The following is a 144,179-nucleotide window of genomic DNA, read 5'->3' on the forward strand; positions in this document are numbered from 1 at the left end:
GTTTTGTTGCTCAAAGAATCCACTTATAAATAGGATACTATTTTTAACCGACTTCAAAAAAGGAGGAGGTTCTCAATTCGTCGGTATTTTTTTTTATGTTTGTTACCTCAAAACTTTCGATTGGGTGAACCGAATTTGATATTTATTTTTTATTTGAAAGCTGGTGTTTCCCGTGCGGTCCCATTGTAATTTGGTCAAGATCTGACATTGGCATCCATGAGAAAACCATAAAAGTCTAAAATTTGCTACACGTACGTATAGCAAAGTGGATGATAAATTTATGACCGATTTCGATGATTCTTTTTTATTGGAAAGGGTATACCTCAAAGATAGTTTGGTGAGAATTTGGTTAGGTTCTGATTACGGAAACCATGACAAAGTAACGGAATTCTTCAATTCTCAGCCGAATCTTTTTTATGCTATCCGGATATTTAAGTCATCTACCATAAGATAGTTATGGTCAAGTAATTGTCGTAGTCGAATATGATGATAAATGGGACTCCTTAACGACTTACAGTAAGGGTGCGATCTGTGGCAGAATTTCTAACTGTCTGTAATCAATTTGTAAAGCACTTACGTTGATTGCTGCATTGAAAGATTTAGTATATCTACACATATTTAGACAAATTGTTAGTTAGTGTACTTCAAATTCACTAAAAATCATAAAATATTTTTTTTTAACAAACAAACAACCGACTTCAAAAACACTATTCCAAAACAATAGATATAATGTGCACTATAAAAATAATTGCGTATTTTTATACAATCTAATTAATTAATCTAATTCTAGTTACGATTATTGTAACTTTTGGAGTCGGTGTCATCCCGGATAGGTTTGTACTACATACATAGTTATAGGTGAGATGTGCTTGAGTCGTGAGGAGGCGAGAGGCGAGAGCGGGTCGCGGCTGAAGGACACCGATTCCAAAAATAACAATAATCGTAACTAGAATTAGATTAATTAATTATATTGTATAAAAACACGCAATTATTTTTATACTATTTAGTGCACATTATATCTATTGTTTTGGAATAATGTTTTTGAAGTCGGTTGTTTTTTTTTGTTAATTTTTTTTGTATACGCTCAGGGTGACCGTTTGCAAAAGTATTTGTTTAATTTGCTGTGAATACTTATTTGTATTGATTTATTTCCGAGACCCGGATGTTTTGTCTACATGTTAACATTTTTGAGAAAATGTGTTAGTTTTTAGTTATTTTTTGTTGATCGATTTAGCCATTAGTATGTCCAGCTAGCTAAGTATAGTCTCGGGAAGAAGCCATCTTTTTCTTCTTGCACCTCTCCACTACTGGAGGTTGGCCGTCAGCTCAGCGATTTATTCGCGGTCTTGCGCTAAGAGAAGTAATATTTCTACGCTCGCGATCTTCGTCCATTCCCGGATGTTACGCAACCGGGATTTTTTTCTTCTCCCAGTGCGTCGTTTGCCCTCTTATTTGGCCCATCAATATAAGTTATAATATAAGAAGCAATATATTATTGAAAACAAAATTTATGTAAATATAATGCGTGCTTGTGCACTTATTAGCAACAGAAGTACTAAATGTTTACTTCAAATTATCTTACAATAAGCTTTTATGCAAACTTGGCCACTTCAAATATTGCTCATCATCACGAACTCTGAATATGTTTATCCAAGTTCATACAAAATATGCTTTCTTAATTATTATTATATTAATGAATATCGATTTATTTCTTCCTTATAGAACCGGATTGTTTATATTTAATTATTGCTAAGCAGCCTTCTTTCAGATAGGGATAATCTAGTTATCTGCGATGTCAGATTTAAAAGGCTTTCTAAAGTGGATAAGGAAACCACTTCTCGTTATTTTTTCTAAAGACTCCTTCACAAATAGGTCACGTTAAGGACACTTTTGCACCGGATTATGAACTTTATTTTTAATTACCTCATAATTTTTTTTTAGGACAAATGACCTTAAGGAATGAATGAATGATTCTGTTTATGAACGTTATCAAGATATGACAAGAACGTCATGTTTTATATATATAAGAGGGAGCAAACGGGCTCATGTGATGAGAAGTGGTAATGCAACTGCCCATGGACAACTCGGGAAATCGTCGACCAGATCCGGGGGAAAATTGTGTCTTCTATCGAGTCCTCTCTTAAGAAGGTCACGGAATGCAGTAAATTGAACCTTGTCCAATGTAAACCCCAGAAGACTCAAGTTTGCGCGTTTACCACAAAAAAACCATTTGCCGTATCACCGCTCTGCCAGCCTCGCTTTGATCGGAATACTGGGTCTCGAAATCTCGAGCAATTGCCAATTCCGCAGTCATCTGGAAGGCAAAGCCAAATTGGCTTCAAAGAAACTTGGCGTCATAAATAGAGCACGGCAATAGTTCAAGCCGGCCCACATTCTAGCGCTCTACAAGGCGCAGGTCCAGCCACAAATGGAGCATTGCTGTCATCTCTGCTCTGGCGCACCCTAGTATCAGCTCGATCCATTTGACCGCGTGCAACGCAGAGTAGCTCAAATTGCCGGGGAACTAGCGCTCTGTGAATGGCTGGATCACTTGGCGTTGCGTAGAGACGTCGCTTTGTGTGTCTTCTATCGCATTTCTCACGAGGAGTGTTTCGAGGAGCTGTTTCACCTAATTCCTGCCGCTGCCGCTAATTCCAACTTCGCAAGACACGCCACAAATTAAGATATTCTCTCCAATTTCGGAGCTTTCTCCACGTGCTACAAAGCTGTGGAATGAGATTCCATGTGTTTCCGGGACGATACGACGTGGGTAACTTCAAAAAAAGCGCGAACACATTCCTTAAAGGCCGGCAACGCTCCAGTGGTTCCTCTGTTGTTGCAATAGAATGTCTGAGGCGGTGAACACTTAACACCAAGTGACACGTACACTCGTTTCTTCTCCTTTTCCATAAAAAAAACTGGCCAAGAGATGCGTTTTGTTAACGGTACCAAGATATTCCTAGATGCACGTTATTGAAAAGAAACCCTTAAAATAAAACTTCATGCTTTGCAAATCAAAATTATATTTCAATTTACTATCACTTTATCTTAAACTTACTTGTCGTAATAAGCTACATTAGTATTTACACTTTATTATCACATAAAATATCTGTAAACTCTACGATATTACTATTCGGAAATACATACAGTTCACTAACTCTCTCATCTCCTACTGGTTCGTCATCTGGTATCATTTTCGTTGTTCTGTGATTTGGAAACCTATTATTTTTATACGTTTCAATATTAATATTTGCTCTCAAACGATAATGACTTTCTGTATTTGTTTCCTTATTTCTTGAACACTGACAGGAATTTCGTGTGATCTTCATTGAATCCGCTGATTTGACGTTTACATTAATTGACTTTCTCATAGAGATGTTTTTATCGTTTGTGGAACGAATCGATAATACTCTTGTTCTGTAGGACTGACCATCCTGAAAACGAAATTTGTTATGATTGTTGTTGATTTACTGAATGAATAAAATAATGAAAGAGTAACCTATTCATGTTTCTTTGAAAAGAAAATGCATAATATTACAGAGTGATATTATTGAACATTCCTAGATCAAAGTGGAAATTGTAGTAATGATGCCTTAGATAAAACAGCGATATATTTATGATCACCCAGACATTTAAATAGATTTGAGTCAAAATTGTTCGTTTTTTACTCCAGCTACCATAAACCTATTATCACTTTTAGAGATTGGAGATGATGATGCTGGTAATGAAAATGTTGAAAGAGTCGTTGAAATTATGGATGAAAGTTCATATTTCTAAGGGATAAACTTTTTAATGAAAAAAAATTGTAATAGTTTTAAGTCTAAAATTTTTTAAGTAATATAAATTGTCAATTTTGTGTACGATAGCGCAATAAATGAAGATTGTATTTAAGCACATAAATGCTAGTACTTTATACTGATAAATAAAGAACTTCGTGCGAAATTATTCCCTAACCATTCTAAGACCGTGGAAGACCACCCGACACAGGTAACAATGAAGTGAAAGAGATAGTGGTAGCCGATCCGACCCAACTACCCAGGTATTAGGGGCATGGTTTAACGTTAACTTACCAACAATATTGACTATTCGCGTCAAATAAAATAAAATAAAGAAATATTAAAAATGAGTGCCTCATGATTTGACTGATTTGCAGAAAGAAACGCGTGTTAATACTTTTGTGTTACATAAAGAAGTTTCCTTCTCTAATATATGCTAATTATTTTGAATAAATAAATATGATATATAAAAAAAAAAACAAATTTCAATTTTACAGTACAAATCGGCAAATTCATACATTAACCAATAATATAATTAAATATTATAGGGTTTATTGTACATTTAAATTAAATTAGGCCACATGTCACTCGTTTATAAAATACACCTTCCACTTTACACTAGTGAGAGTATTTTAGAATTCAGTCAAGTAGTATATTTCTTTACTTAAAACAACTAAAAATTATTTAGTTAAAATTTTCAGTTCAATATATATTTTATCTTTAAAATATTAGTATAGAAAAAGTTTGATTTTGTTCGTACAGTTGCAAGTAAAAACCTCATTTTAAGCACATGATATCTATCTTTAAAATCTCTGCTTTTCTTTTAACTTATTTGAATGACAACGCAATGAGCTACAAATGCAATAATAATCATCAGATTTAATATCACTTCATCTACCGAAAATATGAAAAAAGGAAATACAGAATTAACTTTTGATTTATTCACAAGCATAAAATTTGAGCGTTATACAACTATCACAGAAATAATATCACATTATGGAGTACTAAGATGTTCCAATCTCCCTGAAACACTCACTAAAATATGACGTAGGCCGACCTTTTAAGATCACAGATTACACAAATGTGGGACAGTAGGGATTACCTTAAACGTATTTCACTAACCTCGTAGCTGTCATTGCTAAGTCTGTTCCTTTTTTGACCAAACGTAAAACGCTGTTTAAATTCCTTTTTAAATTTTTCCTGAAACAATAATATTATTCGTAATTAAATTAATACATGACTTAGTTTTACCTAAAACCATTAAGTTAATTATTTTACACACACTACATTAATATACATGAAGAAGACAAATAATGTACGCAATATCAGATGACAAAAGATGCGTTCCCTTGGATATACTAGTCTTTAACATTAATATTATAACATCATCTAACTCGTATTGGTTCAGGATTACGGCAGGAGAGTCTTTACTTATTATCTTATCTACCTAGTCTTGCCTTAAATATTGAAACAAAGATAAAATAATTTTCTACTGCAAATAACATTAATTATTTTTACAGTGTGATAGTTTAATACATAAATATAAAACAATTTAAAATATAAAAGGCTTATTCGAAGTGGTCTCCATTGGCTGCAATATAGTCCTTTAAAATTTGAGGCCTGTTATCGATATAAGCACGCACTCTTTCCATGGGAAAATTCTTCACTGCCAATCGTACGTTTTGTTTGGGGACTCCAAACAATCATGGCGTAAACGCTCTAAAGAGCAAGTCGTACTCTCAAAAAATGACCATAAATCATAATCCAGCGGATAAAGATCGGGACTAGACGACGACCAGTCTTCAGCTCTGATGAAGACCGAAACGTTCATTTCCAACCAAGTCTGAGTAGACCGACCTTTATGACACGGCGCCGATTTTTGCTGGAAGGCTCATGGTTATTGAACATGGTATTGTTAGTGAACTTCACTACCTTCTCAAGAATTGTATCTTGATACACTTGTGCCGATGTTTAGCCTTATTCACAAAAGTACGGCTCAGTCGCTCCTTCATAGCTAATACAATACCCCACTAAACCATCACTGAGTCGGATAGTGCCCACATTGCACTCTCTCGACTAATTGGGAAGCTACCTTAGAGCTATGAGCATAAATACGGTGATTTTTTTGTTAAAATGTTGCTAATTGTAAAAAAAATCTCATCCGTAAACAAAAATTTACTGTGACCTCTCTTTGCGTACCGCTTCAGTAGTTGTTTTGATTTTACCACCCTATTCTTTTTTAAATTATCAGTTAAGAAATAACCAGTACGTCTCTTATGGGCTCCAAGTACTAAGTCATCTTTTAAAATACGCGATATGGTTCTATCTTCATCTCCCGAGATAAAATCTTTTCTTTCGGACAGGATTTTTCGAACCAGTAAGGGATACTGCTTTGACCACCTTTTTTGTACGAACACTACGTGAACGGCCAGATCTTTTCTGTCACAAATAGAGGAGGTCTCATTGTACCTATTAATAGCCCGGTACATAAACATCTTACTAATACCAAGTGTATGGAGAGTTTTAAAAATTGCATTTGGCTCCATACCTACTTTGTGTAATCCAATCAAAGTGATTTGGTTCTCTTTATCACCCCACTCCATTTTAATATCGCAAAATATTTTACAATGTATGGTATTGTACAAATATAATATTTTGTTTATTTTTAATTGTAACAGTATTTATGGCCCGACTAAGTATATTATACGGAGAGAACTTTTTTCAGGTTAGGCTTCAAATACTCTTATTTCTCTCAACAAGAATTACAAATTCACTTACTGAGATAACTGTTTCTAATTCTATTCTAGTAACAGAAAAATAATCATATTAGGATATATCTATTTTTTTTTATATATTTTATTAAATTGAAGTGAAAACTTTTTTGATATTTTCATTTTAGTCACGTCACAAAATTTTATTATATATTCTTAATTTTTTCTTTCTCAATACACAGAAAGCATTTTACGTCCTAAGATATACCGGTAAAATATATGATCAACCTATATACGGCCTTTAACAATTCAATTTATTTGACACAATACACAATAAAAAAGAAAAATTAAAGCTAATAGTTTCATGTCATTGTGAGTTTTGGAACGTTTTCCGATTTGGCAGCAATTGAAAACTCGGGTAGCATGTGGCGGATGCCAATTTTGCCCAACAATAGACCAGTCATAAAACAATTAATTGAGGCCAGGCCATAATCGAAGTTGTATTTATGATCAAAGAAAAATATAACATTCTTACGTTGTAAATGGCGTAGATGAAAGGATTGTAACAAGAGTTGCTCATTGCCAGCCAGTCGAAGCAGAAGAAAATAACATTTATGTACTTGTACCTGAAAGTATTAAATTGCGTTAGTGGATTTATTTATAACTAACGGCTGCGAGAGTTCGTCCGCGACGATTTCATTAACATGACATTCATTCTGTTCTTGATTACTGTTTAGCACAATTTTTAGAAAGGTAAAACCAGCTATTTTCGTTTTTTACTCCAGACTTTGTGACAATTTAATGAGAAAGCGGCAGACGAAACGATCATTCAAAAGCTTGATATTTTTGTGAAATGGGTTGTTCTAAAAAGAAAATTAATAAATAAATTTTTATGACACTTTCGGGAACTAATTAACAACCTAACAAACAACTTTGCGAAAGAATAAATAAATGTTGTTTTTAAATAATTTGTTTTAACTAAGTAAATTATACAAAGTATGTTCTTACAAAGACATTGTCCAAACCATAGATGCCATAAACCATAAATACAACAAAAAAGAATGAAATGAAAATAATTTATAATTATAAAGCAGGCAATTTTCCCTGTGTTTCCCCGGGGCATAAAAAGAATAGGGAGTCTCAAGCCCAAGGTATTGTAAGAGGCGCCTAAGGGCATTTACTAGTGGGAGGCTCCTTTGCAGAGCATGCCGGATAGATTATGGTACACAACCGTGAAATTTCTGGGCAAATGGGAATTAACATCTTATGTGTTATGGTGAAGAGCGCAATTGAAATGCTGCTCAGAAGTTTTTCAGTTTTTCAAGAATCCTGAACAGCACTGCATAGTAATGGGCAGGGCGTATCAATAGCCATCATCTGAACGTCCTACCCGTCTCATTTAAAAAAGTAGACTTACAATAAAGTGCGTTTTGACAATCAAAGTATTAGCCACAGACAAGATTATATTCTCTAAGTAAGATACAGCATGTTAAAACTGGAAGTAAATTTGTTGTCATTGTAACTGATTTTGATTGACAAGTGTCCTTTGTATTGTAAGTTTTTAAAATTCATATTGATCAGTAGTCCCGTGATTCCAGACACATGCAGACGCCTTTAAGGATTACTTAATGCTAATCGCAGTGCTTCTAGCTTTGAACAAAAGACGGTAAATGAAATAATTAGGTATGTGTATGTGTTAAAAGTATGTGGGTGCCGCTCTATTTAAATGTATGGAATACGCGCGTTATGTAAACATTATCATAAGTATTCCGATCCGGAATTCAGAACGTTTGAACTCTTCAGTATCATTCTTACAGATCAATCACAGAAATTATCAAAATGTGTGTGGAGAATTAATGATATGAATTGTACTATATGAATTGTAAAATTGTAATGAATTGTAATTGTAATTGTATAATGTAAATGAAAAACTGTATGAATTGTAATTGATAAGAATCCAGAGAGCCCAATAATTAGTATTAAACATTGAAAATAGAATTCCTAAACAATATCTTACGTCGTGTAAATCTTTTAATATGTTACATATTTAAATCTAATCTAATAGGTATCTATTATAATATTCTAATCTTTCAATGTGCCGTCACGGACCACGGTGTGACACGGACGCTCGCTCATGTCGTCACTCTACCGGGGTGATCTATGGATACACTTCTTTTATTTTAGAAATGAAAGTTTTGTATGTATACAGTATTACATATATGAAACTGTAACTAGTAATTTAACAAATCGTTTACAAAAATAACACTATGGATGGTCAATACTTTTTTTTTGCCAAATTTTTTTTTAATACTCACTCATTGATAGAAGGGAAGAATGACTGCAGCAGCAGATAGCTCTGAAGAGGAAGCCAACAGAGCGCAAATAACACAACCACCAGGACCAGCATCTTGATCACCTAGACACAGAAAGACGTGGGTTTAACAACCGCTCTAAATAATATCCCAATATCAACAACAATTCCCGAAACATATAAAAACGGAATCACAATTCAGTTTGTTTATTTAAATCCAGCTTTATAGCGTCGGTGTGTTGGTGAATGTTTCTATATACGGATTTGCAAGTCACCATCATAAAATCATGTTTTATTGATTTTAAAATATTTGTACAACTATGTTTTGAAATTAGTTAAGAATGTAAACATCCTATTTAAAGATACTCTAATGTATCATATATGCAAGTATTAAAACATATAGATATATTTATCTATTGGAATGATAGGTGAAAAATATTTAAGTAGTATTTAAGGTGATTAGTATCTAATAGCATCGGAGGTCGACGTTATTATATAACGTATTAAATATTTTTTAGGGAACAATATTATCTTAATATAGATATTACAGCAAGACAAACAAAACCTCTCAGAGTTATGTGCGAGCAGAAAAGTCAAAGTCAAATAAACTAAGAGCTTTTGAATCGTCACTACAAATATTTCTTTTAAATTACTGAATCTACTATTTGTTCGGAAAGAGTAGAGATCGTCAGACAAGAAACTCAACGGCCAATCTTTTCAATAAAATAGAGTATTTTACAATAGCTGTAATATATAATATAACAAATAAGTTTGAAAAGTGCTGCATCAATATAATATAAATTGTGATTAAATAGTACCAAATATTTCATAAAAAGTAATAAAGAATAAACTGTATAAATATACGATATCGTATATTGGATGTATCAACCTTTAGAGTATGAATTCATTGTTTGTGTAAGGATGCTTCGTGAACATGATGGTCATGATTACTGTCACAATTACTAATTGTATCCAACAAATATACTGACAATTAATTATGACAGGTCGACCTGGCATCACAAGCAGCATGATATACCATGATAGCTACAAAATTAACGCTCACAAAGCAAGCCCACAAATGATTCTATATAATGTAATTGCAGTGTATTATATATAAACCAAAACAATATATTATATTCATATTACATTCATACGATTATCCAATCTTAATATTGACACGGGAGTGGGTCAGGGATTGGAAATAATACTCCACTTATAGGAACGAGTCTTTATTTGCGTTTCTTTTTTCTGAACTTGCACTTGGCCGGTCTGCCGCTGTTCCTCTTGTGGGCGGCGGTACCTTCAACGCGTCACACCGCACTGAATAGCCTCTTCTATCTTCTTCTTGGAACACTTCCACTTTTCACTACTTCTTCATCTTTACACTTTCGAGTCAGAACTAGAACCGCCGTAGGCCACGCTTAGTACGGCTTATATACCCGCGGATCTGTTCCATTTTTAAAATGATTCTCCCATTCCATCTTTCAATTTAAATTGTACTAGAAAATTCTTTTAACTATTTTTATCCCGCTTACACATTTTCCAACCCTTTTTTCTGTTCGATTTGATCCTGAACTTACTAGAAATTTACATTAACTTAACAAAACCCAAAAATTCCATACATTGGTGGTAGGTGTATCGAACCCGGGTCTACAGCGTCTAAAGTAAACACTTTTACGCCAAAGCTACGAGTTTTGCTGACGGAGCTGTTGAAATTATCAATGTGTTGAATTTTGACAACTCTCGTCATGAACGTTGCTGCACGATATGACGTTTGACAACTCTCGTCATATACGTCGAAGCGTTGCTACGCGACAATATGAAGAACTATAATTAGGTGGACCAAGATCATATATTTTCAATACTTATTGATCCTCTATATATTCTTTAATCGCATAGTAGGGCTTTTTGAATAAGGTGATTCTTTGTAAGTTTTTTGAATTTAGAAGGTGTTAGACGTAGTAATATAATTCGGAATTTTATTAAAGAACTGCACACTGAGACAAACAAACGAATTTTGTATTTTACTGAGTCTCGTTTTTGGAATAGCGATTTTATTTTTATTTCTTGTATTGATATACATAATATCTTTATTTTATAAACTATACATATTATATTATTATGAATGAATTGGGATGCTATTGTAAGAATACATATGTGTTTATAGTGATTTGTAAGGGATTCTTAAAATTCAGATGACCCAAAATGCCATTTTTTGGAAAATAATCAATATTGTTTCTTTTTGCTTTCCCCCATAGCAAAATTCCATATGACATAATGTTATGGAAATAACTTAAATAAATAAATCTCGTTGTGTTAGATAATATGATTTCCCAGAACAGGATTATGCTATCTAAATTCTGTGACTGTCTGTCAATATTATAAACTAATCAAGTGTCGTCTGAGAAAAGAACAATCTCACATTCCTTCGAGGCTACAAGGGAAATAATGTAGACGAGGAAAAAGAAAGGTCCTAGGATTAAGCCCTGAGGCACGCCGATCTGCATTACAGCTCCTGATGAGTAAGTTCGCATAAGATGAATTAGTTACATTAGATTATTCTAAAAAGTGCGTATATGATCTCAAAAGTGAGACAGTTCATTAATTTTTATGGTATAAGGGTCTCGTACATAACATATTGCGTATCTTGTACCTAAAATATTGCGTATTGCGTACATAAAATATTGCATATCGCGTACATAAAATATATCCGCCACCCAGGTTACGTTGGTCGTCAAGCCGTATTGTCTTCACGACATCTGGCTGTATGATTTTGCTCCCAAAGATAAAGTGAATTTGGCTCCAAATCGTTTATTCTTTTCATACCCAAATATTTAATAGAAATCCTTGCTACAAACATAATTGAAACTTTTTTTATGCATTTTCTGCCTAGAAATTTGTCATATTTTTTTCCTTTTGTAAGTTCGTTATATTCGCTATATTTAACCAATCAAGTTTTTTTTAATTACTTCACAACATCATCAAATTACAAGTAAATACTATTCGGAAATCCGATGCTTTTCATCGACATTGTAAGTCTTATAACAAGACATTTATATCACAATATCACATATGATCGAAGTATAATACGAAATTCCGGGCAAATAATGTAGGTCCACTCCACTCGTCGCGCCCCCTGAGGATTGTTCGGTTCAAAAATCCATTATTAATTTTTTTTAATGAGGTTATGAGGTAATAAACAAAAACATACAAACAGGTTGATAATATACTTTTTTGAAGGCGGTATAACCAGTACGTCACGGAGACGATGTCGTGAACAGTAGTCTTCATGCTTTATGTACAATATAGGTTCATAAAATTTCATTAGCGTCCGCACCTCTACCACGATTTATTGTCTACTTCTACAAGGCTGGGCTTTCATAAAACTTAGCCCTGAATGCTATCGTGAACACATTAATCATAATTCTTCATTTCTGATATAAAAATTGATTCCATATAGCACGAAGGAGCGTTTTTAATAAGTACCTAACTTTCAAATGATTAGAAAAAAATGTGTTATATTTCTATAGTATTTTGTGTTAGATTCATAATATAGAAAATTATATACGAACAATGACGTTCTATATATTCATATGGATATATCATATGCAGTCTGAAGTGGAACGGCAAAACTTTGCTTAAAGACAATGTAAGCACACTTTTCTCCTTACTCGTATGTCAACTGCGTGTCAATCACCAAGCCTGTGTGTGCTCTAGCAAAGTGCTCAAATAATACGTTAACGACGCAACAATAGATGAGACTTTTCTCCAGTAAATTTATTTTATTTATGTAAGATTGGTTTGCAAAAAGCGTAAATAATTTATAATAAAGCTATATATACTTATATATAAAACGAATATTTTTTCATTAAGTATGGTACAATTATTGACAACTATTCACATCTGCTTGTCAGAAAGAGACAGATAGAAGGAAGCGAACAGCACACAGGCAGAAATTAAGACTATAGAGTCGCACTATTATATTTTATGTAAATTGTTGTTGCATGATGTAAACGTGATGAATGTAAACGGTTTACAAGAACGTGAACAATTAAAATATAGTGCAATTTACAGGGACGTATCGTTTTATACTTGTTTTACACCGCAAATCTCTAAGAGCTAATCTTTTTCAGCTTTCCCGTACACGAGATAATGAAAGAGAAATGGCGCCAGTTCGTAACAAAAGAGAGATGTGGAGAATTTTACAAACCAAATAAGTTGAGTGTCATTTGCTCGAATCATTTTCTCGAGGCCGATTTATATTTCACTACTAATGGATTTAAGCGTTTAAAAATTCATGCTCTAAAAGTATGATAACACTTTGTTTAGCGCATTGAAAAGTATTGAAATATCTTTCTAACATTAAGTCAAATTGACGCACACAGAAAAGTATAATTTAGGCACAATATTAATAATTAATATTATGATGTCCGCTTCTTCACTACATATGCCAAAAATATACCCTGGAAAAGAAGTCTAGGTCTTAAAGACAAGTTTTTAATAAATTAAATTTATTTCAGGGAGCTTAACATTTAGTATATACAAGTTTCCCGAATTATTGTAAATAAAAATGTTATATTTCAGTGTTTATTATTATTATTATTATTTCGATCAACTCGCGTTGCGTTGAAACGTATATTCATTGTTTCAAGACAGCTCGGATGATTTGTAGATAAATCTCCATCCAAGAAATCGGTGTTAAGTGGCAACTATGTTGTTGCGTTTCGATTGGTCAGTGAGAGTCCCGGAGGTACATTCCTTTTAGATCCACCACAGTCCCGTAGGTCTACCCCCTTTTTCTCCCCCAGAGCCACTCTGCTTCCCTTTCCTGAAAAGCCAGTAACGCATCTGCAAGCCCTCCGGTGGTGCATGTTTTCCATTGGCGGCAGTGATCACTTTCCATCAGGTAAAACTCATACCCGTTTGTCCTCTTTTTCCACAAAAACAATCATTATTTCTATTCAAATAGTACGTATTCTTTAAAATAGACTTCTGTTTTAAGAAATAATTAATTCAATTCCCGACCAAAGGCCCAATAGCAAGAATTCATTAACTTTACATTTTAATTTTTTTTTTAATTATTACTCGTTAATATTTAAAAACTTGCTTGATTTTAATAATAAATATATTCAGCAATATTACAATATTTTACTTTTCTTTAACGTAATAATATTTAAGATGATATAGGGAAAACAATATTACTAAAACTAAAAGTGGTTTAATTCATAATTCTGTTTTTGTCAGTTAATGAGTTCTTGCAGTAAACCGCGACCTTTAATATAATGTGAGAGAAACAAACACTGAAATATAACATTTTTATTTACAATAATTCGGGAAACTTGTATATACTAAATGTTAAGCTCCCTGAAATAAATTTCGATCTTATAACATAACTGGGGGCGGCTGAAATATTTTAAACCTAAGGTATTAAGAATGGTGTTAAAATATATAAAAAATATTTTTCTATGAAGGTCTCCTCTCCTTTTTTACATTTCACACATTTCCATAAAGTGCTTTTATCCCAGTAAAAAAAATATTCACCGTCTTTGCCTGGAAAATGCTCGTCAGCTGCCGTCTTCATCTCTTCTTCACTCGAAAATCATCACCTTCAAAAACTCCTGCGAAGTTGTGCTCGACGCTACTTATCCAGTGGCGTTAGCATTTTCGGCATCTAGTGCGCGCATCTGCATGTGCAAATGAATATACGTAATTCTGCCGATGCGTTCCATATAGCTTCAGCTTTCTTGCACAATTTAGTTGAGTGAATAATTGAGTTATTTATTAATATAGTTTAGTTTAATTAAGTGACCAACTACCAAGCGAATCGGCCGGTCGAAGCAGCCCACCCCGCACATTATCTTCTGGAGGCGCCCAGTGCCCTGGTCTTGAATGATAAGGAGATCTTAGCGTCCAATTAAAGAGTAGACTGTAATTAATATATTTAATTCATGAAGTTAAATTTACAAAGGTAATATTACGTTAACACGACAGTCCGTTCGTATCAAAAGTGACGGCTCTTTGCTACGCGACCGTATCGTATCCAAAACCGGTCTGTCCGCGCGACCGTCTTAATTCGGCCGCTTAACACAGCGACTGTATCGCTAACATCCTCCGTTGCATTTATCCCACCCCGCGCGTTATCCTCCGTTACACTTATCCCACCCCGCGCGTTATCCTCCGTTACACTTATCCCACCCCGCGCGTTAACCACCGTTGCACTTATCCTACCATGCGTTTCATTTGAGCTATAACACCAATATTTTTCTATTTGTATTAAGATAACAAAATTCACTAAATAATAATAGAGGGATAATGAATTCCATCATAAGGTACTAACTGATTTAATCGATAGGAAAATGAATTTACAACTTCATTATAAGGGCAATGATAAATTATAAAAAACAATAATTATTTTTTGATAAACAAAGTTTAATATGATTGTCATCACTTGATTTGATAGAATAAATTAAAGTTGCTTAGTATGTATTATAACATTATTATATTATATGACTTTTAACCAAGTTTCGTTCTAAAGTTATTTTAGTATATCATATTAAAAAAAGTCACTAAATAACATAAATGAGTTTTGAAATAAAGTAATTGTTCATTATTTCACTACTTTGATTTTTTTTTAAATTTACAAAGTGATTTAATTATTTTAATAGAACCTAAAAATTGTAATAATCAACTTTATGCATACGTAATTTTCTGTTTCATCTATTACTCAAAAACATATAATTATACTAGTGGACTCTACAGTCGTTGTCAATAAAAACTTTCACTTTTTGTATTACACTGGAGAATATACGATACTCCTCTTGGTGTACAATCTGTAATAATATTTGAATTTGTCAAAATATTCAATTCACTTTCTTTTTTGACACGTATTATGAAGGTGATTCTAAGCATAATTTCCTCGTTTTTAGATTTTTGACAGTCGATCGCTCGAATACAATGAGCAGCGGTAGAGATTTACTTACCCTTTTCTTGTTCCTCATGTGATTAGCGTCTCTTGTCTCCTGAGCATTGCCAGGAGCTCGAGCACCCCACAGCTTCATTGCCATGTGAGCATAAGCAAACGTGATCACACAAAGTGGTATCACATACTGAAACAAATATAAATTAATTATAAAGTCCGCGCGATAAGGTGGTAACAACACGACATCTAAGTGACTTCAGATCCAGACATACATTTTAAGATTCAACAATCCTATAATACCGTTAGACGAAAAACGTTTAAAAAATATTTTGACGAAAGCCTCCTCGTCATGCACAAGTTATTATATTAAGGTTCCATACTAGTTTGGACACTTGTTATAGCACAAGTTCCAACTACAGCGCTTCGAGTTTAACTCAGGCGCTTCAATGGGTCCTGTAGTCCTATCATATTTCCTCATAATATCTTATTATGTTAAAACTACAAGGGTGAAATATCTTTAAGGAATAACGCATCTTATTAAATATATAAATTAATATTATAATACTACTAATTACTTTAAAAAATCATTGGTTCGTTTGTTCACCACGCACCAAACCAAAATGGTAGGCGTAGTTTATACAGCGATCTTATAAACAATATACACGATCGAGTGCAACTCTCACTTGCACATTAAGGATTCCGAAAAATATTATAAGATGACACACAATGTACTTTTGAAATACTTTTGTAAAAGAAACAATGTTTTTTTTGAAGTTATACTTCTTTAGGCGCGTTATGAAAAAAATATGAGAGTGAAATAAAAAGATGCGCGCGCATCACTGTAACAAAAATGTAACAGGGTGAAGTTGGCTCCATAAATATTCTGACGTTTGCGTCATTTTTTCGGTTTCTTCGTCGATTATTAGGACAGGCAAAGGTTTCAAGCCCACAGCCGTATTCATTATTTAATAATTAATTGTCAAAGCCATCTTTACAAGATTTTTACGTAATTGTTCTTTCTAAAAACGTAGTATAGCACGAGGAATATATCATTTTAATGATTTTTGCTTCCTTAGGCCAATGAACTACACACATACTTTTTTTATTTGCATAGTGGCCTTTTGGAAATTTTTATCTATGTTTTATAGTATCTAACTATCTATCTATCAGATAACAATCTGATCTTTTAGCGGCAATACATACACACAGACAAAATCTCAGCTGCTACATGTTGCTGAAAGATGGACGAACGTACAGCAGTCTTAAAAATAGGGTTCACTTTTTTATTATGAAATTTATGAAAATAGTAGAAGTTTAACTATTGTGACATACCTACTTACAAAATATTTTGTTGAAATATTGCAGCCAATTAAAGAGAAATTTGAACTAAATTTTTAGTTTCTTAGAAATTTATACCAAATTGCAACTATTATGTCAAAATTATATTGAAAAGAATAAACGAAATTGCATTGAAACAAAATTAATTAAAAAATATTAAAAACAGACTGACGTAGAAATCGCGTAGGCTATATACCTAGTTTGTTAATTTTTTTTATATATTAAGAAATCTATTAATGTTAATTGTTTCTATTACATAACCCTCTTATCTAAATAACTAGGAAATATTTTTTTTAACACTTTTACTTGTACAAAATACTTAGGACAGGTGGAAGACTGACTGCAATGCAAAACAACATTAAAATGTTTCTTAAATCATTAGGTAACATAATAACGACAATGCTCATTAGAACAAGTAAGTCACTAGGTCAGGGATATTAAAATATAAATAATTAAGTTATTATTTGTTTGCTGTTTGCTTGCAATATTGACATTGGTCTTCCACTCAGGGGTCAGCATTCTGTACTTAACTTTAAGCTACTATATTTAATTAACTTTAATTCACTTGAGATATTTCCTTCTCTTTGTATAGTACTCGAGATTAACCAGGAATTGAGAGCTTCATAAATAAGTATATTTAATATTAATTATATCTTAACCTTAATTTAAAATTTCAACTAATTGTGCAGTAAACATTAGTTAATCCAGCTAAAAGTTAAATAATATCTTATATTATTATATTTACCTGGAAGATGTACAGTAGAAGTCGATAAATTGCTAGTGAATTTGAACCAAACTCGCTTGGTGCACAGAAAGGTTTCTCGTAAAACAGCCGAGTAACTGAAATATTAACACGTTGTGCATAATATATGAAGGTTTTTATGAAACGAGGAGAGTACGGGTAATCTGATGTTAATGCTACACGAAAATAATCTTAAGAGCGTTGCACGCGCCTTTTTTTGAAGTTACCCATATTGTATGGTCCTCGAAATACCTCATAAGGAAGTACAGTCCATATTTTGATTGTATATGACAGGAAGTTCCTTGACAACCGCACTATTGAGAAAGCGACACACCCAGGTTGTGGGGATGAGGGGTGACGTTCGTGCGAAGGTGGGATTCGGCGGTAGGAACCAAAACACACAGTTGTTCGGAAGGCTCCCTGTGGTAAGTGTGGTAAAAGACACACACAGAAACTAAGCCTACATAACATATTTTTTTATTTGTGGCCATCTGTGACGCCTATGTATTTTCTTCATAATTTCAGGTTTAATTCTTCTTGCGGAATTCTACTTCTCTTTCTAAAATAGAAATCTCATTTATTCATTATTACATGTGCATCTGCCAGTGAATATCTTTTAAAATTCAGTGCACTAGTTTCAGAGAGTAAGACAGACTGCTAGAAAATAAAATAAAAATAAAAGAATACTTGATTTTCTATTACAAAAACTCATCTTTGATGCTGCAAACAGCTCCACCTCTTTATTCCTTTATTAAATTTCTATTGATACATCCTTCTTTAGCAATATCTGGAAGGATTACAGGAAAGCTGTTATGTAAGTTACAAACCTGGATCCTGTTCTTCCACCATGATAATCTCCCATGACATAGCCATCGGTGCAGCCAGTGACAATGCTAACATCCAAATGAATACTATTATGACCTTTGCGATGCGTTTCGATGTATGGGCGCTACAACAAACAGTTTATTATATATATAACAGGAGATCACGAGTAAGGTATTTAAAATCGTTTAAATCATCATAACAATACTTCAACCAAATTCCAAAGATAATAATCAAATCGTTTATATTCATAACGTTGTATATATTTTGTTGTGTGATTAAGGGGCTGTTTCACAAAGTCCAAGTAAACTTGCAGATTGTCATAGGCTAGATAAATTAATACCCACATAAAAGTTTCAGATACAACAGATTGCGCTTCACAATCACTATATTTAATTTCTAGATGAATTATCTGGCAGATCGGTCTGGCGAACTCGCACTCAATAATTCCGTTTGACGAATTGAAAAAATAAAAACTGTTTCTTATACGAAATAACGTAACACAAGCTTAATGGTATTTAATGAAACTTTTATTCCATATTTTACAGTTTTCTATTTGTATATATTTTTAAATAGCGCTTCTACTACTACTTTCACAATAAAATGAATCATCACATACTTGTATTTCGTTTCCGTGTAACGAAATTTGAGAATGTCAATTACTAATCAATTTCCATTAACCTTCCATAATTGTCAATAAGTCATAACATTAGCAAACCATGTGCCAAACATAGTAGAGGAGCCCAAGCGGGGATTTTGGAAAACATTCGAGTGCGTTAGACTAACATAATAGAACACTTAGACCTTGTGATAACTCGTAACATAGCTGAGCCTTGTATATAGGGTCGAACGTCTAGAGCAGCCGATCAGAATACTAAAGGGTTAACACGATCCTTAGAACAAATCGCATGAGTCAGATTGCGGTAAGGTAAGTTAATTATAAAATATGCAGTGCATTTCAATAATCTAACAATTTGAGCGTTACATTACAAAATCGGAAAGGCGCAAAGTTCCAAACCAAATTTTTTTAACCGTCAGGTGAAGGGAGTTCCTTCACACAATTGTCATATTATGAGTCAAGACGATAAGGACATTAAGATGAACCGTCTATACAATAATCAGACGCACTTGGGTATTTCACGGTCACGATTTTTTTGTATATTCAAAATCGGTCATAATTTTTGGTCACGTTTAAATCGTCAGTCTTTTGACCAGGAGCTATAATAGGGTTCACTTAACATTTCCTGTCAATGAAGCGGTGTAAAAGATTTTTTTTTATATTTTCTACCGCTTTGTTTTGTTTGGCCACCCCCAACATGCAAACCAGCAGATTCATTTAATTATTTTTTCTGTTATCAGTAACACGTGGGGCGCATACATTACCACCAGTAACAGGTAACACATCATATAAACTTTTTTTCTTTTTAGCATCTAACCTACACAATAATAATAAATAAAGTAATTCCCTATTTAATCTCTTGAGCTCCCCTACCTTTATATAAATCGACATAATTTTGTCAAATGGTTCTCAATCTGTCAGGCGATCCATCAGATAACTATGATATCTGCTACTACTTCCATCCTATATTTTAAATGGTCCTTACCTGCTAGATAACATATTTATACATTGTGAAACGCACCTGATGTCTGTATCCGATAGGTAAGTAAGGAGTAGCATATCAGGAACTTATTTGGACATTGTGAAACAGCGCCTTAGTCAAAATATTTATCAATAATTTTGATAATGCACGTTGAAGCTTCAATCGATTGCGATTTTTATTCATCCACAAAGCAACCTACTGTAGTGATTCCCTTTGTAAAACCTATTTGTGTGCGAGTATTTAATCTTACTAAGTTGTCATAACTGGACCGAGATATTCTGAAACCTGTCCCCTGAGAGAAATGATAATTTTTTTCTAAAAACCAATCCAATCTACGCGTGAGAATAGTATGCAGTATTTTGTAGATACAAGATAACAGTGCAATAGGTCTAAAACTAGCTGCTGAACTATTATCTCGACCAGGTTCCGGCACAGGAACAATTTTAACTTTTCTCCATTGTTTTGGTATAAAACTTTGAGTATCGAAATATTGTAAAGAATAACAAGTATCTTTTTCCCTGTATCTGGTAAATTGAAGATCATAGAGTATGAGATTAAATCTACTCCCATCGCTGTCTCTGAGCGTCTTAAACTGTTATTTAATTCATGTGCCGAAATTGGAGATATTAATTTATGGTTTTTAGATTTAAATATTGGCATGTCTGTAAATTATAAAGTCTGGAGCCAAGGAACATAATAAATTATTTGACGTTTCACTGTCTATGGTAGGCGTCATTGTTTTATACCCTTTAAACCACTTCATGCGCACCCAGATTTCGTTGGTGGTAGCCACTTCGTCAATACTATCGCAAAACCGTTGCCATGACTTAAATCAACCATTTCTGATTGCTCGTTGACAAGACCTGATGTTTTCTTGTAAATCACGTAAATTTTCTGGCGTTGGATTTCTTCTAAACTTTGCTAAGGCCGAGTTTATAATGTTTATAAAATCATCTTAAGCATTTTGAGTATCTAATGGAAGATGAAAATCAGCAAGTTTTTGTTCTATGATATATGTATAGGTTGTTCATTTGGGTTTTTTAAAATTTCTGTGTTTTTTGACGTGAGATGAATTTATCATTATATCTAATTTCATTTCCTCAATTAAATGGTCACTTCCAAGATTTTCGTTAAGTACCTTCTAGTTTAATTGCAACATCCTCAGATACTAATGATATATCAGGGGGTGTTCTTTGGATTGACCCGTTCACAAGTTATGTTCTAATGTCGAATCAAATATGATTACCACTATTATCTGTTTTACTGGACCAGTTACTATGATGCCCATTAAAATCTCCTGCAATTATTGTTTTGTGTGTAAATTTTGAAAAAAATTCATCCGAATCTTGAAGAGAGGTGTTGACCGACGGTGGGCAATATATGGATCTCTTGCCTTCAGTATTTCTAATCTTGATGCACTTTGCCTGAAAGTCTTCACAATTCTTTCACAAAAAGGAACATTTGTAACTCCTTGACTCCCACCAAAGCTTGCCTGACGCAGGATGATGTTGACCTTGACCTATTTCGGCCACTTGTGAAGCATCTTTGGAGTTACGAGCTCACACATCGATTTACTATTTGTAGTATTCTTCAATTGTTATTTTTTTCCATTTATCTCGTATCGGGGCAAGACATTATATTCGTTTTCGGACTAGAAAGTGAAAAGAAATCTAAAACTTCCTTGTGCGGTGTTTCCATGACGATACGATATGGACACCTTCAAAAAAAGCGCGTACACCTTCCTTAAAGTTTTTACACATTGTACATTGCACAAGCGATATTCAGCCAGGTGTCATGTTGTTTCGTACGAGTTGAACATATATTACATAACTGCGTACGTTTGCGACGGCGCTGATATTGAGGGCAACTGTTTCGTAAATATATTTTATTTCTTATTTTTGTATAATATATACTCTAAATTGAAATATATAATATTTGCAGATATTTGAAATATTATATTTTATATTCTTGCAACGATAATATTGTAGACAAAAACAAGTTATTATAATAAAATAAAGCCTACACATAGCCTAGCTGAAGTTTTTAATTTCTTATTTTGATTAGAAAAGTTAGGTTTTTGAAATTGCGCAACAGAAATGAATGAACGTAGTGATAGTAATTAAAACGTTATTGTATTGTAGTTTTTTCCGTTGAGTCCAATGAACATTTTTCCGTTGCATTGTAAAACATTGAAACTTTTTTACAATAATCAAACCAGCAGCATAATATAATTTTATTTATACAGTGAATTACAAAACATGCAACTACGCAACAAAAGAACATATACAACAGATGTGCTAAATAAATTGAAAAAAGAAAACTGTTTATTAAATTATATATTGAATTGTTGAATAAATATATGTCAGTTTTTGTGACTCAAAATTCTACGAAACGCAAGACCATAATATGAGGTGACAACTGATTGTTGTAATTGGATACATTTATAGGCTTCGGGCATTTTATTATAACTTTATATGTGCTGTGAAACAATTTCATTACGACAGCAGGGTGCATATTTTACGAAGTAATTTTTGATGTTATGATATATTATTGACAATTCATATAAAAACATTATTTAATTTAGTACTAGTTGACCCGACAGACGTTGTTTTGTATATTATAAATAAAATAATGTTTTTTATTAATTTGTCAATAATATATACACACCGGCACAATTAGCGGAACACAAAAAAAGCAGGACTTATGGTGGCGGCTCGATTATGGTTTGGGGAGGGATATGTTTGGGAGCTCGCACGGAGTTAGTGATAGTCACAGGAGGGACCATGACAGCAGATCGATACATCAGAGACATTTTAGAAGAACATGTTGTACCATTTGCCCCATTTATTGGTGACGACTTTATTCTAATGGAAGATAATGCTCGTGCTCATAGTGCACAATCGGTACAGGCATATCTGAGCCACGTAGGTATACCGGTGATGCAGTGGCCAGCAAATTCCTCCGATATGAATCCGATAGAGCATGTCTGGGACTTGCTAAAAAGAAGGGTTAAATCCAGAATGCCACCCCCCAACAATCTGAATGAACTTGGAAACTCATTACTTGAGGAGTGGGAGCCTCAAGAAATCATCGATAACATAATTTGTAGCATGCCCAGACGAATGGAAACCGTAATCAGAGCAAGAGGGGGAAACACTCGTTATTAATTTTGCTTTAATTTTATTGTTAAATCATTTAATGCTTACTTTTTTTATTTTTTGTGATGTTTCATAATCATCTAATAATTTCACTTATTTCAAATTTCTTTATTTTTCAATAAAAAATAACGAAGACTTTTCAAAGTCGTTGTTAAAAGATGTTAATCAATTTGCTATTTTGTGTCTAATTACATTTTCGTCAAATATATGCGTTATTATATCATAGTCTCACTTTTTTTTCTGTTCCGCTAATTGTGCCTGTGTGTATATCATAACATCAAGAATTATTTCGTAAAATATGCTCTCTGTTGTTGTAATGAAATTGTTTCACAGAAGAACTGTCAAACCGTGCGTCAATAAATTCTCTCATAGAAAATATGTCCATACAAAACAAATATCAGACGACGGGGGACACATCAAAGGAAAAACAAAATTGTTGTTTCTATTTAATTCCGAACACTTTCATATTTATTCACCTTTAAAACTTTCCCTGGACTTCCACAAATAATTCAAGACCCAAATAGCCAAATCGGTCCAGCCGTTCTCGAGTTTTAGCGAGACTGACGAACAGCAATTCATTTTTATATATTTAGATATACAGAACAACGTCTATCAGGTCAGCTAGTACTATATAATATTGAACTATATTTAATTCTCGTCCATTGGTTGTGATTCAGTAGACATAATTTGAGTTACAAGAACCTAGAAGAAGTATGATACAAATGGTCAAATCTAGTTGATCAAGTAACGTTAATGTGTCCATGGGTGTTAGTTTGTGCGCGCATCGTAATAATTCACTCGGATTATTGTTATCTAACGTCCCAAAAGAAGTATAAGAGCTTTTTCGCACTACGTCCGATCCAAATCCGATACGTACCCGTGAAAATAAGGTCCGATGTAGTCGTAGCACTATTTCTATGGTAGTTTACGCTAGTGCGTAAATTCGGCTTCCGTCATACGGATCGGATTCGGATCGGACGTAGTGCGAAAGCGCTCTAACTTCGAAAAGAAGTTGAATTTCTTTCTTCTAACAACAACAACAAGCATCGAATTCTTAATCTCTGATTCTCATCATAAGAACATCAATATATTTTTAAAAAACCAATTGACTCAGAGACCTAAACGAAAATACTGGTTGAACATAATATACTATCAAATCAAAATCAGTTTATTCACGTAGGTCACGGAAATGACACTTATGAATGTCAAAAAAAAATATTTTTTCTTATTGAATCTAGCGCTACTTCGTAAAGGGTTGAGATAATGAGAAGAAGCAGCAAGAAACTCATTGGCACTCTTTTATATCGAGATTTACATTTAAGTACATCGATTTACAAATCATTTCAAATTACAATATAAAATGTAAAATGTAAAATGATGCAACAGACACACTCAAACGTCAAATAGTCAATGTCTTACACGAGTAAGTCAAAAAAGTAAATGTAAATGTTATTGAGTACAGTAGCTGCATCATCCACATACACCATAAATAAATAAAGGTATTCTGTGACCATTTTATAAGCGATTATAAATAAATAAATATGTATATTTTCATACATATATATACACACAATAACTTTTAAGAATCGGAAACCGAGTCTCCGGCAACAGGATCATCCTGCAACCACAAGCAGCACCCGTTCACGAGCAAAACTCTGTCCTTCAATTCAAAAAATAAGTAACATCATTTCGAAGTGGGTCGGATTTAATTTAATTTATTACGTGAGCTGTTTGGGCTTGGAACACATTTTAGAAAGTAACTTACTCTTTTATTCTTCATTTTAATGGCGGCTTTTTATCTCAGAGTTGTTTGGCCGTGGTTTTGGTTAACCGTAAATCAACGGGAGCTTTGATCGTTCTTTTTACGAGTGGCTTAAACAATTCTACCTGTGTAATATTTGTTACGATTTTGCGTAACGATTTGCATAGATCACAATAAAGTCTTTACACATTTTTATATATTCTTTAATTTAATTTTTGATTACCCTCTGACGGTCGGCGCTGACGTCGGTCGAGCGTAGCTATAACTATGAAAACATATGAACGCGTTCAGTCCAACGCTGATGGATTGCTACGCGCGTAGAGCTACGTTACGCTGACGAGAACCATCGGTCAAGCTCGTCGGTCCATCGTACGTCGGTCAGCTGAAGCGCTATGACGATTGATTAGTGCGTTCAGTGCCACGCTAACCGAGCGACCGCCGTGATCGTTAGCAAAATTCGTGTTCTGGCGATTGGGTAGACATGATATCTTCTCCGTCATTTAATGCGTAATCGTTTGTGTAAATAGTACGCGCATATTATAAAGGTTAATTATGAATTCATTTTCTTCGCAATTGTACACGCCCAATTCAGTTTGCTGTCAGCTGAACACTAAATTCAGCGTGATCATATTTTAATCATGATATTTTTTATTTTAATTTAATCACAGATATAAACAGCAATCAGCGGGCTCAACTTCTTAATTTTTTTATATAAAACATATTATGATGGTTGTCATCAATAATATACGAATAAATATTGTGTAGCGATTTCGAAGAATGTAAAGCCAAAACAAAGTAAAACACATCCTCTTCAAGTCTGTTAAAGCATGAAAAGTCACGAACACAATACTGCATCACTTCTGAGTATATTGAAGTAGCTACAATATGTTTAAAATCATAGTGCCTCTTGGAATATTGAATAATAACTGATTTTAACAGAAAAATAATAAGAAATAAATAAATATATCACCAGAGGAATAGCAGGAGCGTTGCCGATCTCTTAGGAAGGTGTACTCACTTTTTTTAAGATACCGTATCGTCCTTTAGTGTAAAAACCATGCAAGTACGCTGTTATTTGTGTGATGAAAATATAAATTATAGTATAATTTTCAATGTATTGTTTAAAATTGCTGCATGTTAACCACATAGCTACAGTGCAGAATTGACCTTATTAGTCAATTCTTAAAGTGTTGGCTACAAGGTATATATTTATGATGATGTTCCTAATCTTATGGAAAAAAAAACATAAGGAAGTTTTTTTTTTTATGGAATAAGAGGACAAACGAGCGTACGGATCACCTGTTGTTAAGTGATCACCGCCGCCCACAACCTCTTGCAACACCAGAGGAATCACAGGAGCGTTGCCGGCCTTTAAGGAGAGTGTACGCGCTTTTTTTGAAGGTACCCATGTCGTATAGTCCCGGAAACACCGCACAAGGAAGTTTTACCACAGCCTTGTAGTACGTGGAAGAAAGCTTCTTGAAAACCGCACTGTGGAAGACCGCCACACATCCAGATGATGGGGATGATATCCTAACATATGGCGTGTCGTGCGAATGTGGAATTCGGCGGCAGGGATCAGGTTAAACAGCTCTTCCGAACTCTCCCCGTGATAAATGCGGTAGAATACACACAATGAAGTGATCCAGCCGTTCACAGAGCACTGGGTCCCCGACAATTCGAGCTGCTCTACGTTGCACGCGGTCAGATGGATTTAGCTGATACTGGGGTGTGCCAGACCAGAGATGACAGCAATACTCCATTTGTGGCCGGACCTGCGCTTTGTAGAGCGCTAGAATGTGGGCCGGCTTGAAGTATTACCGTGCTCTATTAATGACGCCCAGTTTCTTCGAAGCGAATTTGGCTTTGCCCTCCAGGTGGCCACAAATTTGGCAATCGCTCAAGATTTCGAGACCCAGTATTCCGATACTTGGCGAGGCTTTAAGGAAAGTACTGTCGAAGAGCAGTGATACGATAAATGGGGTTTTTTTAGTGGCGCAAACTTGAGTCTTCTGGGGGTAAAATTGGATAGGTTTCAATTTACCCCATTCCGCGACCTTGTCAAGAGAGGTCTCGATAGAATATATATAGTATATATTCAAAGTGAAAAGAAATCAAGTTATGTATAACGAAGTAAGCGATATTCTATCTGATATCATGTACTGATTTAGCGCCAATAACTTATTATTAAATAGAGAACTTATTATTAATAAATAAACGAAATATATAAAATTTGCCGTACCATACGATGCAAGTGTTTTGTTAAACGGAGAGGTGATAGAACCGGTGGAATCTGCTATATTTCTTGGCATTATTCTGGTTTCTTAATTACAATGGGGCACCCATATTGAAGGATTGGCGAACATACTTAGTTGTGCAGCATACGTGGTTACAAAGATTAGACAATTAACTGACATAGATACGGCGTGACTAGTTTGCTTAAGTTATTTCTATAGTATTATGTCCTATGGTATATTGCTATGGGGTAGCGCTGCCGATGTTAATACAATATTTGTGCTGCAGAAGAGGGCTATTCGCGCTATTTATAACCTAGCTGCTAAAGAAGCAAAGTTAAAAATAACATATTTTGATTAATAAATGAAAAGAATTATAATTTGAAGACAGGAATGTAAATGAAACAATAGAAAGCTGACTAAAACAAACTAAGGCGTTTCTATTTACCCCACTGCAAATAGTGATTTTAATGAATGGATAAAAAGTAAGTAGAGTATTGATAACTTTACCCGTATATTGTGTAACAGACCCTAATTGATCAAAGTCAACTTATATTTATTTTGCTTGATAAATTATCAAGTAGAAGCTTTGAGAGGTGGTAGTTATTATTTTACTTATTGTTTCTAATTAAAAAGTATTAACAGTTATAACACAAATTATCAAGTAACTCACAAGAAACCGTATAAGGTTTACCCGTGGGGACGTGATGGCTCTTAATGACTTACATATTATATTAATTCCTTACACTAATTATATTAAAATGCGTTATAATAATAATACACATTATGACATAAAAAATTTTTTTTCTTAATATTATATTCTTTGCCGTTTTTGGATTTTTCTCAGTACTTCCTTAAACATTTGCAGGCAAAATATTTAATGTGTCTGGCAATACATACTCCTATTTCCGCATACTATCTGCATTGTCACATTTCAAAGTTAAATTCAATAAAACTCTATTCAATAAAGGTTAAACTAAGCGCCTTTGAATCTTGTCAATGAAAACAGTTACTGTATCAATAGATTCGCTTAGGTACCTTTTCTATGTATCCATAATTTTTATCGATAAATTTACTTATTATATATTTGTGTCCCAGAAAGAATGGATAATCCTAGACCCCCGCACGGGATAGCTCTCCAGCACTCAGAAAAAAATATCTAAAAAAAATAATTCCAATTGATACCCAAAATATGATTTTTTTAAGAAAAACATACGTTTTTTTACTTTACTTTACATTCATGTGCACAACGCCCACAAAGTAATGAAATTTGTGGCGTTTTTGGTGTCATCTTATTCCTGATAGACTATACTACTAGAAATACATTAAATAATATAATAGTATCTATGATACTTTTTTCAATAACAAAATAAGAACTAGAGTTTTTGATATGAAATTTGATACCAAAATAATTTTGGTTTGAGAGTGTTTCATGTAAAAAAAAGTATGAAAACTTAAGTGGCCAGCTATTATTTTTTTTGATACATTGAACATTTTCATGAATTTAGCTGGAGCAGCTATGTATCTCCGTTAGAGATGATATTACTCGCACGTTTCGTTTGTCAATACGCTAGTATGTGGTAAGTGTATGAGTAGGCCAATATGTGTTACCCGGCTACTTGATCTTTGGACCTGAAGTCCATGACTACACATCCTCGTCGTCTCTTATTACGGTGTGTAAAACAAGGATCACTAGGAGTATTACAGAGGATTATGTATATTAATTAAAGATGTTGTGATGTGATACTGATCTTTATTATTATAATGATAAAAAATCAATGAAGAAATCTGGATTAAGTGAAAAAGATTTTATTTTTCTGGCAGTACTATTGTAGCGACGCAGAACAAAAGATATTACAGAACTATTCACAACAAAAGTCCAAACAGTGATAGCACATAAATATCACGACATTTACCTAATGGTAAGAACACGACGAGCGCGAGGGGGAACTGGAGGGGACTTCACATACCAGCGAGGTCCAGAGCCGAGTGTCCAAACCTGCCCGTGTAGTAGAGTCACAGTTGAATCAACCTCTCATTAAATATATCATCAGTACTTACCTCAGCGGTGTGATAATGGCTCGGTGCCGGTCGACAGCGATCGCCGTCAATGTAAACACGCTTACATTAACACTTAACGCTTGTACGAACGGACAGAACGCACACATGAAGTGGGGCAACAACCATCTTTGAAGTAACGCTGCTTGGAACTGCGAGCACAAACAATACATTGAGATTACTACACAGTTAAAGTAAAAGTTATACCTTGAGCAAATAACAAATGATAAAATACTAGAAATTATAATACAATACAGTTTTCAGTTTTCATTTACGTGGAATTATATTATTGCAATTTTCATAGGGATTTGTATATCTGCGTTATAAAAAAGTTTATTGATGCCCTGAGCACTTTATTTTGTGGGTACTAAATGAGAATAAGCCGTCACTCTCGGCATATAACGATTTATAATAACGATCGCTTTTGTAGCTTCGTTTCGAGTCTATTATTAGGTGTTAAAGTGTAATATTGCCGATTTATACTGAAAACTTATTTTTTTTATTTAATTTATTTATATAATCAAAATAATTAACATTTAACATTATTATCTATACGTTGCTGCCATCTAATCGGAAGGTCATTTATATCTTTGTGATGAAACTGTGGCTAGATTCAACAAACTGTGTGAAAACATTTTGTACTGCTTTCTGAGAAGAAAACTTTTTATCACGTAAAAAATTGTCCAAATCACGAAAATAATGGTAGTCCGTTGGAGCAAGGAGAATACGGAGGGTGACTAATGGTTTATAAGTGCTGTATGAGGTCTCGCGTTATCAGGGAGCAAAACTTGTGAAGATTGATTCATGAGTCGGGGCTGTTTCACTGCTAGCTGATTTTTTTTATTGTTCAGAGTTTGGCACAGTAGACATCTGCCATCTTGACCAGATCAGAGAAAGCTATAGTGAACACCATGCTTAGACCACCAAATAGTTACCTTTTTATTGGTAAGCTTATAGCAAAGCTGTCACTGTTGCGGCGTTTTTGCCAGGGTCAGCCTTTGTGCATTTTTTGCTTACGGTTATCGTAAAGTACTTTTCATCGCATGTCACAATTCGATCGATTACTCATTTAATTCTCAATCGATTCAACAAGGCAACACAAGTTTCAACACGCGTTTCATTTGTAGATCAGGCAAATCATGACATCCGTTTTTCATATATTATGATGAATAGAAATGTTTGTTTCTGAGTCTGGATGTTTATTTGTCTTTATCTATGCTTAAGTGAGTTATATCGTATTAAATGTTATATCGTTTTCTTGCAGCACAGCTGATGCCTAATTTGGGGCAAGATAATTTGTGTAAAAGTGTGTCAATATTATTACTATTATACACTTTAAGACAACTGAATCTTATTTTTTTATGGAAAAGTAGGATAGCACGGGTTATCTGGTGTTAAATGGTTACCACCGCCCACATTCTATTGCGCATGTGTACGCGCTATTTTTGAAGATTCCATGTATGTATGTATCGTATTGGAAACACCGCACAAAGAAGCTCATTCCACAGCTTTGTAGAACGTGGAAGAAAGCTCCTTCAAACTGCACTGTGGAGGACTGCCACACATCCAGATGCAGGGGATGATATCCTAACTTGTGGCGTGGCATGCGAAGGTGGAATTCAGCGGCAGGAATCAGGTGAAACAGCTCTTCGGAACACTCCCCGTGATAAATGCGGTAGAAGACACACAATGCAGCGATGTCTCTACGCAACGCCAAGTTATGCTCCGCGTTTGCACGCGGTCAATTAGATATGATGCTGGGGTGCGCCAGACCAGAGATGACAGCAATACTCCATGTATTGGACCTGACCTGTGTAGAGCGCTAGAATGTGGGCTGGTTTGAAGTATATCCGTGCTCTATGTATGACGCCCAGTTTCTTCGAAGCCAATTTTGCCTGTTTTTTTGCACTCAGATGCTGCTTTAACTGACGCATCGAACCAAGGCTGCGATCTGCCACCGTTAGCTACTACAAAGTTTGGTATAAAAAATTCCATGCCCTGTATTATCACATCGGCTACTGCAACGGCGCAGGCACTGGAATCCTCCGAAGGGAAACAAACCTTGCCCCAAGGATAGGATACAAAAAAGGAATGCATCCTATCCCAATCTGCTGACTTGTAGTGCCAAATGCGGCGGGTCGCTGGTCGTCTGTGACGTGGGCATCAGATAAGCACTACACTCCTGATCAGGCAATGGATGGACGTCCTGAGCGGGGCATCGACAGACACCTGGGAACTATCGGGATATGTAGGCAGCAGAAGATCTAAATGACGGCACGTGGCTATCCATTTTCGGGAGCCGCGTTAGGGACTCAACCAATTGGGACATACCATACGCCAATGCAAAATTATGCACAGATTCTACGTAGTCAGTGGTACATGACCCAAGCGATTCGGCATTGTAGCCATTGAAATCCCCCAAGACATTTCAGTGGAGGGGATCTGTGCAAGCTCGTCGTCAATTGCCACTTGAACGCAGCCCATGATATGTTCTGTTTCTACGTTACCACTATGGGAGACACACGCAATAGATGTGGACGCCGTCCTCAAAATCTACACGGAGCCAGAGAGTAGACAGGTCACTCAAAATTGCCGAGATGGCGTCATCAGATATTCTCCCTATCGTACACACATACCCCGGTATAAAGCAAAACATTATGTTCAATTTTATGCCCGAGGTTATACATTAAATATGTATAGCAAGGTCGGGATATCTGCGCCTCCGTAAGGAAACACAAGGCCGGCTGCGCTTTCTCAAGGTGGTGGTGGACGGCGGTTTAGTTGGAGTGGATTCTACTAATGTTGCAAAAGTCTACATTAAGAGTGGAACGGGGTGCCGTGGTGTTAACTACCTCGTTTGTCCTCGGACATGTGCGGTTCTGTGCCATCCCCAGAATACGACATGCAACCCGAGCGAGAATGCTCGGAGAGGGATTCTCCAACTCTAATAGAGCCGATACCGGCCTGGGGTAAAATCTCTTTAAAGACCGCTGTTAAACTTTGGTGGAGGGGGGAGATAGACCGGAGTCCTCAACACTATTCTATGCGAAACAAAGCAGCACTAGGCTACTTTAAGGCAATATTCTGTGCGAGTGTGGTAAACAACCCGGACGAGTCTAGCCCGATCGTGCTGACTTCATAAGACGGTAGCATGCCCCCTCCCACATCTAAAACGCCCTTAGGCGCCTCTTACGACACCCTTGGGCCTGGGACTCCCCTATTCTTTTTACGCCCCGGGGAAGCACAGGGTAAATATTTATATTTATATAAATATTAATCAAATTATATTTATATAAATATTAACCAAATTATATTTATATAAATATTTATAAGATATTTCCTATATTTATAAAAATAACATATTTAGGAAGTCATCTTATTCGAAGACAAAGCAATGTACTAATCACACGCCTGTCTTATTTTGAAAACGGCATTAATTAGTATATACCTTCGTCTCGACTGATCCTATTCTGTTGGGGATTTACAATCTCTTTTGTCTTTGTTCATCCAATTAGCTTCTATCGCTATAATAAGTAGAATTGAGAGAAGCTTAGATGGTGCCACTAACAGATAATATAATATTCAACTCAATCCAATTAAATCAAAATCACTTTTTTCACATAGTTCACGGAAATGACACTTTGACTTTCAAAAATAAAATATTTTTTTTTATTGAATCTACTGCTAATTCGTAAAGGGTTGAGCTAATGAGAAGAAGTAGCAATAAACTCATTGCCACTCTTTCAAATCAATATTTACATTTCCGTCGTTTTACAAATAATTTCAATTACAATATAATATGTAAAGTGAAACCACAAACATACTCAAACGTCATATAGTTAATGCCTTACACGAGAAAGTCAAAATATAAATGTGTTTAAATAAATAAATGTTTCGAAGCAACAGTTAAGTTTATTAGCCAGAGGTTTTCCCCAGTTTTCTTGGACTCTTCCCCCTAAGATTAAAATTTTGTATTAGTTTAAAAGCTTAATAAAGTTTTATCCCCAACTCGTAGTTATAGAAATAAGTTTTCTGATACCTACATATAAGGCTTAATGATTGCTTCTTTAATTAGAAGGTAAGCTCTTATGTAAATATTGAATAGTACATAAATACATTTTTTAACTTTTTTTTCGTGGCCACTTGTTTTAATGCCTGGCTTTTTCTCGACGAGTTACTCACGCCTTGCAATATGTTACCTACGCAATACACTTACATACGCATAATACCCAAACTACAGGCACACATACAAACATACATACACAGACAGTTGACAGACCGACGCACAGGTGGACACTCTTGTTCACGTATGTGGGAGTGTGTGTCGGTCTAGCCGCGGATTGGCGGCTGACGCTGTCACTGTTCAAAAATAAACAGTTTCACACTAACATACATACACACGTAAGTGTACAGATATCCCATTAGTTTTTCACTAAACTATTTCCTCTTCTGTCCAGTACACAGCCGGTCAGCCGTATATATTATATACCTTATATAAATATATATACCTCTTCACGAAAAAGGGCGGGAGGGTCAACTACTAGTGTATAATACGTCTGTTAATACATTTGTTTTATTATTTAAGGACTACATCAGTCAAAACACATTATGATTGTGATAACCTGTTATTTTAAAAATATACTCAGGATCACTGCCACACTCTCACACCAACGCATATTTAAACACACAACTAAATATAATACGCGTACTTTTTTCTCTCTTTGCTATATCAGTTATTATATTAAATCGCCGATTTCTGTTATGATTCTTTTCTTTAGTTACTTTCCTTCATTTATTATACCTTTTTTTTCAGTTTACAGACAACAATACAATTAATATATATGATGATTTCACATACCGGGACTCAAAGTGTCAGAGACTAACCAGTGAGTTATACACGTCGTCAAGGAATTACGGATTCTATTTGATAATTGCTTAAGACTAAAAAGGGTTCTGTTCACCTTTTGAGGGCAGAAAACTTAAATACGCATTCATAAATTCAAAATTCATTCTATGTTACACGCGAACAATATTAGCATTGCAAATTTTAATAGAGTTTAAACTTACTTGGAATGGCACGGCAAATAGCCCTATAACTATGTCCGCTAGCGCCAAATTAGCGATGTAACAATTAGTGACGCTCTGCATTCGTCGAGAAGTTGCCACAACCCACATCACTAAGAAGTTGCCGACTACAGCCAACACTGATATTGATCCGTATAGAAACGACAGCAACACGATCATACCCGTCGGGACGTCGTACAAGCTATCTGGAAATTATTTCATGATTAAAACAAAACAGAACCACACATTTTATTAATAGGGAGGATGATTTGAGACTAGCGCAAGCATGAAATTCCGTAGTCTCCCTGTGCAGTACAAATGCAACAAAAAGACCTAAAATTATGGTCGTTTTTAGTAGTGTGTGACGTGAATTAGGGAATCAAACACTGAAACGAATGAGACGCTACGTGGACACATTAATGTACTATTAGTGGCAATGTGTTGTATTTTTTAATTTTATTCATTATAACAGGAAAACTTATAGCTTATAAAGAGTACTCAGACATAATATAAATTAAAAGGTATAGAACCATCATCGTATGTGCAGCCATTTCAAAAGATGGACATACTTTATAAAAGGATGGTAATATGTAAAGGCAACACTTCTTTTAAAAAAATATCAAATACGTATATAACTGATATTTACTTGAAACTATCCGATAGAATGAGCAGGTATCGCGATTGCGAGGTGTGTTAAAAGCACTTATAAAGATGATTTATTAGCACCGAAATTTGAGAACTCTTGAGAAAACTTTTTTAAGAATTCAAACAAAAAATCGTAAGTACTAAGTTAACATGCTTACATTGCGTATGTAATACTGATATATTAAGTTGTCATTACCATCGTTGGCATGAAATAGAACTCTTTAAATTAGTCGGATAAAAATAATATTCATTTCATTCGTTCACCATTCGTTCACTAATATTTTCTATGGTGCCGAACTTCTTCGATGAGTCCAAAAACAAAATAGATTGAACCTTCATTACCGAAACTTCATTTGAATTTCATTCGTTTACGAATTTTCGTTTCGGAGAAAGAGAGTAGACCCAAGAGAAATTTATAAAAAGGACAGGGCTATTTATGTTATAATTATGAATAAAGCAACCTTTATAGGTTCAGATAGAATATAATATAATATACGAATTAATAATGATTTACTTTATTTTATTAGACTTGTTGTTTATTCTTGGCATTCTTATGAAAAAATACAAAGTCTTTGCTTCGCATATAAATATTTTATTATTCTCTCATTCGTTTTAAATTCTCAAACCCCAGTGCGGCGAAGTCGTAAAAATCTAAAGAAAACACAAAAAATCGGAACATACGAGCAATATATTGGCAAATGATGCGATACAAGGCCGGACAATCTTAGAGTTTACGAAAAAACAGTACAAATTATTATTATTATTATTATAACAGTACGTTATTTTCTCACCGAATGTGTCGTTGCTAGAATTTCTTCTCAAATATTTGTCTATTGTCATATTCCTTGACCAGTCCGATTCGTCATCTTGTGTTGAACCCGTTGTACTAAAACATAGAATAGAAATCATATTGGACCTTTATTAAATAATGCAAATGCAAAGAATTGTTAGTTGATAAATATATGTAAACCCAATATAACTTTCAATAACCTCATAAATTCCATACCAAAAATAAATCTAAAAGAAAAAACGATCATAGGTATGTTTGGTAATAACTCTCATAATATTTGAAATAAGGACCTAATTAAAAATATAGAAAAATTAATTAATATTTCCAATAACACAAAATCTAAAGTGTTGAAGTGTACATTTCCATACTCCTCGGATTTGACACAGGAGCAAAATAGAAAAATATTTAAATTAAATACAACTTTGTATAATGCGACATTCCACAACAATGAAAATTTAATTTTATTTGACACAAATAAATTCATTAATTATAAACTGAAAATAACCAATGGTAACCTATACCTACCATTTAGAGTTAAGCAACAGCTGGCTACTTTAGTAGCTTATAGTCTTAGTCAACAAACTACTTCCTCTGTAGTATTATTTAATAAACATGCCTCTATTGGGCAAAATTGTAAAATAATCGACATACAAGCCTCTATTGGGGAATGTATTAGTACCTACTAATGTACAAAAATATAACAATGAAGATTTTTCTTCAATTAATTTAAATTAAGTTATTTGACAAGGGAGGACAACTCTTGCAATATCATACAAAATAGGTAACATTCACCAAATATAAATGTTACTGCTATAGATAATCATAATATAAAGCTCATAAATATTGTTCACCAGAATAAACAAGGTATCTCAAGTAAGGAATTAGAAATTGAACTGTTTTTGAGCTGCTGTAATATAGATATATTGTGTATTACAGAACATTGGCGTAAGAGTCATCAGCTCCAGTTTAGTTTTAGAGAACATAAAGTAGTCGGATCGTTTTGTAGAAGTAGGGCAATACATGGAGGTACAACAACTAATTGAGATAGCTTGTATAGAACTAGAGCAATTTATTATTGTAAGTGTATACCGCCCCCTACTGCATCATATGAACAATTCCAACATAGAGTGGAGGAGGTACTATCAAAACTAAGCAAAACTAGCAAGTCAATTATAGTGTGTGGAGATTTTAATATAAACTTGCTTGAACCTTCGGCCAATTGTACTAGCCTTAAAAATTTATTTCAAAGTTTTAATTTGTTCAATGTATTTTGGGAACCTACTAGAATCACTTCTACAACAGCAACCTGTTTAGATAATATTTTTACAGATGTTACTATTACTAGTAAACTCATAATTAATAATCTTCAGTCCGACCATAGCGGGCAACTTATAAAAGTAAATACAAGATTGGACAATGTCAGACCAAAAAAGGTGACGATTAAACCAGTTACGGGTAGCCGTCTTGAGAGGTTTAGAAATAATTTGGTACGATACCATTTTTACACTGTGGTGAAACTGCTTATTTTCACTATAACTTAGTCTTCAATTCCTTCTGTGAGGAATTTGACAGGATTTTTACTCCAATAACGGTGACAGCAAACAACAAACATAGTTGTAATGATTGAAGAATTTAAAATATATGCAAAAAAAATACTCCAAGCTCTTTAAAGTAGTTTGTCATGAAGCGAAAACACGTTTCATTGCAGATAAAATTAAAAACAGTAATAATAAAGTAAAATCGACTTGGAGTGTAATTAACAATGAATCTGGTAGATCGAATTTCCGTAACACCTCTGTCTGTTTAAATATTAATAATCGCGTTATAAATTCGGAAATAGAAATTGCAAATGAATTTGATAAATACTTCTCCGAAATCCCGATCGTCACGACCAAAGACCTTAACTCTTCGCCAAAAGCAGCATATGATATGCTTAAATTACACGTACCAGTATCTTCCACTGATTTGAAATTTAAGTATGTTACAGGTAGCGATATAATAAAAATCTTCAAATTAATTAACCTAAAAAATACAAAAGACCTATGGGGCCATTCGAATAATATTGTAAAATACATACTAGACATTATAGCACCTGAATTAGCAATAATATTTAATGAATGCATAGATGAGGGTGTGTTCCCTGACCTCATGAAATACAGTGAAGTTATACCTTTGTTTAAATCGGGCAGTTCTTTTGACCCTGCTAATTTCAGACCTATTTCAGTGCTGCCTGTTTTTAGTAAAATTTTTGAAAAACTTTTGCTTCAACAGCTACAAATGAATTTTTGTAAATTAATGAACAAAAATCAGTTTGGTTTCACTAGGGGCTTATCAACAATTAATGCGGGTACTAGACTCATTGAGCACATCTTTGACGCCTGTGAAGAGTCACAGGATGCATTGGGCATTTTTTGTGATTTGTCAAATGCATTTGACTGCGTCCACCATGAAACTTTACTCCTAAAACTACAGCATTATGGAGTGAAAATAGAGCCCTAAATCTGTTAAAATAATATTTAAGCGAAAGAGTTCAGATAGTCGATGTAAATGGCAAACGGTCTTTGGGTAAACCTGTGGGAATAGGTGTTCCACAGGGTTCTATTCTCGGTCCTTTCTTGTTTCTTATGTATATTAACGATCTACCGTCTGTGGTAGATGATAGCCATGAGATTGTATTGTTTGCTGATGATACTTCACTTATTTTTAAAGTGAAGCGACGTACGGATATTGATAACGAGGTAAGCAATGCACTCTCAAAGATAGTGCGTGGGTTTGAGACGAATAATCTGCACTTAAACAGTAAAAAAACAAAGTGTTTACGGTTCATTACACCAAACACAGCGGAGGTACAAACCAACGTACTTATAAATGACCAGGGATTGGAACTTGTGGGCACAACGGTCTTCTTGGGTATCACGTTAGATAAAAAGCTTCAGTGGGGTCCACATATTACCCATCTAGCAGATAGACTCAGCTCTGCGGCATATGCAGTTAGAAAGATTAGAGAGTATACGAACGTTGCGACCGCTAGATTAGTGTACTTTAGTAATTTTCACAGCATCATGACGTACGGTATATTACTGTGGGGTCATGCTGCTGACATTGATATAGTGTTTGTACTGCAAAAGAGAGCTGTTCGTGCTATATATCAGCTTGGTTATAGACAGTCTCTCAAAAGAAATTTAAAGAAATAAATATTATGACTGTTCATTGTCCGTACATTTATGAAAATTTAATATATGTTCGCAAAAATCGTCACCTTTTTGCTCTTAATAGTGATTTTCATTATTATAACACTAGAAATAAGGGATTGCTTGTAACTAATTCTAGTAGGCTTCATAAGATACATAATAGCTTTAAGGGTAAATGTATACATTTCTACAATAAAGTCCCAGCCACTGTTCAGGCATTATCTATAAATAAATTTAAATGTTTTATAAAAAAATGGCCCTGTCGTAAATCCTATTACTCCACTGCTGAATATCTAAATGATCGGACAGCCTGGGACTAGATTGTGATTATTTTATAGCGACTGTACAATATTGTATATTTTTATTGAAAAGAGCACAAAAAAAAGAATGCTGGGAGAGTTTCTTGCGCCGCTTCTTCTCTCTCAGAGCGCCATTTGTTTCCGAAGCGGTAGTAGTATCTAGTAGTATAAGAAATGACATCAAAAAGAATTCTAAAGGAATCAATTTTGAGAAAATAAATGCCTTTTATTATTAAATAAGAGAAAAATGGCTTAATCTAAATTATAAAATTATAATAAAGTATAAATTTGATAATAAAAAATATATTATGCCCTTCGGAAATTCACTTCAATTTTGTTGTAGGATAATATTGATAGATACGACTACTTAAAACTGTAACTAAATTAATAAAAAAAGCCTGATGAGTCTCTTGCGCCCGTTCTTCTCAGGCCTGAGGCATACTATTTCGAATGGGTTGTAGTTTTGACGTTCAATAAGTGATTTTAATTTTAATATAAAAATCATAGTAAAAAAGAATTATCTGAATGCGAAGAAGTTAAAATCCATTTAAACATAAAACAAGCCAAAAATCAAAAACCAAAAAATAAATCAGTAGATTTATAATATTAATTTTAAAGTGTAGATTACTTCGGGTATATATTTAGGCTCATTCAAAATAATGGACGCACTCCACTGCGCACTTTGGTGATGCGATAAGCAGCTAATAGATTTGTCGAATAAATGGAACTACACAAGGTTTTCAGATATATATTAATATGTTCACTTGATTGGATGGTCTCTATAAGTTTTATGGCTGTGAACTGTATGTAACCGTTTTAATATCAGCTTGTTAAGGTTTCCAGTATTTAAATAAATTCATTTAGTGAGACTTTTGCAATAGAGATATAGCAAATACACTGGCCTTCAAAAGTAAGTATCACACTTTTAAAATTGGGATAACGTCTTAAGTTCACAAGATATACTTTCGAAATAAAAAGGACTCCAAAGAGAATTTAATTTTGTACATAAAAACTTTATAGTCGGCAACCTTCTTTTAAGAATTGGCTAAAAACTTCAAAAACAAAACCATTCCTTTTCAAAGTGGACGTTTCCGAATTACAATTTTACCATTGACATTTTTCTTTCTGTATTAAATTTTTTTCAAGATCGATGGGTCTTGTTTTAAAAATTTATGCTAAAAAGCACATATCATTTATTTATCATGCCTCTTTCAGTTGAAGAATGTGCTAGGATTATGGCTTTTCTGGAACAAGGCATCAGTATAATAAGAATGGTGGGTGTGACGGTACGAACCGTCCAGAAGGTAAAGCGAAGTTACAAAGAGACTGGACATCATCTGAGGAGACCTTGTAATGGCAGACCCAGGTGTACCAGTGCCCGAGAAGATATATTATTTCCACTGTGTTAAGAAATCGCCACCAAAATGCAGTTGAAGTCCAGCAACAGCTACTTCAGACCCGGAGGGACTACATTATGGGCAGTACAGTGAGAAGAAGACTTGCTGAAGCAAATTTGAAACCCCGAAGACCAGCGAGTGGCCCAAAACTCGAGAGACAGCATCGAGTAGCGAGACTGCGATACGCCCGTGAACACATGCAGTGGGATGAAGAAGAATGGTCAAGAAATTTGTTTGCAGATGAGTCTCGATTCTCCTTTTACACTTCTGATGGAAGGCGAAGTGTTTACAGGCGACCTGGTGAGCGATACCTTCAAGCCTGCATCTCAGAAAGAGTCCAATACGGTTGAGGCAGTGTACATGTATGGGCTGGCATATCTTCAGAAGGTCGCACAGAGCTAGTAGCCATAGAAAATGGCACCCTCACTGGGCAAAGATATTGACACGGGAGTGGGTCAGGCATTGGAAATAATACTCCGCTTATAGGAATAAGTCTTTATTTGCGTTTACTTTATCTGAACTTGCACTTCGCCGGTCTGCCGCTGTTCCTCTTGTGGGCGGCGGTACCTTCAACGCGTCACACCGCACCGAACACTAAGTCTCTTCTATCTTCTTCTTCTTGGAACACTTCCACTTTTCACTACTTCTTCTTTTCTTCTTCTTCTTCTTTACACTTTCGAGTCAGAACTAGAATTGCCGTAGGCCACGCTTAATACGGCTTATATACCCCCGGATCCGTTCTATTTTCAAAATAATTCTCCCATTCCATCTTTAAATTTAAATTGTACTAGAAAATTCTTTTACCTATTCTTATCCTGCTTACACATTTACCATCCCTTTCTGTTCGATTTGATCCTAAACTTACTAGAAATTTCCTTTAACTTTACAAAACCCAAAAAAATCCATACACTGGTAGGTGTATCGAACCCGGTTCAACTTTTCCGATTAGCTACGAGTATTGCTGACGGAGCTGTTGAAATTAACTATGTCTTGAAGTTTGACAACTCTCGTCATATACTTCGAAGGGTTGCTACGCAACAATATGCTCAAGAGATTCTCAATGAGTATGCAGGGCCGTATTTAGAAAATATGGGTGATGGATCGATGCTGATGCATGATAATGCCCAGCCACACACGGCTCATATCGTACAAGAGTATATTCAGGAGGTCGGTATCAGCGTGATGGCTTGGCCATCAAGAAGTCCTGATCTCAACCCGATTGAACACGCCTGGGATGAGCTTGGGAGGCTAGTCAGAAATCGCAGACCACCACCTACTACCCTCAGGGCACTAAAGCAGGCCCTGGTAGAAGAATGGGAGAATATTCCCGAACATCGGCTCCGAAATCTAGTGTTCAACCTATGCCAAACCGGCTCGAAGCTGTAATCAGAGCTCGAGGAGGCAATACCAGTTATTAAAAATAAAATAACATCTAATACATTTTAGTTAAATTTTTTTACACTAAACTAAAAATGTCTATTTTCATTGTTTTATCTTTTTTAAGTTAAAAATGTTACTAATGTATAATTTTAGTCTCTAAGAACTAAAGCCTATAAAATTTGCAACAAAACGTTTTTAATCTTAAATCGTTACCTTCTATAGTTAAGAAAAAAAATTAATTTGAAAAGTGTGATGCTTACTTTTGCAGGCCAGTGTATAATCAAAATTTATTTGTGGTTCTGCGTGGACTTGTGAGATCATAAGAATGTGGTATTCATTGTTTCAGGTTATAAACTAATCGTATTATTATCATCTCATCCATCCTCTAACATTTCTCCGTAATCACTATCACTATCTATCCACTACTGCCACTAAATCTATATCAATATACTACTGAATCCAATGTCGCTTCTCTTAAAACTTCCATCATTTGGATTTCCCGAGAGGTTTTTCAAATGGAACTCCAGCTTTCTCACAACATACAGGTGTGTGTGTACGTTCAACAAAAGCGCAAACACCTTCCTTAAAGGCCGAAAACACTCCTGTGATTCTTCTGGTGTTGCAAGAGAATGTGGGTGGTGCTGATCACTTAACACCAGGTGACCTGTACGATCGTTTGTCATTCTTTTTCATAAAAAAAGAACCACGAATAACAACAACGAGTCAGCACTTGTATAATAATTTTAAAATGAGTATTTTGCATGAAGCTCTAAACTGCATAATATGAAGTCCTGTTTGAAACCGCTATGAAAGACTTTACAATCACCGCTACCATATTTATGTTTTTCTGGTGTCTATGTAGTAATATGTCGTGAGCATGACATCAGAATATATTAAGGTATACTCTCGTCATACTTAAGACTATCTTTTCTTTAACTATGATCGCCTGGTCCTAAAACACTGTAAAAATTAATTTCAACGACTGTCTAACGAGTTTTCGATCAGGTCACGTGTCCTGACCATCCTGACGTGAGCTTAACATTTCATACCCAATCTAAGAAAAGTGTTCAACGCCGCTAAGGAAGTTTTCACTTCAATTACATGAATACATTTCCTAGAAGTTGTATATTGAAAGACTATATTTTATTAGTAATTGGTTCACTTAACCAACAAAAAGTTAAAATGTTAACAACCTAGAGTTCGTGAAATAGATTACACTTATACATTTTCAGTATTAGTATCAATTAAAAATGTAAAATTTTGAAACACATTTACGAGAGCCCTAGCGATCTAACGTTAACGAATATCTGCGAGTAAAAAAATATAAGCACATATCTCAACCCGACGAATGTCAAGTATCGGTCCAATTTATAACATACATAACTATTTTTAAATATATTGAATTTAATTAAAACTGAAATTGATAAACTTCTTTAGCGGCGTTGAGCGCTCTTTCGCGTTTTCTTGGGATGGATATAAAATGTGAAACTTGCGTCAGGACACGCTGCCTGATCGAAAATTAGTAAGTCGTTGGAATTATACATAAAAGTTGATTTTTTTGAGAGATAAACTTTTTAATGTTCAAATAATAGTTGTAATAGTTCTGAAGTATTAAACTTTAAATTGTCATTTTTGTATACGACAGCGGAATTAGTGAATATTTAACCACATAAATGCTAGTAATATTTTACTGATAAATAAAGCAATTCGTGCGAAATTATTCCTTAACCATTCTAAAATATTCAATAATGCACAAATTTAATGTTCAAGTTTTCACTTCTGCCGGCACTCCCGGAGTGTAACCCGTTACATTTTTTTAGATCATTGATGTTTTGAGTCGGAACGTCAATAATCATGAGATTATTTTTCATATTAGTTAATTGAAATTCAAATTTAATTGTTTAACTTTATATGGAGAAAGAAATTATTTATAATTTTTTCAAATACTTAATTGATACTATATGGGGCAGATTTCTCTTCTCAGCGTTTTACAAGCCAGGGGACCTAGCTGTTCAATATGCTAGGTGCAGCTGTTTACTGGCTCATTTATCTGAATCGAAGCAGGATAGCTAGGCAATGTCGTCCGCATGAAAAGTGAAACTCACATTATCTGTATATTATATGGTAAGGTCGTTAGTAAATATGACATAGAGAATAGGGTCAACCATTAAAACCTGCAGTACTCCAGCTTCAAAGTTGAAAGCTTCGTGTCTTTCGGCTAGGTAAAGGCTTAGGATATCGAAAGACTGGGGTGATATTTGTATAGCTTGTAACTGTAGTAACTATTAATGTGTATTAAGTAGGCCCTCGTGCCAGATTCAGGTCGATAGCTTAATATACTTCCAAGGAGGCTGTTAATAGTATTAAGTTCAAAGCATTAACGTATTAGTTCGTGGACTGGATTTAGTTATGCAATCATGTATCGAATGTAGCATAAAAATATGTTAACGTTTTATAAGTATGATCCCTCTGGCGTTACAAGATCAGTGATCACCTATTAATACATTTGTCTCCCTACTCTATAAAAAAGAATGTGATTTTAACAGATTTATTATATTTTATAATTATTGTTTGTTAAATCTATGCGAGAGAATTTCGCTCTTACACGTCAAGCTGATAGATAGCTAGGTGGTAAATCATTTCCGTCGAAAATATTAACTGGCCGATTTAAGGACGCTTTTCAAAAGTCGGTTAACTACGGTCAAAAGCTGAGATTAGTAATAAAGTTCGTTGATAGCTAAAGTTATTATTGAGGTGGCGAGGGACAAGCCGCACTTGGAACGAAGATTTTATAACATACAGAACAATTTTTAAATATATCGAATTTAATTCAAACTGAAATTGATAAACTTCTTTAGCGGCGTTGAGCGCTTTTTCGCGTTTTCTTGGGATGGATATAAAATGTGAAACTCGCGTCTGATCAAAAATTAGTAAGTCGTTGGAATTATAGATAAAAGTTGATTTTTTTGAGAGATAAGCTTTTTAATGTAAAATAATTGTAATAGTTCTGAAGTACTAAACTTTTAATTTTTGTGTACGACAGCGCAATTAGTGAATATTCAACCACATAAATGCTAGTAATTTTTTACTTATAAATAAAGCAATTCGTGCGTAATTATTCCTTAACCATTCCAAATATTCAAAATGCACAAAGCGCACTTGGAACGAAGATTTGGTAAATTTATGATAACAGGTGTATTATGGCATCATTACTTAATAATATGTCTTCAGACTGTTTATTATGGCACTCAAGGTACCAGCAAAATGAAAAGATTTTTTAAAAAGCTTTCTCATTGCTAATGGATTTCTAATTGCTAATTTACCGTTTTAGTGCGAGTCTTTTGAAGCTTTTGAAAATTATAGACAAATTGATATATTTTGATGTTTATTTATGTTTACTTATTTTATCATTATAATACGATATTGAATACATAACAGTACAGCTTCCATTTGAAAAAACATAAATATCAATTTGAATGTTTGTAAAATGGTCAAACTAAGATACGTGTATGTTTATGAATTGTGTAACTGTATACGTGTATTTTTGTCAAGTTAAATATTTTATTATTTGTCATGTAAAAAAACTGACGTGGAGTAATTTCCTAAAAAGAGGTATGTATTTGTTCTATAACATACTATGCGACTAATGATTAAATATGAAAGATGATTTGTTGTTTTTTTTTTATGGAATAGGAGGACAAACGAGCGTACGGGTCACCAGGTGTTAAGTGATCACCGCCGTCCACATTCTCTTGCAACACCAGAGGAATCACAAGAGCGTTGCCGGCCTTTAAGGAAGGTGTACGCGCTTTTTTTGATGGTACCCATGTCGTATCGTCCCGGAAACACCGCACAAGGTAGCTCATTCCACAGCTTTGTAGTGCGAGGGAGAAAGCTCCTTGAAAACCGCACTGTGGAGGACCGCCACACATCCAGATGGTGGGGATATTATCCTAACTTGTGGCGTGCCGTGCGAAGGTGGAATTAGGCGGCAAGAATCAGGTTAAACAGCTCTTTGGAACACTCCCCGTGATAAATGCGGTAGAAGACACACAATGAAGCGACGTCTCTACGCAACGCCAAGTGATCCAGCCGTTCACAGAGTACTGGGTCCCCGACAATTCGAGCTGCTCTGCGTTGCACGCGGTCAAATGGATCGAGCTGATACTGGGTTGCGCCAGACCAGAGATGACAGCAATACTCCATGTGATGTGGCTGGACCTGCGCTTTGTAGAGCGCTAGAATGTGGGCCGGCTTGAAGTATTGCCGTGCTCTATTGATGACGCCCAGCTTCTTCGAAGCCAATTCGGATTTGCCCTCCAGATGGCCACGGAATTGGCAATCGCTCAAGATTTCGAGAACCAGTATTCCGATACTAGGCGCGGCTTTAAGAGAAGTATTCTCGAAGAGCGGTGATACGACAAATGGGGTTTTTTTAGTGGTAAACGCGCAAACTTGAGTCTTCTGGGCGTTAAATTGGACAAGGTTCAATTTACCCCATTGCGCGACCTTCTCGAGAGAGGATTCGATAGAAGACACAAGTTTCTCTCGGCACTGGTCGACGATTTCCCGAGAGAGACCTGCATGGCCCGTGTATACGGCATCACCAGTGCTGTCATCTGCATAGCAATGTATGTTGGAGGTGTCCAACATCTGTAGTTTGCTGGATCCAAACTGTCTCCTTTTTTTGGATCGGATGGACAAGGGCTGACTTCCATGAGTCAGGGACTACGCCTTTTGAATAAGAGTGCCGGAATAAACGCGTAAGCACCGGCGTCAACTCAGGGGCACACGTTCTAAGCACGATTGGAGAAATGCCTGAAATGGAGAAATTATTTGTTCCGTTGTTGCTATTTTGATATATAAAACCTTTCATTAGGTAGGTATACATTACTAATCAGTTACTGTTTATTGTTAAGCTAGTTATTTGTAGTTTTTTTAGCATCATGGCATCTTCGAATAGTGCAATACGTAGGTTATACTAAATGTTTTGCGTAACTTAAAAAACAGCATTTTATAACCAAAATATGATGTTTAATGCTTTTCAAAATACTCTCCTTTACATTTTAAACATTTTTTCATGCGATCGAACCACTTTTTAAAACAGGACGACCACAGATCTGCAGGTATATTTTTACGTGCTGATTGAACGCTATCACTGCCTTTTCGGAATTGGTAAAAGTGAAACCTGTCATCAAACAGCATTAGAATGTCCGTGATCGTACTTCACTAGCATCTGTAAGCACCGTTCCACGCGAGCCCGCTTTTACTCCGCTGTCAGTTCATGAGGGATCCAACGACAACAAAGTTTCCGCACTTTTAATCCTTCTTGTCAAATTTTCTGAATTCGGCTCATACAAATCCACACTAGTCTTCGAGTTTTCTCATAGGTAAACCGCGGGTTTTCTTCAATTAGCCTCTTAACAGTAGCCATATTATTTTCGTTGACGGCAGTTGAAATTCAGCCCTTCACGAAATTCGCCATGTAAAGAAACCTGACCTCTCCCAAATTCGCTATCTAACTATCGCCTCACGGTGCTAAAGCTCGGTGCTTCTCTCCCAAAAGTACTTTAAAGACAAACGCCACAGTCTTGCGAAGAGAGATAACTTTTAAAATCAAAAAAATCATCGCTCGAAAATATTTTCGATTTAATTCCATTTTCGTTGCGTACGTAGAACTTTGATGTGTGATAAAAAATAATTGACAAATGATTTCTCGCCATTGTTTTTTATTACTAAGAAGTTTGCAACGTTTAGAAAAATATAACATTTGAAATTCAAATAGTTTCGATTAGCTAGAAGTGCAAAACTTTTAGTGTGCCCCATGTATTATCCTATCCAGAGTGGTAGACGAGGAAGATAAGGACCCGAAATGTGATTTGGAGAGTGAAGTCGAGGACATTGTAGAGGCTGATAGTTATAACAGGCAATCTACCTTGGTTTCGTTCAAACCAAAAAATAAAAAAATGATATTCTTCTTTATCCATGTCTCATAGATCTGGCACTTTAGCATCATCCAGTTAGCCAGATATTATAGAGTTTATTAACTCAACCAAAGGCACTATGGACACGTTTGAACAAATGTGCTATAATATGTCATGCAATAGATAAACCCAAAGATGGCAACTATGCTACTTATATGGTATGTTAAATATGTCCATAGACAATTCTTCAGTCATCCACGTTCACATTAATATTCGTAATCAAAATAAACTACTGACAAGACGAGATTTTGTCAAAGATGTGTTGGGTTGAGAGTTTACCAAGGCTCTATGAGTTGATAGAGCCTTGTTAACGGTTTCTAAAGTAGAACATCGATGCAATTTTAGGTAATACTTTGTCTGATTTATCAGCCACCCCTAAAAATCAAACCAGAAAGTTATGCCATTTCTGTTGTTATTAAAAAAAACGTGTGACCAAATGTATCTACACCCCTTGCAAACGTTATATGAGCATGGATCATCGCAGAAGTTTGTGTTTATCCCTCGTAGTTACTGAACTAGATGCACTTAGATATAAGGTATATGACAGACATAATATGCTTGTGAACACCGGAACGTTAAATGTAGTTTATGAATCTAGGGCTAAGCATCAGCGCTTTTTAGGTAGGTGTAAGCTTTTCTTAAAGTTCCATGTCGTATCGTTATAGAAACAAGGAAGCTTGCTTCATAGTTTAGATGTACCCGGATGTACAATAAACAACCAAACTCACAATCATGCTCAAGAATTGTTTAAAGTGAAACTCTGCCTACGTGTCTATTAGGCAGGGCAGAGTTTTTGACTTTGAACATTACTGTCACGAAATAAGGTGTTAATTTGAACGAATGTTATCTGTATAAGTGAATGTGTTAATTTATACGTAATATATACCACTCGGACATTTTTGACGACTTTTAATAGGCTATTGGGAGTCTAGTTGTATATAGTTAGTTAGTTAGTTAGTAGTCAATGTGTTACTGTCCTGTTAGAGGAACGTGATTGCGAGGACGATATTTAAAGCTGTGACCGTATTGGTTTCGGCAGAAGGGATCAGGTTTTAATGAATTACAATAGAAATAAGTAAAATTATATGCGTCATCAAAATATAAGCGTCACCTCTGAATCAACATGCATTGATCGCGGGCTTTATGTCCACATAATATCGGCGACCGTATTTATAAGCTGGGTTATAATTTTTAATGAAGTACCACGAGGATGAATTATTACTTATACTATTACGATATACTTTAATCTCTAAAACATCAGAACTACTTAGTAAACGTAAAAAATAATGGCTATTTATGCCGCAGAAAACATATATGGCCGCTATCAAGGGATTCTTAATTCATATTTTTGGTTAGGTCAACAGAACTATGAAATTTGGTGAATTGCGTCTACAAGTATAGAGTAAAATCTGAAAATCTTTAATAACATCATCATCATCTTTAATAATATCTTAAAAAATTGTAGGGAACCCGCGGTGTGTGAGTCCTACTCACACACCGCGGAGCGATATTTATACATTTGTAAGAACAGTTGAGAGTTAAATAAAAAGTAGAGGGAATTTGATATATTACTGACATATAATGGTATCATTTGAGTTAGACCTCTAGTAATCCATTGGTGATAGCAGCGTTAAATTTATTTATAATATCTTGGTTTACACAAATGAGAGTAGATTAAGCAATCATTTACCGCATCAATATATTATAATATACTAGCTGCCCCGACAGACGTTGTTCTGTAGATAATAAAAAAAATACTGTTTTATAGGAATTTGCTCATAATATTTCAAAACAACAAGAATTATTTCGTAAAAATGCTCCCTGTTGTTATAATGAAATTGTTTCACAGCGGAACTGTCAAACCGTGCGTCACTAAATTCTCTCATAGAAAATGTGTCTGTACAAAACAAATATTGAAAATAAAAATAATTATGGGTCCCAAATCGAAATAAAAACTATCCTATCTCTCAAGTTGGACCAAACTGCACTCGATTTGATCCTGAACTTACTAGAAATTTCCATTAACTTAACAAAACCCAAAAAATTCCATACACTGGTAGGTGTATCGAACCCGGGTCTACAGCGTCTAAAGTAAACACTTTTCCGCTGAGCTACGAGTATTGCTGACGGCCCTGTTGAAATTAACAATGTCTTGCAGTTTGACATTCTCGTCAGTTATGTTGCAGCGTTGCTACGCAACAGTATTTAATGTGAAGTATTCAAGATAGCATATTACGAACTTGTACGATTACGAATAAGTAGCAATGATCAAATACTCATGTACATTACAAATCAAATACGGTTTCATTACTGATTGACTGGACGTGATTTACAGTTATGCGGCCTTACAATTTTTTTTTATTAATTTATTAATTAATTTATTTATTAGTAATCAACAGCGTTACAGTAATTATGTAATCAATAAAAAAAACATAATTCATAAGGCCATTATATGTTACTCATGTTGTTTTACAACAACTATTCGGTTCTGAGCGACAATGCATTGTAATGGGTAAGGCGTTTCAATTACCATCAACTGAACGTCCTGCTTATCTCGCCTCTCATTTTCATAAAAATAATAATAATCGAGTTTTTACTATAGTTTTTATTAGCACGTGGTGCAAGTAGGCGTTTCGTATGCTATATTGTATAAATATACATTTTCCTTAGGATTGGTTTATTCTGACGTATAACATTTCCCGCATTTATTTGCAAGACTGCTTGACATTAGGAAAACTTCATAATTATCATAGTATTTACAGTGTTGTCAGCGATTTTGTCGAATTTTGTTTAATCTTGGTTTATAAACCGTTTTTAATATCGTCGGTATAACTTTATTTTTAGAAATTTTTTGACCAAAGTCAACCGGTGTCTCCTTCAGTTTGTACCACCCATTTCTCCAAGTATATCTTCCTATAAATTTACGCTTAGCTCTACCCTTCTGTATTAGTGTTTATTTCCTACTTCATCTCACATCTCCATGAATTGACTTACTTTTTCTTGCTCAAGAAATGTCCCTCTACGTATTTATTTATTTTTATATTGGTATATTCAATATTTAGTTTTGATATCTTATATTTTACAGACATCAGATATTGATTGCATTGATACAAATAGATATTAAGTGGGAGGCTCCTTTGCACAGGAAGCCGGCTAGACTATGGGTACCACAACGGCGCCTATTTCTGCAGTGAAAAAAGACGACTGAAGGTCAATGCATTGTAATGGGTAGGGCGTATCAATTAACATCAGCTGAACGTCCTGCTCGTCTCGTCCCTTATTTTCATTAAAAAAAAGTCTTTGATTGTCTCCACCAGTTACTGCACTTTTTTTAATTGATATTAGTTTTCGTACTTTACAAAAACGAATCACTTTATAATACTTCATAATATTATTCTGTCATTATTGTACTTTAAACCATTAATAACAAATTTAACACTCGGAAACTCTACCCAGAGCTAAAATAGTTACAAACTCGATTGAATTATGTATATTATGTATCGGGACTCGTTGTCGACGTCGTCGTCATTTATTTGTTATAATTTCATTGAAGTGTTGTAGGTATTGAACGTAACGATCATTGGAACTAAAATTAAAAATGCTTATATTATTACTATTTTAAGTATGTAGTACCTAAATGTATTGTGGGACACTGGACATTATAACGTTTGGCTTAGAGTTTTAAAAGGCACAGTGATGATGAATGATTATGAAAAACTCTTTACATTAAAAACACAGTTACGAGCATACAAATGATATGGTACGGGCGGGGCTTAATATTTTTTATTAATATTTGTGATAACAAAATCCTTTAAATAAATATTTTTTTACGATACAAGGCCCTCAATCGCAATTCTATTCAAATATTATAATTTTAAATTTGGTTTGTTTTTGTTTTTGTACAGCGAATACTTAACAATTATTATCAAATAATTGTAACAGAGTTTGAAAAACAAGTTTGTATTCCAGTATTATAAGTTTGGATACCTTATAATATGTTAGGACAATAGAACCGATTATTACCTTATCTTGCAATTAAATATGATTTGATTTGATTATTTTTGCTCGTTATTGAGTTACTGCCTCTGTTACAATATTTCATAACCAGAGTGCGTCTCATTAAAATTTATAAGCGCGAAGAACCAAAATGATTGAGAAACTGAAGTGGCAGTGCTCAACGAACAGATAGCCGTTGGGGCAGAGTCCTCGAATGGTGACCACGTTCCAGAAGATGCAGTGTTGGTTGGCCACACACAAGATATACTAATTGCGGTTGATGGAGGTTGGATGGGGGCAACGTAGGACCGTCGTGGAGACCTTTTGGGGAAGCGTTTGTCCAGCAGTGGACGTCTTCAGGCTGAATAAATAAATATATGATGATGATGATGAAGCACTAAGCTGAAATATTATTTGAATAATAAAGGATTTATATATCTAAATCTTATAATAATAGACAGGCTTCTAAAGTTATAAAACATAAAAAGATATCGACGCATTGAACTTCGTATTTGTGAACTATGTTGAAAGACATTATTGAGGTACTAAATAAAATATATATAACAACGTGATTGTATATTATAATAATTAGATAGTGAGGCGCGGAGAATGTACAAAGTACTATCAACGCGCCTCAATAAGGCTTCTGGAATCCCAAACGCTGGCAGCTATTTTGGTCAACGGATCAGCCTAGCTATCCAACGTGGAAATGCTGCCAGTACTGTTGGAACACTTCCACATAATGATAGTTTGTAATTCACATAGGTAAATAATATTAAGTATTGTTAATATAGTAATCAGCATAGTTTTTTTTTAATATTTTTTTATATATTACAATAAGGTATACTCCCACATTGTCCCCAGTGCAGAGAAAAGATTAACTTTTCCTTTTTAACGTTTGTGTTTTTTATACTCATTTATTTCTAGTAATAATAATTGCATTTTGTAAAGTATTATATTGCAGGTATTGTAAATATAGTCATAAACATTGTTTTTTTTTGGTTTATTATAACTGAATGTACTAAAATATGCCAGCTTCCTTCAGGACTCTTTATCAAATGTCAACATATAACAATATGTCATTTATAACAAGAGTCCGCTGTTCGGTTATTTGATCAAGTATATTAAAATAATATAACCACGAACGTTATCGTGACACCGTGATTTATAATTCAAACATACGTAACATTCAAATAACACAGATAACGTCATCTTTATTTAGGTATTAGCTTATCGTTTGCACTTAAACATACTAAAAGCATACATCAATATCTTAGACAATTTCCAATACTACATACATTTTACTTTGTTACGTTGGTATAGACGAATGAAGCTGTATTGTACTTTAATATTTGGTTAAATTGATTGATGATGTGACGACATGTGCTATTTGTATCCTGTTTGCTGTCAGATGTCATGTCATTGTTAAAGGGGATAATGATGTAGAATGAGCCGATTACGTTCATTTTATTGAAAGAAAATGTTTCACTTTGATCATTTATGTGTATAAATATTGGAAATAAATTATTATTTATATCTACAAAAAACTAATATAGAGCCTTGTTGCAGAGGATTCCGTACAAATATACAACTTAACTTTCTAGTTGAGTAGTTGTGTAGTAAATCTTTGGAATATTATTAAAACTAACAATAATGTTAATTATTTTATCTTATGTAATAATCAAATGTATTTTTTCATGGTATTATTTCCGCTGAGTTTGTTGCGCCCATTCTTCTCAGGCCTGAGGCATTCACTTTGGAATGGGTGGTAGTTTTTATTGACTTTCAATAATTTCACATCCTATTTTGAATAAAAATATTTGAATATGAATTGTAAACTGCACTCCATGGAGATTACTCCATGGAGTGCAGTTTACCCCATTAAAATCCGTTCATTAGTTTAGGAGTCCATCGCGGACAAACAACGTGTCACGTAATTTATATATATATATATATATAGATTTCTCAATATTATAAGAAATGTGTAAGAAACAAGGTCTAAAACCATATTTAAAATTCAAATTCATATTTGAATATTTTTATTCAAAATAGGATGTGAAATTATTGAAAGTCAATAAAAACTACCACCCATTCCAAAGTGAATGCCTCAGGCCTGAGAAGAATGGGCGCAACAAACTCAGCGGAAATAATACCATGAAAAAATACATTTGATTATTACATAAGATAAAATAATTAACATTATTGTTAGTTTTAATAATATTCCAAAGATTTACTACACAACTACTCAACTAGAAAGTTAAGTTGTATATTTGTACGGAATCCTCTGCAACAAGGCTCTATATTCGTTTTTAGTAGATATAAATGAATAATTTATTTCCAATATTTATACACATAAATGATCAAAGTGAAACATTTTCTTTCAATAAAATGAACGTAATCGGCTCATTCTACATCATTATCCCCTTTAACAATGACATGACATCTGACAGCAAACAGGATACAAATAGCACATGTCGTCACATCATCAATCAATTTAACCAAATATTAAAGTACAATACAGCTTCATTCGTCTATACCAACGTAACAAAGTAAAATGTATGTAGTATTGGAAATTGTCTAAGATATTGATGTATGCTTTTAGTATGTTTAAGTGCAAACGATAAGCTAATACCTAAATAAAGATGACGTTATCTGTGTTATTTGAATGTTACGTATGTTTGAATTATAAATCACGGTGTCACGATAACGTTCGTGGTTATATTATTTTAATATACTTACTTGATCAAATAACCGAACAGCGGACTCTTGTTATAAATGACATATTGTTATATGTTGACATTTGATAAAGAGTCCTGAAGGAAGCTGGCATATTTTAGTACATTCAGTTATAATAAACCAAAAAAAAAACAATGTTTATGACTATATTTACAATACCTGCAATATAATACTTTACAAAATGCAATTATTATTATTAGAAATAAATGAGTATAAAAAACACAAACATTAAAAAAGGAAAAGTTAATCTTTTCTCTGCACTGGGAACAATGTGGGAGAATACCTTATTGTAATATATAAAAAAATATTAAAAAAAAACTATGCTGATTACTATATTAACAATACTTAATATTATTTACCTACGTGAATTACAAACTATCATTATGTGGAAGTGTTCCAACAGTACTGGCAGCATTTCCACGTTGGATAGCTAGGCTGATCCGTTGGCCAAAATAGCTGCCAGCGTTTGGGATTCCAGAAGCCTTATTGAGGCGCGTTGATAGTACTTTGTACATTCTCCGCGCCTCACTATCTAATTATTATAATATACAATCACGTTGTTATATATATTTTATTTAGTACCTCAATAATGTCTTTCAACATAGTTCACAAATACGAAGTTCAATGCGTCGATATCTTTTTATGTTTTATAACTTTAGAAGCCTGTCTATTATTATAGGATTTAGATATATAAATCCTTTATTATTCAAATAATATTTCAGCTTAGTGCTTCATCATCATCATAATATATTTATTTATTCAGCCTGAAGACGTCCACTGCTGGACAAACGCTTCCCCAAAAGGTCTCCACGACGGTCCTACGTTGCCCCCATCCAACCTCCATCAACCGCGATTAGTATATCTTGTGTGTGGCTAACCAACACTGTATCTTCTGGAACGTGGTCACCATTCGAGGACTCTGCCCCAACGGCTATCTGTTCGTTGAGCACTGCCACTTCAGTTTCTCAATCATTTTGGTTCTTCGCGCTTATAAATTTTAATGAGACGCACTCTGGTTATGAAATATTGTAACAGAGGCAGTAACTCAATAACGAGTAAAAATAATCAAATCAAATCATCTTTATTTGCAAGATAAGGTAATAATCGGTTCTATTGTCCTAACATATTATAAGGTATCCAAACTTATAATACTGGAATACAAACTTATTTTTCAAACTCTGTTACAATTATTTGATAATAATTATTAAGTATTCGCTGTACAAAAAAAGAGAATAATTATAGATCTCAAACCAAATTTAAAATTATAATATTTGAATTGAAAATTACGATGATGAGGGCCTTGTATCGTTAAATATTCATTTAAAGGTTTTTGTTATCACAAATATTAATAAAAAATATTAAGCCCCGCCCGTACCATATCATTTGTGTGCTCGTAACTGTGTTTTTAATGTAAAGAGTTTTTCATAATCATTCATCATCACTGTGCCTTTTAAAACTCTAAGCCAAACGTTATAATGTCCAGTGTCCCACAATACATTTAGGTACTACATACTTAAAATAGTAATAATATAAGCATTTTTAATTTTAGTTCCAATGATCGTTACGTTCAATACCTACAACACTTCAATGAAATTATAACAAATAAATGACGACGACGTCGACAACGAGTCCCGATACATAATATACATAATTCAATCGAGTTTGCAACTATTTTAGCTCTGGGTAGAGTTTCCGAGTGTTAAATTTGTTATTAATGGTTTAAAGTACAATAATGACAGAATAATATTATGAAGTATTATAAAGTGATTCGTTTTTGTAAAGTACGAAAACTAATATCAATTTAAAAAAAAGTGTAGTAACTGGTGGAGACAATCAAATACTTTTTTTTAATGAAAATAAGGGACGAGACGAGCAGGACGTTCAGCTGATGTTAATTGATACGCCCTACCCATTACAATGCATTGACCTTCAGACCGAAACACAGTAATGTTTACACATTACTGCTTCACTGAAGAAATAGGCACCGTTGTGGTACCCATAGTCTAGCCGGCTTCCTGTGCAAAGGAGCCTCCCACTTAATATCCATTTGTATCAATGCAATCAATATCTGATGTCTGTAAAATATAAGATATCAAAACTAAATATTGAATACACCAAGATAAAAATAAATTAATAGATAAATACGTAGAGGGAAATCGAAAATGTCACATTTCTTGAGCAAGAAAAAGTAAGTCAATTCATGGAGATGTGAGATGAAGTAGGAAATAAACACTAAGAAGAATTATACAGAAGGGTAGAGCTAAGCGTAAATTTATAGGAAGACATACTTGGAGAAATGGGTGGCACAAACTGAAGGAGACACCGGTTGACTTTGGTCAAAAAATTTCTAAAAATAAAGTTATACCGACCATATTAAAAACGGTTTATAAACCAAGATTAAACAAAATTCGACAAAATCGCTGACAACACTGTAAGTACAATGATAATTCTGAAGTTTTCCGAATGTCAAGCAGTCTTGCAAATAAACGCGGGAAACGTTATACGTCAGAACAAACCAATCCTAAGGAAAATGTATATTTATACAATATAGCATACGAAACGCCTAGTTGCACCACGTTCTAATACAAACTATAGTAAAACTCGATTATTATTATTTTTATGAAAATGAGGGGCGAGATAAGCAGGACGTTCAGCTGATGGTAATTGAAACGCCTTACCAATTACAATGCATTGTCGCTCAGAACCGAACAGTTGTTGTAAAACAACATGAGTAACATATAATGGCCTTATGAATTATGTTTTATTTTATTGATAACATAATTACTGTAACGCTGTTGATTACTAATAAATAAATAAATTAATAAAAAAAAATTGTAAGGCCGCATAACTGAAAATCACGTCCAGTCAATCAGTAATGAAACCGTATTTGATTTGTAAAGTACATGAGTATTTGATCATTGCTACTTATTCGTAATCGTACAAGTTCGTAATATGCTATCTTGAATACTTCACATTAAATACTGTTGCGTAGCAACGCTGAACGCGCTTAACTGACGAGAATGTCAAACTGCAAGACATTGTTAATTTCAACAGCTCCGTCAGCAATACGTAGCTCAGCGGAAAAGTGCTTACTTTAGACGCTGTAGACCCGGGTTCGATACACCTACCAGTGTATGGAATTTTTTGGGTTTTGTTAAGTTAATGGAAATTTCTAGTAAGTTCAGGATCAAATCGAACAGAAAAAAAGGAATGGAAAATGTGTAAGCAGGATAGAAATAGTTAAAAGAATTTTCTAGTACAATTTAAATTTAAAGATGGAATGGGAGAATCATTTTAAAATAGAACAGATCCGGGGGTATATAAACCGTACTAAGCGTGGCCTAAGGCAGTTCTAGTTCTGACTCGAAAGTGTAAAGAAGAAGAAGAAGAAAAGAAGAAGTAGTGAAAAGTGGAAGTGTTCCAACAAGAAGAAGAAAGAAGAGACTTAGTGTTCGGTGCGGTGTGACGCGTTGAAGGTTTACAAGAGGAACAGCGGCAGACCGGCGAAGTGCAAGTTCAGAAAAAGTGAACGCAAATAAAGACTCGTTCCTATAAGCGGAGTATTATTTCCAATCCCCACTCCCGTGTCAATACATTCCCTAGTTTGATCTCATCAAGTTAGGTGTGTACCGCAACGTCTCGCACCCAGTCTGTAAACGTAATGAGAGTTGATTTATAACTCCTACTACCAAAAGGCACTATTTAGTGGGGGAACAAACAGAAAAATCCGCTACCGCCAAACTAAATTATTAATCGTTTTTCAATGACTGCAATTTAGTCGGTATTAGAGATTCCCCAGATCGGCTGCTATGTACAAACTATTTTTTGTACCACACTCAATTAGAGATACAACGGTGCATCATAACAATGCACATCTATCTCGGTAAACTCTTTTTTCGTTGTTTAAAACGTTTAACAGACACGCCTTTGTCGTCCTTGGATTAACCAAAACCCCAAGTTATTGACAGTCGATGGGAAAGCCGCTGTATTGAATACCGAAATGAAAATAGCACAAATTAAATCATTATTAATGGTTAAGTACCTGTGTGTGTAAAACCGGTCGCGTGGAACAAAATCGAACTAATGTTTTCTAAGGATTTAAACGTTAACCAATGTTTTGTAATCTGATTGTGACACGATAATAAAATAGTTTAATGAGATAATAATGTTGACCGTCGTTAAACAAGATGGAGAACGATCACTATACCATGACTATCACGTGCTGCTAATGTCAACAACCAGTTGTAACTTGTAATATACAACACACTTTATAAATATACCCAGATACGAGTTAATATGTGATACGATCTAGTAGATACCTAATCATATTGTGCACAAGAGAATAGTTACTGCCTATATTACATTATATTATTATAATTATAATATTATATCCAATAATCTCCAGATTAAGACCTAAAATTACTCGTACATAAGAGAAATTCACACAAAAATCCATCTAAAGCAAATATCACCTCCGAAACAAGAACTGAGTTTAACTTCACATTAACAATTCGGTCAATGATGTCTTTTTGGCCTCCTGTCAACCTCAACCACTTCAAAACGTCGACCTCGTCGGGTCAAATAAGAAATGTTACTTTTTAAATATCGGATGTCGAAATTTTGTTAAATAAACACACGTTTTTATCATGTTTTGTAATCCCACATTTTTTGCTAATATCTCAATTTAGTATTCGAGTAATATTGATATAAATAAAATTTAATCACTCAGGTCGAAAAATGATACTCATGAACACAAGAAACTTGCCACTCATTTCAATTTTAAATCAATATTTAAAGCTTCATTATTTCTATATACTTATTAATTTAATTATAATTCGTAATACATACATACATACATATTATTGTGTATTTATTGAACATAGAAATTAAGTACCAAATTATTAAAATTTATAGAAATTAACGAACAGACTGTTATCGTCCAATATATTATTCATAAAAAAGGGCACATTAACGAAGTATCTATAAATTATAATTATTTTAATATCAGCAATAAAAAAAAATTGCGCAATTTATTTAAAAATATATTCATTGCAGAAAGTCCCTATACACCAAAAGCGTTTAAATGACATTTAAAGCTCACCAATTCCATTTCATTGTTTTCGCAAAGCTTAATATCAATCAACACATCGTTATCAAGTTAAGTGGAAAATTGTTTAAATATTGTTCTTTGTTTGTGTAGAGCAATATCCACAGATACTAATATAAATTCCTTTACTCACAAAATTATGAAAGGAAATATTTTGGGTGAGTAATTTTAGGAATTCATGAGTAAATATGGGGTTATACTGATTATGATAGTATCCTGGTGATTATGAATTATGAATATTGGAATTGAGGTGGGGTAAAAGATTAAGATTCAATCCAATAAAATGAAACTTCAATCAGTCATAATCAAACATCGGCCATGTTTGTGAATTCTGTCTCAGGTGTTTGATTTGATCGTCCGATTCGGTCGTTGTTGCCCAAACAAGTGGTTGACCTGACGGTAAGTGATGATATGTGGTCTATTACTGTACTCTGCACGTAGTTTTAAGTCTAAGCCCAGTACCTAATTTCACTAGCTAGTCAGCATAAATAGCAATACCTTAATGAAATAAATACAATAATAAACAGGATTTGTACTAACCGACCACTCTGATCTTATTCAATAATTTAATTTTTTGGGATAACAAACAGTTCCCAAAATATACACCATTGCCCATCTAGCAGATAGACTCAGCTCTGCAGCATATGCAGTTAGAAAGATTAGAGAGTACACGAATGTTGCGACCGCTAGATTAGTGTACTTCAGTTATTTTCACAGCATCATCACATACGGTATTTTACTATGGGGTCATGCTGCTCACATTGATGTAGTGTTTGCTCTGCAAAAGAGAGCTGTTCGTGCTATATATCAGCTTGGTTATAGACAGTCTCTCAAAGAAAAAATTAAAGAAATAAATATTATGACTGTTCATTGTCAGTACATTTTAAAAATTCAATATACGTTCACAAAAATCGTTATCTTTTTGCGCTTAATAGTGATTTTCATTATTATAACACTAGAAATAAGGGATTGCTTGTAACTTAATCTAGTAGGCTTCATAAGATACATAATAGCTTTAAGGGTAAATGTATACACTTCTATAATAAAGTCCCAGCCACTGTTCAGGCATTATCTTCAGGAGTGGTAGTGCCATGTTGGGTCCTCACGGACACGACCGAATTGGGCCGGCACGCCCGGAGAAATACCACTCCCCCACTCGAAACCGGCGTGAAATAGCGGCTATGCCGCTGTGTTTCTTCCGGTGAGTGGGGTATCCGGAGGCCTACACCCCCCCTCCCAAATACAAATGGCAGCACAGACTAAAAAGAGACTACTCCAGGACGGTACCAGGCTATGCAGCCCTGGAGAATCCATCCCTGGGCGTCCACAATTAGGGCCTGTACCTGTACAGTGGTTGCCCAGGCTGCCCCGCGTATTCTGGAGGGGGCAAATCTGCGCTGACTTGGGGTAGACAGAGCAGGAGGCTCAAACCACCCTCCTCCACACTCGCTGTGGACATTTGCAACATCAGGGGGCTTCGATCAAATTTAAATGCCGTCCACTTTAACCTGTAGACGGCGAAGCCGGCTCTGCTCTTTTTAACCGAGACACAGATATCTGCCCTAGCTGATTCATCTTACCTTTCCTACCCGGGGTATAATTTGGAACACTCCTTTATACCACGGGCTGGCGTGTGCGTTTACGTCAGGGAGGATGTCTGTTCTCGACGCCTGAGTTTTCTTGAAGGACAGGACCTATCCATCATCTGGCTGCGTGTAGACTGCGACGACCATCCGCGAATCTATGCATGTCTATATAGGTCCCATAGCGGTAACGCAGAGACTGACCGGCTCCTCGAACACATCCAAATGGCTACAGATTCCGTGTTGGAGCAGATCCCCACTGCAGAGATCGTGTTTCTTGGCTATTTTAACGCCCACCACGCCGAATGGCTAGGCTCACGTACCACCAATCATGCAGGGAGATCTGTTCACGACTTCGCCTTAGCATATGGTCTGACGCAACTGGTTATTGCGCCAACGCGAATACCAGATGTGCAAGATCATACACCTTCACTGTTGGACCTTCTGTTGACCTCACATCCGGACGGCTACCAAGTTTCCATTGACCCTCCTCTGGGATCGTCGGACCACTGCCTGATCCGGAGCACCGTGCCGATCACGCGCCTAACACGGCCCCGCTTCTTAGGCTGTCGCCGCGTGTGGCACTATAGGTCAGCAGAGTGGGACGAGATGCGTGTTTTATACACATAAATGATCAAAGTGAAACATTTTCTTTCAATAAAATGAACGTAATCGGCTCATTCTACATCATTATCCCCTTTAACAATGACATGACATCTGACAGCAAACAGGATACAAATAGCACATGTCGTCACATCATCAATCAATTTAACCAAATATTAAAGTACAATACAGCTTCATTCGTCTATACCAACGTAACAAAGTAAAATGTATGTAGTATTGGAAATTGTCTAAGATATTGATGTATGCTTTTAGTATGTTTAAGTGCAAACGATAAGCTAATACCTAAATAAAGATGACGTTATCTGTGTTATTTGAATGTTACGTATGTTTGAATTATAAATCACGGTGTCACGATAACGTTCGTGGTTATATTATTTTAATATACTTACTTGATCAAATAACCGAACAGCGGACTCTTGTTATAAATGACATATTGTTTTATGTTAATATTTGATAAAGAGTCCTGAAGGAAGCTGGCATATTTTAGTACATTCAGTTATAATAAACCAAAAAAAAAAAACAATGTTTATGACTATATTTACAATACCTGCAATATAATACTTTACAAAATGCAATTATTATTATTAGAAATAAATGAGTATAAAAAACACAAACGTTAAAAAAGGAAAAGTTAATCTTTTCTCTGCACTGGGAACAATGTGGGAGAATACCTTATTGTAATATATATAAAAATATTTAAAGAAAACTATGCTGATTACTATATTAACAATACTTAATATTATTTACCTACGTGAATTACAAACTATCATTATGTGGAAGTGTTCCAACAGTACTGGCAGCATTTCCGTTGGCCAAAATAGCTGCCAGCGTTTGGGATTCCAGAAGCCTTATTGAGGCGCGTTGATAGTACTTTGTACATTCTCCGCGCCTCACTATCTAATTATTATAATATACAATCACGTTGTTATATATATTTTATTTAGTACCTCAATAATGTCTTTCAACATAGTTCACAAATACGAAGTTCAATGCGTCGATATCTTTTTATGTTTTATAACTTTAGAAGCCTGTCTATTATTATAAGATTTAGATATATAAATCCTTTATTATTCAAATAATATTTCAGCTTAGTGCTTCATCATCATCATCATATATTTATTTATTCAGCCTGAAGACGTCCACTGCTGGACAAACGCTTCCCCAAAAGGTCTCCACGACGGTCCTACTTTGCCCCCATCCAACCTCCATCAACCGCGATTAGTATACCTTGTGTGTGGCTAACCATTACTGCATCTTCTGGAACGTGGTCACCATTCGAGGACTCTGCCCCAACGGCTATCTGTTCGTTGAGCACTGCCACTTCAGTTTCTCAATCATTTTGGTGCTTCGCGCTTATTAAAACTTTAATGAGACGTACTCTGGTTATGAAATATTGTAACAGAGGCAGTAACTCAATAACGAGCAAAAATAATCAAATCAAATCATCTTTATTTGCAAGATAAGGTAATAATCGGTTCTCTTGTCCTAACATATTATAAGGTATGCAAACTTATAATACTGGAATACAAACTTGTTTTTCAAACTCTGTTACAATTATTTGATAATAATTATTAAGTATTCGCTGTACAAAAACAAAAAACAACCCAATTTAAAATTATCATATTTGAATTGAAAATTGCGATTGAGGGCCTTGTACCGTAAAAAAATATTTATTTAAAGGATTTTGTTATCACAAATATTAATAAAAAATATTAAGCCCCGCCCGTACCATATCATTTGTATGCTCGTAACTGTGTTTTTAATGTAAAGAGTTTTTCATAATCATTCATCATCACTGTGCCTTTTAAAACTCTAAGCCAAACGTTATAATGTCCAGTGTCCCACAATACATTTAGGCATTTTTAATTTTAATTCTTTTTTAATATAAGCATTTTTAATTTTAATTCCAATGATCGTTACGTTCAATACCTACAACACTTCAATGAAATTATAACAAATAAATGACGACGACGTCGACAACGAGTCCCGATACATAATATACATAATTCAATGGAGTTTGTAACTATTTTAGCTCTGGGTAGAGTTTCCGAGTGTTTAATTTGTTATTAATGGTTTAAAGTACAATAATGACAGAATAATATTATGAAGTATTATAAAGTGATTCGTTTTTGTAAAGTACGAAAACTAATATCAATTTAAAAAAAAGTGTAGTAACTGGTGGAGACAATCAAATACTTTTTTTTAATGAAAATAAGGGACGAGACGAGCAGGACGTTCAGCTGATGTTAATTGATACGCCCTACCCATTACAATGCATTGACCTTCAGACCGAAACACAGTAATGTTTACACATTACTGCTTCACTGAAGAAATAGGCACCGTTGTGGTACCCATAGTCTAGCCGGCTTCCTGTGCAAAGGAGCCTCCCACTTAATATCCATTTGTATCAATGCAATCAATATCTGATGTCTGTAAAATATAAGATATCAAAACTAAATATTGAATACACCAAGATAAAAATAAATTAATAGATAAATACGTAGAGGGAAATCGAAAATGTCACATTTCTTGAGCAAGAAAAAGTAAGTCAATTCATGGAGATGTGAGATGAAGTAGGAAATAAACACTAAGAAGAATTATACAGAAGGGTAGAGCTAAGCGTAAATTTATAGGAAGACATACTTGGAGAAATGGGTGGCACAAACTGAAGGAGACACCGGTTGACTTTGGTCAAAAAATTTCTAAAAATAAAGTTATACCGACCATATTAAAAACGGTTTATAAACCAAGATTAAACAAAATTCGACAAAATCGCTGACAACACTGTAAATACAATGATAATTCTGAAGTTTTCCGAATGTCAAGCAGTCTTGCAAATAAACGCGGGAAACGTTATACGTCAGAACAAACCAATCCTAAGGAAAATGTATATTTATACAATATAGCATACGAAACGCCTAGTTGCACCACGTTCTAATACAAACTATAGTAAAACTCGATTATTATTATTTTTATGAAAATGAGGGGCGAGATAAGCAGGGCGTTCAGCTGATGGTAATTGAAACGCCTTACCAATTACAATGCATTGTCGCTCAGAACCGAACAGTTGTTGTAAAACAACATGACTAACATATAATGGCCTTATGAATTATGTTTTATTTTATTGATAACATAATTACTGTAACGCTGTTGATTACTAATAAATAAATAAATTAATAAAAAAAAATTGTAAGGCCGCATAACTGAAAATCACGTCCAGTCAATCAGTAATTAAACCGTATTTGATTTGTAAAGTACATGAGTATTTGATCATTGCTAATTATTCGTAATCGTACAAGTTCGTAATATGCTATCTTGAATACTTCACATTAAATACTGTTGCGTAGCAACGCTGCAACGTAACTGACGAGAATGTCAAACTGCAAGACATTGTTAATTTCAACAGCTCCGTCAGCAATACTCGTAGCTCAGCGGAAAAGTGTTTACTTTAGACGCTGTAGACCCGAGTTCGATACACCTACCAGTGTATGGAATTTTTTGGGTTTTGTTAATGGAAATTTCTAGTAAGTTCAGGATCAAATCGAACAGAAAAAAAGGAATGGAAAATGTGTAAGCAGGATAGAAATAGTTAAAAGAATTTTCTAGTACAATTTAAATTTAAAGATGGAATGGGAGAATCATTTTAAAATAGAACAGATCCGGGGGTATATAAACCGTACTAAGCGTGGCCTAAGGCAGTTCTAGTTCTGACTCGAAAGTGTAAAGAAGAAGAAGAAGAAAAGAAGAAGTAGTGAAAAGTGGAAGTGTTCCAACAAGAAGAAGATAGAAGAGACTTAGTGTTCGGTGCGGTGTGACGCGTTGAAAGTTTACAAGAGGAACAGCGGCAGACCGGCGAAGTGCAAGTTCAGAAAAAGTGAACGCAAATAAAGACTCGTTCCTATAAGCGGAGTATTATTTCCAATCCCTGACCCACTCCCGTGTCAATACATTCCCTAGTTTGATCTCATCAAGTTAGGTGTGTACCGCAACGTCTCGCACCCAGTCTGTAAACGTAATGAGAGTTGATTTATAACTCCTACTACCAAAAGGCACTATTTAGTGGGGGAACAAACAGAAAAATCCGCTACCGCCAAACTAAATTATTAATCGTTTTTCAATGACTGCAATTTAGTCGGTATTAGAGATTCCCCAGATCGGCTGCTATGTACAAACTATTTTTTGTACCACACTCAATTAGAGATACAACGGTGCATCATAACAATGCACATCTATCTCGGTAAACTCTTTTTTCGTTGTTTAAAACGTTTAACAGACACGCCTTTGTCGTCCTTGGATTAACCAAAACCCCAAGTTATTGACAGTCGATGGGAAAGCCGCTGTATTGAATACCGAAATGAAAATAGCACAAATTAAATCATTATATCATAATAATGGTTAACCGGTCGCGTGGAACAAAATCGAACTAATGTTTTCTATGGATTTAAACGTTAACCAATGTTTTGTAATCTGATTGTGACACGATAATAAAATAGTTTAATGAGATAATAATGTTGACCGTCGTTAAACAAGATGGAGAACGATCACTATACCATGACTATCACGTGCTGCTAATGTCAACAACCAGTTGTAACTTGTAATATACAACACACTTTATAAATATACCCAGATACGAGTTAATATGTGATACGATCTAGTAGATACCTAATCATATTGTGCACAAGAGAATAGTTACTACCTATATTACATTATATTATTATAATTATAATATTATATCCAATTATCTCCAGATTAAGACCTAAAATTACTCGTACATAAGAGAAATTCACACAAAAATCCATCTAAAGCAAATTTCACCTCCGAAACAAGAACTGAGTTTAACTTCACATTAACAATTTGGTCAATGATGTCTTTTTGGCCTCCTGTCAACCTCAACCACTTCATAACGTCGACCTCGTCGGGTCAAATAAGAAATGTTACTTTTTAAATATCGGATGTCGAAATTTTGTTAAATAAACACACGTTTTTATCATGTTTTGTAATCCCACATTTTTTGCTAATACCTCAATTTAGTATTCGAGTAATATTGATATAAATAAAATTTAATCACTCAGGTCGAAAAATGATACTCATGAACACAAGAAACTTGCCACTCATTTCAATTTTAAATCAATATTTAAAGCTTCATTATTTCTATATACTTATTAATTTAATTATAATTCGTAATACATACATACATACATATTATTGTGTATTTATTGAACATAGAAATTAAGTACCTGCTATATTAAAATTTATAGAAATTAACGAACAGACTGTTATCGTCCAATATATTATTCATAAAAAAGGGCACATTAACGAAGTATCTATAAATTATAATTATTTTAATATCAGCAATAAAAAAAAATTGCGCAATTTATTTAAAAATATATTCATTGCAGAAAGTCCCTATACACCAAAAGCGTTTAAATGACATTTAAAGCTCACCAATTCCATTTCATTGTTTTCGCAAAGCTTAATATCAATCAACACGTCGTTATCAAGTTAAGTGGAAAATTGTTTAAATATTGTACTTTGTTTGTGTAGAGCAATATCCACAGATACTAATATAAATTCCTTTACTCACAAAATTATGAAAGGAAATATTTTGGGTGAGTAATTTTAGGAATTCATGAGTAAATATGGGGTTATACTGATTATGATAGTATCCTGGTGATTATGAATTATGAATATTGAAATTGAGGTGGGGTAAAAGATTAAGATTCAATCCAATAAAATGAAACTTCAATCAGTCATAATCAAACATCGGCCATGTTTGTGAATTGTGTCTCAGGTGTTTGATTTGATCGTCCGATTCGGTCGTTGTTGCCCAAACAAGTGGTTGACCTGAAGGTAAGTGATGGTATGTGGTCTATTACTGTACTCTGCACGTAGTTTTAAGTCTCAGCCCAGTACCTAATTTCACTAGCTAGTCAGCATAAATAACAATACCTTAATGAAATAAATACAATAATAAATAGGATTTGTACTAACCGACCACTCTGATCTTATTCAATAATTTAATTTTTTTTCTTTGGGATAACAAACAGTTCCCAAAATATACACCATTGCCCATCTAGCAGATAGACTCAGCTCTGCAGCATATGCAGTTAGAAAGATTAGAGAGTACACGAATGTTGCGACCGCTAGATTAGTGTACTTAAGTTATTTTCACAGCATCATCACATACGGTATTTTACTATGGGGTCATGCTGCTCACATTGATGTAGTGTTTGCTCTGCAAAAGAGAGCTGTTCGTGCTATATATCAGCTTGGTTATAGACAGTCTCTCAAAGAAAAATTTAATTAAATAAATATTATGACTGTTCATTGTCAGTACATTTTAAAAATTCAATATACGTTCACAAAAATCGCTATCTTTTTGCGCTTAATAGTGATTTTCATTATTATAACACTAGAAATAAGGGATTGCTTGTAACTTAATCTAGTAGGCTTCATAAGATACATAATAGCTTTAAGGGTAAATGTATACACTTCTTTAATAAAGTCCCAGCCACTGTTCAGGCATTATCTTCAGGAGTGGTAGTGCCATGTTGGGTCCTCACGGACACAACCGAATTGGGCCGGCACGCCCGGAGAAATACCACTCCCCCACTCGAAACCGGCGTGAAATAGCGGCTATGCCGCTGTGTTTCTCCCAGTGAGTGGGGTATCCGGAGGCCTACACCCCCCCTCTCAAATACAAATGGCAGCACAGACTAAAAAGAGACTACTCCAGGACGGTACCAGGCTATGCAGCCCTGGAGAATCCATCCCTGGGCGTCCACAATTAGGGCCTGTACCTGTACAGTGGTTGCCCAGGCTGCCCCGCGTATTCTGGAGGGGGCAAATCTGCGCTGACTTGGGGCAGACAGAGCAGGAGGCTCAAACCACCCTCCTCCACACTCGCTGTGGACATTTGCAACATCAGGGGGCTTCGATCAAATTTAAATGCCGTCCACTTTAACATGTAGACGGCGAAGCCGGCTCAGCTCTTTTTAACCGAGACACAGATATCCGCCCTAGCTGATTCATCTTACCTTTCCTACCCGGGGTATAATTTGGAACACTCCTTTATACCACGGGCTGGCGTGTGCGTTTACGTCAGGGAGGATGTCTGTTCTCGACGCCTGAGTTTTCTTGAAGGACAGGACCTATCCATCATCTGGCTGCGTGTAGACTGCGACGACCATCCGCGAATCTATGCATGTCTATATAGGTCCCATAGCGGTAACGCAGAGACTGACCGGCTCCTCGAACACATCCAAATGGCTACAGATTCCGTGTTGGAGCAGATCCCCACTGCAGAGATCATGTTTCTTGGCAATTTTAACGCCCACCACGCCGAATGGCTAGGCTCACGTACCACCAATCATGCAGGGAGACCTGTTCACGACTTCGCCTTAGCATATGGTCTGACGCAACTGGTTATTGGGCCAACGCGAATCCCAGATGTGCAAGATCATACACCTTCACTGTTGGACCTTCTGTTGACCTCACATCCGGACGGCTACCAAGTTTCCATTGACCCTCCTCTGGGATCGTCGGACCACTGCCTGATCCGGAGCACCGTGCCGATCACGCGCCTAACACGGCCCCGCTTCTTAGGCTGTCGCCGCGTGTGGCACTATAGGTCAGCAGAGTGGGACGAGATGCGGTGCTTTTTTGCATCCTACCCGTGGAGGCAGATCTGTTTTTCGCTGGGAGATCCAGATGCCGCTGCTGACGCTGTTGCTGATGTTGTACTGCAAGGTATGGAACTCTTCATTCCATCCTCCTCTGTGCCTATCGGCGGCTCAACCATGGTTTGGCCGCTCCTGCAAAATGGCCTCTCGCCGAAAGCAGGAGTGCTATCAGGCTTGGGTCAATGCGGTGGTATCTAAGGATGTGAATTCCAGCGAACTTAAAAAACACTTCAATCATGCCTCCAGGTCCTTCAAAAGAGTTATTGCTGACGCGTAGTCGAAGCACATTGGCAGAATTGGCGAGAGACTTGCACGCCTTCCCTCGGGAACTCGTGCGTTCTGGTCGCTCGCCAAGGCTGTCCAAGGAAACTTCTGCCAGCCAGCCATTCCGCCACTGCACAAGGATGATGACTCGCTGGCCCATGACGCGAAAGAAAAAGCTGATCTCATGGGCTTCCTCTTCACGTCCAACTCGACTCTGGATGACCAAGGTGCACCACCACCGCATATTCCGCGGTGCGATTCATATATGCCGGAGGTAAAAATCCGGCATAGTGCCGTGCTTAAGGCGCTTCTCACCTTGGACATTCACAAATCGAGCGGGCACGATGTAATTCCCCCGATAGTGCTGCGGACATGTGCTCCGGAACTGGCGCCGGTCCTTACCTATCTTTTCCGGCTCTCCTACTCATCAGGCGTAGTCCCGAAATTATGGAAGGCGGCTTTAGTGCACCCGATCCCTAAGAAAGGTGTACGCTCAGATCCGTCCAACTACCGCCCCATTGCCATTACCTCCATTTTCTCCAAAGTAATAGAGTCGATCATCAACTGCCAGCTCTTGGGATACCTAGAGGGGCACCAGCTGATCAGCGACTGCCAGTACGGTTTCCATCAGGGTCGCTCAGATGGTGATATTCTTGCATACCTCACCCATAAATGGGCGCAAGCGGTTGAGTCGAAGGGAGAGGCGTTGGCGGTGAGTTTGGACATAGCAAAGGCCTTCGATTGGGTATGGCAAAAAGCGCTTATAGCGAAACTGCCATCGTATGGGCTTCCCGAGAAGTTGTGCAAATAGGTCAATAGCTTTTTGGCTGATCGGAGCATCAAGGTTGTTATCAACGGTGCATGCTCCGACTTAAAACCCATAAAGCTGGTGTCTCGCAAGGCTGCGTGCTATCCCCTACGCTGTTTCTTCTGCATATCAATGATATGCTGCAAATCAGCAATATTCATTGCCATGCAGACGACAGCACAGGGTATGCTTCCTGTACCGGCCGTGCCAACATGTCCCGGGATAGCGTCGACGAGAACCGGAACAAACTTGTGTCGGAAATCGAGACTATGCTTTGCAAAGTCTCGGAATGGGGCCGACATAATTTAGTCCAATTCAACCCCAAGAAGACACAAGTTTGTGCGTTCACCACTAAAAAGTCTCCCTTTGTCGTATCCCCTCGATTCGAGATCACTCCTCTAACTACCACAGCCTGTATTGGCATACTTGGCGTCGATATATCGAGCGACGTTCAGTTCCGTGGTCACTTGGAAGAGAAGGCCAAACTGGCCTCTAAAAAGCTTGGTGTACTCAGTAAGGCGAGACAGTACTTCACTAAAAGCCACCACCTGCAACTTTATAAGGCGCAAATTCGGCCTCACATGGAGTGCTGTTCTCACCTCTGGGCGGGTGCTCCCCAGTACCAGCTTCTTCCATTTGACCGCATACAACGAAGATTGGCTCGAATCATCGACGATCAAGTCATCTCCGATCGGCTTGATTCTCTAGCATTGCGTAGAGATGTGGGTTCTCTCTGCATCTTCTACTGCATTCATCACGGGGAGTGCTCAGAGGAGCTGTTCGGGTTGATTCCAGCAGCCGAATTCCACCATCGGACATTACGTGCAAAGTACCATCCGCATCACGTAGACATCTGGCATTCCACAACCGCGCGTTTTGTTTGAAATTTCTTGCCTCGCACAGCCACTTTGTGGAATCAACTACCGGCAGCGGTCTTCCCGAAAAGGTACGACTTAGGGACCTTCAAGAAAAAAGCATACTCCCACCTTAAAGGCCGGCAACGCATTTCTTGACACACCTGTTGTTGCGGATGTCCATGGGCGGTTGCCTCACCTCACCCCATCCCGTGAGCCTCTTGCCCGTTTGCCCCTTGTCATATAAAAAAAAGGCATTATCTATAAATAAATATAAATGTTTTATAAAAAAATGGCTCTGTCGTAAATCCTATAACTCCACTGCTGAATATGTAAATGATGGGACAGCCTGGGACTAGATTGTGATTATTTTATAGCGATAGAAATCACTGTACAATGTTGTATAATTTTATTGAAAAGAGCGCAAAAAAAGAATGCTGGGAGAGTTTCTTGCGCCGCTTCTTCTCTCTCAGAGCGCCATTTGTTTCCGAAGCGGTAGTAGTATCTAGTAGTTATCAGAAGTGACATCAAAAAGAATTCTAAAGGAATCAATTTTGAGAAAATAAATGCCTTTTATGCCTTCTTTACATTTTACAATTGCAAAGTACAATATTAAATTAATTTCTCGTAAAACCTTACACCATTATCTACGGGTTGATTTTATAGTATTACTGGTATTACTTAAATACACTGAACAGCAAATAAACCAAGCTCAGAAAGTATAAGACCAACAACTGTCACAATGATACTTACAGAAAACGCGTTTCATGATTATTAATATAATTATTGTAGAGTATCGACAACTCACATTGCAACCAAGCAACGAACACAATGCTAACGATTGGCTCTGTTTGGACTAGAGTACGTGAACAGCGTTGTCCTTTCTACAACGAGGGTAGTTAGATATTTCTTATCATTCCTTTAGTTTTAGTTTTCAATCGTTTGATCAGGCGCGTGTATTTTTGATACTTTTTTCGTTCAATATCACCTCACGCATGGCACCTCAGGCAGCAGCTCAAACTGTAGCACTACTTCAAGGCCTTACACAACGTGAGGACGCTCGAAGACTTCAGATTACACTATTATTATTTATTCCAAAAAAATCAGCCATCGCTCTTTTCGTATATATCCTAGGAAAAGGAACGACCCACGCTATAACTCCGCCACAAGCAATGACTACCACGGAAACTCAACCTTATTAGATGGACCAATCAAATAGACAGTAAACCATATAAAGGTATTAAGACCAGTTCATTAATACATTTAGTTTTTCTGAGTTGAACCAGATAACTTGTAAAGTTATACAATTGATAAAGTATTCTGAGTTTGAATGACGCAACTCATCACTCAGTTTTGTCCATATTTACACGATTTTTATTTACACGGGAACCATCCCTTTTGTGTAGATCTTCGTGCTACGAACGAAATTCAATGGAAGGAAAAAATTGTGTTTGTGTTGAGTTTTAGTCTTACGAAGAGTTTTGATTTAGGCAAGCTTTATAAGTAAATGTTGGACTTGCAGATATTTAGTTTAATTTTCTTAATTATGAAAGTTGAAAGAAAAGTAAAACATTTACTTATGAAGAAATAAGAACGCAAATATGTCTTTAAATGGCTCCTTAGGAGGGACTAATTACTTCAATTTATAGTTGATTTAGATATTGAGTATCCAATCTAACACCGTGATTGGAGTTAAGAATATATAAATGTTCGAAGTGTAGAGGTCTTTAAAAGTTATATAGAGATAGAGTGGACGAATTTATATATTATGTCTAAGCCAGGAACGTCAACATACAAGCGAGTACGAAGATGATTCGGTAATTGGCTAACGTGTAATCGGCGTGCGGTGCAAGTGTGGTTTTTTGCTAATAAACTTTTGTTGCTAAATAATGATACCGTGTGTTTGTAAGACTGTATTTAGGATACTGACCGGCGTCGTCCGTACGACCTTCGTCATATAATGATACTAGAAACAATTAACAAGTACTGTTTTGCCTACTAACGTGATTTATTGAACAAAGTATACTAGGGGCAAGAACTATACGAAATGGTTGTGTTCTACAGCAATGCAACAAAATATAATACTGGGAGAGTTTCTAATGCCGTTTCTTCTCTCTCAGATACTAATGGCTATTTTAGAAGGGATCAACCCATCCCATGACGTCACCACGAGCCATAGTAATTTAAGCGAGCAAGACGAAGCCTGTCATAAGATATTCTATTACCAACCATTACTAAAACTCTCCTATCTGTTCGACCGTCCGTCTCTTCACTTATCTCATTATCCACAGTACTTAGACTGTTTAAATTTTGACAAAGTGTATATTACCATACCTGCAGTAACAATAAAATAAACCTGTAATGCCAACTTCTAAAAAGGCTGCAAACTAAAATGAAAAAGTTTTTCAATGTAAGGAACCGTTAAATCAGTGGCAAATAAAAATATAACATTTAGAAGTTGCTGAAGATCTGGTTAATGTCATCGTTGCATAAAACCGAATTCAATTCTAGAAACAACGGTTAAACTAATTAAATCAGTTTTATTTTTATGTTTCCGGGGCTTCTAAGAAACCTCTAAATTATAATAATTTTAATCGTTAACCCTTTTAATACTGAAATATTGTAATATCAAATGTATGAAAAAGTCAATCAGACTTGAGTAAAGTAAGTAAAAAATATACAAGAACAGACTACTACAGATAAAAAGGCGACACATAGTGGTAAGATATGATGCGGTGGAGTCAGAGCACGCTTACCGGCGTTCAATACGTGATTGACGGTGGAGCGGTCGGTATTTGAATCTACCTTTTTTAGGGACGACACGAGCAGGACGTTGACCTGATGGTAATTGATACGCCCTGCCCATTACAATGTAGTGTCGCTCAGGATTCTTGAAAACCCAGAAATTCTGTGTGGCACTACAACTGCACTCGTCACCTTGAAACATAAGATGTTAAATCTCATTTGCCCAGTAATTGGACAGGTGCCCTTCAGACTGAAAGAAAATTTTTGTTTATGAAAAATAGCCCGTACTTTCGTTAGTCCTGCACATAGCAGCGTGCGAGCCTAGTGATCACCGCCACCCACATTCTCTTGCAACACCAGAGGAATCACAGGAGTGTTGCCGGCCTTTAGGGAAGGTTTACTTCCTTTTTTAAGGTACCCATGTCATATCGTCCCGAAAACACCGCACAAGGAGGCTCATTCAACAGCTTTGTAGTACGTGGAAGGAAGCTCATCGAAAACCGCACTGTGGAGGACCATCACACATCCAGATGGTGAGGATGATATCCTAACTTGTGGCATCTCGTGCGAAGGTGGAATTTTGCGGCAGGATCAGGTGAAACAGCTCTTCGGAACATTCGTCGTGCTAAATGCGGTTGAAGGCACACAATAAAGCGACATCTCTACGCAACGCCAAGTGATCCAGCCGTTCACAGAGGACTGGGTATCCAACAATTCGAGCTGCTCTGCGTTGCACGCGGTCAAATGGATCGAGCTAATACTGGGGTACGCTAGACCCGAGATGACAGCAATACTCCATGTGTGGCCGGACCTACGCTTTGCAGAGCGCTAGAATGTGGGCCGGCTTGAAGTATTGCCTTGCTTTGCCGTGTTAAAAGAGTTTAACATTTTATACCCATCCCAAGAAAAGTGCTCAATGCCGCTAAAGAAGTTTTTACTTTAAAAAGTTTTTTATGTTAATCCTAGCTTTAATATATTAATAAACCACCATGTTATACTTTCATCGTGATTGTTTGAATTTCTTTAATTTAAAATGTGGCCGATTGAAATCTTCACATTATTAAATTAAGGCATTTTTCTCGCTTGAATTCACTCAACGCTGCTCAGAATAAGAGAACAAATCCTTTTACAATTTCATACCATCCCCTTGAATGGTTGTGGTTACTAGAATAAGTTTAGAATAGAAATTACAAATTATGTACCATGATATTATGTCCAGTAATTTACCTATTTTTACATTAAGTCGCATATTGTATCATCTTTTTATTGAATATAATATATCTTATTATTTTTTTTTATTTAACTTACCAGACAATAACCATACATTATTTTCTTCTATATAATCTACTATACTATACTAAGCTTTTTTTCTTGTATTTGTGCTCAATGACAGAGAGACAGAGAGTATCTCTCCTAGCACAGAGTACGGAGAGATACTTGGTCCTAGTTAGTATACGGCCTGTAATTTTATTGCAAAATTGAATACCAAGACATAATAAGAAGCAGCTCTTAACTCTTGCTAATATATTAAACGGCCGTACAGATTATTATTTGTTTTTAAAAATAATGTTTTTAAGTATAACACTATAAATATATAACTTTATCTTCAATATCAAAAGCAGAGTTCTTGAATATGGAAGTACCTCAATTAAATTAGGATTCAAAATTTCGAGCGATGTGATAAGAGATTCGATTTGGTCGCATCTTTGATTTCTGTTGTCGTCGGACCTCAAACAATATTTCTGTTGTCGTCGGACCTTAAACAATATTTCTGTTGTCGTTGGACCTCAAACAATATTTCTGCTGTCGTCGGACCTCAAACAATATTTCTGTTATCGTCGGACCTTAAACAATATTTCTGTTGTCGTCGGACCTCAAACAATATTTTTCTTAATTTCTGGGTACTCGTTTGAACATTTCTGTTAATTATTTATTGCTTTAAGTGTAAAATGATAATAATAATTATATCTCAGCAATAAAAAGAAGAAGCCACTATATATGTTAAATGCGCATTTATTTCAATTTCCAAATTCCCCAATTAAGGGATTTCTAGAAAATTATATTTAGATGATTGCGGCTTTGTAGAAAAATTGTACGTAGTTTTAAGGAGGTTATTACTAATTAATCTTTAATGCTAATAAAACAAACTTCAGCATAATTGAGACGTGTTTATTGAACCTTCTATAAGCTGCCCCATTTCAATTTTCCAGTAAAAGAAGATACCGATGAGCTCTGATCCTGAAATGTTTTAGAAACAAACATTGTATTTGCTGTTTTAGCGATATCATTAAACAAACATGTTGTAATCTTAGTATACTAAAGCTGAACAACTGAACTAGTTATTGCTAATTGTTACAATGTATTTCTTACTGTATTGACTTTACAGAATGTATTCATTTGCGTTTGAATTATGAATGTAACGATATGCAGAATAGACTCCCTGGGCCTGTTAGTATCGGCATCAAAATAAAAGTATGTGCGTATAATCTTTACGTGCGGTGGAAGTGAAACTTAGTAATAAATATGTTTAGGAATAATTTACAGATAGGTACATAAATATATTACATTAAATATACATTAATTAAAAACGTGTTACCTAATGTCACATATTGCTAAAGAGCATTGTTTGCAAATTTGGCATATTCTCACCTAGATTAAGAAAAAATCCTTTTTTAATTGTATTATTTTAATAAGTGAGATTTTATATAATTTACAAATAATGATATACTTAATGTTATATTGATATCTATTGTTCATTAGACAATACTACATACATACATTATTTATACAGGTCAAGTCATTATCAGGTTCTAAATTTTCTTTTTTATTCTTATTTATTAATGAAGTTATAAAATGTTCCTGAGATTCCGCCATTAAATTTCTCTGATTATCATTTTCATTTTATATTTTGTATAAAATTCTTTAATACCACTTTCAAATTTAAAAAAAATCACTCGTTAAATAAAATAATTAAGAATATGAAATTGAAGGTTAGATTATTAGCACATATCCATAAAAAGTTGTTATCGAATATTAACGAATACGGCTGTATGTGCTCGAACCCTTTGCCTGTCTTATAATGGACGCAGAAACCAATAAAAAATTAACGAACGTCGCAACGTCAGAAAATTACTGAAAACTTTTATTTATTATTTATTACAAAAGTAGTAATAAAAATATTATACACTTGGAGATTTTCAAAATTAATAATGAGCACTTTGAAACAATTTTAAAATTTTAAAATCATTTAAGTATATAACGGTTAAAAGTGTTTCATTTGATTTTATATCTGACGGAAGTACTGCGTTACTTTTAAAAAAGCGTTTATCGCACAATGGTAGGGCATTTTTTCATAAGATAGTAAGTTTGATCGGCATCTTATTTATATTTTAAAATGATTTTATTAAAAAATAGACGTAGTAAAATACCGGTAAACAAAAATTAATATTCTATGCAAATATTTTCGTGAAATATTATCTGTAGTCTTACCAACGTTATTAACACTTAATGGTATACGGCAAAGGAAAAGGTGTGTTGATATCTACTGATGGATCCTAAAATAGCCGACATTAAACGGAATAAGTGAATTATTCAATAATATAATAATATTCGTTCAAATAACATTAGTTTAAATATCAATCGTGGTGAGTATGGTGAGAGTGACTATTTTTAACATACTTCGAAAACGAGGAGGTTCTCAATTCGATTGGATTTTTTTTAATATATGTACACCGATCATACTGAGATTTATGATCTGATTTTTGTGAATAATTGTCATTTAGTTTTCTATAAAATTTAAGTAAAACATAGTTTGGCCTAGTAGTTTTCATTTTATGAACATTTTTCATGAATATTTTTGTTTCATAGATGATGTTATTATAGCTTATGTAGTGCTCTTTTTGGAGTTTTTATTTAGTTTGATTATATATTATTATCATTTACATAGTCATTCATAGCTATCAATACGTTCTCGATATCCCAGTGTCTCAAAAGAACGTGAAATAAGGGATCTATATTGTTTAAGGCACGCGGAACCTTTCGTAGACCTACCCATAACAGCCACAACCTGAGAGTTGAACAAAGCATATAAGATTTTGTAACGATACGACACTCGAACGGTTAGCTCAGTTGGTTTGAGTCCCTAAGTTTGAGTTCATAATTTTTTTTTGTTTTTCAAATTTTTTTTGTGTATTAATCCTAGAAGTGAGGGTTATCACTATAAAAAAAGATAACAAATTGTTTGGATTTACAAGAGCGACATCTCAAGTTTATTTCCTAAAATGCAAATATTGGGGTTGAGCAGGTTATCAGCTGTAAAGTAGATCCTGTAGATGAAGCCACATCCTAAGAGTTGAACAAAGCAAACAAGATTTTGTAACGATACGACACTCGAACGGTTAGCTCTACTCATACTTACTTAAAAAATTATAATTAAATATATGACATTAAAAAAGCAACGCAAATCTTATAGTTAACGTGATTAATTAGACACTAAAAATAAAAACCCAAGAAAACTACGTTTAAAAGAACCGACTTCAAATACTCAAATATATAAAATAACTTAATAGAGATTTAATTTAATATATCTCTTATGCAAATCTATTACCTTTGTATGTGCTATCAAAAGATAGGTTTGTTCTCTCTAACTTTCGCCACGCGTGACTTTGAGCGGGATAGCTTCGTCTAGAACCAAATAACCCAAGAGGACAGCCACCCTAGACTTAAACCCTATCAATACATATAAACACATACAAATAATAGTATTTTATTAATACTAAATGTATAAGATTTGCATAATACACCTCTTGTGTATTAAATTAAATGTCTATTTAGTTATTTTATATTTTTGGGTTTTTGAAGTCGGTTTTTTTAAACGTATTTTTTTATGTAACGCTTAAAGCTGCGTAAATAGTTTTTCACTATTTATTATTTCAGAACTATTTTCATTGAAAATGTTTCCATGTGATTTCTAATATGAAGAAAGTTGTCTTTTATTTTTTTATTAAAATCTTTATTTCATCCAGATGTTTACTCGTCAGTTCATATTTAATCATAATAAATAAATTTAAAAGATTAATAATTATATAATAATAAATTTTAATATGTTAAAATTTTTTATAACTTGAGAGATAGGATAGTTTTTATTTCGATTTGGGGGATTTGTTTTGTATGGACATATTATTTTCTATGAGAAAATTTATTGACGCACGGTTTGACAGTTCCGCTGTGAAACAATTTCTTTATAACAACAGGGAGCCTATTTTACAAAATAATTATTGATGTTCAATGATGTTCTTCTGATTTTAAATAAAATATTATTGACAAATTAATAAAAATGAATATTTTATTTATTATGTACAGAATAACGTCTGTCGGGTCAACTAGTGTTAATATATATATTATCATAAAATTCTACAAATTTAATTTTAAATAAATAAGGCGTAAAATTGATTTGGTTTATTTTAATAAAATAAATATAAGTACTTTTATTTCATATAAAATTATTTATCTTCTAAAGAAAAAAGATCTTTAAAAGATATATTTAGGATCTACGAAATTTTGTATCATTGGAAATGTAAGAATAGGTAAGTAATTACAGTTAAACCAGATAAATCAGAAATGTCTTTTATCCCTGACATGACAATATCATCATCTGACATATCATAAAACTGTCAAGTCATTCTGAATATTAAGTTTCATGATTCAGATTCAACAATTTAATTTAATGTAATCTATACTAATATTATAAAGCTGCAGTGTTTGTTTGTTTGTTTGTTTGTTTGTTTGAACGCGCTAATCTCTGGTATTACTGGTCCGATTTGAATGATTCTTTCAGTGTTGGGTAGTCCATTTATCGAGAAAGGCTATAGAATATTTTTTTTTTCAAAATTAGGGATCCGTTATAAAATTGCTATTTTGTAACACAAGGTGTAAAATCGAAAACCTATTTTTGCGTGCGCTGCAAAAACTATTGACAATGGAACAAAATGATGTACAGGCTATAATATAGGCAATATTTTATTACTTATAAACTATCGCGTGAATTATACTTTATATGGCAAAACAACGTTTGCCGGGTCAGCTAGTAACTAATATTTGAGCTTAGTTGTTTTATATGTCTAGATAGACTGTGACAGCTGTGAACTCGTCAAAAAAATTGCGGTGAACTGTTAACTTCTATTTTCAGCAACGCAAGAATACTAAAACGAAGTGACTAACAAATCGCGAGTGTAAGAAGTAGCTCTCTCACGCATACTAAAGTAATAAACCTGGCCTGTTAGTCAAAATGCTTCATCGAAACGTATAAATAATGTCTTTTTTTTAAAGAAAATATCTATAAAATTATATTGAAACTGATATTACCCACTAAATATGTTATAATAATGATGAAGAGTGTTGTAACTTTTCTAAGTTATATTTGTTCTCTCTCTGTTATGTTAGTTCTATTTGTATGTTCCTACATTCTCAATTACATTTACGTAGTAAACAGGATTCTATACCAATAAAAATACATTTAAACGTACTATATTTTGATACGTATAATGTAGTAGGTAGTTACTGACATGCTACATTTACTATGCAATGAACTGAAATTAATTCATTTATAATATATCTATACTAATATTTTAAAGAGACTAGCTGACCCGGCAAACGTTGTTTTGCTATATAAACTATAATTCACGCGATAGTTTTATAAGTAATAAAATATTGCCTATATTATAGCCTGTACATCATTTTGTTCTATTGTCAATAGTTTTTGCAGCGCACGCAAATATAGGTTTTCGATTTTACACCTTGTGTTACAAAATAGCAATTTTATTACGGATCCCTAATTTTGAAATGGACATAAATGGACTACCCAACACTGAAAGAATCATTCAAATCGGACCAGTAGTACCAGAGATTAGCGCGTTCAAACAAACAAACAAACACTGCAGCTTTATAATATTAGTATAGATATTATTATAGTATAGATAAAGTTTGTGAGATTGTAGAGGGGCTAATCTCTGGATCTACTGAACCGATTTTAAAAATTATGTTACCAATAGAAACTTATATTATTTGTGAGTGTCATATGCTACATATTAACCCGAAAAATAAAAACACGTTTTAGTGGTTGTCGGAGGTCAAAGAAAAACGGTCGAACACTAGACAACTTGCAAATGTTGCAAAACAGCGTTTGCTGGGTAAAATAAAAAAGTTGTTACAAATAAATAATTTGTCAGTGTTGTAGATTTTATTAATTTAAAAAAGCATTTATCTAATAGCCATAATTTTATTTTTTTGTGCATTAGAGTTATAGGAAACCCTCTAATATTTTTGGAACATAGTGCTGGCAATGTGGCGTCAAAATGCGAATACGAATGTATTTCTTAACCCTAATAGTATTTGGTCCATACAAACCATATTTTAACTATTAATATAATAAACAAGCTCAATAAAATATACATGAATGCTTCAATAAATCAATTAAATAAAATAATAATATCATATTATTATGAGTTCCAGCGTTGAATTGCTTATTGTACCTTTAAACTATACCTAATTTTACAAAACTGTTTTTGATTATCGATGTTACGTATTAAATTTAATGTAAGTGATTAACGTAATTTATGTCTTAATTAATATTAAAAATACAATTTCAATAAAGTTACTAATATTAAATTAATAATAATATTATTTATTTTTATTTATGATGAGTATGTTGTTAATACACGTGCATAACAGTTTCTAATTTAAGCTGTAATATTAAAATTTAATATTATCCTTCCAATATACAAAAAATGTTTTCATTTTTCATTTTTTTTTTATCTTGTTCTATATCATGTTAGGTGTCTCGTATTACTCGAATGCGTATTGTATAATTTGTGTTGTAATTTGTTTATATTAGAATACTAAAATTAGATCTAGTCATAATAAGATAGTGTTTATTGATACATTTGATGTGATGATTAAAATGTGTGTACATTTTAATCGAATTTTACGAGAGAATCACACATTTGAACAAAATATTTTAATATTATCATTGACTTGTGAAATTATAACTGAATTTTAATTAACTTGATCTGTCGCCTGTAATATGTTCTGATTGCAAAATCGACGAAACATCGAGGAATCGAAATAAAGTTAATTTTACGAAATAATTACTGTTAAAATATTTCTTCTAATTGAATCCCTTAAAAGTGTTTTATTTAAAAAAATAAAAAATAAATGAAGACAAGTTTAGGCATGAATGAATAATTAATTGTGAAACTATATCTTCATACTGTTAGACTATATTTATCAACGTAAAGTACCTCGTGTCCATTTTCGTAGTTTCCAACAGCTCCCAAGTTTTCTTTGTTCTTTATCAGAAGGCCGTCGTGGTTTACTGTGCTAATGTAAACGGCATACATGAAGTAAACAGCAAGACCGCTGTCTTACTGTATGTTTGTAAAACGATTAACACCCGTGTCCCCGCGCCCAAAGTTGACATTGCACGTTATTTTCCAACCTTGCCAACCAGGAATTAATACTGAAATATTCACTTCACTAACACGATCATATCCGTAATTCACCACATCAAATAAACTAGAAACTATATTTAAAATTAAATCAAAATTGGAATTATCAACTTTAATTAAAATACAATGAATATGCTACGTTGTAGCGTGGCGTCGTCGGAAAAGTTTAGTCGAAAAAGCAGTTTCACGAAGACACGTTCCGCGTCGTAGCGAGCCGCGCGCGTTTGGTTGGCGGCTGATAAACGACTGAAACGAAAACACCCTCCCTACAATATACATAGCTGTGGGAGAAGTTATTTCTGTGTCGACATAACACGCTACTTAATTGCTACAAGTTTATTATTATTTAGTTATTAAGTGGTAGTACATTATTGTTATTGGAAACGATCGTAAACCCGTGCTAATTGTATCACCGTAAGAGCGTACCTTGCGTAATTATTTCGTTTATGATAATGTTAATGTTACTTGAAAATAAAAATGATATATATATTTATATTTGAGTTTCAAAATTTTATAATTCTAGAATAAAATAGCATTGACTTCAATTTTCACGATTTAATTTTGCTGAAATTGTTTTTTTTTTTTATTTATTAAATGTACACGAACTTGCTTAAAAATAATTAAAATACGGTTTAAATTGGTAGTTAATTCCATATTTTTTTATTTCGTGCGTAGGTAAACAAACACGTGTTTAGGGTGTTTAGGTGCATGAGAATGCAATTTTGATACATTCCATTTTAATGACATTTTAAACAATAATAATACAAAAATAAAATGCCCCAAATGTAATAATGTTCATTAATTGTTCATCATCATCAATCTACTTCGTGTTCATTTATCAAATAATAAAGTTGTTTGAATTTTGAAGTTGGTGGTAATTAGTAGCCGAGACATGAGATAGGGGGCTTTAATATCGAATTGTCGTTTTGGCGGTAAATACTTACTACTTTCGATTTAATTCAAATATAACCAATTAATGAAAACATTCAGAGTGAAACTCTTTACATATGACAGCTAGAACATTCTTGATTTGAATGTATCTTTAGGCATGACAATAGGCCTGGTTTATTTTTCTTGTCTGTCTTACTGCATGTGTCCGTAGTGCATTGTGAGGTTCCGATAGACTGACAGATCTCACTGAACCTCTTGCACGTTTTGTTCCAAAAAATATTTTTGTGTATTTAATTATAATTTATAATATATTTTTTTTTAGATTAATTTATTTTTATATTATAATCCAAAACAATTTAAGTTTAGTTAATTAAGATTTTTTATTATCATTCAGTAAATTTGTATTTATAATTCGTAACTTATATATTTCTTTTTGGCTTTTTTATTTGCTTTAGAAATAATTACTTAATCTATACATAAATACTGTAACTAATAAAATAAATAAAATATTACATTTGAATTTGGAATGTGTCATATTTATATAATTTTTCATTGAGTTTTCTCATTTTGGTACCATACATTGTACAAAATATTGTGATATTAAAATAAAGTGGGGCGATTAACAGAACCGAATCGCTGTGTTTGCATTACACAAAGTAGGTATGGAGCCAAATGCAATTTTTAAACTCTCCCTACCCTTGGTATTTGATAAATGTTTATGTACCGGACTATTAATAGATACAGTGAGACCTCCTCTGTTTGTGACAGAAAAAGATATGGCCGAACACGTAGTATTCGTACCAAAAATGTAGTCAAAGCAGTAAGGGAAAGAATTCAAAGAAATCCTGTCCGAAAGCAAAAGATTTTATCTCGACAGATAAAGATAGCACCTAGAATCATGTCACGTATTTTAAAAGATGACTACGGACTTGCAGCCTATAAGAGACGTTCTGGTCATTTCTTAACTTATAATTCAAAAAAGACTAGGTTGGTAAAATCTAAACAATTACTGAAGCGTACGCAAAGGGATATCAAAGAGAAGTTGAAGAAGAATACGCAATTATTTTTTTATTTTAGTGCATATTATATTGTTTTGGAATGGTTTCATTTTGAAGTCGGTTGTTTTTTTTGTTTTTCTTTAATAACTGAAATACTATAAATATTATACGAGGAAATTTCCAGTAAAAAAGTCCCGACACCCGGAACTGTACCGGCATTCCGAATCGAATCAGCTAACCTATCGTTCTAACTTTTGACTTTTGTAGAGAATTAACAAGTTTTTGAACTTGATCAAATCTGTGGTCCCAATAGAGAGCCTTAAATAATGATACCGATTCAGTAAAAGCAGAAGTAAGTATTTAAGTGAAAGTCAAAGTCAAAATAAATCGTTATTCACTGTAAAACTTTATAATTTATTTAGTGCAAGTCAGGATGAAGTACAAAAGTTACAATAGCATTCAAATGAGTATAACAATATTCATTAACAAAATTTAGAACATTAATTCCAACTATCTTTATCATTCAAATAATCTTTCACATTATAATAGGCCTTAGATGTTAATTTATTTTTTACGACATATTAAAATTTTTTAATAAGTAGTATTATAATTTTATTTGGAAGTTTATTATAAAATTTAACACAATCAACTTTAAAAGATTTAGCAATATTACGGAGCCCAGTAGATGGAATACATAAGTGATACGTCCAGATTTCAACAATACTACCCCCAAATTCATGTAATAGCAATTGTTGTTAAAGATTTCCTCAGGAAAATTTTGACATATTCTCAGCTAGTCTAAAATAGCATAAGTACACTTCACAGATACTTTTATATATATTTCAACCATATTAAATTATTATTAAACATTTGCGTTATATAATTATGTCTTAACCGAGACCTCGGCAAAATTAGCCAATTAAATAAAATATAATTTTATTAATTTTCATATTATCCATTCAATTAATTAAAATACAAAATTGTTCTATCCATATAACTGAATTCAACCAGCCGACTACAGATATATTCGGAATCTATAACCGCTGGATTTATCATAATATATCTATGTAAATATCGGTCCATATCCTGGATTTTTCCAAAATACGACAAAGGATACTCTTTATGTAAAGGCATATTACATAATACATTATTATAATACGTAAAAATTCTTTTTGTGGTTTTAAATTTGATTTTATAGTCTCATTATCTCTTATCTTGGACATTATTAATGTTACTGGTATCATAATCCTACTAATATTATAAACGCAAAAGTTTGTAAGAATGTATGAATGTTTGGATATATGTTTGTAACTCTTTCACGCAATAACTGCTTAATGGATATTGATGAAACTTTACAAAAATATAGCTTACACATCAGAATAATAACTAAGCTACAGTTTTTAATTATATTGTGTGAATTATCGAAATTAAAATCTGCCATCTGCGAGCTATTCTGGCGTACGCCACAGAAGCCGTTGTAGCTATGTTTATCTTAAATAGTCCTACAAAAACTCCTCAGACGGCATATATATCATATCTATCTTTAATGTGTAAGCCATTATCGCCAAGATAGTGATCGCCATAAATTACAATAAAAAATGAGAATTTATTTTAAACGAACATTTGGTAGTAATTAATACATAAGTACTCTGTGGTAATAAGAAATTAAATTAATCGCGACAACATACATATATATAATAGCCTACATATTGTCATGCTAAATGCAGACATCTTTTAAGTTGCTTTCAAGCGTCCACACGTGTAATGTCGCCTGCAACTTATTCCAAATGAGACAACTGAAGGTTTGACATAATCAGAGTAGAACAATTAATTTAAATATCACTCATGAATCGTAATCATCTCGGCTGCATTTAGTGTTCGACCAACGGTCAGTGCTGACGTCGGTCGAAGAAAAATGAATCCATTTTAAACCTCTTTAATATGCGCGTAGTACTTACGCAAACGATTACGCATTAAATGACGGAGAAGATATCATGTCTACCCAATTATTATAGAGATTATTATATTCAAAATCGCCAGAACACGAATTTTTGATCACGATTTTTGATGTCGATGTTACACACGCTCGTACGGTCGGTCGCTCGGTCACCGTCGCACTGAACGCACTAATCAATCGTCATAGCGCGTCAGCTGACCGACGTACGTTGGACCGACGAGCTTGACCGATGGTTCTCGTAAGCGTGACGTAGCTCTACGCGCGTAGCAATTCATCAGCGATGGACTGAACGCGTTTATATGACCGACTTGACCGACGCGGTTAGCACTCACGGTCGGTCGAGCACTAAATGCAGCCTTGGTGTATCACTGCAAAATAATTTCTAAGGTAATCAAGTAATTTTTAATTTGATCAATATTATGTAAAAAATATTATGTGATAAATTTTAATTTTATGAATTATGTACCTGACTAAATTTTATATTATTAATTTTCTTTTGATTGTCATATATTACGAGTATATAAAAATATATGAAACAATAAGTAAAGTTAAAAAATATATTAAAAAATATATAAGTAGAATTAGTGCAACAGTGTTACTGTATTAAGTTTGAAGTTTAGTTACTTGTACATAGTGAATATGATAAAGTTTGAAGTTTAGTTACTTGTACATAGTGAATATGATAAAGTTTGAAGTTTAGTTACTTGTACATAGTGAATATGATAAAGTGTCCGTGATAACAGCATTAGCATCAACAAATCTTGTCATTAAGACTTGTTTTCAAAAGAGCATACAAGCAGATATTACTTTATATCCAACTTTAATTTTTTAAAAAAAAGATTTTTGGCACATAGAATTACATAAGATACCTCCAGAGGGAGGTTGTTGAATAATTTTGGTGCCGCAGCTGAAAAACCACTTTTTTCCAAAACCAGACGTTCACAGTGGAACCAAATCTATGTTTTCTTTGCCTAAGGTGACTCGCTTTAAATCCAAACTAATATTTTAAATCACTTCGACTGAAACGTCAGAATGTACAACCTATTCGAAAATATACTCGAAACACACCCGAGAACGATGGGCGCAAGACACGCGGTATTTCTAATGTTGGAGATATATTTTATAAAAGACGTGTGGTCAGCAAATCATTTATGTTCCAGTAACCTTTACCAAAAAAGGCTTTATTTAACAGTTATTCTTACTCGACTAACGAGTTTATGTCTGATCCTTGTGTTAACAGCCTACCACAATTTCTAGAAAATTCGCTAAATGTACCTAGATTCTTCATGGAATATATTGATATAAATATATATGCACTGCTGTAGTGTTAACTAACTTACACGAATCAAGTTAATATGAAAGATCTGAACATTATGCTATTATAGTTATTTCTAATCATAGTGATAATTATACCAATCATAAGCAAAATGGCTATTTGTAAACATTTTGCATATTCTTGGTTTATTCTTAGGTATAACTTAATACCATGTTTATTTGTGAGGCGGTTATAATTTTTGAGGGAACGAAATCTTAATTGCTTGTGTTTTATGCACGACTCAATCCATGAAACTTTATCTTTATCCAACGTATTGAAAACGGCGGATGCTCCACGTAAGCAATCTCTTTTCACTTTCATTATTCTCACGTACAAGAAGCCGTGAGTAGTATTCACATACGTATTACGCGGTTTTTAAACATATTTATATCAAAACTTGAATGCTTTTCATTCACGTACAATAATTGAACTGAGAAAAAAGCTTCTACGGTGGAATTTGAATACTGTTACACATGATTGCTTTTAGAAGTGGTGATTTTCTTATTGAATACAGACACGCACCTTAATCTCTTATAATAGGTCGATGAAAAGGTCTTTTCACATATAGTCTGTATAAACTTATAATAATCTAGCTGCCCGGACAGACTTCATTCTTTCAAAAATTGATAGTTTAAACTTAATCGGCCTTACAAATAAACTTGGTATAAAGTTATCTGATGATAAACAAAGAAAAGTGTAAAAGCTATATTGATCTATATTCAATTTACAATGTATTTAAGGTACTTAATTGGATAAGGATTAATGCTGTATTACTATATATAGCCATTATTTCTCGTAAAAAGTAGATGATAAAAAAAAATTGTTATTGTGGGCTATTCCTAAGAGATAGACATAATCATTGCGGATTTATTTATAGACCTTCTTAAGGTTTACAATACTGTATTACAATATCTTGATCTACCTCGTAGGTTTCAGCCAGTGTTTAAAATGGTAGCGTAAAAAAATATGTATTATAACGACATCACATTAGAAACCTCTTAAATGGTCAATGTTTCTTTACTATAATATGCATGTATTATAGATATAAACTCTTCCTCTTAACACCATTGATCTAATAAAAAAAACACATCTTAATCTTATGCGTAGTTTTAAAGACCATAGTGTACATAGAGTAATTCAGCGGGAAGGGACTTTGTTTTATACTATGTAGTGAATCTTATTGTCTGTACTATGTCTGTATTATGTATCTGGTTGGTGTTGATGTCATTGAAAGGCTTATATTTGAAAAAAAGAAACAAATGAGTAAGTTTTGTTTCCAGCTAAATTTCATTCTGTCAAAATGACTGAGTTAATCTAACTAATAAATTTGATAAATTATTATGAAAATTTGTGATAAAAATTACCAACTTTAAATGGTTAAAGCTCGAAGTGCGGAGGTCCCGAGATTCTCTAGTAGGACCTGAGATTTATCAACTCTTATTGATAATAGTCCAATATGCAGTTAATCAAGAAATTTACTGGTAAGACCTAAGATTTACCGATTCTGAAACTTGTGTGCACTCAAATATCTAATTTATTTGTGTCTATCTTATTAAAATAGGCCAAAACTGTTTTTTAGTCAATTCTCAAGTCTTCACCGAACGTAACGTAACGTAACCTGTCCTAACTACGACATGCCAATCTTGCTTGAGTTTTAAAACTTGCGACCATTATATCAATAGGGCGCAACACAAAAAGATTTTCTTTTTGTGTTGGCGAGGCGAAGGTAAGGGACAGATACGATACGGCCGCGATATCTGCTACACAGATGCGGCGACCATACGGCAACTTACGTCATTGTAGAGCGTGATATTGACAATATAATATGTATATCTCTTCAGACGACGTAGATGAACTAGCTTTGCTACAGATTATTTGCGCCAAATGTCAAAAATATAGATGCAAATATTTTATTAAACGGAGAGGTCATGAAACCGGTGAAATCTGCTATATTTCTTGGGATTACTCTTGATTCCGAATTGGAATGGGGCCCCATATTGAAGGATTGGCGAATATACTTAGTGCTGCAGCATACGCGGTTAAAAAAATTAGACAGTTATCTGACATAGATACGGCGCGACTGGTTCACTTTAGTTATTTTCAAAGTATTATGTCCTATGGTATATTGTTATGGGGCTGTGCAGCCGATATTAATACCGTCTTTGTGCTGCAGAAGAGGACTAATCCCACTATTTATAACCTAGGTCCTAAGAAGAAGAGAAAAAATTAAAGAAATAAATATTTCGACTGTTGAAACTGTGACAATCATAATGTTTACACGAGGAAGAAACATAAATTTGTTACGCCTACTATTCGGTTGAGGCGAGTAAGTAAGTCTTTTATTGGATGATGTATATGTTTTTACAATATTATCCCAGAAAATATACAAAACAAATGTGTTACGAAATTTAAAAGAATTGTTAAAAAACGTTTAAGTGGGAAAGGTTACTATAACATAAACGATTTTCTTAATGATCCCACAGACTGGGTGTTAAGCGGACAACCACAGACTCTGTAACTTTAAATATTTGTTTTATTGTACAATATTACATTGTAATCCATATATTAATAAAAAAAAGCCCGCTGAGATTCTTGCGCCCGTTCTTCTCAGGTCTGAGGCAGTCTATTTTGAATGGGTGGCTTATATAAATTTGAATTTATTGAATTGCAAGCAAAGAGCAAGAAGGTACAGGATACATCTAGTGTGGAAAGAAGCTAGAGCAAATGTGTTCGCGCCAGTTAACTAATATTCATAATCCTAATTCATGCTGATTCTCTTTTTCTCTCTTTCCCGCAAGCGCACTATAATATGTAACTTCACTCCAAATTCTACAAATCATTGAACCAGGTTAACTACCAACATGCTTAACACATAACCGTAGATGCATATGTATATTTGGCTGTGTGGTGTATTATATTATTATTATACTTATATTAAATGGTGTATATTTTTCGGAATTTTCAAATAATATTATTTTTTTATTTTATTTTATTATATTATATTATTATACTTATCTTAAACTGTGTCTGTTGTTCAATATGCTGCCTCACCGCGTATGTTAACACACTTATCCCGCCTGCACCGTATCTGTTCCGTATTTTTTATTCAAATTCAAATTCAAAAACACTTTATTCATGTAGGTCACGGAAATGACACTTATGAATGTCAAAAAAAAAAAAAAATATTGTTCTTATTGAAGTTTCTTATTGAATTTCCCGCTTCTTCGTAAAGGGTTGAGCTAATGAGAAGAAATAGCAAGAAACTTATTGCCACTCTTTTAAGTCAAGATATACATTTTAATTGTTTTACAAAATATTTCAATTATAATATATGCAAAGTGACGCAACAAAAATACTCAAATGTCAAAAACTGAAAGGCTTACACGAGTAAGTCAAAAGAAAGAAAAAAAATAGTAAATTAATACTTATAAACATAAGAGTTATTGAGTATAGTAGATGCATCAATCCACACATACCGTAAATAAATAGAGGCATTATGTGAGCATTTTATAAAATAAATTAAATAATAACTTTAACTTTAAAGGAAATAATAATAATAATAAAAAACACATCAAGCAGACCTCCCGGTAAGAAGACCATCCAGCCACGAGTAGCACCCGTTCACGAGCATGAAGCTATTAGCTTGCGTTGCATTTTTTTTGTAATAAAATTTCAAAATGTTTCAAATTTCTTCATAAGATTTGATTTTTTGGAAAAAAAAAAGCAATTAAAAATCAGTGGAAAGAAACATTTTACCTCAGATAATTTATATATGTATATCGATACACTGTAACAGCTGTGAACTTTGTACATACTGTGAAGTAGTATACGTATCGCCAGTGTAAGACGTAGCTTGTCACGCACACTAAAGTAATGAAACTGGCCTGATTTCATGCGTTGCCTAATAGCAAGAGGCTAGACGTATAAATTATATAAACATTTTACAAATTTGTTTCTTTTCTTTAAACCTTTTCAATGTTATCAAAACCTACTATTTACAAATAGTAGAGCCAATTAGATTTTATTACAAGTTAACACAGACTTTTGTTACATTAAACAAAGTGCATGATCTTTTTAATAATTGTTCCGTTTTATTTCACTTGAGGGTTACAATTTTCTAACCAGTTATTTATGCGCCAAGTAAGTTATCCCGTTACGGGTACGATCTTGTAATATAATACTGCTACTTGTAAGATGTACGGAAATTATTTATTACCTTACTTGTGAAGTCCTTGATCTATGTAACAAGATCATAGTTATAAATTACTTTTAAAATTTGTACTTGAACTTTTCGTATCAATTGCAGTTTCCTTGATGGTCAAAGCAGTAAGGAAAAGAATTCCACCGATCCTATCCGAAAGCATTAGATTTTATCTTGGGAGATGAAGATAGCACCTAGAACCATGTCGAGTTTTTTCAAAGATGACTTAGGACTTAAGCCTATAAAAGACGTAGCGGTAATTTCTTAACTCTATCAGATCTATAGTAATAAATGTAAAAGCACCACAAACGTATATTAAGAAAAAGACAAAAAAGTAAAAGTTTTCATTGTAATGGGGCCAATGTGGGAAGTATAGGCTTTAAAACAAATTTTTTTAGTCTATCCATAATGGACAGTGAACATCATATTCATCAGCCGGAAGACGTCCATTGCTGGACAAATGCAAGACAGTGATATGAGGTAAGAAACAAATAAAAGAATCACAACATACAACCGAATTATAAACTTTTTTTTTAAGTCGATTGAAAATCGTGATAGTGATTAGCTAGCTTGGCCATCCTAATTAACCCAGTATCGAAAACAGTTTACACACGGCTAGTACTCAGAGCATGCAGCTTAATACCAGCAGCCGATTTCTTCCACCGAACATCAACTTGCTTCGCATTGACGTCTGGTAGTCTACAACCACGTTGTTTTCGAGAAACTTTTTGTGTCACAAATCCATTTTGTGGAATCAATTATCTGCTGCAATTTTCCGGAACCGGGATCCGATACTTAGAGCCAACTCCCACCTTTAAACTCCGCCAGTGCATCTCTTATTCCGTTGTTGCGGATGTCCATGAGCGGTTGCTTCACCACCTCTCGTCATATGAGCATCTTGCCCGCTTGTATTGAAAGAAAAATTTGCTCTTATTACATATTTATGTTCAAAATTTGTAAGAATACATCGGAACGTATCACATTCTAGTCCATATTCCAAAAGGCGTCTCTTAACTTATCCATGTTGATGATAATCCATCTCATTACTTTGTTATAAATATTTTGTTTACTCATTTATATAGCTATTTAATAAGGATATTTCTAATTTAAACAAAATTATGCTAATAATAAGTATATTTACAATACTTAGATTACTGGTAGTATTTCTACGTTGGATAGCTAAGCTGATCCGTTGGCCGAAATAGCTGTCAACACGTGGGTTTCCAGTAGCCATATTGAGGCCCGTAGATAGTACTTTGTTCAATTTCCGCGCTCCTGAGCCCCACGGGCAAGTATCTCCAAGTGTAAGACTTACTGAAACATTACACTGTATTATATTGCGTTTCATATAAATGATGAATACCATATTATCCAGCTATCACTAGGAAGACTTTCTCACTAAGAATACCAATGGATAGGAAACTGGAACTACCAGGTTAGACAATATTAATAATAATCTATTAATAATTTTAGCGTCCTTCTGTCCGGAACCTCAATAAGCGGACACAATCAATTTATCTAACTGGTTAATTATACAATTGTAACAAAGTCATTGGATATTTTATGCAACCTGAGCTATTTTATTTATGTGAATAAATAATACCACGCAAAAATCTTCTTCTTTGCCATCAAGAACATTTAATATATCGGCGAAAACTGGCCTCCAATTTCCTCTCTCTCCTTTCCTTATCCGAGATCCCCCACCCTGGACCCCTCTTATATTTATATTTATATATTATACACGTATATACATATCTATGTATTTATTTACCTTAGTTTTAAGCTCTAGTCATTAGACTTAAGTTAGGTTAAGTGATAGGAAATAATAATATGTACTAAAAAGTATAAAAAGTAATTGCGTATTTTATACAATATATATTGTCATCCAAGATAGGTTTACATACATGTAACTACATACATAGGTGATATTTGCTTGAGTTGTGAGGAGGCGAGAGGCGAGAGTGAGTCGCGGCGGAAGGACACCGATTCCAAAAATGACAATAATCGTAACTAGAAATAGATTAATTAATTAGATTTTACAAAAATACGCAATTATTTTTATACTTTTTAGTGCATATTGTATCTATTGTTTTGAAATAGTGTTTTTGAAGGCGGTTGTTTTTTGTTAAAATTTTTTTTACTTTTTTAAGTTTTTTAAACGTAGTTTTTTTTTCAGTTTAACCTTGGCATTTCCCTAACATATTAATAAATGATCCAAAAGAAGCAATTTCGTATGTCCAGCTAGTAAATGGATCCTTTTGCGTTCTCGAGCTGCTTATGAAGGACTATTTTACGATTTCATATTAAATTGCTAAATTGAGTTTCAGGTATAGGTATAAATTGTCACCATCTGAAATCTTACAACTATACTATATAGATGGCATATTTTTTTTATAAAAACAACGTACGAGACGAGCAGGACGTTCAGCTGATGATAATTGATACACACTACCCATACAAAATACAGTGCCGCTCAGGATTCTTCAAAACCCAAAAAATTCTGAGCGGCACTACAATTGTGCTCGTCACCTTGTGACATAAGATGTTAAGGCTCATTTGCCCAGTAATTTCACTAGCTACGACGCCCTTCAGACCGAAACACAGTAATGTTTAAACATTACTGCTTCATGGCAGAAATCACCGTTGTGGTACCCATAATCTAGCCGGCTTCCTGTGCAAAGGAGCCTCCCACTGATAAAATATATGGTTGTATTTATTAATTTCAATGTAAACTAACATGAAGAGTATGTTACAAAATCTTATAGACGCCATTAGTGTCAAGATGCCACGTTCACAAGCATCTAATAGTTGCTGAAATAAAAAATTCTATTGTTGTTAGGTAGTGCGGTATCTAGTTTGAGCGCAGCGGAGTCCAATCCATAACCTATGGTAATAACCATAATCTAAATCTTCATACTTTATTATGAATGTTAGTGAAGGAGCTAATTGAGCTCTCCATCAAACGCGCATAAAAAAATGTCATTTTTTTTCTCTGACTCGTGCTATGTTTGCTACAGTTTTGATCTACTGTCTTCTTTGGTCTTGTATTTCTTTATGTAAAATTTTCTTAAACGAGTTTAATACCTACTTATGTCCACTTGCTGTGTCTGTGGTTGCCAAAGAGTGAACATTACCTTGCAATTCGTCCTCCGAAAGTAATTGTAAATCACAACATAAGCATCAAGTGACACCGAACATTTTGGTAAATAGACACCGTGAAAATTGCAAGTAAATATATAATTATCAACATCATTTTATACTCCATTATTTTGAGGTTATAAGAAAATAACTAAAATAAGTGAATCATGTCAGTGACATTGACATTCCATTGAAGTTCCGACAGACGTCATTGCACAGAGTGACAATAACAAACGTCAAAAGAGTGTTGCCAGTGACAAAAAATAAAATAAAATAGTAATTAAATTAAAATGGAGGGACAATTCAAAATACTTTTTGATCAAATGAAAATAGAGATGGAAAAGCAAACAAATATAATATTCGAAAAAATGGACGAAAAACTAGAACCACTAATAAATGAAAACAAAATTTTGAAACATAAAATAGAAATATTAGAAAAAAAAGTTGAGTATATCGAAAAAGAAAAAAGGAGAAACAATGTCCTGTATTTTGGTTTGGAAGAGAAAAGGGACTCTTCTTCTGAGTTGCTCCAGAGAGTCGAAGACATTTTTAAGCAAGATTTAAAAATTATCGTGGAAGCAAGCGATGTATCCATAATTCACCGCATAGGTTCTTTCAAAGAAAACAAAATAAGACCGGTTCTCATTAATTTTGCAAACAACTGGAAGAGAAGCGAGATATTAAAAAAGAAAAAGGACATGAAAAATGGCTACATCACTGAAGATTTTCCTAAAGAAGTACTAGAAAAAAGAAGGGAATTAAAGCCGAAACTAATAGAGGAACGTGCGAAAGGAAACACCGCATACATTAAATACGATCAACTAGTAGTGAAGGAAGGGGCCCTAGTCAATGAAAAGAGAAAAAGAGACCAACTAACCTCGCCGGACATTAAAAATCGAGCTGAAAAGACGACAGTAACCAACACTTCTATAATAAAGGAAAAGAGAAAAAGCGCATTCGATTTGATGAGACCAAGGTCAAGCTCAATTACTAATATTTCATATAACTCTAAGTAGCAACTAAACATTAGCAACCAGAGATAGGACGACCGCAATCCGGCTGGTCACCGTGGGGCTGCACGACCACCACCCCCCCCCATAAAAATGCATCCTAATATCAAAATAGGAATTACAATAAGATTTACACTGCAACTTTAAATGTTCGAACGTTAATGTCAGACAGCAGACTACAAGAACTAGAAGAAGCGATAGCACATATAAAATGGGACGTTATAGATCTTTGTGAAGTAAGAAGAATAGGAGAAGAGATAAGAGAATATGAGAAATTCATTTTTTACTATTATGGTAAAAAGAAAGGTATACATGGAATGGGATTTCTGGTAAAAAAGCATTTAAAAGAAAAAATAATTAGTTTCCAAGGAATATCAAAAAGAATCGTCGTACTCAACATTCGATTAACAAAATCTAAACATCCATGGTCGATTATCCAAGTACATGCACCCTGCGAAGAAGATACAAAGTTAGCGAAAGATGAATTCTACAAAGATATGACTGAGTTAATGCAAAAGAAGAATATTATTGCCATGGGTGACTTTAACGCCAAGGTTGGTAGGAAAACAAACAAAGACGAATTTGTCTTAGGTGAGTACAGTAGTGGCTACAGAAACGACAACGGGCAAAGACTCATAGATTTTTCCTTTTCTTACAATTTAAAAATAATGAACAGTTTCTTCAAAAAGCGAAAGTCGAGAAAGTGGACATGGCTTGCACCGAATGGTAGAGATACAAGTGAAATGATGATTTTTATACTAACAAGAGAAAACATATATTTAATGACATTGAAGTAGTTAATAAGTTAAATTTCAATACAGATCATAGAATGGTAAGAGGAGTTATATAAGACATAAACGAGAAATCAAGAAAACATATTATATATTTTAACACAAAAAGTACAATAACATCACCGATACCACAAATAATATTGAATGATCTAGAGACAACACTAAATGAAACAAAAGACGCTAAAACAGTGCAGGAAAAATATAATCTTCTGGAAAATAAACTTATAAACATAAACAAATTGAATACAAAAAAAGTGAAGAAAAATAAGTTAGGAGAAGAAACGTTAAAACTGATGGAAGATAGAAATAAAATGTTACACAAAAGAAAAGATAACAAACAAAACATAGCATGTATTAGTAAGAAAATTCAAGGAACGATTAGAAAACATAAAAAAAAAAGGAAGACTGAGAGTTTTGAAGGATCAAATACAAAAAACAGGTGGAATTAAGAAAGGCTTAAAACAATTAAAAGAATACACACAATGGATACTCAACATGAAAACTAAAAACAAGTAGAAAAACGAAAAAATTACAACAAAGAGGCTATCAATAGCGAAAGTAGCGACAGATTTTTACAAAAACTTATATACAGAGACAGACAGAATAACACAAGAAGAAGATAAGGAAGCTAACGATGAAGAAGAAGAAACACCTTGTATACTAGAATCTGAAGTCGTAAAGGTTATAACATCACAAAAAAGCGGTAAAGCTCCTGGAGAGGATAAAATATCTAACGAACTACTAAAACAGTTCTTACTTGCGATATCCCGATATATGACCCATCTTTTCAACGAAATAGTGGCAACTGAAAAACTACCGACTCAATGGACGAAATCAACCATTGTCCTGTTACACAAAAAAGAGGACAAAAATGAAATAAATAATTATAGACCTTTAAGCCTCCTGTCGAATCTATACAAGGTGTTTTCAAAAATAATGCTCGGGCGAATATCAAAGCACCTGAAAGAAAACCAACCGAGAGAGCAAGCTGGATTTCACGCCGACTATTCTACCATCGACCATTTCCATGTTGTGAAGCAAGTAACTGAAAAGCTCAATGAATACGGACAACTGTATTATATGGCATTCGTCGATTATAATAAGGCTTTCGATTCGCTGAGTCACACTTATATCTGGAAAACGCTAGAAAACCAAGGTATAAAAGGAAAATATCTAGAAATCATAAAAGAAATTTACAAGAACACCACAGCAACAGTCCAACTTGAGCAACAATGTGAAGAATTTAGAGTTCAAAAAGGCGTAAGGCAAGGCGATCCACTTTCCCCAAAACTCTTCACAGCTGTGCTGGAAAATATATTCAAGAATTTAAAGTGGGGAAATTTTGGAATAAACATTAATGGATTGAATCTAAATCATTTAAGATTTGCTGACGATATAGTCATTTTTGCTAAGAAACCGTGCATACTATAAACTATGTTGCAACAATTAGATTTTGAAAGCAGGAAAGCAGGTTTATCAATGAACCCAACTAAGACTAAATTAATGACAAATGCCGCAAAGGAAAATATAGTAATAGGACAAGAAGTTGTAGAATATGTAGATGAATATATATATATTTAGGAAAAATAATTTCAATAAAAGACCAGTATTCTAAGGAAATAGATAGAAGAATAAGCAACACTTGGAAACGCTACTGGTCTCTAAAAGAAATAGTTAAAAATGAAACAATTCCTATGGCAATAAAAAGCAAATTATATAATACATGTCTTACTTATGGATGTCAAACTTGGCCTGCGACAAGCAAAAACAACCAAAAATTAGCAGTCTGTCAACGCAACATGGAAAGAAGTATGCTTAACATAAGACTACGAGATCGATGGACAACTGCAAAAGTAAGGAAAATAACAAAAGTCAGTGACGTGTTACGAAAAATAAGAAAACTTAAATGGAACTGGACTGGACCTGGACTGGAACTGGACTGGACCGAACAAAGAGAAATGGACTAAGGATGTAATAGAGTGGTATCCGAGGTATGGGAAAAGAAAACGAGGAGGTCAAATTAAAAGATGGGAAGAAGATTTACCAAAGGGATGGAGAAGGTTAGGCAGAGATAGAGAGACGTGGAAACAAATGGGGGAGGCCTATGTCGACAGACAACCTGACCAACTACAGCGAATTGGTTGCTAATAATATAAATATTTTTGTAGTAAATAATATGTAATATATTTTTAAGTATAGCATATAAGTTGAAAATGTGGAAAGGTCAGTAAATAAAGGCTTTTATTATTATTATTATGGCCACTTAATCCATTATAACATTGATAATTATTTTATACTAAATGACCCGTTAAACGTTGTTTTGCCATATAAATTATATTTAGTGTTCGACCGTTTTTTCTCAGATTTACTTTTTAAAGCCGACAACCACGACCACGAAAAAGTCTTTTCATTTTTCGGGTTAATATAATATAGCAACCATATTTTTATAAATTATAGCCTATGTGTTATTCTGGTGTGTAAACTATATTATTGTAATGTTTCATCAAAATCTATTCAGTAGTTTTTGCGTTAAAGAAGTACAAACATACATCCAGACATACAAACTTTCACATTTATAATATTAGTAGGATATCTGATGGGTCATTTATCAGGATACAATATGCTACGCTTGAAAACCTCTACGTAATTTTTTGTCCTAGGTAAGTGTTAGAATACAAACCACATGTTATTTGAATATTGTCACAATACAGCATAAAGTCAGCCTCATTCATCACGAGTCGGCTCCACACTTCAGTAATATCTTGTGGTCACGCCTTTTGTTTTATTTTATTAGTAGTGTAGAACGAAATCATAAATATGAAACATTTTCGTAAACTGTTCGTCATCCAAGTAATACTATCATACGGTAAGTGATTTTTGTTTTATTGGCCTTTTTAAAATATAATTACGTTGAATGTTGAAAGGTAATGTCTCTGAATAAAATATTTTTCATCACGATTTTTTGATGATTTGAATCTTTATTATCACGAGTTAGCTTAATCTGAATACCACCAATGTTCGGTGTTCCTCCTTTATTTGTGTTTCAATAAACACACTAAACTCGTGATAATAATGATTTTTTCCTTTTATAAATATCTTAACAAAACGTTAATAACATCTAGAGTTGAGGTCAACAGAGTATTGTTGAAAGAAAACGATTAATTATAATGATAAAATATTTAGATGGAGCTATTTTTAACCGACTTCAAAAAGGAGGTTTTCTCAATTCGATCGGTATTTTTTATGTATGTATACCGATTACTCTGAGATATATGATTCGATTTACGTGATTCTTCTTTAGTTTGATGCGAAATTACCATATCATTTGGTCCCATAAAAATTTTACTTAGTTTCACCCAGTAGTTTTCATTTTATGAAAATTTTTGTCTACGTAGATGTTATATTTTTTTTTGTGTACGACATTTTAGGAGTTTTCATTCCGGTTGATTATATATTATTATTAACTGACACTAAAAAGTTTAAAAAATCCGACTTCAAAAACTGAAAAGTATCAAATAACTAAAAGTTTTTTTTTTTTATAACTTTATAATATAACTTTATTATAAATCCTTCATACATTACTTAGTTCACTTAATTCTACTTAATATTATTATACTATAATAACAATACAAGTAATGGAACATACACGACATTTTTCTGGACAAACAACACCAAATACATCAAAATAATTTCCAAATATTCACAATGCTTTTGAAAATAATCGCACCACTAATCCCGTAGGATAAGTAGTGTTTCTAATAGTTAATTAAAATATTTTATATTATTTTAGTTGTCACTAGCATTAAACTAGGCCGGGCCTATATTTTAATACTAGTTACTTCCAGATACATTGTTTTTTACAGATAACTTCAATACATAAAAGCGTATATAAGAATTTAACTTATGGAAAAAAAAATTTAACAGTTCTACGAGAAAATAAATAACATTTGTCTATCATACATATTACTGGTTAGTACTTGAGCGGTCAGTAATAAAATTGAGGGTATACTTAAAAACATTTGGGTTGACTACAAAGACTGTTGACTTGGGCTATTTTCATATAATAATATAGTAAGGTATTATTGATTGGGTGTATTTTGAACTTTTAAAGTAATAATGTATAATAAAGTATTAAAGATAACAAATTTTAAAGATAAATATATAAGGGTACATGTATACATATAGATATATAGAAATATTAATTTATTGTAGATGTGAAATATAAGCAATTATTATGCATACTATAATTTTATAAGATAATGGTATAAAATAAACAATGAAATTTAAAGTTTTTTTTTTCTGTATGTTGTGCGTATATCGGTAAGGTAAGTAAGGCTGGATAATTAATAATTTAACGTATAGCTATAAACAAATTTTCAATTTCATCATACTTTTTATTTTTTAACCGTTTGTTTAACTTTTTTTACAGTTAAATTTGTTTTCAGAGTAGATGGGACCAAGATAGCATTGAAATTTACGTATAAAAAAAGTTTTAAAAGTGTTTGTAGGACAGACTTTATATTTACGTCGTTTTGTTACTGCTTCTGGAACAAATATAAGTTTTGAGTGCTGTGCCATTATAGTGTCCCTAATAAACAATTGTCTTACAGACAAGACATCGCATTTAGTGTATAGTTCACAAGTAGGATACCGAAAGGGTTTGCAAATAATTACTTTTAATAGAGCACGTTGGGCCCGTTCAAGCTTCAAAAGACATGATTTTCGAGCGCCACCCCACGATTTAATACAATAAGTTAATAAGGATTGTGCTAATGCAAAGTAAACATTTCTCAAAAGAGTGAAATCAGCAATCTGACGTAAGGTTTTAAATACGAAAAATAAGTTTTCTAGTCCTTTCTGACAGTAGATCAATTTGCGGTTTCCATGATAGGGTCTCATCTATTAGAACTCCTAGGTATTTAATTATTTTCGTTTTATTAAGGTAAACACAAGAGCATCCTTTATTTTGAGTCAAGACGTTCTTACAATTATGAACTTGTACGGAAAAATTTTCGTCTGAGGGAATTTGTCTTGTAGTAATGCCAAAGGTGATATATTTTGTTTTAAGAATGATTAGAGTTAACAAATTCTGTTGAAGCCATTGAAAAGTTTTTCGAAGTCCTATTTCAACCTTGGTTTTGACATCTGCCCAAGAATCGGCATAAAAAATTAAGGCCCTATCATCGGCATACATAAATGTTTTGCATTTAACTGGATTAAGATGACAAAGGTCGTTCACATAAATCAGAAACAAAGCAGGACCGAGCACACTGCCCTGAGGTACACCGTGAGTTACTGGATGAAAAGAGCTTACATAATCACCTATTTTTACACTTTGCTTTCTGTTTGTAAGGTAATCCTTAAAAAGTGAATGCACCTTTCCTCTTATTCCAATTGCCTCCATTTTGTCTAAAAGAAGTGGTATAGAAACGGTGTCAAAGGCTTTCGCAAGGTCAAGAAAAACGCCCACGCATTTTTCTTTAGCATCTAGACGGGCTGCCACAAATTCTGATAGATCCGATACTGCATCCCCTGTTGATCTTTCTGCCCTAAAGCCATACTGATGCTTAGATAAGATATTTTCTTTATCTAGAAAGGACATAAGTCTTTTACTCATAATTTTTTCAAATAATTTGGAAATAGTCGGTAAAATTGAAATAGGGCGATAGCTATTGGCACATGATTTTTCTCCTGATTTATATATGGGTAGAATTATGGAGAGTTTGAAAACCTGTGGAAAAGTACTCGTTTCAATACATAAATTAAAGATGTGTGTTAAAAGTGGAACAAGGATGTGTCTGCTCAATTTTATTATTTTTGGTGATATATTGTCCCATCCAACAGCTGAGTCATTTTTAAGGTTCGTTATTAAGTTTTCTATTTCTTTTTCTGTTGTTTTCAACATCACCATAGAGTTTGATGGCGTCATTGGTTTTTTATTAGAACAATTTAAATCTACGGGACATTGAACGTGAGGAATTTTGTCTGCTAGGTCCTTGCCAATACCAGCAAAATAGTTATTAACTTTCTCAACTGCGTTTTCAGGCTTAGTGTCAATCCTCAGGAGATCCTGTTGTAATTCTTTTTTGTTAGTTGTGTTTGTGAATTTTCTTATTAGTGTCCATCCAGTGTTTTTAGGATTTTTAGCGTGTTTTTTTAATTCATTTTGTTCATATGTTCTTTTTAATCTTTTTAATAAATCGTTTCAGTGGTTTTTGTATCGCTTGTAAGTAACACTGAGAATTTGATTGTCAGGTTCTTTTTTAGACTTTGTATGCATTTTGTCACGGGTTTTGATACAACGTATGAGACCAGGAGTAATCCAAGGCTTGATACAGTGATACTTCTTGGGAATTAATGTTGTGGTTGTATATTTTGAGATTGTTTTAGTTAAAGTATCAACTATTTCTTTAGAACACCAATTGGGATCATTTGAGTTGATGATAGGCTTAAAGTCCATTTTCTCAATTTCTTTAGCGATCAAATCATATCTTATTTTGTTTTTTAATATCTTGGTATTTCCGTATTTTTAGAATTTAAACTAATCTTAATAATGACCGCTGAGTGGTCTGTAATCGATGGTGTTATAACAAGGGTCGTGGATGGTAATTTCGCTTTTATCATAGCGTGGTCTAAACAATTTTTACCTCTGGTAGGATAGTTGTGACCAGCCATGAGCCCGTGACTTGCCAATAAGTTTAGATAATCAGCAGAATTAGAATCAATGTCATTTCTTACATCAATGTTTATATCTCCCAATGTAGCAATAGTTTTGTGCGTTTTATAAGTATCAAGTAAATTGTCAAGTGAATTCACAAAATTGCTTGTGTTTGTAAAAGAAGGAGAACGGTAGAGGCCAATAACTACTGTATCTGTATAGGCCTCAATTAATATGCAAGTTGCATCACTTAGTATGTGTTCTTTTACTACATAATTTAAGCCTTGCTTAACATAAACAACGATCCCATCGTTTTGATTGGAATTGTTCTCAGTATAGTAGGTATTATATCCTACTATAGAGGGAAAATAAATTGTTTTAGAATTCCAGGACTCTGTTAATATGTAAATATCAAAGTTCACGTCAATTCTTGTTAGTAATACTAGTTAATCTGAAAAATTACGAGAGATACTTCGTATGTTCTGTGTAAGGATTTTAAGGTTTGAGGTATCATTCGAGGATATTAGCAATTCTTTACATGTTTCAGGACGACATTCATATGCGTCCCCGGCAGATATTTGATCCAGGTCATTAGCTAGAGTTATATTATTTGCGACATTGAATTTTATATTTGATTAAACATTACTTTTGAAATCCTACCGGAAAGGGTTTGAAATTATATATTATGTCCCTAAGTGTATTGTTACCCAGTTCCTGCTCTATGTTTATATTACTTGATGTTTTTACTACCAGTTTTTTACCTTGAGAAAAATACAATAAATATGAGTATATGCACAACTTATACAGAAATAATGGAAAATTATTTGTATTCAACAAAATCGAATCTAGTCACTTTTTGCTTCTGAGACTGATTAACTGAAATTCGTTTTTGATTTCCATGTGTTGCGATTGATCGGTTTTCCTCAAAAATATTTTACCGTTACTTACCCAACAGTACTTAAATTCTTCTGTCTTGGCTAAGTCACGCGCTAGATAGAATAGTCTTCGTGCTTTGTAAGTAAGTGCCTCAGATATATAGATAAGTTTTTTATCACCGTCTAGTCCTATAACAGAAGTATTCAAGCGAGAGTTGGGGTGTTGTTTATTATACAATTTTATACCTTTGATGACATTATGTTTTACTATATTAGATGTGAATTCAGTCACAATGGTATTGTTACCTCCTTTGCCACTTATTACGTATATATCTTTTAGTTCTCGTTTCTCTATATCAACATTTAGAGCCTTACAGGTTTTAACTACGATACTGGATAGCTCATCCTTATTTTCATAGTTTTTCATAGAAGGCATATTTCTTATTTCGATAGATGATGATTTCAGTGTACGGTTTAATTCTTCTACTTTTTGTTCAAGAATTTCGATTTGTGAAATATGCTCTTTGCGTTCACTTTCTAATAATTCCATTTTCTTCCTCATAGCTTCATACTGGCAATTCAAGAATTCTAATGCTTTTTCAATTTCTTTGTTAGATTCTTTTATTTGAGTATTTTGATGTTTGATTTCGGCTACGTCATTTACCAGTTTATTAAGTAGAGAATTTTCGTTATTCTTCCATTCCGCCAGTATATTCTTGATATCCTCCGTTGTGCATGACTTATCAGGGGATCTTCTGCGTCTCTTGCTGCTGGGCTGTGTCGCTGTTTCATGAGTTTTTGTTTGTGCTATGTCAGAGTCTGACAAAGTATGCTGTACATTTCGAATTACAGGAGATCTGATTAATTTCGACATTTTTCAATATACCTAAGTAACTTGAGTTCAAAGTTTATGTGGTCGCACAAAGTATTTGATATGCAACGAAAAAACTTGGTTTAGTTTACCTTGGTTGTTTGTTGATATCGGTATTGAGTTCCAATTTGTGCAGTTCTTTAATGTTATTCTACGTTTTGTGCTATATTTTGAAGTGTTTCTGTTTAGTGCCACACTTTTCAAAGCTGGTCGTAGAAGAACGTTGCGGTGAATGTCGTCTTTATAGTTGTGAGTAACTGGTGAGTGGTTATTCACTGATCGGTGGCAATTAAAACTTATTTCTAATTTCAAACAGAATATTAAAGAAGATAGCTAGTTATTTAAATAGATTATACTTAATTTGCAACTTTCTCGAAAAACAAACAAAATAAAATACCGTATATGTACTGTCACTTAAGAGGTTCGGGCGGAAGATTTAATTGAAATTAAATTTAATACACCTCTTATGCAAACCTATACCTTTAATAGTAATAATATACTGTTTTTTGTATGTGTTGTGACTGCGAGGACTTTATGACCCGGCACCGAGTCTTGCTGGAAGGACCATTCTTGGTTATTGAACATGGTGTTGTTAAGGGACTTCACTACATTCTCAAGAATGGTATCTTGAGATTGTTTTGATACCTTTTTCACAAAAGTATGGCTCAGTCACTCCTTCATAGCTATACCACAAAACCATCACTGAACTCGAATAGTGCCCACGTTGCACTCTGTTGACTAATTGGGAAGCTTCCTTAGAGCATTGACCATAAATACGGTCATTTGTTGGTAAAATGTTGCTCAATTGTAAATTTCTTTTCATCCGTAAACAAAATTTTTCTATGACCTCCCTTTGCGTACCGCTTCAGTAGTTGTTCCGATTTTACTACTCTATTATTTTATAAATATTATCAGTTACGAAATGACCAGTACGTCTCTTATAAGCTGCAAGTTCTAAGTCATCTTTTAAAATACGCACCATGTTTCATTTGCTATCTTCATCTCCCGAGATGTTCAATCTTTTGCTTTCGGACAGGATTTCTTTGAATTCTTTTCCTTAATGCTTTGACCACCTTTTTCGTAAGAACACTACGTGGAAGGACAGATCATTTTCTGTCACAAACAGAGGAGGTCTCATTGTACCTATTAATAGCCCGGTACACTAACATTTCAATAATACCAAGCGGATGGAGAGTTTTAAAAATTGCATTTGGCTCCATACCTACTTTGTGTAATGCAATCACAGCGATTCGGTTCTCTTTATCCCACCTCCATTTTAATTACGCAAAATATTGTTCAATACATTGGCGCCAAAATGAGAAAACTCAATGAACAATCATAATATAAAAATGACAGATTCCAAATTCAATTGTATTATTTTGTTTATTTTTAAATGTTACAGTATTTATGGCCAAACTGAGTAAGATTCTTAAATATAATTGTTACAGCCTGAATAAATGCATACATAAATTACTACTAACATATATTCTTATACAAAATTAGCCTTATACCTAGGAATTAAAAAATCATGTCAAAATAAAAGATTGTTAAAACTTAACTATAGTTAAATAAAAGAAATATTTATCCAACTTATTTTATTAAACACAAAATTTTAACTACAAATAAACACTTTTTAATCCTGGATGCATATAAATTTGTTATAGAACATTCGGACTAATGCTCAACTCTACCAAACAACAAGCGAAATAGAAGAAAAAATAAATTACAAATACCCCAAACATCGTTTTGAACATAGTTTCATGGAGCCTCCTCCACATGCCAATAAAACTTTATAATTACTTCCCAAATAAAATTAAAAATAAAGAGAAGCCTTCTGTAATTAAAAGAGGCATTAATTTTTTTTTAGTTTATAAATGCCGCTATGACTAGGCGAATTTGATAATTATACTAAGTGAAATATATAGTTATACTAACAATAATAGTTGTATTTTCTGTATTCTTATTGCTTAATATTATTTTGTATAAAACTTATTTATATAAAACATTGCTATGCCCTTTTATTTACTTATAATACTTAATACTATTCGAATGAAGTAAAAACTATCACTGCGGTCCATCTATGTTAATGTGCCTAAATAAGTAAAATGCGCTAAAATAAATAATTAAATAAGTAACTCGAGTAAAAGAGTTGCGTATAAAAATCTCTGTTATACGAATATGGACTTTATTTATATGAAATAAATTCAAAATTAGAGCTTCTTTATGGACGTCGGTGAAGACCTGGCAGGCCACCGGCCAGGTGGGCACAGAAGCACCTTTTTCTGCTGTGAACTAGTAGTGTACAAGCATTATTGTATTTCGATTATAATGAGACTTAACATCTTAAGTCTCAACAAGACGAGTCAATTCCCGATGTCGCTCTAATATTGGATTAAATCAATTTTAATAGGAAGGGCGTATGACTTAGCTACAGACAGTATTGTCACATTTTCTCATAAAAAGTTCTCATGTGAATAAGGCTTTAATTAGTATTACAGATACGAGCACAATGCAACCTGACCCCGTGTGAAGTGTTTGAGATGCTCACAACGAAACGAACTGCTGCAGAGAACAATAGAGGGTGTACGTCGGACCTACACTGGCGACAGCTGGATCGTCGGCTGCGGGCAATAGAAACTCCTTGTACGTCATTTTATTTAAGTATAAGACCCGGACCGCATTACCGCGACGCTGCTCTGCGTGGGCCTACGGCGAGGCAGAGTTGCCTCCGCTCAGGGCGACACAGCAAGCGGCGCGTCGCGTCGCTCCAGTTATGTCTGAATCTGAATCTGAAGTTATACAAATAATGACAAAGTTCTCGTTACTATCGCTTATGTTGCTCGCACCCAAACTGGTAGAAATGACGCCAGCTGCTGCTTACTGCAGCTGTAATGCGTATCGTCGAAAGACGTAAAACGACGCACCGCGCAGGGCCGCTCAAATGTGGTCCAACCTTTAATCAACTTTTATTATTTCTTTTACGAATTCCTAGTCGAATTAGTATTTTTGTTACACGAACATATTCAACTGAAAATGACAAAAAAAATATGTTTTGGGATAATCAGTGTTGTTGCCAGTGAAGTCGTGGTCTTTATCATTCTTAGAACATAGATGAGTGTGTGGTGGATGATGTTATGTTTATCATTAACAACTCAACAACTATTAACGTTGAAGAAAGATTCTTAAAGAGAAGGAAATATCAGGAGTTCCGATGAATTCGTTCATTAGAACCCTTTTGATGGATTTTAGTTGGTTAACTATCGTATACTCACCCGTAAACTAAGTGAAAAGTTAAGTTTCATATTATAAATTTTCATTAAGTCACTTTTTGAAAAGTAACTGTGGCCATTTTAAGTCTTTTGTTTGTTTTTTTTTTATTAATTTTTAATTTCTAAAAAATTTGAATATTCCTGGAGATGTTTCAAATCTTTCACTCATAATATGACATATTTTTAAGAGTTCCTGAAGGAGTGCAATAGGCATAATAAGCATAAGCGGACAAAGTCGGAAATAAGCTAAAATAATTGTAACTATTTTAGACTGACATCTTTCATCTTAATAATTACATAATGATAAAATATAGGTATAGTAATGATCAATAAAGGCTGTAAGACGATTAGCAATAATGTTTTATATTCGTCACTGTCGCATCAACTCACATCGTCAATATTGCTACAAATAAAACAAAGGGTATATAAACAATTTAATGTAATTCCAACTCTGTGGATCTCGTATTATGATTGTTATTAGTTTGATTTAATAATGTTATTTAATGTATTTCGGTGTGTGTATAAATTAGTTATAATATTACGATAACCAACTCTGCATATTTCGTGTCCAACACATTAATTATTATACTTAGACACTTTATGTATGAAAAGCCTCAAGGTGTCATTAATATGCTTATTTACTTAAAGCTTAATATAATCGCTAATCAAACCTCTAAGTCAACACAACTATATTAAGTGGCCTTTTACGACAAACATTTTGTCAATTCCTATTTCAATAAATATCTATGGGACTTATATAAAACGGTTATTAGTTATTAAAGAACGGGCTTGTTCGACGCATAGCGCCTACATTATAATAATATAAATAATAATATTGACACACTTTTACAAAAATTATCTTACCCCAAATTAGGCATAGCCAAGACAAAAGATATAAAATTACAAAGTTATTATATTGATGGCAAATGTGTTTTGCCGCTTATGTAATTGTAACGTTCGCATAAACTTGTCGGTTTTTCCTCTTTCGGTATATATACAAACCGCTAATATAGAGCTATAGAAAAAAACTGGCCTATGAATAAGAATATACCAGAAGGTATATGATCCCTCTGGTCTTACAACCACTTACTTGTAACACCACAAGATACACAAGAGCACTACCGACTTTATAAAGCGCTGAATGGACGTACATATTATGATCAACTATTGAAAGTATATCATACACATCGGCCGAACACAGTTAACAAGAAGCGTTGAACACAGTCCACTGGTATCAAACCAGTGGACTGTGTTCAACGCGTTTTTCTACATTTTGAAATTCATAATAAAATTCTTTTCAATTCAATTCAAATACTATTATTTGTAAAAGGCATTTATTTTCTCAAAATTGATTCCTTTAGAATTTTTTTTGATGTCATTTCTAATATATTACATACTACTACCACTTCAGGAACAAATGGCACTCTGACGGAGAAGAAGCGGCGCAAGAAACTCTCCTAGCATTCTTTTTTTTGCGTTATTTTCAATAAAATTATACAATATTGTACAGTCATTTCTATCGCTATAAAATAATCATAATCTAGTCCCAGGCTGTCAGATCACTTAGATATTCAGCTGTGAAGTAGAAGGATTTACGACAGACCCACTTCTTAATAAAACATTTAAATTTATTTAGAGATAATGCCTAAACAGTGGATTGTAAAATTGAAAAACGTAGCAATAACGTTTAACGAGGTGATTGCCATATTTGACAGAAGGTATTTTATTTCCCACAGGCTGGACTGTCAGTATGGGACAATCTCGCTGGCGCCAATGTTCCAAAAACCTATGCCGATGCGATGTGGTCCACAGAGCTCTCAACTGCTGGAGATCTGGACTGGCCACCTTGAGTCCGGATCTGATCGTACCCGCGGACCTTTATACTATGTAAGTGTCGTTCAGTTTTAATTCTTTGATATAAAAATTACAATATTACGGTTGAATATATAATTATTATCTTATATTATTATATACTAGCGTATAGACAAATATAGCGTTCGAGGAGATATAACAATTTATGGTAAGCGTTTCTGTTGTTACTGTAACTGATTTTCTTAACTTTTTCGCCATTAGATCCTTAGTATTTTGTATATTAAAACCTTAACTAACGAACACATTGACATGTCGAGTTGGTCAATGATTGTCGGGTTGACAGCTCATGTGTGCGTGAGTAATATTGTATGGGTTGAGTCTACCAATGAATGTTTGATGCAGCTTTGTGCATTTATTATTATGTATTTGTCAAAAGTAATTTAAGTTCAATTTGTTGTCAAATGAACCAAAGAACACAAATCTGTAACTTAAAGGTCGGATTGAACGTACCGCCTTTAGTTTGTAAGTTGTATTGATAAATGTAACGTAGACGGTTCGGTTCGGAAGGGCCTTATGAGGAACCTCATGGTCGCTCCGAGGGCAATGGAGAAGGCTATGCTCGGAGTTTCCTTGCGAGATCAAATCAGAAATGAGGATCTCCTCATTTCGTCGTCATTTGTCGTTGACTTTGGTTCTCCTACGGAGATCCGTATAGCCAACATAGTTGCGTAACTGAAAGAACCAGTTGGTGGCAGCGGGCAGGGCATATAACGGACACATGGGCAGTAAAGTCTTCGTATGGAGACTACGTACCGGAAGACGTACTTTTTGGTAGGCCCCCACAAGATGGATCGATGATCTGGTCAAGATCGCAGGAAAATGTTGGACGAGGGAAGCACGGGCCTTTGTCCAGCAGTATACGTCTTCCAGTTGATGATGATGTTGACGTCGCATTTAAAAGAAATATTGTTTTAGATGATTAGTGAAAGATGACAAATTTGCAATACGAGGAGTTAGTAGAAAAGCAGAATAACAGATGTAAAATAATCTTTCTGCCCACAATCTTTCTGTTGTTCACAAAGTACATCCTTTGATGAACACGAGCGATACACAATTAAATAAAACACTTTTTAAAGGATTACTCTTACGCGTGTAATTGAAATATCAGGTTAACTAATAATAAAGGGTAACTTTTACTCAAAATGTAATGTAAGAACACAGTTACAATTACACGTTTTTTAATCCTTTAAAAGTATTTTATATAAAACTAGCTGACCCAGCAAACGTTGTATTGCCGATATTAAAATCGCGATACAAAAGTAACTGTTGATTGTAGATGGGTGAAAATTTGAAGTTGTTTGTATTTTTTAATGCTGACTCATAATCAAGCAAATTTAAAAAAAAATGTCAAAAAAATTAAAAAAAGGAATTTTGTGTGGACCACCCTTAACATTTAGGAGGATGAAAAATAGATGTTGGCCGATTCTTAGACCTACTCAATATGCTCACAAAATTTCATGAGAATCGGTCAGGCCGTTTCGGAGGAGTACGGGAACGAACATTGTGACACGAGAATTTTATATATAAGATATTTCCAATTTTAGAGATCTTGGAACAAACAAACTGCGTTCATTACACAAGGCAACATTCAGAGGCATGAAGTCACTGACGGAACTAGATATGTTTGACAATCACGTGGAGTATCTACCTTCAGGCATTTTGGATTCGCTGGTCAACTTACGAATTCTGTAAGTAACTTGACAACTCTTATATTAAAAGACAAGGGCTGCCCGTGCAATTCTTTTTGTTTTTTTTTTTTTTATGGAAAAAGAGAACAAACGAGCGTACGGGTCACCTGGTGTTCAGTGATCACCGCCGCTAACATTTTCTTGCAACACCAGAGGAATCACCGGAGCATTGCCAACATTTAAGGAAGATGTACGCACTTTTTTTTAAGTTGCCCATGTCGTATTGTCCCGGAAACACCACACAATTAAGCTCATTCCACAGCTTTGTCGTAAGTTTGTCGAAAGCTCCTTGAAATCTGGACCGTGGAAGACCGCCATACATCCTTATGGTGGGGATAATATCCTAATTTGTGGCGTGTCGTGCGAAGGTGGAAAGGACCGAGCTGATACTTGAGTGCGCCAGACCAGAGATGACAGTTAGTGGCCCGGCTTGAAGTATTGCCGTGATAAGTATTAGTATTGCTATATCTGACACTTGATTCTTTGAAGCCAATTTGGCTTTTCCTTCCAGGAGTTTCCAGTTTTTCCATATAAATTAACACTTAAAGACTCGCTTAGGGGTTTTTGGGCCCAGTTAAGTACATTTTATATATATTGTTCGTTTAACAACTACTGCTACTCTTAATACCTTCAAGTCAATATGTCCCGTCCCCGTGGCTTCATTTTAGTCTACAGTATCCGTTGGACACGGTAGCGAGTACTAACTATTCGTTTATTTTTAAACATCCAAGTAATATCAATGATACAGGCATTTATAACACTAATAATTAATATTCGTTTTGTTTCAGACGTTTACAGAGAAATTACTTAGAAGAAATCGATAGCGATTTGTTTCGATTAACAAGTAAATTATTTCACGTCGATTTATCTAATAATTATTTATACACACTACCAGAAAGGTTATTTGCGAACAATACTTACTTGGAAACCATCGACTTGTCAAATAATCAAATTGTTTATATCCCATCGGATAGTTTCTATGGATTACGTTCACTCCTAATACTTGATCTATCAAACAATAAGATACAACAAATACAGAATGGAACATTACATTTGAAAAGTTTGCAAATATTAAAACTATCAAATAATAAAATAAGTTATATTACTGAACATGCATTCGAAAGCCTTATGTCACTGGAGACCTTGTTACTGAATAACAATGAACTACAAAACATACCAAATAATTTGTTTCGTAATATTCAGTATTTGACATACCTGGATTTATCCAATAATAATTTAGTAAGCGTGAGTATTTTACTTTATACAAGTAACAGCAAACGACACCACTAAATACATGCTCAATCATATATTAACACACTTCTACATACATAATGGAGCCCCAAATTAGGCAAAGCTATTAATAGTACTATGGGTAGCTATTAATAATATGTAAATGGTGATAGGTGAATTGAAAAAAAATTCTCATCTGTAAACAAAATTTTCTATGACCTCCCTTTGCGTACCGTTTCAGTTGTTGTTTCGATTTTACCACCCTACTCTTTTTAAATTATAATTAAGAATGAATGACCAGTACGTCTCTTGCAGGCTGCAAGTCCTAAGTCATCTTTTAAAATACGTGACATGGTTCTAGGTGCTATCTTCATCTCCCAAGATAAAATCTAATGCTTTCGAACTGGATTTCTTTGAATAATTTCCCTTACTGCTTTGACCACCTTTTTCGTACGAACACTGCGTGGACGGCCAGATCTTTTTCTGTCACAAATAGAGGAGGTCTCATTGTACCTATTAATAGCCCCGTACACAAACATTTTACTAATTCCAAGCGTACGGAGAGTTTTAAAAATTGAATTTGGCTCCAAACCTACTTTGTGTAATGCAATCACAGCGATTCGGTTCTCTTTATCATATATTTTGCGATATTAAAATGGAGTGGCCATTTTAATATCGCAAAATATTATACAATCCATTGGTGCCAAAATAAAAAACTCAATCAATAATCATATAAAAATGACAGATTCCAAATTCAAATGTACTATATTGATTATTTTTAATTGTTACAGTATGGCCAGCCTAAGTCTATACATATTTCACTGAAATTGATGCCTATTCTTTATAACATTTTTATTTCAGTTAAATGGACTAGAATTTCGGCATTTGAAATTGTTAAATAATTTGGACCTTAGAGATAATTCCCTCTCAGAACTACCAGACGAGGCTTTTGCAAATTGTTCTAGTCTCGAGAAACTAGATCTGTCAAAGAATAAGCTAAGGTTTCTTAATGTCAGCACGTTCGTCGGCTTAGAAAATCTTTCGTCACTCATCTTGTCGGACAACGAACTACATGAAATGAGTTTCAGAACATTTTCAACACTCAGAAATCTTACCACCTTGTAAGTACGTCTCAATTAACAATTAGAAAGTAAATAATAATAATTAAAAAGTTGTCTACTCCGTTATGTCAGGCCACAATGTTATAAACCCATTTTTTATGTATTTAAGATGTCTTGTTTTTGAGCACTGCCTTTTTGTTCTTCTTTTCGTTCTTTTATATAATGACAAGCTGCAGCGAAATACAATAATTCCTCTTCGAAAGAAGCGGAGATTAATTGTCGTAGAAACGTATAAAACCACTGTGTCTGGAAGCTGGCAATGGCCAGCGTTACAAAGCCGAGCGAGACAGCATTGTACAACAATGAAGTGCCCAGCGCGCTAGCCGCTGGCTCACGGTGGCAAGATATTCTATTTATATTGAAGGTAAAAGTAAAGACAACATTTTAGCAGTAATTATTTGATTAAATATCTTTTTGGTGACTGTTTTTAAATATAATGGGACAACGGACGAACAATATAGATGACTGTAACATTCCTTTTTCTGCAAGAATAAATAACAGTTAAAAGAAAATAATTTTTAAATGGAATGTTCGTTTTAGTCAGCTTAGTATATTTATCAGTATAATGTATAAAACTTTTACATCCGCTATACAACGAACTGATACAGAAAATAACGTCTGTTTGATACAACTTGTGTACATTTTTCGTTACATACATAATGAAAGAGATACAAGCGAAACTAAGGAAATGTATAAGTAAGGGTATAGGTAAAGAAGGTATGTGTGATATTGCCGCGTTATGCAAGACATCGCACATGTGGCTTATAGACCACCAAGGTGACCACGAGATTATCCATCAGCTACATCAGTCACACGAATTTCATGATTCTACGATCCTCCCTCCTCCCCTGTCCTTGTCACAGCTGGTCAAATTTGTGACCCCCCACCTACCTAGTGTGAAATAATTAAAATTTTCGCAAATTTACAAATCTATGAACTGCAGTTTTCTGACATTATATTTATCTCCATTTAAATTCTTTAGTTCCATTAAAACATAAAAATTACAGAAATAAAATCATATTATATTTATTGCAACTTTCAAAATATTTTATTTTGAAAAAATATGGTAACAAAAATTTGGGATCCCTTGTCACACTTCGTCAATCCCCCCCCCCCCCCTTCACGTGTGACGTAAGTGATGTGTGGCCCCCAACGAGTAAGTAATTATCTTCATTCATCCCTAATATATATTTCAGGTACTTAGACAACAATATGTTTCCCTCCCTGCCGTCTCGTACGCTCGACTTTACGCCCAAACTGGCAAACGTGAAATTGTCTAACAACCCTTGGCATTGCGATTGTCACGCACTTTATATATCGGCGTAAGTATTTACACTTATTAATTACTTATCGATATGCTTTTTTCCGACTGGCTAGGCGGTTCTATAATAGTATATAGTCTTCTTTATTAGTTCTTAAATTTGCCCTTATCTTCTGCTTGATAAGAAAATTTCTTACTTTTAAACTTCAAGTGTGTCTTCAAGCTTTCCTTCCGCTGGATTATTCTTCTAGATTCTCTTACCCAAGATACCTAGTGTTACCTTCACTGTACAGGTATTATATAGTTTCTTAGCTTATCTTTCTTCACTACTTCTAACGTAGCAGAATCTTTATTTGTATTATTATACTTTCAGTTTCAAAGCGTCCATTATACCTAACTTGATAGCTTATCCAAAAGCAACAACACAAAATTTAAATCATTTTTATTGAATAGAGACTGCATCACCGCTGCATTTATATAATTTTCATGCATTTGCAACATTAATTAGAGTGTTCTGAAAATAATTATTATAGAAAACGAAACCTTAATGAGTATGATACCTTCTTTATAATAATTATTAAACTTAATAAAAGTAGTACTTATAATTGCATGAAAATATATTTGTTATACTTAAATTTTGGTTAAGTAGAAAGTCCCTCATTTGATACTTAACTCCTTGCTGGTAAAGTTACAATTATACTCATAATTTGTACTAACATCTCTTTCTACTGACAGTTTATTAAAATAATGCATCATTTATATTTTATAGATGGGTGCGTTTGAATGAAATGAAAATTTGGGACTATTCACCTACTTGTATATCCCCGTGGTATCTAGAAGGACATTTCCTAAAGAAGCTGAAATTCCCGGAACTTTGCACTGGTCAATGGGCTAGCATGGTGAACTTGTCGCCCAGGTTACCGATGGAACAGCTCACAGCTCTGAATGTCACTGTCAACAGAAAACCTCAAGAAGGCATGGAAGATAATATACACGATGTTGATAACCTGCAATAATATTATAATGTTCCAATTGGACTCAGTAATAATTACAGCACCACTGGGCTAGTTGATGGTAGTTGTTACAATAAGATATAAATAATATGTTACATACGGTAATCTTAACATTTTTAATATTTCTGTTGCAACATTATGTCACGCATCTGTTGTTTACCTATTCTTAATTAGTACCGTTTAGAAGAGTATTTTGTTGTTTGATATATTGTGACGTCATCAATCTAAATGTCACGTGACTGACTGTTCGCGTGCAACATTTAAAATGGAAGAAAAACATTATTTTAATTATTATTATATAAATGAAATAAATAATTCAGGTGTTTTGATTTATTATACTATATTATTTGTTCAGTAATATTATACTTATTTCTGATACTTTACGCATGGAGCTATGGCTAAATTACATAATGAAAAACAGTAACAACATTATTAATTAATTCTAAATATTGAATAGTATTTTTTTAGCAAGCTCTATTTCTTTTTAACAGGCAGTATTTTATAATTTATGTCAATGGAAATATTAATTAAACATATGTTTAAATTAAAAGTATTTTATTATTAATCTAAACTATTCATTGATGATAAAGAAGTTGTGTGGGCGAAAATGTTGACTAAGATGTTGCACTTGGTTTGAGATTTCGTTTCGAGTTGGTTTTTTTTCTACGCTCATCTTTCTTTCGACTTTCATATACATTACAATGCAGTAACATTAAGTATTTTTGAAAAACTCAGAGTTTCAGTGGCACTGCGATTATGCTCGTCATTTTGAGTTATAAATCAAATCAAATATAAATCATTTATTCCTGTAGTCACGGAAATGACACTTAAGAGTGTCAAAAAAAAACAATTCTTCTTATGTAATGTACCGCTTCTTTGTAAATGAGAAGAAGTTGCAAAAAACTCATTGACACTCTTTTAAATTTAGATTTACATTTTCATCGTTTAAAAAAACATTTCAAATACAATATATGTAAAGTGATGCAACTATAAATATACTCAAACGTTAAATAGTCAATGCTTTACACGAATAAATGAAAAAAGGAAAATGTAAATTAATGCAAAGCAAAAGTTATTGAGTACAGTAGCTGCATGATCCACACACACTATAAATAAATAAGTAAAGGTATTTCGCGAGCATTTTCAAAGCGATTATAATGAATATAATAACTATTTAGAATCTGAAACAGAGCTTCCCGTAACAGGATCATCCTGCCAGCACAAGTAGCGCCTGTTCACGAGCATGACGCATGAGCCAGCCATCGCCTCCCTTAACCATATTTTAGGGAAGGAAACGACCTGTCCCACGTCGCCACCTCAAGAAGTGACATTTGAGCGAGCGATGATGAAAACTGTCACGAGAACTCAACCAAATTACAAAAAAAGAATGTTCATCTACAATATATTCAACAATACTCACTCAACACCTCTACTTACAATTTGATCATTTTGCTTAGAGGATAATTCATAATTATAAATATTATATTTTATTAAGAGCAAATAAAGCTCAATTACTTTAGAGCAATGATTGCGAAACTGGAGTGGCAGTGGGCAGGGCACATGGCTCGACGGACAGGTGGCCGTTGGAGCATTTCCCTTCCCATGGACTTACCAACCTTTCGGTTATCAAGATCTACATCCCATTTGCGCCAAGCCACAACGACTCCGACACCAATGGAGGGGCACTGATACCCAGTGAGCTCCTCTCCCCCATAGCCCCCGTGTCGGTAAAGCTACCTCCACCACGTTTGACGGGTAGTGGGGCAGTAAAGTCCTCGAATGGCGACCACGTACCGGAATCGCAGTGTTGGTAGGCTCCCCACAAGATGGACCCACGATCTGGTAAAGATCGCCGGAATACATTGGATGAGGGCAGCGCAGGACCGATCGTTGTGGAAATTGGGGGAGGCCGTATACCAGCAGTGGACGACTTCCGGCTGATGATGAGATCCCACAGGATAAGGCGGTGATCACTTTCCTCACTGATAATTATTTTATTTTAGGAACTATAGTACACTTCAGACAGGAGCACAGTTACGCTACAAGTGTACCTCTGTTATGTATTATACATACACACTGCACATCAATAAATGGCTTAATTATATTCTAGGAAATCTGCCAGGATTAATGTTAAGATTTTTACAAGAAATACGAAAAAGCGACAATGTAATAGTACAAGTAATTACATAAAAACATTAATTTAATAAGCAATTCATTGTAGATCAACATTTTCTATATTCGCCTCGTTCCAGTAGATCTACTCTTATTCAATGAAAAACGAAGTTTTGATCGAAGTTTCGTGTGTTTCCTACTACGTTTCCAATTAATTTACGTTGCGAACGAATTTAACATAGAATGAGAGTAGGTTTAGAAATTTGAAATGTCAAACAATGACGTTCGGGACGAAACTTCGGAACAAATGGAACCGTAGTAGGATAATTGCGTGAATCGATCGAAACTTCGTTTTTCATTGAATACGAGTAAACCTACAGAACCTTTATCGTTGTAAAAAAAATTGTGAAAGTGAGGTGCTCCGCCCGGGAGTGTTAATCAGAGCACCACACCGATGATCGCAACTACAGCCAGAGCTTCTACAAACTCCAATGCGATACTCCATCACACGCAAAACACAAAGTAATATTTAATATGTGTAATGTTAATACTGAGTTCGGCATACTCGACGTACACCAACAACAGCCTTTTAGATGTAGCTCTACTGAATACGCTGGTTGGCAGCAGACTGGCTGCTAACTATCCTTAGATTTAGATAGACTCTGACAGCTGTGAAAACGTCGAAAAAAGTTTAGAGTTAACCTATATTATCACTCAAAGTGTCATACAAATCGCGAGTGTAACCCCTCGTTTACACCAAGGTATTATACACGTATTTGACAAGTTTCATACAAATTACAAATAGATACAAGTTGTATGCAATGTTTTCAAAATACAAAAACATAAAACTTGTGGTAGACAATATTTGTATGAAACTTGTCTGATGAAATTGTTTGTCACCTATTAGTTGTCTACATTTAATATGATCTTATGTTTTATACTTGTTGTTGGCTTGTAGCTAAACTCGTTTTCGGCATGTCAGTGCAGAAGTAAATGAATTTGACAAAACAACTAACTACTGATACAGACAATAGAAAGTGAAGGTACTGCGGAACTTTGCTTCATGAGTACTTGTACTTCATAAAGAATGAACGAAACTCAAGAAAACCGCGCAAGTACTGGTCACGATCATTTTTGAGGAGACGACAACAATATGGGGCCTATCGTTCCTTATTGAATGATTTAAGAATAGAAAACAGAAGTGGTTTCAGAAATGTTGTTAGAATGAGACCAGTAAATTTGGAGAATTTGCTTCGAAAAGTTGCACCATACTTTTCTTAGCAAAATTCACAGTATCGAGATGCCATCACTAAAGCAGAGCAGTTTTTTTATGGAAAAGGAGGACAAACGAGCGTACGCACGGGTAACCTGGTGATACGTGATCACCGCCGCACACATTCTATTGCAATACCAGAGGAATCACAGGAGCGTTGCCGGCCTTGAAGGAAAGCGTACGCGCTTCTTTTGTTACTTAGCTGGTATAAATAGCGCGAATAGCCCTTTTCTGCAGCATAAATATTGTATTAATATATGCAGCGTTGCCCATAGCAATATACCATAGGACATAATACTATGGAAATAACTAAAGTATAGTAGTCGCGCCGTATCAATGTCAGCTAATTGTCTAATCTTTTTAACCGCGTATGCTGCAGAATTAAGACTGTTCACCAATCCTTCAATATGGGGGCCCCATTGTAATTTGGAATCTAGAGTATATAGTAAGATCTAGAGTTATGCCAAGAAATATAGCAGATTCCACCGGTTCTATCACCTCTCCGTTCAACAAAACACTTTCATCTACATTTTTGACATTTGGTGCGGTAAATTTAATATATATTTAGTTTTTCTTGCTATTTAACAATAGGTTATTTCAGCTAAACCAGTACACGATGTCAGATAGAATATCGTTCACTTCGTCATACATAGCTTGGTTACTTTTTGCTTTGAAAATCAAAAAGTGAAGTGTCGTCCGCAATCAATACTACCTTATGATTTTTCTCTATAAGATAAGGAAGATCATTTATTTTAATTAGGAAGAGGAACGGTCCAAGAGTAGACCCTTGTGGTACCCCCCATACTGAGAGGAGTCCCAGGAGATCTCCTGCCATTCACGTCAACCTTCTGAATTCTATTGTTTAGATATGAAGTCAGAATATCGAGCGCAGTTCCTTGTATGCCATAGTGGTATAGCTTCCTTACCAGCGGTGAATGTTGAACACAATCAAAAGCCTTAGATAAATCACAGAAGATGCCAAGTGCATTCTGCGATCCCTCCCAGACATCAAAAATATTCTTGATTAGCTCAACACCTGCATCCGTTGTTAAACGTCCCCTAGTAAAGCCAAATTGTTTCAAATGAAGTAACTTATGAGAGTTAAAGTAAGTAAGCATTAAGCTAAAAATTATTTTTTCAAAAATTTTACTAAGGCTCGGCAAAACCGACACAGGACGATAGTTATTCGGGTCAGAGGAGCATCCTGACTTAAATATTGGTGTAATTTTACTATGTTTCAGAAGGTCAGGAAACACGCCACGATTAATAACTGGATAAGCTATCTGACACACAATATGTTGGAAGAATACCCTAAAATAAATATAAATTTAGTAACCACATTAATATAAAACTATTAAAGAGCAACCAACGGGAGGCTCCTTTACACAAGATGTCAGTTAGATTATAGGTACCGCAACGTTGCCTATTTCTGCCATGAAGCAGTAATGTGTTAACATTATTGTTTTTCAGTCTGGTGTCGAAAGGTTTCAGCTAGTGAAATTACTGGGCAAATGAGACTTAACATCTTATGTCTCAAGGTGACGAGCGAAACTTTAGTGTCGCTCAGAATTTTTGGGTTTTTCAAGGATCCTGAGCGGCACTTCATTGTACTGGACAGGGCGTATCAATTACCATCAGCTGAACGTCCTGCTCATCTCGTCCCTTATTTTTATAAAAAAACGCCACAGACATGACAATTACAAGTAATTTTGAAACAATTTGTCGTTACGTGAAATAGCTACGACATACCAAAAGGCGTTATTTTTTTATAATCAACTCTTTAGTGTAACATTACTTTTATCATTTAAAATTAAACGAACATTAAACGTTGCGTGAAAATGCAAAATTTATTTCTATATAATATTATAATTTTACAATTACAGGGTTTCACTGATTCACTTTAATTTTTTGACATCAGCTACCCGTGACAGTTCCCGATATGACTTTAAAAAGTTCACACTTAGAGCATAGTCTTACCTGATATATATACAATTAGATATCCATCGCTTATACATCTGGCGCTGGAGATGTACATAGCCGGTGGTTATCTTTTAACATCAGGTGAGTCAATCATTATCTAACAAAGTTATTTCTATTTATTATGATTATCAAGACATTTATACACACATCAAAAAAGTCTTAGCAACATACATGATATTACAAATTTACCATTTATGATAATACTATTCTTTAATATTTACAAATCTTATAACTATATTTACAATACTACGACTACATAAAATTAAAACTATCATTACGTGGAAGCGTACCAAGAATACTGGCAGCATTGCCGCGTTGGATAGCAAGGCTGATCCGTTGACCGAAATAGCTGCCAGCGCTTGGGTTTCCAGTAGCCTTATTGAGGCGCGAAGATAGTATTTTGAACATTCTCCGCGCCTCTGGGCCCCACGGGCCAAGTGTCTCGACACCAAACGGCACAAAGATGTATGACTCACTGAGACCAACATATTTGCGACGCTTGCTGTCTTCGGCAGTCGAATTATGATAATAAATAATAGATAATAATTTATGATAATTAATTTCTAAGTCTTTATTCACTCAAAGTGCATAGGTATGTGACTTTTTTGTTATTGAAGACATACTGGCTGGTTGTAAAAAGAAATTCGATTATATTTTGTTTATTTTTTTCACAAAATTAAATGAAAGGGAATTTGTTTGAATTTTAGTGCGTTTTTATTGCTAAGTTTAGTCTAGATTTTATAATTTTACCAACTATTTAAATAAAGTTGGCAATAAAATTGAATTGTTAGATATTCTTTACGTCATGGAGCGACGTCATTTGACAGCAAATGAAATGCAAAGAGCTGTAGGCATATTGCAAGCGGGAAGTAATCAATCTCAGGTATCTCGGTATTTTGGCATTCATAGAAGTCTTATTTGTCATCTTTGGCAGCGCTACAATAATACAAGGGAACCCGCTGAACAGCATTCAGGCTGTATAAGCATTCAGGAGTACAACCACTCGGCAAGACCAGTACATACAACTGACTGCAAGACGCCACGCGATGTTATCGAGCACGCATGGAACATGCTCCAGAGACGTGTTTTGAAGGACTTGCACGGAGTGACAACAACCCAACAGCTGAAAGATTTGCTACAATTCCATTGGGAGCGAATACCGCAAGATGACATAAACAGTCTCATTAATTCAATGAATAATCATTGCCGACGAGTTCTGAATAGCAGAGGAAGCCATACTTTGTATTAAATTATCGTATTCTTTCACAATAAATTCATTTTCTGCAGAAATTTCATTTTGTTAAAAAAAAGTTTAGTTGCTTATGTACCTCAGTTTCTGCAGTATATTCTAATATTGTTAATATTCTATTATTCTAATATTTCTGTTATTAAAAGAACTTATAAAGACAACTGCTTTTATTTTTACATCATAGGACCCTTAAAAATATTATTTTAAAAATAAAATATAACGTTATAATGTGAAAAACCACCCTAAAATTTAAATTAGTACACATGTTAAGCAACATTACTTAGACTTTTTTGATGAGGGATTGATGTGTGTATTTAAACAAATAAGTCAAGCCCGAAAAAAGACTAATCAACATTCACTTCAATTTGAACTAGTAGGTTTTACAACGAGTGCACAAAACGAACCATTTTTATCCGAGACTTTTAGCAGCCCTGATAGTAATATCGAGGATTAAATGGTTTTGTGAACGAGTTATAAACTCTGCTTTTCATTTCGATTACGAGGAAAAAAAAATAGTATAACATGGACATTTTTAACAATCTTAGCAAATTTGAAGAAATTAATAAACACACGTAAAAACAAGACCTGTGTTCCGCCGCTTTTTTTTAATCGTACGACTTTGATATTAATCTTCGGCTCCAGACCTATACAGCCTACTATTAACTACAAATTAATTTTGTAATATATATACTACAACACACCTATTATAAAAACGAGAATAATTTAGTTTAACTAATTTTAGTTAAAATTAGTTCATAAATTACATTGTGATGTGAAATTATTGTAAAAACAACATGAATGTAAAACACGAGCACGTGCGCCGGGTCCTATAAATACAGCCGACACTGCAGTCAGTCGTGCTCGGGCTGTCGTACGGTACGGACCTCTCTGGGACGTCGTAACTTATTCTTACTCGTTCGTAGCTGCACGTTGAATAAAAGAAATTATTAAAATACTTACTCGTGTAGTTTTCTTTGGAAGAACCAATGAGTGATCTTCAGCAAGACAGCAATTGTGATGTCAACAGTAATAACGTCACACCTTTTAAAAACAATACAGAGGTTCTTTCCTCGTCATCAGAAGTGGGATACGACCTGATCAACTGCGACCAACCAACATCCAGCAGAAGGGACCGTTGGTAGATAACAATACGTCATTGGAAGCAGGGTCACAAGGACTGCAAGCATACCTATAGTATGGAATTCAGATGGGAGGGATACCAAGTCATTGCAAATGATGGAGACGATGCAGAAAATGTCGGTGCACTTTTGGGCTTTATCTACCGAAGCGAAGATAAAGGATTCAAGTCTACTTAATTTGACTGGAACGAGTGCGCTGCAATACGTAGTGCAGAACGACGTGTGATGTAAGGAAGACTAGATAATTTTGAAGAAGGGCACGGTTGCGTCCATAACACTCATGATCTCTGTGAGCTTGGCATTAATCTTGGCCGATTGCAATGATGGCAGTCATTCAGCGTAGCTGTATGTATGGTGTACTAATTTTTCATCCATCTGGCACCTCAAACTGGTGAACAGTTGAACCGTATCGGCGGAAAATGAATAACCCACGCACCGAGATCCTATTGCACAACACACCCAGCCCATTCCATGAATCATATGAGGAAGGCTGTCACTGCAGCCACACTAAGACTCAGTGTGAGGATAATCAGGGGCAAGGGAAGTACCTCTATTCAATACTTCAAAACAACCAGACGAATATCTTTTATAAATCCACGAGGGAGTCCTACGAGAAAAGTGCCTGAAACGTGGTACCTCTGGCGGTGGTAGCTCAAGCTAACAATGTCATACATTTGTGATAACCACGTATGCTTGATGTATCCATCAGAGATACCGTTGGGACGCCTTCTGGAATCGTGAGTAGACACGTAGACGCCACAGATCCGTATGAATATCTGGAGAGTGGTACTTCTGAGCCAATCATGTCATAAACTTGGATAACCACGGACTCATGATGTATCCATAAGAGATCCATGGAGATACCGTTGGGAAGCCTTGTGGAATTATGATTAGACACGAACACACCACAGATGCATACGAGTGTCTGGAGCATGTTACCTCTGATCTACTCACGTTACACACTTGTGCTAACCACGGACTCTTGATGGATACACAATGAGAACAGTTTTATTCTATAATTCAAAACATCCTGATCAAAACCTTTTATTAATCTACGAGTACTCTACGAGACCCCCCGAGAACTCTACGAGAACCTCCGAGAACTCTACGAGACCCTCCGAGAACTCTACGAGACCCTCCGAAAACTCTTCGAGAACCTCCGAGAACTCTTCGAGAACCTCCGAAAAGCCTTATAAAACTTTTTATTTTTGCAGTTCAACGAGAACTCTACGAGACCCTCCGAGAACTCTACGAGACCCTCCAAGAACTCTATGAGACCCTCCGAGAACTCTAAGAGACCCTCCGAAACTCTACGAGACCCTCCGAGAACTCTACAAGAACTCTTCGAGAACCTCCGAAAAGCCTTATAAAACTTTATATTTTTGCAGTTCAACGAGAACTCTACAAGAACCTATGAGAATCTCGAAGAACTCTACGAGAACCACTGAGAACCCTCAGTTATAATTATAGCATTTGTGTTTATATAACTACAACAAAGCAACTCAAATTGATAACCGATGCACTACTCAGAAAAACTTTCTATACTTGCAGGTCAACAAGAACCTACGAGAATCTGCGAGGGATCTGCGAGAACCTCCGAATCCTCTACGAGACTCTCCGAGAACTCTGCGAAAAACTACCAATCCTCTACGAGAATATCCGAAAACCTCCCAAATCTCTAAGAACATCTTTAAGAAATCTACGAAAATACTCAATCCTCTACGAGAATCTTCGAGAATTCTACGAGAACCTTCGACAACCTACGGTTATTATAACAGTCAATAAGAATGAATGAAACGAGAATCTATAAGAAACCACTAGAACTTACAAATACCAACCAGGCTGGTGCAGAGTGCGCACCGCCTGTCAGAATGGCCGTATCGGCGCAAATACTACAACACATCTATTATAAACACGAGAATAATTTAGTTTAACTAATTTTAGTTAAAATTAGTTCATAAATTACATTGTGATGTGAAATTATTGTAAAATCGGGCTGTCGTACGGTACGGACCTCTCTGGGTCGTCGTACCGCTACCCGTCGAATAAACGAAAGTAATAAGATACTTACTCGTGTAGTTTTCTTTGGAAGACCCAATGAGTGATCTTCAGCAAGATAGCAATTGTGATGTCAACAGTAATGACGTCACATCTTTTAAAAACAATACAGAGGTTCTTTCCTAGTCATATATTTTTTTAATTAATTAAATAACCTACCGTATCTTAATTAAATTTTTAATATCTTTTATGTCTTCAAAACTCATGAGGTAAATAAATTAAAGTAAATATTATAAAATAACAAATTCTATCTCTGATATTTTTATTGTGTTTGGCTGTATGGCTTATTTTCTTTGCCTTAATATAGATACATTTATGAGTATCTTTATTCATTTCAGAGCATGAGATGTGAAAAATACATTTTCAAGTAAAAAAGAGCATTTCGCTCATGTCGCTATAATGTAGGATACTCCCTCATTCTACTTCTCTTGCCATATTATAATGAAGAGTTAACGGATGTGTCAACTTCATTATAAGCTGGACTTCCATGCCGGTACCAGTAGTACTGGCCCAAAATCTACTCAGCTTTAGTAGAAATATAATGACAAACCACAATGAAATGTCTCGTTTGCAGATTTTCTTACAACATTTATTACCTAAAAATGTTATTAAATTTATTAGTTTTAACCAGTTTAATAAACATCAATAATAAATACACAATTACTGATTATTCTTAATTAGTGTGCTAAAATACGTTTAAATACATGTACTGTGGTATTTTAGTAATTACTTTATGTTATAATCTTATCATAGTATTAGTTGTATTGTCGATAATAAGGCAATGCCATTGTGAATTGATACCAAAATATCTGTGAAAATAATTGTAATAAGTCCCTTATGTGTCTCACAATAAAAACATTAAGATTGTTCTATTAAAATGATCAGTGCCTATAAGTTCAGTTCCGAGCGCGCTCGGTAACGTACATGTTCACTGAACTTACGAATATATAATTTATATTCGCGATCTGCGCGGCAACCGCCGCTGCACGCTATTATGACTATGAGTTCCGAAAAACTCACAGCCAATGAATCGCTGGCATTCCTTCAGCACGCAATTGATACTATCGACGAGATCAGTATCATCCAGATCTGTGCATCGAATTTCAAGAGTGAGAAGATCATCATCGCCACGACGCTCCTGTACGAGGTTTTGATGAAAACAGACCAGATGCCGTCCTGCAGCAGGAGGGATGAAAGGGGAGAAAGAAGTCCTCAGGATATGATAAATCTCCTGAAAGTGACTGATCCTGACGACGAGCCGTCTTTCATGGCAAGGAACTTGAACAAGTTACCACCTTCGTCACCTTCGACCATGTCGACGTCACCAGGTTGCTAAAGATAATGTGAGACTGACAAGACCCTACATGCCTGTTCACTAAACACTGTGGAGCCTGAGGGAAACAAATATAGTTGTTCTGTTTTCCAATAAAGTATTATAAAATAAGACGATGGATAACTTAAAATTACCATTAATTACGATTATAAGATTTTTAATTTCTTGGCCATTTAACAATTTTAATTATATATAAATAAAGTTAAGAAGGGTAAATTGTGCATTCTCTGAAGCTGAACTGCTTATTGTACCTTAAATTAAGATCTCACAAGTTTTAATTGTGACTTCAAATATCGAAGTTTATTAAAAACATTATTTGGTTTAGACTTTTTAACGGCCACTAACAAAATATATAAGAAAAATACTTAATAAAGACATACGTACTCAAATATCTTTCACCAAGAAGATACAAATCCAAAAGAGATGGCTCAGGAGTGCTAATAACCTGGTTCTTAGAGCACCAAGAACAAATTATGGTAACAATAGCTTAATGTATGAAGGGGCTCAACTCTATAATAATATTCCAAATGACATTTTTTTTATGGAATAGGAGGACAAACGAGCGTACGGGTCACCTGGTGTTAAGTGATCACCGCCGCCCACACTCTCTTGCAACACCAGAGGAATCACAAGAGCGTTGCCGGCCTTTAAGGAAGGTGTACGCGCTTTTCTTGAAGGTACCCATGTCGTATCGTCCCGGAAACACCGCACAAGGAAGCTCATTCCACAGCTTCATAGTACGAGGAAGAAATCTCCTTGAAAACCGCACTGTGGAGGACCGCCACACATCCAGATGGTGGGGATGATATCGTAACTTGTGGTGTGTCGTGCGAAGGTGAAATTCGGCGGCAGGAATCACGTTGAACAGCTCTTCGGAACACTCCCCGTGATAAATGAGGTAGAAGACACACAATGAAGCGACGTCTCTACGCAACGCCAAGTGATCCAGCAGATGTTCACAGAGGGCTAGGTCCCCGACAATTCGAGCTGCTCTGCGTTGCGGTCAATTGGATCGAGCTGATACTGGGGTGCGCCAGACCAGAGATGACAGAAATACTTTACGCCAATTTGGCTTTGCCCTCCAGATGGCCACTGAATTGGCAATCGCTCGAGATTTCGAGACCCAGTATTCCGATACCAGGCGAGGCTTTAAGGGAAGTGTTCTCGAAGAGCGGTGATCTGTATCATTTCATACCATTTGCTGTCAAATGGGGTTTTTTTAGTGGTAAACGCGCATACTTGAGTCTTCTGGGGGTTAAATTGTACATGGTTCAACTGACCCCATTCCGTGACTTTCTCGAGAGAGGACTCGATGGAAGACACAAGTTTCTCCCGGCACTGGTTGACGTTTTCCCGAGAGAGACCTGCATGGCCCGTGTATACGGTATCACCAGTGCTGTCGCCTGCATAGCAATGCATGTTGGCGGTGTCCAACATAGCATTGATATGCAGAAGAAATAGCGTGGGAGATAGCACACAGCCTTGGGGCACTCCAGCGATCACGGGCTTGGGGTTCGAGCAATAACCATCGACAACGACCTGCATGCAGTGCTCAGTGAGGAAGCTGGAGGTGCAATTGCATAAGCTCTCGGGAAGCCCAAATGATGGAAGTTTTGCGAGGAGCGCCTTGTGCCATACAAGATCAAAGGCCTTCGCTATATCCAGGCTAACTGCCAGGCCTTCCCCCTTGCTTTCAATAGCCGCCGCCCATCTATGTGTTAGGTATACCAGAAGATCGCCAGTCGACCGACCATGGCGAAAGCCGTACTGCCGGTCGTTGATCAACTGGTGACCCTCAAGGTGTACCAAGAGCTGGCGGTTAATTATGCTCTCCATGATTTGGGAGAGTAGTGGTCCTCTAAATCTACGCGGAGCCAGAGAGTAGACAGGTCCCTACCCTCAAAATTGCCGAGACGGCGACAGCAGATATCCTCCCTAACGTAAACACATACCCCGTCATGAGGCATGAAATTATGCTCAATTTTGTACCCGGTGTACGTTTAAAATGACGTATCGCTAGGTCGAGTTATCTGCGTCTCCATAAGGAAACACAAGGCCGGCTGCGCCTTCTCAAGGTGGTGGTGGACGGCGTTTAAATTGGATTGAATTCCCCTGATATTACAGAAATCCACATTAAGCGTGGAGCGGGGTGCCATGGTGTTGCTGCCCTGTTTATCCTTAGATGTGCGCGGTACTGTGCCCTCCCCAGAATATGAGGGGCAGCCCGAGCGAGAATGCTCGGAGAGGGATTCTCCAACTCTGGTAGAGCCGGTACCCTCCTGGGGTAATATTTTGACATAAAAAATACCGTCAATAATTTGCGTTTCAAAAGGCTATTAAAATCATATATGTATAACTATATATATAAAAATATTTCGGTCATTTAAATTAGATTGAGTAAGTACATACAAATATATAATAAGAAAATCACTTATGTAATTCTTAAGTTAAAGGAATTAATTTAGCACACACCCCAGCATCTGAAAGATCTGGTATGTCCTTCCACAGGGGATGCGGGTAGAGCGTTGCTTGAGGACATTGTTCGCTTAGTAAATCTCATGCTTTCTGGAAAAGTTAATACCGAAATTACCGAAATTTTATATGGTGCGAAAATATGTGCTCTTAAGAAAAAAGATGGTGGTATTCGTCCTATAGCCGTGGGCTGCACATTTCGACGCCTTGTTTCTAAAATTTGTTGTAAACATATTTCTCCTTTCCTATCAACTAAATTCATTCCAACTCAGTTGGGTTTCGGCTGCAAAAGTGGTTGCGAAGCTGCAGTCCACGCTGCGCGAACTTTTTTGGAGAGGAACTCTGGTGATGTCTTTTTAAAATTAGATGTGAAAAATGCTTTTAACTCTGTTGATAGGGGAGCTCTCCTGAGAGAAGTTAAAAATTCAATTCCTTCAATCTATCATTATATTTGGCAATGTTATAGTAAACCATCCAAATTATTATTTAATAATCATAATATTTGGTCTTCTGTTGGCTGTCAGCAAGGTGACCCCTGATATTTAGCCTTGCCATTCATTCCGCCATAACAAAACTAAAATCAAAATTTAATGTTTGGTACTTGGATGATGGTACTTTGGGTGGTGAAGTGGACTCTGTTTTAGATGATTTGAAAGTTGTAATAGAAAGTTTTAGCTCAATCGGCCTTGAGTTAAATTTTTCGAAATGCGAGCTTTTTATCGGCGAAAATTTCCAAATTTCAGACCGGGTTGATATTACCAATAAATTTAATGTTCTGGCCCCCAATATTAAAGTTTTGGATAAGAATTCACTTGACCTTCTTGGAGCTCCATTATTTCCTGTTTCAATTCCAACGATCTTAAACGATCACATTAAAAAATTTAATAATGTTTCGGACAGATTATTAAAAATTGATTCGCAAATGGCCTTAACTATTATTCGGTCTTGTTTATTTGTTCCAAAATTTACGTACCTCTTAAGGTCTAGCCCGTTATGGAAATTTCCAAATTTGCTTGATGTGATTGATATTTCACTTAAAAATATTTTAGAAACCGTTTTGAATTGCGCGTTTACAGATCGTGCATGGTCTCAAGCCTCTTTACCGATACGGTTTGGTGGTTTGGGTACTCGCAAAGTTTCGGGCGTTGCCTTACCAGCATTTCTATCTTCAGTTCATAGTGCGCAGCCTTTGGTTACTAGAATTGTAAATCATGTACCAGGTAACTCAGAGATTGTGTATTTGAACGAAGCTAACAATGCTTGGTTAAATATTGCAAACATTCAAAATTTTCCAGACGATTTAAAGTGTCAAAAAGCATGGGACGCACTTCTTTGTAAGTCAGCCTTTGATGATCTTTTGATCTCATCTACTGACATAACAGAGCGTGCTCGTCTTTTGGCCGTGACAGAAAATGAGTCGGGATTTTGGTTACAAGCCTTGCCTTCTGCACCGATTGGAACGCTAGTTGACAATATGACATTGTCAATATGCGTATCACTCCGGCTAGGTATAAAACTGAATGAACCACATCAATGTACATGTGGCGTTCAGGTAGATGCTCTTGGACGCCACGGGTTATCCTGCCTAAAATCGGCAGGCCGTATCAGTCGTCACGCCAGCATTAATGAAGTCATCCGCAGGGCATTTGCCGCTCTTAATATACCAGCTGTTTTAGAGCCAAATGGTATTACCCGCCGCGATGGCAAGCGTCCTGATGGAATGACGCTGGTGGCTTGGGCACGGGGAAGGGCGCTGGTGTGGGACGCTACTTGCGTCGACACTCTGGCTCCTTCTCATGTCCAAGTTACGTCAGTTGGTGCTGGGGCTGCTGCTTCGACTGCCGAAGACAGCAAGCGTCGCAAATATGTTGGTCTCAGTGAGTCATACATCTTTGTGCCGTTTGGTGTCGAGACACTTGGCCCGTGGGGCCCAGAGGCGCGGAGAATGTTCAAAATACTATCTTCGCGCCACAATAAGGCTAGTGGAAACCCAAGCGCTGGCAGCTATTTCGGTCAACAGATCAGCCTTGGTATCGAACGGGGTAATGCTGACAGTATTCTTGGTAAGCTTCCACGTAATGATAGTTTTAATTTTATGTAGTAGTAGTATAAATATAGTTATAAGATTTGTTTTGATTAAATAAATAGTATTTAGCACAAATTAAAAACATAAAATTAATATTTTGGGTTGGTACTTTTAATCATTTAAACAGAGAATATAAATAATTAAAAACATAAAACATCCATAGTAAGTACTTCAATAGCTTAGCTTTTTAGAAGTGGGAGAGTCACGCAGCCGTCTTTTGACGTCAGCACAATCGGGCCAGACTCGTCCGGGTTAATTACCACACTCGCAGAGAATACCGGCGTGAAGTAGCGGCCTAGTGCCGCTTTGTTTCGTATAGGTTAGTGTCGAGGCCATTTCCCCCCCCCCCCCTTCCCCAACAAAGATTTTGAAAGTGGTCCCTATAGAGATAGTACCCCAGGAGGGTACCGGCTCTACCAGAGTCGGAGAATCCCTCCCCGAGCACTCTAGCCCGGGCTGCCCTTCGTATTCTGGGGAGGGCACAGTACCGCGCATGGCCAAGGATTTGCAATATCAGGGGAATTCACTCCATTTTAAACGCCGTCCACCACCACCTTGAAACGGCGAAGCCGGCCTTGTGTTTCCTTACGGAGACGCAGATATCTCGACCAAGCGATACGTCATATTTAACGTACCCCGGGTACAAAATTGAGCACAATTTTTTGCCTCATGCCGGGGTATGTGTGTACGTTAGGGAGGATATCTGCTGTCGCCGTTTCGGCAATTTTGAGGGTAGGGACCTGTCCACTCTCTGGCCCCGCGTAGATTTAGAGGACCGCGTCCGCATCTATGCGTGTGTCTACAGGTCCCATAGTGGTAACGCAGAAACCGATCATCTCATGGGCTGCGTTCAAGCGGCAATTGACGACGTGCTTGCACAGATCACCTCCGCTGAAATCGTAGTCTTGGGTGATTTCAACGGACACAATGCCGAATGGCTTGGATCACGTACCACAGACTACGCAGGACGATCTGTGCATAATTTTGCATTGGCGTATGGTCTGTCCCAATTGGTTGAGTCGCCAACGCGGCTCCTGGATGTGAATAGCCACATGCCGTCCTTATTAGTTCTTCTGCTGACTACACACTTCGATGGTTACCAGGTCATTGTCGACGCCCCTCTCGGAACGTCCGACCATTGCCTGGTCAGGAGTGTAGTGCCTATCCGACGCCCACGTCGCAGACCACCAGCGACCCGCCGCGTTTGGCACTACAAGTCAGCAGATTGGGATAGGATGCGTTCCTTTTTTGCATCCTACTCTTGGAGCAGGGTTTGTTTCCCTTCGGATGATCCTAGTGCCTGCGCCGTTGCAGTAGCCGATGTGATACTACAGGGCATGGATATTTTTATACCAAGCTCTGTAGTACCGATCGGTGGCAAATCACAGCCCTGGTTCGATGCGTCAGTTAAAGCAGCATCTGACTGCAAAAAACAGGCGTATCGAACTTGGGTTGCGGTGCTGGGCACAAAGGATCCGAACTGCATAGTTCTTAAGAGGAAATACAACCGTGCTTCCAGATTTTTTAAGCGAGAAATCGCTCGTGCAAAGTCAAAACACGTCGTCAAAATCGGCGAGCAGCTTTCCAGTTACCCGACCGGAACAGGCAAGTTCTGGTCGTTGTCGAAAGCTGCTCTTGGTAACTTCAGTCAGCCGTCCATGCCGCCGTTGCACATGAGGAATGACACCCTGGCCCATACGGCAAAAGAGAAAGCCGATCTCCTGTGCGCTCTTTTCGCCTCCAACTCGACCATTGACGACAACGGAAAAACACCGCCGACCATCCCTCGGTGTCAGAGCTCTATGCCTGAAGTACAGTTCAGACAGAAAACTGTTAGGTGAGCTCTGTTTTCGTTGGACGTCAGGAAGTCGAGCGGGCTGGATGGCATTTCTCCAATCGTGCTTAGAACGTGTGCCCCTGAGTTGACGCCGGTCCTAACGCGTTTATTCCAGCACTCTTATTCCAAACGCGTAGTCCCTGACTCATGGAAGTCAGCCCTTGTCCATCCGATCCAAAAAAAGGAGACAGTTCGGATCCGGCAAACTACAGGCCTATTGCTATTACTTCTCTGCTCTCCAAAATCATGGAGAGCATAATTAGCCGTCAGCTTTTGGTATATCTAGAGGATCACCAGTTGATCACCGACCGACAATACGGCTTTCGCCATGGTCGGTCGGCAGGTGATCTTCTGGTATACCTAACACATAGATGGGCTGCGGCTATTGAAAGCAAGGGGGAAGGCCTGGCAGTTAGCCTGGATATAGCGAAGGCCTTTGATCGTGTATGGCACAAGGCGCTCCTCTCTATACTTCCATCATTTGGGCTTCCCGAGAGCTTGTGCAAGTGGACCTCCAGCTTCCTCACAGGGCGCAGCATACAGGTCGTTGTCGACGGACATTGCTCGAACCCGAAGCCCGTGAATGCTGGAGTGCCCCAAGGCGGTGTGCTATCTCCTACGCTTTTTCTTCTGCATATCAATGATATGTTGCACAACTCCAACATTCATTGCTATGCAGATGACAGCACTGGTGATGCCGTATACACGGGCCATGCACGTCTCTCTCGGGAAATCGTCGACCAGTGCCGGGAGAAACTTGTGTCTTCTATCTAGTCCTCTCTTGAGAAGGTCGCGAAATGGGGTAAATTGAACCTTGTCCAACCTTGTCCCTAGAAGACTCAAGTTTGCGCGTTTACCACTAAAAAAACCCCATTTGTCGCATCACCGCTCTTCGACAACACTTCCCTAAAAGCCTCGCCTAGTATCGGAATACTGGGTCTCGAAATCTCGAACTCTAGCGCTGAATTGAATTCTAGCGCTGTACAAAGCGCAGGTCCGCGCTTTGTACAGCGCTAGAATGTGGGCCGGCTTGAAGTATTGCCGTGCTCTATTAATGACGCCCAGTTTCTTTGAAGCCAATTTGGCTTTGCCCTCCAGATGGCCACGGAATTGGCAATCGCTGTTGTACTATTAGATACTAGCTGACCCGGCAAACGTTGTTTTGCCATATAAAGTATAATTCACGCGATAGTTTTATAAGTAATAAAATATTGCCTATATTATAGCCTGTACATCATTTTGTTCTATTGTCAATAGTTTTTGCAGCGCACGCAAAAATAGGTTTTCGATTTTACACCTTGTGTTACAAAATAGCAATTTTATTACGGACCCCTAATTTTGAAAAAAATCCTGTAGCCTTCCTCGATAAATGGACTACCCAACACTGAAACAATCATTCAAATCGGACCAGTAGTACCAGAGATTAGCGCATTCAAACAAACAAACAAACACTGCAGCTTTATAATATTATTAGTAATATTAGTAATTAGTATAGATATTAGTATAGATTAGTGAACCATTCTTTTGTTACTTTTCATACTCGTTTGCTTTGTACGTAAATTACTTACTTTTTACATTTAAGATAATTTAAGTTTTCTCAGTAAGTGAATTGTTAATTCTTTTGAGAAATTAAGATTCTTAAACCATTTATTAATTTTCAATTTTTTTAATGTTCCATGAATGTTTGAACTATTTACAGTCATTAATTGGAACAATCGTCTTTTTACTTTATGCTATATAGACAAATACATCGTGTGAGTGGGAAGAATATCTGTAGTGGAGATACAGAAAGATAGAAAAGGTAAACAAATCTATTGATTCTTAAACCGATTCTGATTGACAAGTCGAAGTTGATAAATCAATTGGTCACACATTATCGGCCTGTCAAGTTGTCAATACGCTCTAATATATTGTAGGCCTGTGATTTAAGCTATTCTATTCAAGAGTTTGTTACACATACGAAGGACTTTCACTCACTTTACTACACAATAAGCAGTTTCTCTTTCGTCCCACAACTTTCTTCATATACATACAGGGTGAACCAAAAGTCCGTTTACATTTGAATCGGTTGCCGCGTCTAGCAGCGGCGGCGGAGGGGGGTGGAAGGGTTACGCATTGCAAGAGCGGCCAATGGGAATTTAGTACCATGGCGTCGTTTAGCGGTAGTTAACGTGCATTTTGTGTACGCGAGTACTATCGAAACAACGATTCTGCGACCTTAGCTCAACGAAAGTTTTGCAATCATGACAAGATACAACACAAAAATCAAGCTCCATCAGGTGTGTTAATTAAAAAATGGGTGCTCAAGTTTGAGAAGACGGGTTCAACAATGGATTTACGTCGATGTGGCCGGCCTAGAACGTCGAGGGACCCCGAAAACGTGGAGCGAGTATAATCGTCGGTTCGTGACCAACCTGGACTATCAACTCGAAAGCGGTCTGCTGTCCCTAACGTGCCAAGATAATGATGTATTAAACCGCATTTTCAAGAAAGATTTAAGTCTACATTCCTTTAAAATCCAAATGGTGCAGGAATTAAGGCCTCAGGACCATGCCACTAGGTTGCAGTTTGCGAACGAAATGGTAGAGCGATTCACCAGTTTTACAAACATTTTTTTCTCAACAAGGCACATTTCCAGCTAAATGGGCATGTTAATAGTTGTCTATTGTCGTTATTGGAGTGACACTATGTCATGGTGATCAAAAACCCCTGCATTCCAGCCAACCAACCCAGTAACTCTTGACGAATTAAAGGATCGTATTCGCACAGAAATCCAAAACATCTCAACAGAAACATGTAAAGCTGTCATCGAAAATTTCCGCTCTAGATTGCAGCAATGCCAGAATAATGAAGGATTGCATATGGATGATGTGATTTTTAAGAAATAAATTCCCCTTTTGTTTACTATTGAAAACAATAAACAATTTTGATCTACTGTAATTAGTTTTTTTTTAATCATCATTCCAATTATAAACGGACTTTTGGTCTACCCTGTATAACACATCATAACATTCATCATTATTGTTCCCTGTCGGGACACCAGCGGATAAGTCACGGTAAATATAAATTATCGACACAAAAAGGACTTACTGCTTTTGGACGGAATTGTGACTATACTATGTCACTTGGTATTGGGATGAAATGGATAAACACCCAGGCCACGCCTGTAATCCTCTTAAAATTCAATAAAATAAATTAATTGTAATTGTTAATAAGATATTGTTTATTAATTCATAAAATACAGATTGTAATAATATTTTTTTTAATTCCATAGATAGAATATATTTCATAAACTTCCTTGTTTAAGTCAAATATTTGAATAAGTAGTTATTTAACGAAATAATTCATGTCTTATCCATCATTACATTAATTTACCTCTTTTAATACATGCCTCAAAATGTCAACAAGTTTATCATGGTACAATAATGTATAAAAATTAGAAATACTTACTTTCTGGAAGAGAAAGTGACGAAAGATTATACAGATATATTTTAACGTTATCGACGAACTTCCTAGCAAAGATATGAATCGATAAATTGTAATGTAATGACTATCATAATAACATATCAGTAGAAATGATAAAATACACATTTAATCAGTTATATTTTGTGTTTCTTTGGAGATGTACTCACGTCTTTGTCCAAATCGAATATCGAAATTGTATAAAGACTACAGATTCATTCATTAGAAGATCAGTGTATACAATCAAAGTGATCATTTTTTATATTTGTGATGCAATATCAAATAGGAAATAAATATGAAACAAAGGAATTTAAATATCGTACTCCTCATCGTAGTATTGAGTTTGCTACATAAAAACAATGGTAAGTGTATCAAATCTATAGAGCTATTTAATAATAAGGTAACGAGGAAAGGCTAACGACACGGAACCAATATGTTGTTGGTTTTCTAATTCATAAGTACGTTTGTTAGACGCTTTATAAGACAGGTAACGCTCTTGTGATTCTTCTGGTACTACAAGAGAGTACGGGCTACAGTGATCACCTACCATAAGGTGACACGTATACTAGTTAGTCCTCTTCTGCCATACAACAACTGCGAGTGTGGCTCTCGCATCGCGGGTTTTGTACTGACAAAATAACAAGAACAAAGAACAAAATTTAAATTATACAGAACGAACATATTATTTATTATATTACAACGACTCTTCCCGCGTAGATACCAGCGGCGCCTTTTTCTACCGTGAAGCAGAAATGTGTAAGCATTATTGTGTTTTGATCTGAAGGACGCTGTAGCTAGTAATATTACTGGGCAAATGAGACTAACATCTTATGTCTCAAGGGATCAAAGTCCAAGTCAAGTCAAAGTTCTTTATTTGCCAGAAACATTCACAAGAAAAGTTGTTACAAATCTAAGAGTTAGCACATTCGTCTTGACAGAAATGCAACGTTTCATTTTTTAATATTATAACCTAACACAATCAATACCATCATACCTAAAAGACCTTAAAATATACAATTACAATAATTAATGAAATGTTAAGAGATAATGTGGTAAAAATAATCACAAAAAATTATAATATTAAAAATAGTATTGGTGCCAGTTACCACTTCGTTTGATAATATTCGTTAATTGAATAAAAACAATATTTTTAATAGTGTTAATAATTTAAATTTAAATCTATTTAATTTTTTAAAATGATTTAAATTTTTAATTATTAATTTTAAATTTAATTTAATTATAAATTAATTAAAAAAAATATTAAATATTTTTACACACATAGCATTCCAATTTTTTTTGTACAAAGTGGTGACCTTGACCTTCGCATGACACGCCACAAGTTAGGATATCATCCTCACCATCTGGATGTCTGGCGGGCCTCCACTGTGCGCTTTTCAAAGAGCTTTCTTCCACGTACTACAAAGCTGTGGAATTAACTTCCTTGTGCGGTGTTTCCGGGAAGATACCTGGGTACCTTCAAATAAAGAGCGTACACCTTCCTTAAAGGCCGGCAACGCTCCTGTACTGCCTCTGGTGTTGCAAGAGAATGTGGGCGGCGGTGATCACTTAACACCTGGTCACCCGTACTCTCGTTTGTCCTCCTTTTTCCATAAGAAAAAACATAAATTTCTGTAACAGTCAGTATGTTTTAATTTAAAAATAGTCGTCTGCAGCTATTGAAGGGCCCTCTACCAGCCTCAGCTCTTATGCATCTTTTTTGAGCCAGTAATATTTTGTTTATGTTTGTGGAGTTACCCCATAGCAAGATACCATACTTAATTATAGATTCTATCTAGTTCGCCTAAATGCAAAGACATATTGTGATTCGTATTTGTATTATTTTTTTTTCAAAATTTACACTTAGTTTGTTTCTTTCCATCCAATTTATAATTGTTAAGATTTATCTTTTACAATTTTGTCATTATTGATTGATGGGTCAAGGTAGATATTAGAAGAGAAACGTCATCCGCAAAAAGTATGCATTTTCGTGATGTAGAATTTAGTAAATCATTTATATATAGAAGAAATAACAAGGCTTGGATTCAAAAACATTATGTTACAATTTTGTCGAAAAGTTTGTTATATGAACACATTGTTTTCTTTTTTTAATATAAGTTTGTAGCTAGTTCAAAGTAACTCCCCTTAAACCATATTGATTACATTTATTTAATAATATATCATGGTTAACATAATCAAATGCTTTGGTCATGTCAAATACGCCTGTAACTCTTTTTTAATTGTAAAATGTTAATATGGTATGTAGTATATTTTCCTTTTGGAATACGTATTGAGCCTCACTCAGTCTACTTTGCATTAATTTCTCATATAACTTGGATAGGATCGGAATTAGTGTGATAAGAGTATAGTTGCCTGCATCTGTTTTATCACCTTTTTTACTGGTCTTATTATTGAATATTTAAGTTTTTCTTGGAATTTTCCCTGGTTTTATTAGATACGTGTAGAGTTCGACAAATAAGGTAAAGCTACTGCAATATTTAGTCAGCTGAGTAGAGATCTGATCGTAATCTGTTGATTTTGTATCTCTTAATGATTTTATTGCAGCTGCTACTTCATCGTGAGTGCATGGCGTCAGATAAATAGATTATTTAAAGATTTAACTTGTTTATAACAAATATCAGTAGGAGTATTATAATAATTGAGCAGGGATCTGTTACATTCGCAAATATTTTATTATTAAAGAAGTCAGCAATTTCTTGAGGGTTACTTATTGTAGTTCCTCTGTATATTAATTTATCGATGTCAGCCGAGAGAAAATTGTCACTTTTATTTTTGATGGGGTCCTAAACAGCCTTACACTTATTTAATGATTTCCTTATATGTAATTCACTATGGTGGGTTTTTGCTGATGCATATTCTAAGAAGTTTACCGTATTTTTTAAGTAACCTACCTTTAGTAATCCATGTAGGTTTTCTTGTATTATTATTAAAGCATTATTATAAAAGGAAGTCATAATCACGAAATGCAGTCTCTTTTTTATTTTTCCTATTGGTGAATTTGTATAAAAACAATTTCAATACGTCAAAGACTTTTTTGGGCTAACTCGTTGCAAGCAGTCTGTGGGATAATAGTTTTTAAATCATCTGTCCTTAGAAATTTGAAATTTTCGATAGAAATTTAGTAACAAATTGTTAAGCATATGTTCGTTCAAAGAGGTATTTTTTATTATACTTAAAATTAATTTAGACTTTGTTAAGTGAAGTGTACAGGCCCTGTCCCTGACAGATTTACAACACTGAATTGATTCTTCTGTCTAGGCAAATGGTTTCAAAGTTGATTTTACAGAATATCTTCCATAATAATTTGTATTTGTCCTCTATTTAATAAGGCGTAGCAGAAGAGCAGAAGTTCCTAATATTTTGGTATTCTCCTCAGATTGTATTTCATTCTCAATTTCCAACCCCAAGTCGATGCAGCTATTGTTTACATTATTAATGATTGTGTTTTCTGAAGGGATATGTCTGTTTTTGTGTTTATTTGATTTGTTTCTGGTTACTTCTTTTGTGGAACTCTTAGGATGACCATTTGTCGCATCAAGGCTCTTCGACAACACTTCCCTAAAAGCCTCGCCTAGTATCGGAATACTGGGTCTCGAAATCTCGAGCGATTGCCAATTCCGTGGCCATCTGGAAGGCAAAGCCAAATTGGCTTCAAAGAAACTGGGCGTCATTAATAGAGCACGGCAATACTTCAAGCCGGCCCACATTCTAGCGCTGTACAAAGCGCAGGTCCGGCCACACATGGAGTATTGTTGTCATCTCTGGTCTGGCGCACCCCAGTATCAGCTCGATCCATTTGACCGCGTGCAACGCAGAGCAGCGCGAATTGTCGGGGACCCAGTACTCTGTAAACGGCTGGATCACTTGGCGTTGCATAGAGACGTCGCTTCATTGTGTGTCTTCTACCGCATTTATCATTAGTGTTCCGAAGAGCTGTTCAACCTAATTCCTGCCGCCGAATTCCACCTTCGCACAACATGCCACAAGTTACGATATCATCCTCACCATCTGGATGTGTGGCGGTCCTCCACAGTGCGGTTTACAAGGAGCTTTCTTCCACGTACTACAAAGCTGTGGAATGAACTTCCTTGTGCGGTGTTTCCGGGACGATACGACATGGGTACCTTCAAAAAAAGCGCGTACACCTTCCTTAAAGGCCGGCAACGCTCCTGTGATTCCTCTGGTGTTGCAAGAGAGTATGGGCGGCGGTGATCACTTAACAACAGGTGACCCGTACGCTCGTTTGTCCTCCTATTCCATAAAAAAAAAAGACGATCACATTTTTTTAAAGGGTTGTAATTATAATTTCTTGTTCTGTTGATAATTATTTTAATGTCTTTATTTCCAGAAGTAGGTTTTCGATTTCGCCATGAGCTGATGACAACTGATTTCTTTAGCTATCCATCTCCTCGTTCAATTCTGTAACTTTTTGATAAATAATCAGAATGTGAAGATATAGTTGATGACTTCATTGATTTGCTGAGTGTAAAGGTTGCTTTTTTCTGAACGTTACAAATTCATTCATATTGTATTATTTTCTTATTAATTTAATATATTATATATTATAAATACTGTATACCTTTACATTTACCTTTTCTGTTGAAATATTAATATTATAAGCTTGGTAACAATAAGAATAACACACAGAGTACCTTGTACCTAGCTGGCTTTGTTACTTTGCATTTATTGTGTGTCTGTGCAATCGTCTTATGCAATACTTAATAATACTATTAAAATAGGCAATAATTTACATAAACATTATTATAGAAATAAAATTACCGTCGCCGTCGTTACGAGCGTAATTGAAGTGCCGCTCATAATTTTTGGGTTTTTCAAAAATCCTGAGCGGCACTGCATTATAATGGGCAGGGCGTACTATCAGCTGAATATCCTGCGTATCTCGTCCCTTATTGTCATAAAAAAAGATTTTGTAATGTGGAAAAATTATTGAGTTTTATTTTTTCCACCGTTTTAGGAACTTAACTCATTTGCAAAAAATCGCCCCTTTAAAATGCAATACCAAGGACAAAGTCAAAATATCTTTATTCATTGAAATCATATTTGATCATTTTGAATCGTCAATTTATGGTTTCTTATAATAATAAATCTACATAATGTAGTTTATAAAAATAATACATATATAATACTCTAGAAAATTATAATATTTTGTTTTATTAAAACAGAGTTAGAGCAAGTTCATTCCCAAGCATATTTATCATCTAAGTACTCCGTTATTTTATAGTAAGCTTTTTTATAAAGTTTTCCTGTAATTGAATTTTTAAATTTGTTTACTGGCAGATTAAGCATATTACTTGGGAGTTTGAGTATACATTGCCCTTTAAATGATTTATCAACTTGATGGAGCCTGGTAGTGGTAACAGCGAGTTTATCTTTATTCCTAGTATTAAACTTATGACTATCGCTATTTTTCTTAAACAAGTTAATATTCCTGTGCACATACATCAGATTTTCATAAAATATATATTGACAAGTGACGGTCATTATACTTATCTCTTTAAATTTTTCACGGAGTGATTCTTTGGGGCCCATGCACGAACAGCCCTCTTCTGCAGCACTTCCCCATAGCAGTATACCATAAGACATAATGCTTGCCATTTGATAATATTACTGGTACATTTATTATTGTTGAGGTGCAATTCTATTCTAAATTCAAATTTTAGGCATAGTCGGACTTTAACAAATATTGCAGTTAATTACGTACCGTGGCGGTAATCTTTGATAGTTCGTTAATACGAACTACGTTAATACTCTAAATAATTTTTAGATAATTATTGTCCTATTTCCTAGAACCAGGCATTGAAAAATCGCAAATCTTCTTATGTCGACCTCAAAAAAACTCAAGTGCAAACCAGCTTATGGAATGTCAGGAGGAGGATTCTCGCTGCCAGTATATGT

General features: G+C 35.0%; 3 protein-coding genes across 5 annotated transcripts in view; 2 read left to right on the plus strand and 1 right to left on the minus strand.

The window, feature by feature from the left end:
* Nucleotides 1–3,006: 3,006 nt before the first annotated feature.
* On the minus strand, nucleotides 3,007–83,341 carry LOC126977114 (substance-K receptor-like). The gene is made up of 11 exons (XM_050825816.1): nucleotides 82,879–83,341; nucleotides 35,933–36,027; nucleotides 34,500–34,702; nucleotides 29,436–29,584; nucleotides 18,625–18,746; nucleotides 17,801–17,895; nucleotides 15,779–15,904; nucleotides 8,803–8,903; nucleotides 7,023–7,113; nucleotides 4,899–4,976; nucleotides 3,007–3,434 (listed from the first exon to the last, which is right to left on the minus strand). Exons 1-11 carry the CDS (start codon nucleotides 82,887–82,889, stop codon nucleotides 3,084–3,086), a joined length of 1,422 nt encoding a protein of 473 aa, XP_050681773.1. The 5' UTR covers nucleotides 82,890–83,341; the 3' UTR covers nucleotides 3,007–3,083.
* Nucleotides 83,342–89,627: 6,286 nt separating this feature from the next.
* Nucleotides 89,628–117,733, plus strand: LOC126977110 (carboxypeptidase N subunit 2-like). Of its 3 annotated transcripts, none has more exons than XM_050825812.1 (8): nucleotides 89,628–89,727; nucleotides 108,281–108,433; nucleotides 110,796–110,946; nucleotides 112,476–112,619; nucleotides 113,408–113,864; nucleotides 114,711–114,970; nucleotides 116,167–116,292; nucleotides 117,001–117,733. In XM_050825812.1, exons 1-8 carry the CDS (start codon nucleotides 89,703–89,705, stop codon nucleotides 117,245–117,247), a joined length of 1,563 nt encoding a protein of 520 aa, XP_050681769.1. In that variant the 5' UTR covers nucleotides 89,628–89,702; the 3' UTR covers nucleotides 117,248–117,733. The 3 variants fall into 3 exon arrangements, with proteins under 3 accessions (XP_050681769.1, XP_050681770.1, XP_050681768.1); XM_050825813.1 differs by lacking the exon at nucleotides 89,628–89,727 and adding an exon at nucleotides 92,857–92,927; XM_050825811.1 differs by lacking the exon at nucleotides 89,628–89,727 and adding an exon at nucleotides 100,115–100,252.
* A 20,680-nt stretch (nucleotides 117,734–138,413) lies between these two features.
* The window catches only part of LOC126977115 (uncharacterized), a 13,198-nt gene continuing 7,432 nt past the window's right edge, over nucleotides 138,414–144,179 (plus strand). Inside the window, exon 1 of the mRNA XM_050825817.1 lies at nucleotides 138,414–138,607. Within this exon, the coding sequence (XP_050681774.1) occupies nucleotides 138,541–138,607 (67 nt within the window). The 5' untranslated portion in view covers nucleotides 138,414–138,540. The remainder of the gene's footprint in view (nucleotides 138,608–144,179) is intronic.

This window comes from Leptidea sinapis, chromosome 43 (genome assembly GCF_905404315.1).
Source record: "Leptidea sinapis chromosome 43, ilLepSina1.1, whole genome shotgun sequence".
Taxonomy (NCBI): domain Eukaryota; kingdom Metazoa; phylum Arthropoda; class Insecta; order Lepidoptera; family Pieridae; genus Leptidea; species Leptidea sinapis.

Excerpts from the sequence above, each read along its gene's own strand:
- LOC126977114 (XM_050825816.1), bottom strand. Across the intron at positions 34,703-35,932 it reads TTCTAGCAACGACACATTCG|ATAGCTTGTACGACGTCCCG; the intron begins GTGAGAAAATAA and ends AATAATTTCCAG. Across the intron at positions 8,904-15,778 it reads ACATGAGGAACAAGAAAAGG|GTGATCAAGATGCTGGTCCT; the intron begins GTAAGTAAATCT and ends TTCTGTGTCTAG.
- LOC126977110 (XM_050825811.1), top strand. The coding sequence starts at position 100,204 with ATGAAACATTTTCGTAAACTGTTCGTCATCCAAGTAATACTATCATAC. Across the intron at positions 108,434-110,795 it reads GCGGGCAATAGAAACTCCTT|GCTGGACTGTCAGTATGGGA; the intron begins GTACGTCATTTT and ends TATTTCCCACAG. Across the intron at positions 113,865-114,710 it reads CCAATAATAATTTAGTAAGC|TTAAATGGACTAGAATTTCG; the intron begins GTGAGTATTTTA and ends TTTTTATTTCAG.